This window comes from Panthera tigris, chromosome X, assembly GCF_018350195.1.
Source record: "Panthera tigris isolate Pti1 chromosome X, P.tigris_Pti1_mat1.1, whole genome shotgun sequence".
NCBI lineage: Eukaryota > Metazoa > Chordata > Mammalia > Carnivora > Felidae > Panthera > Panthera tigris.
In genome coordinates, this window is record NC_056677.1 from 102,602,125 (window position 1) to 102,746,303 (window position 144,179).

Genomic DNA, 144,179 nt, shown 5'->3' on the forward strand with positions numbered 1-144,179 from the left:
TCCTCCTGATTGAGTTTTGGAAGAATGTGGGTGTTTAGGAATTTGTCCATTTCTTCCAGGTTGTCCAATTTGTTGGCATATAATTTTTCATAGTATTCCCTGATAATTGTTTGTATCTCTGAGGGATTGGTTGTAATCATTCCATTTTCATTCATGATTTTATCTATTTGGGTCATCTCCCTTTTCTTTTTGAGAAGCCTGGCTAGAGGTTTGTCAATTTTGTTTATTTTTTCAAAAAACCAACTCTTGGTTTCGTTGATCTGCTCTACAGTTTTTTTAGATTCTATATTGTTTATTTCTGCTCTGATCTTTATTATTTCTCTTCTTCTGCTGGGTTTAGGCTGCCTTTGCTGTTCTGCTTCTATTTCCTTTAGGTGTGCTGTTAGATTTTGTATTTGGGATTTTTCTTGTTTCTTGAGATAGGCCTGGATTGCAATGTATTTTCCTCTCAGGACTGCCTTCGCTGCGTCCCAAAGCGTTTGGATTGTTGTATTTTCATTTTCGTTTGTTTCCATATATTTTTTAATTTCTTCTCTAATTGCCTGGTTGACCCACTCCTTCGTTAGTAGGGTGTTCTTTAACCTCCATGCTTTTGGAGGTTTTCCAGACTTTTTCCTGTGGTTGATTTCAAGCTTCATAGCATTGTGGTCTGAAAGTATGCATGGTATAATTTCAATTCTTGTAAACTTATGAAGGGCTGTTTTGTGACCCAGTATATGATCTATCTTGGAGAATGTTCCATGTGCACTCGAGAAGAAAGTATATTCTGTTGCTTTGGGATGCAGAGTTCTAAATATATCTGTCAAGTCCATCTGATCCAATGTATCATTCAGGGCCCTTGTTTCTTTATTGACCGTGTGTCTAGATGATCTATCCATTTCTGTAAGTGGGGTGTTAAAGTCCCCTGCAATTACCACATTCTTATCAATAAGGTTGCTTATGTTTATGAGTAATTGTTTTATATATTTGGGGGCTCCGGTATTCGGCGCATAGACATTTATAATTGTTAGCTCTTCCTGATGGATAGACCCTGTAATTATTATATAATGCCCTTCTTCATCTCTTGTTACAGCCTTTAATTTAAAGTCTAGTTTGTCTGATATAAGTATGGCTACTCCAGCTTTCTTTTGGCTTCCAGTAGCATGATAAATAGTTCTCCATCCCCTCACTCTCAATCTAAAGGTGTCCTCAGGTCTAAAATGAGTCTCTTGTAGACAGCAAATAGATGGGTCTTGTTTTTTCATCCATTCTGATACCCTATGTCTTTTGGTTGGCGCATTTAATCCATTTACATTCAGTGTTATTATAGAAAGATATGGGTTTAGAGTCATTGTGATGTCTGTATGTTTTATGCTTGTAGTGATGTCTCTGGTACTTTGTCTCACAGGATCCCCCTTAGGATCTCTTGTCGGGCTGGTTTAGTGGTGACAAATTCCTTCAGTTTTTGTTTGTTTGGGAAGACCTTTATCTCTCCCTTCTATTCTAAATGACAGACTTGCTGGATAAAGGATTCTAGGCTGCATATTTTTTCTGTTTAGCACACTGAAGATATCGTGCCAATCCTTTCTGGCCTGCCAAGTTTCAAAAGAGAGATCAGTCACGAGTCTTATAGGTCTCCCTTTATATGTGAGGGCACGTTTATCCCTTGCTCAAGCTTTCAGAATTTTCTCTTTATCCTTGTATTTTGCCAGTTTCACTATGATATGTCGTGCAGAAGATCGATTCAAGTTACGTCTGAAGGGAGTTCTCTGTGCCTCTTGGATTTCAATGCCTTTTTCCTTCCCCAGTTCAGGGAAGTTCTCAGCTATAATTTCTTCAAGTACCCCTTCAGCACCTTTCCCTCTCTCTTCCTCCTCTGGGATACCAATTATGCGTATATTATTTCTTTTTAGTGTATCACTTAGTTCTCTAATTTTCCCCTCATACTCCTGGATTTTTTTATCTCTCTTTCTCTCAGCTTCCTCTTTTTCCATAACTTTATCTTCTAGTTCACCTATTCTCTCCTCTGCCTCTTCAATCTGAGCTGTCATCGTTTCCATTTTGTTTTGCATTTCGTTTAAAGCGCTTTTCAGCTCCTCGTGACTGTTCCTTAGTCCCTTGATCTCTGTAGCAAGAGATTCTCTGCTGTCCTCTATACTGTTTTCAAGCCCAGTGATTAATTTTATGACTATTATTCTAAATTCACTTTCTGTTATATTATTTAAATCCTTTTTGATCAGTTCATTAGCTGTTGTTATTTCCTGGAGATTCTTCTGAGGAGAATTCTTCCGTTTGGTCATTTTGGATAGTCCCTGGAGTGGTGAGGACCTGCAGGGCACTTCCCCTGTGCTGTGGTGTATAACTGGAGTTGGTGGGCGGGGCCGCAGTCCGACCTGATGTCTGCCCCCAGCCCACCGCTGGGGCCACAGTCAGACTGGTGTGTGCCTTCTCTTCCCCTCTCCTAGGGGCGGGATTCACTGTGGGGTGGCGTGGCCCGTCTGGGCTACTGGCACACTGCCAGGCTTGTGGTGCTGGGGATCTGGCGTATTAGCTGGGGTGGGTAGGCAAGGTGCACGGGGGCAGGAGGGGCAGGCTTAGCTCGCTTCTCCTTAGGTGATCCACTTCAGGAGGGGCCCTGTGGCAGCCGGAGGGAGTCAGATCCGCTGCCGGAGGTTTGGCTCCACAGAAGCACAGAGTTGGGTGTTTGCACGGATCGAGCAAGTTCCCTGGCAGGAACTGGTTCCCTTTGGGATTTTGGCTGGGGGATGGGCGGGGGAGATGGCGCTGGCGAGCGCCTTTGTTCCCCACCAAACTGAGCTCTGTCGTCTGGGGGCTCAGCAGCTCTCCCTCCCTTTGTCCTCCAGCCTTCCTGCTTTCCAAGCAGAGCTGTTAACTTATGACCTCCCAGATGCTAAGTCGCGCTTGCTGTCGGGACACAGTCCGTCCGGCCCCTCCGCTTTTGCCAGCCAGACTCGGGGGCTCTGCTTGGCCGGCGAGCCGCCCCTCTGCCCCGGCTCCCTCCCGCCAGTCCGTGGAGCGCGCACCGCCTCGCTGCCCTTCCTACCCTCTTCTGTGGGCCTCTCATCTGCGCTTGGCTCCGGAGACTCCGTTCTGCTAATCCTCTGGCGGTTTTCTGGGTTATTTAGGCAGGTGTAGGTGGAATCTAAGTGATCAGCAGGACGCACGGTGAGCCCAGCGTCCTCCTACGCCGCCATCTTCCCCAAAATGACAATTTCTTAAAAAGCCAAACATAACCCAGCAATTTCACTGCTAGATATTTACATGAGAGAAGTGAAAGAACATGCCTACATAAGGACTTCTGCAAGAATATTCATATAAACTTTGCTTATAATACCTCTAACTAAACTAGAAACTTTCAAAATGTCTGTCAAGGGAATGTATAGGCAAACTACGGGATAGTCGTATCATAGAAATGCTACTCAGCAACAAAAATAATCAGTTCGCCATCCATTCATGATTAAAACCACAACCAATTGGTTGTAGAAACAACCTACTTCAACATAACAATGGCCATATATGATAAGCCCACAGCTAACATCATACTCAATAGTGAAAGGTTGAAAGCTTTTTCTCTAAGATCAGGAACAAGACAGGGGGTGCCCACTCTCACCACTCCTATTCAACATACTACTGGAAATTCTAGCCAGAGCAGTCAGGCAAGAAAAAGAAAGAAAAGCCATCAGAAGTGGAAAAGAGGAAATAGAAATAAAATTGTTTCCATTTGTAGATGACATGATTTTATATATAGAAAATCCTAAGATTCTACCAAAATATGGATAGATCTAATCAATAGTTCAGTAAAGTTTCAGGATACAAAGTTAACATGCAAAAATCAGTAGCATTTTTCTACACTAACAATGAATTATCTGAAAAAGAAATTAAAAATCCTATTTCTAATATTATCAAAAAGAATAAAATACTTAGGAATTTTTTTTTTTTTTTTTTTTTTTTTTTTTTTTTAAATTTTTTTTTCAACGTTTTTTATTTATTTTTGGGACAGAGAGAGACAGAGCATGAACGGGGGAGGGGCAGAGAGAGAGGGAGACACAGAATCGGAAACAGGCTCCAGGCTCCGAGCCATCAGCCCAGAGCCTGACGCGGGGCTCGAACTCACGGACCGCGAGATCGTGACCCGGCTGAAGTCGGACGCTTAACCGACTGCGCCACCCAGGCGCCCCACTTAGGAATTTTTTAATGCTTGTTTATTTTTGAGAGAGAGAGACAGATAGACAGTCGGACAGAGCACGAGCCTGGGAGGGGCAGAAAGAGAGGGAAACAATCTGAAGCAGACTCCAGGCTCTGAGCTGTCAGCACAGAGCCTGACATGGGGCTCAAACTCCTGGACCATGAGATCGTGACCTGAACTGAAATCAGACACTTAACTGACTGAGCCACCCAGGTGCACCAAGAATAGTATACTTAGGGATAAATTTAATCAGGAAGATGAAACTCTCTATACTGAAAACTGTAAGACACTGATAAAAGAAATTGAAGACACAAATAAATGGATAGATATCTATGTTCATGCATTTGAAGAATTAATCTTGTTAAAATGTCTATACTGCCCAAAGCCATCTATAGATTCAGTGCAATCACTACCAAGATTCCAATCGCATTTTTTACAAAAATAGAAAAAAAAAGTCCTAAAACTTGTTTGGAACCACAGAAGACCCCAAGTAGCTAAAGAAATCCTGAGAAAACAGAAAAAAGCTGGAGGAATCAAACTTCTTGGCTTCAAACTGTATTATAAAGCTATAGTAATCAAAACACTATGTTACTGGATAAAAAGACATGTAAACCAATGAAACAGAATTGAGAACCCAAAAATAAACCCGTGCATATACAGTCAACTAATATTTGTCAAGGGATTCAAGAAGTTCCAATGGAGAAAAGATAGTTTCTAATAAATAGTACTGGGAAAAGCAGATATTCACATGCAAAAGAATGAAACTATACCCCTATCATATACCACTCACAAACATTAACTTGAAATGAATTATAGAATTAAATGTAGGGCCTGGAATAATACAACTCCTAGAGGGAAAAATAGGGTAAAAGCTCTTTGATATGGGTCTTGGGAATGGTTCTTTTGGATATGAAACTTATAGCACAAGCAACAAAATAAATATAAACAAGTGGGAATATATCAAACTAAAAAATTTCTGCACAGGAAAAGAAATGATCAACAAACTGAAAAGGCAACCTACAGAAATGGAGAAAATATTTGCAAACCACACATTTGATAACAGGTTAATATCCAAAATATATAAGGAACTCATACAATTCAATAACAGAAAGCACAAATAATCTAATTAAAAAATAGCCAAACTGTATGATCAGTTAATCTTCAACAAAGCAGGAAAGAATATCCAATAGGAAAAAGTCTCTTCAACAGATGGTGTTAGGAAAACTGGACAGCAACATGCGAAAGAATGAAGCTAGACCACTTTCTTACACCATACACAAAAATAAATTCAAAATGGCGTTAAGATCTAAATGTGGGACAGGAAACCATTAAAATCCTAGAGGAGAACACAGGAAGTAACCTCTTTGACATTGACCATAGCAACTTTTTTACTAGATATGTCTTCTGAGGCAAGGGAAACACAAGCAAAAATAAACTATTGGGACTTCATAAAAATAAAAAGTTTCTGTACAGTGAAGAAAAAAAACAACAAAACTAAAAGGTAGCCTAGGGAATGGGAGAAAATATTTGTAAATTACATATCTGATACAGGGTTAGTATCCAAAAGATATAAAAAACTTAATACCCCAAAAATGAATAATCCAATTAAAAATGGACAGAATACATGAATAGATATTTTTCCAAAGAAGACATCCAGGTGGCTAACAGGCACATGAAAAGATGCTCAACATCACTCATCATCAGGGAAATACAGATCAAAACTACAATGAGATATCACCTCACACCTGTCAGAATGGCTAAAATCATCAACATAAGAAACAACAGGTGTTGGTGAGGATGTGGAGAAAGGGGAACCCTCTATAGTGTTGGTGGGAATTCAAACTGTTGTAGCCGCTTTGGAAAAAAACAGTATGGCGTTTCCTCAAAAAGTTAAAAATGAGGCACCTGGGTGGCTCAGTCAGTTAAGTGTCTGACTCATGGTTTTGGCTCAGGGCATGATCTCATGGGTTCATGAGTTTGAGCCCCACATTGGGATCTGTGCTGACAGCGTAGAGCCTGCTTCGAATTTCTTTCTCTCTCTCTCTCAAATAAATAAATAAACATTAAAAAAAGTTCATAAAGTGTTAAAAAATGGAACTGCCCTATGATCAAGCAATTGCACTTCTAGGTATTTACCTAAAGAATACAAAAATACTAATTCAAAGGGATACATTCACCCCAGTATTTACAGCATCAGTAGCTACAATAGCCAAATTATGGAAACAGCCCAAGTGTCCATCGACGGATGGATGTATAGAGCAGTATATGTATACACACACACACACACACACACACACGCACAATGGAATATTACTCAGGCATAAAACAGTGAACTCTTGCCATTTGCAATGACGTGGATGGAGCTAGGGAATATAATCCTAAGCAAAATGTTAGAGAAAGGCAAATACTATATGATTTCACTCATATGTGGAATTTAGGAAACAAAACAAGTGAACATAGGATAAAAAAGAGAGGCAAACCAAGAAGCAGACTCTAACAAACTGATGGTTACCAGAATGGAGGTGGGTGAGGGGATGGGTTAAATAGATGATGGGGATTAAGGAGTGCACTTGTTGTATTGAGCACCAGGTGTTGTATGTAATTGTTGAATCACTGAATTGTACACCTGACACAAATATTACACTGTATGTTACCTAACTGGAATTTAAATAAAAACTTAAAACTTAAAAATAAAACTTCAAGATACATCAAAAAAAAAAAAAAAAAAAGACCTGAATAGACTTTTTTTTCCAAAGAAGATACTCAGATGGGCAACAGGTACATGAAAAGGTGCTCAACATCACTCACCATCAGGGAAATATAAATCAAAACCACAGTGAGATATCACCTGACACCTGTTAGAGTAGGCATTATTAATAAAATGAGAGACCATTATTTGCAGTCATGTGGAGAAAAGGGAACCTTAGTACACTGTTGGTGGGAATGTAAATTGGTATAGCCACTATGGAAAACAGTGTTGAGTTTCTTTAAAAAATTAAAAATAGTACTGGGGTGCCTGGGTGGCTCGGTTGGGCGTCCGACTTCGTCTCATGTCATGATCTCACAGTCCGTGTGTTTGAGCCCTGCGTTGGGCTCTGTGCTGACAGATCGGAGCCTGGAGCCTGCCTCGGATTCTGTCTCCCTCTCTCTCTGCTCCTCCCCTGCTCATGCTCTGTCTCTGTCTCAAAAATAAATAAAAACATTTAAAAAAATTAAAAATAGTACTAACATTATGGTCCAGCCATTCTACTTCTGGGTATATACTTGAAGGAAACAAAATCACTCTCTCAAAGAGATATTTTCACCTTTATATTCATTGAAGCATTATTTATAATAGCTAAGACATGGAAATCATCTAAATGTCCATGATAGATGAATGGATAAAGAAAATGTAAGAAAAAATATATAGGTATCGTGGAATATTAAGCCATAAAAAGAAGGAAATCCTAGCATTTGCAGCAATATGGGTGGATTTTGAAGGCATTATGCTGAGTGAAATAAGTCAGAAAGACAAATGCTCTATGATCTCACTTATATGTGGAATCTAAATAAACCAAAATCATAGAATTCAGAGAAGAGATTGATGTTGCCAGAACAGGGGTGTGGGGTGAGGGAAATGGTTGAAGGTGGTCAAAGATATAACCTTCCAGTTATAAGATAAATAAGTTCTGGGGAGATAATGTACAGCATAGTGACTATAATTAGCAGTATTGTACTGTATGTTTGAAAGTTGCTCAGAGAGTAGATCGTAAAACTTCTCATCACAGGAAAATTTTTTTGTAACTATGTGAGGTGGTGCATGTTAACTAAACTGATTGTGATAATCATGCAGTAGACACAGATTGAATCATTATCTTATAAGCCTCATACGATGTTATATGTCAGTTATATCTCAGTAAGCTAGGGAGGTGAAGATACACAAAAACAAAAAAACTAACTTCTGATACAAGTGACAACGTGGATGAATCTGTATGATTCCAAGTATATGAAATTCTAAAAGAGGAAGTATAGTTGTCTCTTGGGTGTGGTGTCAGGAATTGACTGGGGAGGGTTACTTGGGAACTTACTGAGGTGGTAATGTTTTATACTTTTATAGGGGTTTAGGTTATGCAAATGTATTCATTTTTCAAAACTCAGCAAATATGTATTTAACATTTGTGCATCTCATTGGTTGCTAATTTTACCTTGAGAAACTAAAATATAAACAAATAAAAAATTCTAGTTAATGATATGCATTATAAAATAGGGGAACATATACTGATGTCTTTATTTTTAAATGTGAGTAAATGAAGTGGATTTATGGTTTCATAGATGTTGAACATATGAATAGATGCATAGTTGAACAAATAAAAATGTTAATGGTAGAATCTGGGTGATTGATAATACAGGTGTTCACTGTACAGTTCCCTCAAGTTTTCTGTATTTTTGAAAATTTACATAATGTTCAAAAAAACTGAATAGGAAAATAGATACTGAAAACTTCATGGGAAAGATCCTACCCTTGTTTAATTAAAATTATGGCACATCTGCACCTGGAATCCTGTGTTATGATTACTGCATATCGGATTGGATATTTGGAACTGGAGATAGTCTGTAAGAGTGCTATTAAAATGAGGAGGTTGATGTGGACTTCCAGAGAAATAAATAGAAAATCAGGACTTCCAAGTTGTAATAGCAAAAGTTGAAATGATACATAGTTGACATCTATAAAATAATGAATACATGGATACGGTTAATATAGACTCGTATACCAAATCTTGATGGGTGAACATATTTTAACAAGTAAATTGAGGAAAATATGGTTAACCAGCAGATAGTTGGTGAATAGTATATATTATGCCAAGAAGTAACATTGTAAGAAATATGAATGTATTCAGACACAGTTAAGATAAATCTGTGAATACCAGAGCTAGATGTGGCTACTTCAGAAAGTCAAAATTTGACATCAGGCATGAAAAACTGAAGTGTAAGCAAGGTTGGTTTATTTGTTTTTGTTTATATTTTTCACTAATATCCTTTTGATTCCTAGAGCAGTAATGGACACATAATAGATGCTAAACTTGTTGAATGAATGAAAATATTTTTAAGTAATAGAATATTGAGATGGATAAACCAGGGCTATGGCCTAGTATAGTAATTGCTATCCCATTATATTTTTCCTTTGAGTCATTATCTGGTACATCCCTGTCGATAGACAGAGGGAATCATAACATTGTGGTATTATTTGAAGAGTGCCAGACGAGACACATTTAAAAAACAAAGTCTTAGCTGCAGAAGTTATAACGAGTTTCTATCATAATGAATGCTTTTGTTTAATGTTGTAAAGATTGGTCTTAAAAAATACTCCTTAAATAAATGGTTTTGCATCCATTTAATCATGATGTAGACCCTATAAGCTAGACCCTCTTATGATTCTCATTTTATAGATAAGGTACCTAGTAGTACCTGAAATAATTTATCAGATACTTCTAGGGAAAGCAAAGTCCTCCCCTAAATAGAACTGGGAAAATGAATTTTGGTTAAGGGTAGAGAGATGGAAGAAAGATGGCCAATATATTTGGTAATGTAGTTAGAGTTAAAGCCCAGGTGAGATAACTCAATGAAAATAACTAAATAGTAGGCTTATATAAAAGGGCGATTCAACTAAATATAGGAAAACTATTTTTATTACTATATTTAATTCCACTGTTGTCTTGATAGCACTTACATCTGAATATAAGACAAGTCAGATAATTTCTTAAGTCTTTTTATCATTTTTTTCCTAAAAAATCAATTCACTATAGCCAAAATAATCACCATATTTATCAAGTGAGGCAGATGAAGCACTTTATAATAATTAAAATCATACTATATGTATGCAGAATGTTTCTGGGTAAATCTTATGATATCTGAAAAAAAGCCCAAATTGTCTTAGAACAATATGGAAAATAATGCTGTGTGGTCATAAAAACTATATATGGTAACTTTTGTTCATAGGAATAAAAAAAATACAAATACGCTTTAAAAAACAAGAGCAACAACAAAAAGCATCCAAGGAGATTTTTATGTCATATTAGTGCTTCCCAATTAAAAAAAAAATCCTCATGATATAAACCTCTCAGAAAAGTAAGGGAGGGAATGCCCCGAACTTGATAAAGACAATCTACCAAAACCTATAGCTAACAGTTTACTTATTGGTGAATGACTAATGCTTCCCTAATCTGAGATCAGAATGAATGCAAAGATGTATGTTCTTACTATTCCTATTTCACATAGTGCTGAATAATCTAGGCAGTATATAAAGGAATAAAAGGCATACAGATCAAAAAGGAAGAAGTAAAACTGTCCCTATTTTCAGATGACATGATTGACTATGCAGAAAATCCCAATGAATCTACAATAACACTTTTTGAATAAGTGACTTCAGCAATGTCAGCAGATACCAGATAAACATACAGAAATAAATTGTATTTTTATATACTAACAATAAAAATGTGGATATCAAAATTAAAAACCGTGCCATTTACAATCATCCAAAAAATGAAACATTTCAGCATAAATTGATCAAAACATGTACAAGACTTGCATATGGAAAACTACCCAAAAATGATTAAAGTAAGATCTAAATAAGAGAAGGATATACTGTGTTCATAAATTGGAAGACCCAACATAGTAAAAATGTCAATTCTCTTCAAATGTTTCATGCAATTCTTATCAAAGTACTAGGAAGATTATTTTTGTAGATATAGACAAGATTATTATAAAATTTATATTAAAAAACAAAGAAACTAAAATAGCTGAAATGACTTTGAAAAAGAAGAATATAGTGGAAGGAATCAGTTTACTTGATTTCAAAGGTTACATAGCCACAGTAATCAAGACTGTGGTTATTGTGGAGGGATAGATACGTAGGTCAATAGAACAGAATAGAGAACTCAGAAATGCGGTCATACAAATAACATCAACAGTTTTGGAAAAGGTGAAAAACAGATTAAATGGTTAAAGGATAGCTTTTTCAACTAGTAGTGCTGGAGCAACTGGATAGTCTTAGGCAAAAAAATGAAACTTGACCTAAACTTCACATTTTATACAAAAATTTTCTCAAGGTGGATCACAGAATTAAATGTCAAATATAAAACTATAAACATTTTTGGAAAAAAAGAAAATCTTTGGGTCTAGGGCTAAGAAAGAGTTCTTAAACTTGATACCAAATTCATTATATAGGAAAAAAAATTGATAAATTGGTCTTCATCCAAATTAGAAGGTTAAAATCCATGGAAGGCCCATTTAAAATGAATAAAGAAGTTACCAAACTGAAAGAGAACATTTGCAAACCACATATTCAGCAAAGATTATTCTCTAGAATCCATAAAGAACTCTCAAAACTCAACAGCTAAACACCCCAAAGAATCCATTTAGAAAAATGAACAAAAGACATAAAGAGACATTGCACCTAAGAACATATACATATGGCAAATAAACATATGAAAAGATGTTCAATCTCATTAGCTATTAAGGAAATGCAAATTAAAACCACAATGTGATATTATTAGAAACCTGTAAGAATAACCATAAATTAAAAATCACAATCCCAAATGCTGGTAAGAATGTAGAGAAACTGGCCACTCATACATTCTGGTGAGAATGCAAAATAGTCTAGCCATCCTGGAAAACAAGTCAGCACTTTTTACAAAGCTAAACGTGTGCTTTCCATACAACACAATAATTGCACTGCTGGGCATTTATCACATTTAAATGAAAAATTATGTTCACACAAAATCTGTACACAAATATTTATAGCAGATTTATTCACAATAGCCCTAAACTGAAAATGGTCCAGATGCTCTTCAATAGGTGAATGGATGTATAAACTGGTACATTCATGCCATGGGGTACTACTCAGCAATATAAAGAAAGTAATGCTAATTTATGAAACAATGTTGATGAATTTCTCAAGAATTATGCCGTGTGAAAAAAACCAATACAAAAGAGTTATATACTGAATTATCCCATTTACATATCAACCTTGATATGATAAAACTACAAATGGAGAACAGATTAATGGTTGTTGACATGGGAGGAACTGGAAGGAAGAGAAGTGGTTGTGGCTACAAAAGGCCACGTGAAGGATCCTTCTAGTGATGGAAATGTTCTGTATTTTGACTGTACTTATATCAATACCTTGGTTGTTATATTGTTCTATAATTCTATAAGATTTTGCCATGGAAGGAATTAGTTAAATGATATGTGATGTCTCTCTCTATTTTTTCTTACAATTGTATATGAATCTAGAATAATCTCAAAATATTTAATAAAAAAAACCCCTGTAATCTTGCTAGTACCAAGTTTTACCTCCTGCTGCAAGCAATTAGAATAATAAATAAGATAAAAATAGTTTCAGATATTCTACAATACAGAGCTGTTATGGAATGAATTGTGCCACCCCATTTATATGTTGAAGTCCTTACCAAAGAATGTAACTATATTTGGAGATAAGATCTTTAAAGAAGTGATTAAGTTTAATTGAGGTGGTTAGGATGAGTTTTAATGCAATTTAACTGGTGTCCTTATAAGAAGAGGAAATTTGGACATACAAAAGGGACAACAAGGATGTGCATACAGGGAGAAAAGTTCATGAGGGGACATAGTGAGAAGGCAGACATCTGAAAGCCACAGAAAAAAGGCCTTAGGAGAAACCCAAATCACTGGTATCTTTATCTTGGACTCCTTGCCCCCAGAACTCTGAAAAAATAAATTTCTGTTGTTTAAGCTACCCAATCTGTTGTATTTTGTCATTACAGCCCTAGCAAGCTAATGCAAGAGCTCATGACTGATCTTTTAAAGATGGAAAACAAATGATCTAAGCCCTGTGATTGCTTTGACTTTCTTCCTCAGGGCACTTTCCAGACAGTGGCACTGGGAGGCATACCCAAGAACATATTCATCTTGAATGATTTAAAAAGATAGATATCAGAATTTGGGTAATCCAAGGTGGTGGAATTTTCAGGGAAGAATACTGTAGAGTACAAAGCTACATAGAAAAAAAAGAGCTCCAGAAATCTACTGGACAAAGGTGGAGGGGTCTCAAGTTTCTGTGCCTAGGGCCTCCAGGGTATACTTTTTGTTACATAACAGTGGTGACAGTAGACATCCCTGTCCTGTTCCTGATTGTTGAGGTAAAGCTCTCAGTTTTTCCCCATTGAGGATGATATTAGCTATGGGTTTTTCTTATATGACCTTTATTATGTTGAGGTATGTTCCCCCTTAACCTACTTTCTTGAGGATTTTTTTTTATCATGAATGGATGTTAAGTACTTTTTCTGCATCTATTGAAATGGTCCTATGGTTTTATCCTTTCTTTTATTAATGTGGTATATGATGTTGATTGATTTTGAATATTGAACCACCTTTGCAACCCAGGAATAAATCCCACTTGATCATGATGAAACAGTGAAGCCATCTGACCCTGGACTTCTGTTTGTTGGGAGATTTTTTAAATTAATGATTCAATTTCTTTGCTGGTTATTGGTCTGTTCAAGTTTTCTATTTCTTTCTGTTTCTGTTTTGGTAGTTTATATGTTTGTAATAATTTGTCCATTTCCTCCAGGTTGTCCAGTTTGTTGGTATATGGTTTTTCATAATATTCTCTAACAATTGTAGTGGTGTTATTTTTCCCTCTCTTATTTGTGATTTTATTTATTTGAGTCCTTTCTCTTTTCTTTTTGTTAAGTCTGGTTAGAGGTTTATCAATTTTATTGAATTTCTCAAAGAACCAGCTCCTGATTTCATTGATCTGTTCTTTTGTTTTTTTAGTTTCTGTATCATTTATTTCTGCTCTGATCTTTATTATTTCCTTACTTTTGTAGGTTTTATGCTTTGTTGTTTTTTTGTAGGTCCTTTAGATGTAAGGTTAGGTTGTTTATTTGAAAAATTTTTTTTTGCTTTTTAGGTAGGTATGTATTGCTATACAGTTTGCTAGTAGGACCACTTTTGCTGCTTCCCAAAGATTTTGGGCTGTTGTGTTTTAATTTTCATTTTTTTTTTAATTTTTGAGAAAGAGAAAGAGAGAGAGAGAGAGAGAGAGCGAGCCCAAGCAGGGGAGGGATAGAGAGAGAGGGAGACACAGAAACTGAAGCACATTCCAGGATCTAAGCTGTCAGCACAAAGCCCTATGCAGGGCCCAAACTCATAAACTGTGAGATGGTGACCTGAGCTGAAGTCAGATGCCCAACCAACTGAGCCACCCAGGTGCTCCTCATTTTCATTTGTTTCTCTGTATTTTGAAATTTCTTCTTTGATCTCCTGGTTGACCCACTCATTGTTTAGTAGCATGCTGTTTAACCTCCATGTATTTGTGGTCTTTCCAAATCTTTTCTTATGATTGACTTCAAGTTTCACAGTATTGTGGTCAGAAAAGGTTCATGGTGTGATTTCAGTCTTTTTGTATGTGTTGAGGCCTGTTTTGTGACCTCATATGTGATCTGATCTGGATAATGTTCCATGTACACTTGAAAAGAATGTATATTCTGCTGTCTTAGGATGAAATGCTATGGATATATCTGTTAAGTCCATCTGGCCCAATGTGCCATTAAAAATCATTATTTCCTTGTTGATTTTCTGTTTAGATGATCTGTCCATTGATATTAGTGGGGTATTAAAGTTCCCTGCTATTATCGTATTTATGTCAACTAGTTCCTTTATGTTTGTTATTAATTGATTTTTATATTTTGGTGCTCCCATCTGCGTGCATATATATTAACAGTGATTATATAGTGCCTATCTTTGTCTCTTTTTACAGTCTTTGATTTAAAGTCAATTTTGTGTGATATAAGTATTGCTACTCTGGCTTTCTTTTGACACACATCTGCATGATATATGTTTCTCCATCTCCCTTACTTTTTTTTTTCATTTTAAAATTTTATTTATTTATTTGTTTATTTATTTTTCTCAAGTTAGTTAACATACAGTGTAGTCTTGGCTTCAGGACTAGAATCCAGGGATTCGTCACTTACTTATAACACCCAGTGCTCATCCCAACAAGTGTGCTCTTTAATGCCCATTACCCAATTTCCCCACCCTCTGCCCCCTTCAACCCTCAGTTTGTTCTCTTCATTTAAGAGTCTCTTATGGTGCCTCCCTCTCTGTTTTTATCTTATTTTTCCTTCCCTTTCCCTATGATCATCTGTTGAGTCTGTCAAATTCCACATGTGAGTGGAATCATGTGATATCTGTCTTTCTCTGACTTACCTGTTTCACTTAGCATAATACCCTCCAGTTCCATCCACGTTGTTGTAAATGGCAAGATTTCATTCTTTTTCATTGCTGAGTAGTATTTCATTAAAAATATATGTGTGTGTATGTATGTATATACATACATACACACACATACATACCACTTCTTCCTTATCCATCAGTTGCTGGACATTTGGGCTCTTTCCATACTTTGACTATTGTTGATAGTACTGCTATAAACATTGGGGTGCATGTGCCCCTTCGAATCAGCATTGTTTTATCCTTTGGATAAATTCCTACTAATGCAATTGATGGGACATAGGGTAGTTCTATTTTTAATTTTTTGAGGAATCTCTAAATTGTTTTTCAGAATGGCTACACCAGTTCTCATTCCTACCATTAGTGCAAGAGGGTTCTGCTTTCTCCACATCCTTACTAACATGTGTGGTTTCCTGAGTTGTTCATTTTAGCCATTCTGACAGGTGTGAGGTAGTATCTCATTGTGGATTTGATTTGTATTTCACTGATGATGAGCAGTGTTGAGTGTCTTCTCATGTGTCTGTTAGCCATCTGGATGTCCTCTTTGGAAAATTGTCTGTTCATATCTTGTGCCCATTTCTTCACTGGATTATTTGTTTTTTGGGTGTTGAGTTTGGTAAGTTCTTTATAGATTTTTGATAGTAACCCTTTATCCAATATGTCATTTGCAAATATCTTCTCCCATTCCATTGGTTGTCTTTTAGTTTTGTTGATTGTTTCCTTTGCTGTGCAGAAGGTTTTTATCTTGATGGGGTCCCAAAAGTTAATATTTGCTTTTATTTCTCTTGCTTTTGGAAACTTGTCAGGTAAAAAGTAGCTGCGGCTGAGGTCAAAGAGGTTGTTGCCTGTCCTCTAGGATTTTTATGGCTTTCCTGTCTTATGTTTAGGTCTTTCATCCATTTTGAGTTTATTTTTGAGTATGGTGTAGAAAGTGGTCCAGGTTAATTCTTCTGCATGTTGCTGTCTTGTTTTCCCAACACCGTTTGCTAAAAAGACTGTCTCTTTTCCACTGGATATTCTTTCCTGCTTTGTCAAAGATTAGTTGGCCATACATTTGTGGGTCCATTTCTGGGTTCTTTATTCTGTTCCATTGATCTGTGTGTCTGTTCTTGTGTCAGTACCATACTGTCTTGAAGATTACAGCTTTGTAATACAGCTTGAAGTGCAGAATTGTGATGCCTCCAGCTTTGGTTTTCTTCTTCAACATTACCCTGGCTATTTGAGATCTTTTCTGGTTCCATACAAGTTTTACGATTGTTTGTTCTAGCTCTGTGAAGAATGCTGGATTGCATATGTAGATTGCTTTGGAAAGTATCAACACTTTAACAATATTTGTTCTTTCAATCCATGAACATGGGATGTTTTTCCATTTTTTTGTGTGTGTCTCCTTAATTTCTTTCATAAGCTTTCTATAGTTTTCAGTGTATAGATCCTTCACCTCTTTGGTTAGGCTTATTCCTAGGTATTTCATGGTTTTTGGTGCAATTGTAAATGGGATAGATTCTTTGATTTCTCTTTCTGCTGCTTCATTATTGGTGTATAGAAATGCAACTGATATGTATACATTGATTTTATATCCTGCAACATTGCTGAATTCATGTATCAGTTCTAACAGTTTTTTGTTGCAGTCTTTTGGGTTTTACACATAGAGTATCATGTTGTTTTGAAGAGTAAAAGTTTGACTTCTTTGCCAATTTGGATGCTTTTGATTTCATTTTGTTGTCTGATGGCTGAGGCTAGGACTTCCAACACTATGTTAAACAATAGTGGTGAGAGTGGACATCCCTGTTGTGTTCCTGATCTCAGAGGCAAAGCTCTCAGTTTTTCCCCATTGAGGATGATATTAGCCGTGAGTGTTTCATATATGGCTTTTATGATGTTATCTGGACTTTCTTGAGGGTTTTTATTAAGAAAGGATGCTGTATTTTGTCAAATGCTTTTTCTGCATCTATTGAAAGGATCATATGGTTCTTATCCTTTCTTCTGTTAATGTGATGTGTCATGTTGATTTATTTGTGTATATTGAATCAGCCCTGCAGCCCAGGAATGAATCCCACTTGATCATGTTGAATATTCTTTTAATGTAAAGTTGGATCTAGTTTGCTAGTATCTTGTTGAGAATTTTTGCATCCAGGTTTATCAGGGATATTGGCCTGTAATTCTCCTTTTTAGTGGGGTATTTGGTTTTGGAATCAAGGTAATGTTGCCTTCATAGAATAGGTATGGAAGCTTTCCTTCCATTTCTATTTTTTTGAACAGTTTGAGAAGAATAGGTATTAGCCCTGCTTTAAATGTTTGGTAGAAATCCCCTGGGGTAGGTATTAGCTCTGCTTTAAATGTCTGGTAGAAATCCCCTGTGGAGCCATCTAGCCCAGGACTTTTGTTTGTTGGGAGATTCTTGATAACTGATTCAATTTCTTTGCTGATTATGGGTCTGTTCAAATTTTTTATTTCCTCCCATTTGAGTTTTGGTAGTCTACAGGAATTTGTCCATTTCTTCCTGGTTGTCCAGTTTGTTGGCATATAATTTTTCATAGTACTCACTAATAATTGTTTGTATTTCTGTGGTGTTGGTTGTGATCTGTCCTCTTTAATTTGTGATTTTATCTTTTGGTTCCTCTGTCTTTTCTTTTTGAGAAGTCTAGCTAGGGGTTTAAAAATTTTGTTTAATCTTAAAAAAAACTTTTAGCTTCATTTATCTGTTCTACTGTTTTTTTTTTTTTGTTTCAGTATAATTTATTTATACTCTTATCTTTGTTATTTCCCTTTTCCTGCTGGCTTTGGTCTTTGGTACTCCTTTTCTGGCTCTTTTAGATGTAAGGTTAGGTTATTCATTTGGGACCTTTCTTGCTTCTTCAGATAGGCCTGAATTGCACTTTATTTTCCTCTTAGGACTGCCTTTGCTGCATCCCAAATAGTTTGGACTATGATGTTTTCATTTTCATTTGTTTCCATATATTTTTAAATTTCTTCTTTAATTTCCTGGTTGACCTATTCATTCTTTAGTAGGTTGTTCTTTAACCTCCATGTATTTGGGGGATTTACAAATTTGTTCTTGTAGTTGATTTCAAGTTTCATAGTGTTGTGATAAGAAAATATGCATGGTATGATCTCAATCTTTTTATACTTGTTGAGGGCTGTTTTGTGACCCAGGATGTGATCTGTTTTGGAGAATGTTCCATGTACACTCACGAAGAATGGGTATTCTGCTGCTTTAGGATGAAAAGTTCTGAATATGTGTTAAGTCCATCTGGTCCAATGTGTCTTCCAGAGCTGTTGTTTCCTTGTTGATTTCCTGCCTAGATGATCGGTCCATTGTTGTAAGTGGAGTATTAAAATCACCTACAATTGCAGAATTATTATCAATGCATTTGTTTATGTCTGTGATTAATTTTTTATATATTTGGATTCCTCCATGTTCAAGGCATAAACATTTACAATTGTTAGCTCTTCTTAATGGATAGACCCCTTAATTATGACATGATGCCCTTCTATCTCTTATTAGTCTTTGTTTTAAAATCTAGTTTGTCTGTGGGCACCTGTGTGGCTCAGTCGGTTAAGCGTCTGACTTTGGCTCAGGTCATGATCTCATGGTTTGTGAGTTTGAGCCCAGCATCAGGCTCTGTGCTGACAGTTCAGAGCCTGAAGCTTGCTTCTGATTCTGTGTCTCCCTCTCTCTCTGCCCCTCCCCCGCTTATGCTCTGTCTCTCTCTTTCTCTCTCAAAATGAACATTAAAAAATCTTTAAAAATAAGTAAAATAAAATTTAAAAAATCTAGTTTGTCTGATATAAGTATGGCTACTCTGGCTTTCTTTTGATGTCCATTAGCATGATAGATGGTTGTCCATCCCCTCACTTTCAATCTGCAGGTGTCCTTAGGTCTAAAATGAATCTCTTCTAGGCAGCATATAGATGGATCTTTTTTTTAAATCCGTTATGATACTTTATGTCTTTTGATTGGGGTATTTAGACCATGTACATTCAGAGTGATTATTGAAAGATATGGATTTCTTGCCATTGTTTTATCTGTAGGTTTTGTGTTTGTGGTGATGTCTCCGGTCCTTTGCTGCTTTCTACTCATAGAGTCCCCCTTAGGATCTCCTGCAGGGCTGGTTTAGTGGTCATAAACTGCCTTAGTTTTTGTTTGTCTGGGAAAGCCTTTATCTCTCCTTCTATCCTAAATGAAAGCCTTGCTGTATAAAGGTTTCTTGGATGCGTATTTTTCCTATTCATCCCATTGAATATTTTCTGCCATTCCCTTCTGACCTGCCAAGTTTTAGTGGACAGATCTGCTACTACCCTTATATGTCTACCCTTGTAAGTTAAGGCCCATTTGTTGCTAGCTGTTTTCAGAATTCTCTCTTATCTTTGTATTTTTCCAGTTTTACTATGATATGCCATGGAGTTAACCTGTTCTTGTTGATTCTGAAGGGAGTTCTCTGTGCCTCCTAGACTTGGATGTCTGTTTCCTTCCCCAGATTATGGAAGTTCTCAGCTGTAATTTGTTCAAATAAACCTTCTACCTTTCTCTCTTGCTCTTCTTCTTTTGGAGCTCCTATGATACGGATATTATTTCATTTCATGGAATCACTTAGCTCTCTAATTATTCCCTCATAATCTAGTAATTTCATTTTCCTCTTTTTTTCAGCTTCATTATTTTCCATAATTTTATCTTCTATTTCACCTATTCCCTCCTCTGTTTCTTCTGTTCTCACTGTCACTGTATCTAGTTTCTTTTGCATCTCATTTATAGCATTTCTTAATTCATCATGACTAGTTCTTGGGTCTTGGATCTCTGCAGCAATAGATTCTCTGCTGTCTTCTATGCTTTTTTCAGGCCCAGTTATTTATCTTATGACTGCTATTCTAAATTATTTTCAGATAAATTGTTTATATCTGTTTTGAGCAATTCTCTGGCTGTCATTTCTTCCTGAATTTTCTTTTGGGGAGAATACTTCTTTCATTATTTTGGCTAAGTTTCTGTCTTTTGTGTGTTTTAATAGCTTGTTATGAGTCCTGCCCCTGAAAGTACTACTATGTTAAAAAGGGGTCATACACTGACCAGAGCCTGGCACCTCAGGATGTGTTTTGGGTATGTGTTGCATGCACTCTGTTGTGCTTTGGCTGCTCTATCCCATTGGTCAGTCCTCTGCAAAGCTCCTCCTTGCTTGTAGTGGTAGAGTGTGTGGACCTTCAACCAGGTGTGCTTTGATTTGTTTGTTGAAGCAATGCTGAAAAAAAAAGGAAAGGTGGGGATTGGGGAAAGCCTGATTCCATACAAAGAGAAAAATGAAAAGGGAGAAAAGAAGACCAAGCAGAGAATTAAAACACACACACACACACACACACACACACACACACACACACACACACACAACTATAAGGCTAAATCCAGAGAGAGAAAGAAAAATAAAAAACAGAAAAGGTGTAAAAAGAATAGAGTAAAAATGCCTGATTAAACAAACAAACAAAACAAAAAAAGATTTATATAGGAACCTGATTCCAAAATTAAAAAAGAGGGTTGAAAGAAAAAGAAACAGAAGAGACTAACAGACAGATAGACAAACAGACAAATAGACAAACAGACAAAAACAAAAACAAAAAAACAGTTGTCTGTTGGTTCCTTGGACCTGTGGCTGTGCTGGTCTGGAGGAGAGGCTGTCTGGTTCTGTTAGTGTCAGTCCTGCCCCAGTAGATAAGCAGTTACCAGGCACGGAAGGGCAGGGTTTGGTGTAAGTGTGTTCTTCCTCCACTGGGGGGCTGGTGTGCTGCTCCCTGAAGTCCTACTCTGTTGATGGTGGGGAGAAAAATGGTGACATCCCAATTTCTCCTCCCTGGACCAGGTATCTCATCAAACAATGGTGGTCAGACAGCCCTCACAGAATAGTGCAGGTGGTTGGCTTGCCCTGTTTCACTGTTCTAGGCACTCGGCTGGGATTCAAAACCTGATGTCTTAAAGGACCCTGCACCCTGTGTAGACCCTGTTCTGGTGTAGCACCACTCACCCCTGCGGATAAAGGGGCTTTGGCTGGCACCTGCAGGGTCTTTTGTCCTTGGGGAAGCAATTAACCCTCTTCCCACAGTACTCGAGGAAGGGGACTGTTCTCGCAGCGCAACCCTTAGATCACTACAACACCCCAGGGCCGGCTCCTTCACTCCCAGGTGCACACACACACACACACACACACACGGCCCGGGCTTCCATCTGGAGAAGGTCACATGGTTTTGGAACCTCTGAGTTTCAGCTACTAAGGTTGTTTGCAAAATAGAAAGTGACACTGTCCAAATTTATCATTCCCCAGTCCGTGGTCTGGAGAGGTTTTCCTCTTGTGCTAACTAGCTACCAAAGCCCTCTCTCTTTCTCTCCCTTTAGTCTCTGCACAGAAAGGGTCCCATCCTCTCCATGTCTACAATGTTTTATCTCCCCCAATTCTCATTACATGCCCCTCGATCCTGCCAAGCTGTCTCCCTCCACCTGTGGAGATTCTTCTGCCATTCTGCAGATTGATTGCCTGGGTGTTCCAAGTGATATGACTTCAGTACTGCTCTGTTTGAGCGATGAGGAAGATCCCGGTCCTCCTACTTCTCTGCCATCTTAACTCTCTCTTCCCCTCCCCCTTACTTTCATTCTGCAGGTGTCTTTAGGTCTAAAATGAGTCTCTTGTGGGCAGCATATGGATATATGGGTGTTGTTTTTTTATCCCTTCTGATACACTGTGTGTTTTGATTTGAGTGTTTAGTCCATTTATATTCAAAGTAATTATTGTTAGATATGTATTTTTTGCCATTTAATCACTTGTTTTCTTTTTTGTTGTTTCTGGAGATTTTCTCTAATCTTTTCTCATGCTTATCACTTCTAGTCTCTCCTTTACACAAAGAGTCCCCTTTAATATTTCTTCTAAGGCTAACTTCAGATTCTTGAACTTTTTTAGTTTTGTTTGAGGAACTCTATCTCTCCTTGTCTTCTGAGTGATAGCCTTGCTGGATGGAGTACTCTTGGCTACAGATTTTTCCCTTTCAACACTTTGAATATATGATGGCAGTTCCTTCTGGCTTGTCAGATTTCTTTTGAGAAATCTCCAGCTCACTTAATGGTTTTCCCTTGTAAGTTAAGGACTCCTTTTTTCTTGTTGTTTTTAAGATTTTTTCTTTATCCTGATATTTTGAAAATTTAATTACAATATTTTTCGGTTTTGACCAGCTATTGTTGATTTTTGATAGGAGTTCTCTGCTTCCTGGATGTGGATTTCTGTTTCCTTGCCCAGATTTGGGAAATTTTCAGTATTATTTCTTCAAATAAATTTTCCACCCCTTTTCTCTTTCATCTTCTTCTGGAACTCCTATAACAGGCATGTTATTATGTTTGATGGAGTCACTGAGTTCCCTAAGTGGGTTGGTGGTGCCAGCACAATTTGTGTTGGGCCACTTTCCTATGTCAGACCTCCTGAAATGCTGTGGTGACTGGGAGCTGTGTGCTGGGGCAGCCAGGGATGTGAGGCTAGGTACAGCATGTGGTGATGGCTGGGTCCACTTGGGCCCGGTGTTCATAGGTGCCTGGGAGTACCTGGCTGGTTGTGGCATGGTGGCAGGGCTATGCACTGTGGCTGTGTGCTGTGTGGTGGCAGGGTTATTCCTGTAGCGGCTGTGCATTAGGCAGGTGTCCAAGACTTGTGCCTAGCTTTAACAAAATTTGCCCACAGCCCAGGACCTGGACTAGCAGCCTTGGAGTGGGTGAGGTATCAGGAGGACTTGTGGGCATGATCGACTACTAGCAGGTTAGGCAGCAGGTGTCTGTGAAGCCCCACCTCCTACAGATGGCCCTGTGTTTATGCTGGGGGGTGGGCAAGGGAAGAACATGGCACCTGCTGGCTCCCTTGTGTTCAGAAAAGTCCGTCACCATGGTTCGAAATCAGTATGAATAGGTTTGTCTACCATTTGCCTCTGGCATTATGTAAACTGCCGTTTTTATGTTGCCTCTCTATGTGGGCTGCTGTGTCTTTAAGGGTGGCAACCCAGATATCACTTGCCATCCCAGCTTGTGTAGTGCTGAGTCAGCTGACTTTTAAAGCTCCGGTCTCTAAGTCCCATTTGCTTTACAAACTCATGGTATTTAGCCCCTCTGTTTTTCAAAGCCAAAAGTTATGGGGATTAGACTTTCTTGTGTGAACTCCCTGGTGCAGGGGCTCATTTCTCTGCCTTCTCTGTGTGTGCAGCTTTCTCTCTCATGTGGGCCTCTGCCTTTCTGACTTTCCTAACCTTTCAGATGCAGCTTCTTCTATATATTTAGTTTTGGAGTTTGTTCTGCCATTCTTCAGATTGCTCTCTGGTTTATTGACTTGGATGTGGATAATACCTAGTTGTAAACATGGAACGAGTTGTGCTCAGGGTCCTCCTATTCCACCATCTTTCCAAGTCCTTCCTTTGTACCATCTGTAATAGCTATACTTTTGATCCAAGTAAAAAGGCTGAATTTTTTTCTTGCTGGTCAAAAATGCTGTGCAATGATGAAACATTACTCTGTTTCTTGATGATTTACAGCTATATCAGAATAGTCCTCATCACTGGCTTTTTGCAAGAAGGTTTCTATTTTCAAGAAGGTTTCTACTAGCTTCTGTGTAAATGTTAATATTTTAGGCAGTTGCACCAAAGCAGACATTTTGAGTACATTAAAAAAGAAAACAAATAGTTTATGATTTTATGAAAATCTAAGCTAAATATAAAGCCTGTTAATGATTATCTGGAATTAATACATAGTAGAAAGCATGAGGCAACATCCTTAATCTTTAGAAAGCACATGTTAATTAAGGAACATCTTTTTTAAAAAGAAAATATTGAATTCAACACAACAAAACAGAAGCATTCTTCAAAACTGAAATAAAAATAATAATGATTTATTTTCTAAGCAGACTTGTAAAAATTAAATTCTTATTACATGAAGTTGGGTGAAAGGCACCATGACTTGAAAAGAATACATTTTTAAAGAAGTGCAATAACATTCTGGTTTTTATCTAATTTTACAACAGTTTTATGGGGAGCAACTGTAAACCATTTAATTGAAAATAAAGGAACTCAAGTAATTTATTTTTGCTTATTTTTATTGTGACTTACAGCTTTAGGAATATTATAACAGAACAAAACCCATCTGTCAGGTGAATGTAGACATTGGTGGTATACAGTTACAGGAATGCTTATGAAAGAAACCAGTAAACATTGTTACAAATGTAAAATTTATATCAGTACTTGGGATATTCAAAATGCTATAAAATTTGTATAATAAAGCTTATAGGAAAAAAACCCACTTTTTTCCACCAAATGACACTCACTATCAAGAAAGTGAAAAGACAATCACCACAATGAGATAAAATATTTACTAATCATATATATGATAGAGGTTTAATATCCAGAATATGTAAAGAACACTTATAATTCAACAACAAAAAGACAAAGAACCCAATTAAATATGGACAAGGAATTTTATTAGATATTTCTCCAGAGAAGATCTAGAAATGGCCAACAAGCACATGCAAAAAAGTTCATCATTATTAGTCATTAGGGAAATTTAAATTAAATCACTTTATACCCAATAGGATGGCTGTAGTGAAAACAACAACAACAACAACAACAGTAGCGATCAGAAATAGAATGTCTTGGCAAAGATGTGAAGTAATTATAACATTTGTACAATATTGTTGGTACCGTAAAGTGGTTCAGCCATTGTGGAAAACAGTTTGATGGTTCTTCAAGAAATTAAATGTAGAATTACCGTATGAATCAGCAGTCTCACTTTTAGGTATATACTTGAAAATTGAAAACACATGTTCACATAAAAATTGTATATGAATGTTATTACCACTATTATTCATAATTGCCAGAAAATTAAAGCCGTTCAAATATCTATCAACTGATGGATAGCTAAACAAAAATGTGATCTGTCCATTAAATGGAATATTAATCAGTTATGAAAAGGAATGAAGTACAGTACATGTTGCAACATGTATGAACCTTAAAAACATTATGGTAAGTGAAAGAAACCACACAATGGGTCACATTTTTAAAAAAATTTTTAGTGTTTATTTATTTTTGAAAGAGAGAGAGAGAGAAAGAGACAGAGTGTGAGTAGGGGAGGGGCAGAGAGTGAGGAAGACCCAGAATCTGAAGCAGGCTCCAGGCTCTGAACTGTCAGCACAGAGCCTAACGTGGGGCTTGAACTCACAAACCACGAGATCATGACCTGAGCCAAAGTCAGATGCTCAACTGACTGATTCACCCAGGCACCCCAAAGGTCACATATTTTTTGATTTAGTATATATGAAACATCCAGAATAGGTAGAAACAGAAAGTAGATTGGTGATTGATGAAGGCTGTGAGTAGGGAGAAATGGGGAGTGTACTTAATGGGTGGGTACAGGGTTTCTTTTTTGGGTGATGAAAGTGCTTTGGAAATAGAGGTGATGGTTGTACAATATTGAGAATGTACTAAATGGCACTGAATGCCACCTTAAAAATGATCAATTTTTATTATGTGAATTTTCTCTCAGTAAAAACATTGGGAAGAGTTTATTCCTATAAACTTAAATCAGGTAGAAGCATACTTTGGATTCATACTTTAGAGGAAATTTGGTAAATTACACTGATTAGATAAAAGTAAAATAATGTTCTTCTGGGTAGAGCTGTTTGATTAAGTAAGTTTGGAAAACTTGAGTCCTAGATTTGTCACTATTGAGCTGTGTAATCGAAGAAAAGTCATTTATCTTCTTTCTGCCTTTATAGTTTTACCTGTTAGGGTGAAAGAATTGTAGAGAACAAATCATCTTCCCTTATGTGAGTGATTTTATGTATGTAGGGAAAGGGGCATTGTGGTTGCCACTTGAAAGGATGAGTAACGTGAAGAGCTTCAGAAGATAGTCCAGAAAATCAATTCAAGATGTAGGAAACAGAGACTAAAGCATAGTGAAGGAAGAAGAGAAGCAAAAGAATACATCTGAACCTGCGTTTCTTTGTGTGGGCATTTGGTGTGATTGGTATTAGCTGCAAATGGGATTAGAGAGTGCCAAAGCTGAAGGAAGACTGAAGTTTGGAGAAGGATGGTGGAGGGTTGATGCAAAGAACTGCACTAACCATTCAGATCATCTAGGAAAATATTTTGGGGCCTTGTTGAGAGTTCCCTCAGAGATTACTTCCCCTGAACCTTCATTCTCAGCACAAATTCTTTTGAGAGTCAAATGTTAGAATACCTTTTCTCCTTTGTCATTTCAATTGCCATTTTAATAAATTATCTCAATATTCTTCATTTTGACCTGACTTAGCCAGGAAGGTAAGGATGAAATCACCCCCAAAGGAATTTATTTATGTATGAGCTCAGTTGTAAAGTGGATCACTTATTTTTACCCAACTGCTTTCCTCTCTTTCGTGGAATAGTGTTTGAAATAGTGTCTGAAATTTTCTATAAATGTTGTATATATGCCCAGAGGCTATTTATAGCATTGGGTGCATTTATGAATCAAAGAATAAATAAACACCTCCTTTATGCTATTTTGAATATCTGCAATCTCATTTCCTATTCTAATCTTGTGGAGTGTTGTACTGTGCTTTCAAATAGCTTCTGGGTCCAGACCCAGAGGTGACTACATTTCAGTGGAGGATGACATGATTAAAGTGTATATTTAGGAGATGTGATCTTGTAATCATTTTCTTAATACAGATTTCCAATGAAGTTAATAGGAGATGTGTACATGGACTAATTGCAGATTTTGGCTCATTATATACTTTTTGAAGTGATTTAGGATACTTTGAGATGAAAAGTGGTATATAACTATAATACTCCAAAAAATTTTTATTATGGTATCCTTCAAACAAATTGCAGTAGAGAACATTTTGCAAAGATGGGCAATAAAACTTTCATTAAACAATAAGAGTAGAAGAGAAAGATGAAGCAAAATAAGGAAAGGAAGTAGAAAGGACAGCCTTGAGCGACATTATAAAAGAGGTGGAGATATATATATATATAACTGTAAATGCTTATTAGCAGTATTAATGATACATTAGTTCTGTTGGGTTAGGAATTTATTTTGAAAGAATGTCTAATGCCAAATATTCATATTCTATTTAGGTATATTGTGTGAAAGAAAAAAATATACAATTTAACCTAAACAGAGCCCTGAGTTACCCAAATTAGTTGAAAAAATGTTTTCTTCTGCCTGTAAAAACGTAGAGGAAAAAAAAAAACAATCTTGTTTTGCCAAGAAACTTTCCAAATCTACTTCAAATTGAATTGTACTTTCAAAGAAAAGTAGATATGCAGGAATACTTCCAAAGGATGAGTTAGTTTAGGCAGACTAGAAAACATGATAAACTCCAGGCCAGATTCCTTTTTGATTCCACATAAAACAAATTTGTAATGAAGCAAAGAAACTCTGGGATTAGAGTAGAATGAACTAAGATACAAAGCAAATACATAACAAATAATAAATTTTTCAGAAGTAAAAACAAAACAAAGCAAAACTTTAAAACAAAACCAGTATCATTTACCCAAAGGATACAAAAATACTGATTCGTAGGGATACATGCACCCCAGTGTTTATAACTGCATTATCAATAATAACCAAATTATGGAAAGGACCAAAATGCCCATCAACTGAAGAATGTATAAAAAAAGATGTGGTGTGTGTGTTTATATATACCACACACCGTGGAGTTTTACTCAACCATAAAATAATGAAATCTTTTTATCTGCAACAGCATGGATGGAGCTAGAGAGTATTTATGTTAAGCGAAATAAGTCTGTCAGAAAAACAGATACCATATGATTTTACTCATATGTGGAATTTAAGACACAAAACAAATAAACGTGGGGGGAGGAAAAGAGAGGAAACCAAGGGCAGACTCTTGGCTGAAGAGAGCAGACTGATAGTTGCTGGAGGGGAGGTGGGCAGGGGGATGAGTTGAGTGGGTGATGGGTCTTAAGTTAGGGCCCTTGTGATGAGCACTGGGTATTGTATGTAGGTGATGAATCACTTGTTTCTACATGGGGAACTAATATTGTACTATGTTAACTAACTGAAATTTAAATAAAACTTGGAAAGAAAAAAAATAAAACCAGCATGAAAGGAAAAATATCCTTCAAAAAAATTACAATACTCAAATTTTTTTCACTTCTTTTTATTCTTTATTATTTTTTTATTTGAGAGAGAGAGCATGCATGAGTGGAGGAGAGGGGCAGAGGGAGAGAGAAAGAGGAGGAGAGAGAGAGAGAGAGAGAGAGAGAGAGAGAGAGAGAGAGTCTTAAGCAAGCTCCACGCCCCTTTGCACTTCTCTTAAATGTGAACTGTATCCATCTAATTTTCCACTGCCTAAGGAAACAATACAAACTATGAAGGTCACTGATAAATGAAAAAAAAACATACTCAAGTAATGTATTTACTATCATAAACTCACCCCATATACACTTGAATTGTTTGAATTATTTCATAAGGAAAAAATCAAAGTTTACATTTATTATTAATCCAATAGTGTTTCAAAAAAATAATTTTAGGGGCACCTGGGTGACTCTGTCGATTGAGCAACCAACTCTTGATTTCAGTTCAGGTCATGATCTCACAGTCATGAGATGGAGCACTGTATAGGGCTCCACATGATTTTGGAGACTGCTTGGGATTTTCTCTCTCTCTCCCTCTGCCCTTCTCACTGCTTGCTCTCTCTCTCTCTCTCTTTCTAAGAAATAATAATTTAGAAAGAAATTATTATGACATGATGTTAAATTTTCTTACTGGAGATGATTCCATTAAGGTAAAGCAAGGGAATGTTGTGTAATTTATAACTCTGTTGCAATTTATATTCTTCATTAAGACACTTCTTTATTTAAATAGAAATGTATTTAGACTGGATTTGTTACTGACTTTTTTTTTATATAAATGTTTATCATTTTTGAGAGAGAGAGCATGAGCAAGGGAGGGGCAAAGAGAGGGGTCAGAGGATCTGAAGTAGGCTCCGTGCTGACAGCAGAGAGCCCGATGCAAGGCTTAAACCCACGAAACAGGAGATCATGACCTGACCTACACCTAACCGACTGAGCTGCCCAGGCGCCCCTGTTACTGACTTTTTAACAGGTTCAAAGAGTTTGATTTTCCAAGGCTTTAGACCATTTGCACTTCTACTCAAGTCCTCATTTTCTACATCTGTAAAGTGGAGGTTGCATTAATATTTCTGAGGCGCCTTTTAGATCCTGAGATTTTCTAAAAGAGCCCCTTTTATATGTATTTGTGAAGATTTAGACTTATGGAAGATTATCGTAATGTAAAATCTTGTTGGTGCCTGTACTATATTATTGTCTGTATGTTGTGTTCTGATAACATTATACTATTGCATTCATCAAATCAAACACAGGGAGAAGAAAAACAAAGTTAACACTAAAATGTGGCAGGCAGTGCATGAGTTTTAACGGTACTATCAAATGAGTTGAGCAGTGAAGATTTCAGACTACTAGGAGTCCACCAAAAGTACACACAAGGAGAAGGAAAATATTTACTCTTCCTTCTGTTTTAAGGCATTTTATCTTGGTGGCATGATACTCAATATACATCATGTGACAATGTTGAAGAAATAAGAGACAAACAGCATTAGCTAATTAACTTATGGCAAAACAAAAAACATACAGACTACTTGAGCACTTTGTTGATCTCTGTACTATTTTTTTTAATTTAATTTTTAAAAATTTATATCCAAATTAGTTAGCATACAGCGCATCAATGATTTTAGGAATTGATTCCTTAATGCCCCTTACCCTTTTAGCCCATCCCCCCTCCCACACCCCCTCCAGTAACCCTCTGTTTGTTCTCCATATTTGTGAGTCTCTTCTATTTTGTCCCCCTCCCTGTTTTTATATTATTTTTGTTTCCCTTCCCTTATGTTCATCTGTTTAGTCTCTTAAAATCCTCATATGAGTGAATTCATATAATATTTGTTTATCTCTAATTTCACTTAGCATAATACCCTCCAGTTCCATCCACGTAGTTGCAAATGGCAAGATTTCATTCTTTTTGATTGCTGAGTAATACTCCATTGTATATATATACCACGTCTTCTTTATCCATTCATCCATTGATGGACATTTGGGCTCTTTCTATACTTTGGCTAATTGTTGATACTGCTGCTATAAACACTGGGTTGCATGTGTCCCTTCGAAACAGCACACCTATATCCCTTGGATAAATATCTAGTAGTGCAATTGCTGGGTTGTAGGGTAGTTCTATTTTTAGTTTTTTGAAGAACCTGCACACTGTTTTCCAGAGTGGCTGCATCAGCTTGCATTCCCACCAACAATGCAAAAGAGATCCTCTTTCTCCGCATCCTCACCAACATCTATTGTTGCCTGAGTTGTTAATGTTAGCCATTCTGACAGGTGTTAGGTGGTATCTCATTGTGGTTTTGATTTGTTATTTCCCTGATGATGAGTAATGTTGAGCATTTTATCATGTGGGGGTTGGTCATCTGGATGTCTTCTTTGGAGAAGTGTCTATTCATGTCTTTTCCCATTTCATCACTGGATTGTTTTTTGGGTGTTGAGTTTGATAAGTTCTTTATGGATTTGGGATACTAACTCTTTATCTGATATGTCATTTGCAAATATCTTCTCCCATTCCATTGGTTGGCTTTTAGTTTTGCTGATTATTTCCTTTGCTGTGCAGAAGCTTTTTATTTTAATGAGGTCCCAGTAGTTCATTTTTGCTTTTGTTTCCCTTGCCTCTGGAGACGTGTTGAGTAAGAAGTTGCTGTGGGCAAGATCAAGGAGGTTTTTGCCTGCTTTCTCCTGGAGGATTTTGAAGGCTTCCTGTCTTACCTTGAGGTCTTTCATCCATTTTGAGTTTATTTTTGTGTCTGGTGTAAGAAAGTGGTCCAGGTTTATTCTTCTGCATGTCGCTGTCCAGTTTTCCAAGCACCACTTGCTGAAGAGACTGTCTTTATTCCATTGGATATTCTTTCCTGCTTTGTCAAAGATTAGTTGGCCATACATTTGTGGGTCCATTTCTGGGTTCTCTATTCTGTTCCATTGATCTGAGGTCTGTTCTTGTGCCAGTACCATACTGTCTTGATGATTACAGCTTTGTAGTATAGCTTGAAGTCTGGGATTGTGATGCCTCCTGCTTTGGTTTTCGTTTTTAAGCTTGCTTTGGATATTTGGGGTGTTTTCTGGTTCCATACAAATTTTAGGATTATTTGTTCTAGCTATGTGAACAATGCTGGTGTTATTTTGATATGGATTGCAATGAATATGTAGATTGCTTTGGGTGGTTATCGACATTTTAACAATATTTGTTCTTCCTCTCCAGGAGCATGGAATCTTTTTCCATTTTTTTGTGTCTTCTTCAATTTCTTTCATAAGCTTTCTGTAGTTTTCAGTGTATAGATTTTTCGCCTCTTTGGTTAGTTTTATTCCTAGGTATTTTATGGTTTTTGGTGCAACTGTAATTGGGATCGGTTCCTTGATTTCTCTTTCTGTGGCTTTATTGTTGGTGTATAGGAATGCAGCCAATTTCTATGCATTGATTTTATATCCTGAAACTTTGCTGAATTCATGATTCAGTGCTAGCAGTTATTTGGTGGAATCTTTAGGGTTTTCCATATAGAGTATCATGTCATCTGCAAAGAGTGAAAGTTTGACCTCCTCCTGGCCGATTTGGACGCCTTTTATTTCTTTGTGTTGTCTGATTGCAGAGGCTAAGACTTCCAATACTATGTTGAATAACAGTGGTGAGAGTGGACATCCCTGTCTTGTTCCTGACCTTAGGGGGAAAGCTCTCAGTTATTCCCCATTGAGGATGATATTAGCATTGGGTCATTCATATACGGCTTTTATGATCTCGAAGTATGGTCCTTCTATCCCTAGTTTCTTGAGGATTTTTATCAAGAAAGGATGCTGTATTTTGTCAAATGCTTTCTCTGCATCTATTGAGAGGATCATGGTTCTTGTCCTTTCTTTTATTGATGTGATGAATCACGTTAATTGTTTTGTGGATATTGAACCAGCCCTGCCTCCCAGGTATAAATCCCACTTGGTCGTGGTGAATTATTTTTTTAATGTATTGTTGGAACCAGTTGGATAATATCTTGTTGAGGAGTTTTGCATCCATGTTCATCAGGGAAATTGGTCTATAGTTCTCCTTTTTAGTGGGGTCTCTGTCTGGTTTTGGAATCAAGGTAATGCTGGCTTCATAGAAAGAGTTTGGAAGTTTTCCTTTCACTTCTATTTTTTGGAACAGCTTCAAGAGAATAAGTGTTAACTCTTCCTTAAATGTTTGGTAGAATTCCCCTGGAAAGCCATCTGGCCCTGTACTCTTGTTTTTTGGGAGATTTTTGATTACTAATTCGATTTTCTTACTGGTTATGGGTCTGTTCAAATTTTCTATTTCTTCCTGTTTCAGTTTTGATAGTGTGTATGTTTCTAGGAATTTGTCCATTTCTTCCATATTGCCCATTTTATTGGCATGTAATTGCACATAATCTTCTCTTATTATTGTTTTAATTTCTGCTGTGTTGGTTGTGATCTCTCCTCTTTCATTCTTGATTTTATTTATTTGGGTCCTTTCCTTTTTCTTCTTGATCAAATTGGCTAGTGGTTTATCAATTTTGTTAATTCTTTCAAGGACCAGCTTCTGGTTTCATTGATCTGTTCTAGTGTTTTGTTTTGTTTTTTGTTTTTTTTGGTTTCAATAGCATTAATTTCTGCTCTAATCTTTATTATTTCTGTCTTCTGCTGCTTTTGGGTTTTATTTGCTGTTCTTTTTCCAGCTCCTTAAGGCGTAAGGTTAGGTTGTGTATCTTTCTTCCTTCCTTAGGAAGGCCTGGATTGCTGTATACTTTCCTCTTATGAGTACATTTGCTGTATCCCAGAGGTTTTGGGTTGTGGTGTTATCATTTTCATTGACTTCTGTATACTCTTTAATTTCCTCTTTAACTTCTTGGTTAGCCCATTCATTCTTTAGCAGGATGTTCTTTAGTCTCCAACTATTTGTTACCTTTCCAAATTTTTTCTTGTGGTTGACTTCAAGTTTCATAGCGTTGTGGTCTGAAAATATGAACAGGATGATCTCGATCTTTTTGTATTTACTTAGGGCTGATTTGTGTCCCAGTTTGTGGTCTATTCTGGAGAACATTCCATGTGCACTGGAGAAGAATGTATATTCTGCTGCTTTAGGATGAAATGTTCTGAATGTATCTGTTAAGTCCATCTCGTCCAGTGTGTCCTTCAAAGCTATTGTTTCCTTGTTGATTTTTTGATTAGATGATCTGTCCATTGCTGTGAGTGGGGGGGTTGAAGACTCCTACTATTATGGTATTACTATCGATGAGTTTCTTTATGTTTGTGATTAATTGATTTATATATTTGGGTGCTCCCACCTTTGGCGCATAAATGTTTACAATTGTTAGGTCTTCTTGGTGCATAGACCCTTAATTATGATATACTGCCCTTCTTCATCTCTTGATACAGTCTTTATTTTAAAGTCTAGATTGTCTGATATACGTATGTCTACTCTGGCTTTCTTTTGTTGACCATTAGCATGACAGATGGTTCTCCATCCCCTTACTTTCAATCTGAAGGTGTCTTTAGGTCTAAAGTGGGTCTCTTGTAAAGAGCATATAGATAGATCTTGTTTTCTTATCCATTCTGTTACCCTATGTCTTTTGATTGGAGCATTGAGCCCATTGAGGTTTAAAATTTTTTTTTTAAGGTTTTATTTATTTTTGAGACAGAGAGAGACAGAGCATGAACGGGGGAGGGGCAGAGAGAGAGGAAGACACAGAATCGGAAGCAGGCTCCAGGCTCTGAGCCATCAGCCCAGAGCCCGATGCGGGGCTCGAACTCACGGACCGTGAGATCGTGACCTGAGCTGAAGTCGGACGCTTAACCGACTGAGCCACCCAGGCGCCCCGAGCCCATTGACGTTTAGAGTGAGTACTGAAAGATATTAATTTATTGCCATTATGTTGCTTTTAGAGTTTGAGTTTCAGGTGGTATTCTCTGGTCCTTTCTACTCTTTGTTGCTTTTGGTATGTATGTATGTTATGTATGTATGTATGTCTTTATATTTTCATCTTTTCTCCCCTCAGAGAGTCCCCCTTAAAATTTCTTGCAGGGCTGGTTTAGTGGTCACAAACTCCTTTAATTTTTGTTTGGGAAAATTTTTATCTCCGCTTCTATTTTGAATGTCAGCCTTGCTGGATAAAGAATTCCTGGCTGCATATTTTTCCGATTCAGCGCATTCAATAAATCCTGCCACTCCTTTCTGGCCTGCCAAGTTTCTGTGGATAGGTCTGCAGCAAACCTGATCTGTCTTCCCTTGTAGGTTAAGGACTTTTTTTTCCCTTGCTGGTTTCATGATTCTCTCCTTGCCTGAGTATTTTGTGAATTTGACTATGATATGCCTTGTTGGTGGTCGGTTTTTGTTGAATCTAATGGGAGTCCTCTGTGCTTCCTGGATTTTGATGTCTGTGTCTTTCCTCAGATTAGGAAAGTTTTCCGCTATGATCTGCTCATGTAACCATTCTACCCCTATTTCTCTCTCTTTTCTTCTGGGACCCCTATGATTCTGATGTTCCTTTTTAACAAGTCACTGATTTCTCTGATTCTTAAATCATGCTCTTTTGCCTTAATCTCCCTCTTTTTTTCAGCTTCGTTATTCTCTATAAGTTTGTCCCCTATATCGCTGATTCTCTGTTCTGCCTCATCCATGCATGCTGCCGTGGCATCCATTCATGATTGCAGCTCAGTTCTAGCATTTTTTATTTCATCCTGACTAGTTTTTACTTATTTCATCTCTGCAGAAAAGGATTCTAATCTATTTTTGACTCCAGCTAGTATTCTTATTATCCTGATTCTAAATTCTGGTTCAGACACCTTGCTTGTGTCTATGTTGGTTAAGTCTGTGGCTGTCGTTTCTTCCTGCTCTTTATTTTGGGGTGAATTCTTTCCTTTTGTCATTTTGAAGGGAGAAAAGGAATTAATGAAGTAGAAAATATTAAATTAAAAAAAATAAAACTAAAATATTAAAATTAAAAAATTAAAAACACACACGCACACACAAAATCAAATAAATGATGCTAGATCCTAGGTGTGTTTTGGTATGGGTGTTGAAATTGGCTTGATAGATTAGGAAAAAAGGGGAAAGAAGAAAAAAAAGGAAATCATTTGAAAATTTGGAAAAAAGAATACACTGAAGTAGACTAAAATGAAATGATGCAAGTAAACTAGAATTTGAAAAAATTTACATAAAAGTAAAACATATAGTAGAGAAAAATTTAAGAAAAATATTTTTAAAAAGAATTAAAAATAGAAATGAATTTTTTCTCTTTCCGTATTCAAGAAAAAGAAATGAAATGAAAAAGAAAAAAGAAAAAAAAAGGAAACCATTTGTAAATTTGAAAAAATGAATACACTTGAGTAGACTAAAATAAAATGATGAAAGTAAAATAGAACTTGAAAAAAATTAGACAAAAGTAAAAAAAATAGTAAAAAATTAAAGAAAAACATTTTTAATACAAATTGAAAATAAAAATGAATTTTTTCTTCTTGTATCCAAAAAAAAGAAAAATGAAAAAGAGGTAAAAAGAAAAAGAACGAAAGAAAATTCAATAGATGGACCTGCTAACAGGCTGAAATATGACTGAAATTACTTCGTTTTCCCCTAGAAGTCAGACTAGGAAGCGCTTTATAGTCCATAAACTAAGCAGGCAGGGAGACTTCTGTTCTTGAAGAGTGAGGTTGGCCTAGTTGGGTGGGGCTTAGTGTACGGCTCCATTCTCTAGTAGATGGCGCTGCTAGCGCCAGTCTCTAGTATCGGAACTCTGTTCTCCCCGATCATCAATCACACACCTGTCCTTTGTCTTCAGCTTTCATCTACTTCCCGCTTTTACACTGTCCGTGACCAAGCCTCAGGTAGTACCTCTCTCCCGAGTTTTGTCTCAGATGCGGCTGTTTTCCCTTCCACTTACTTCTGAGGGGCTGCGGCTTTGACCCGTTCCGCCCCTCCGGGGAGGGTCTCACTGAACAATAGCTGAATGCCGGCCGCACCCAGGAAAGTTCGTGGGACTGTGTTGCTGCCAATGCCCAGAGACTGATGCCTGGTGCCAGCCTGCCCCAGGAAAAGTTCGCAAGATAGTGTAGCAGCAGTGTTTCAGGGATTATGGAAAATCACAACACACATGTGGCACCAGTCTACATTAACGACCTTGTTCCAGCATCAGCAGATGGGCCCAGGTTGCCTCACAGCCTCTACCAAATGTCCTTCCAGCAGTGGGACTGCTTCTCCCCGTGTGACCCTAGAACCTCCCGGACCGCAGTCTGTTCCTGGGGATTTGCCCTTCCCACCAGAGCACCACCAGATATCGAGCTGTGGAGTTGCAGACTCTGTGCTCCCCCTGTTTACAGTCTGAATGGAATTTAAACCCTCTCCTTTCTCCTTTCTCTTTTCTCCTTTCTCCTTTCTCTTTTCTCCTTTCTCCTTTCTCCTTTCTCCCTTTTTAGCCCAGTCCCTGTGGCTGTTTCCAATTTTCCACTTTCGCTCCAGCTGCTTTTGGGGAGGATCGCTTTTCCTGTAATCTCTCCACCGTCTCTGTCCTTTCTCCACAGGTAAAAGCACCTCTCTGCCCTCTGCAGCTTCTCTCTCCCCACGTTCACTTCTCGGCACTACGTACCTGCTGAATTCTGTGGTTCAGGTTGTGCAGATTGTTGTGTTAATCCTCATATCAGTTTTCTAGGTGTGCAGAATGGTTTAGTGTTGGTCTGGCTGTATTTCATGGACACAAGACACACAAAAGACATCCATGCTGTTCTGCCATCTTGGCTCCCCAGCATCTGTACTATTTGATTAGGGGTTTAGAGTTGTACTTAGAGCAAAAGACAGAAGCTGTTTTGTGAAATAGATGTGGCACAAGAAAGCAAAAGTACAATGAAGTGCAACGGAAGTAGCATAGCTTAAATCACAGCTGTGGCTGACATTACTGCTGCCTTCTCAACGTTCCCAGTGCCTAAAATAATGACTTCCTACAGATAACACACACACCTGGATGGGCACACTTGTGTGCCTATGCATGTGTGGATACACATGCAAACCATATATACCTCTGCTTTGCCCAAGCTTTTAACCAGCTACTTGTGCATTAGAATAGTTGCTTTGAAACATAAGCATCTATCTACTTCTGTTGGAACAGGTCTGTTTATAATTACAGAATCATGGCCTTTGCTGGATGAAGTATTCATGTGCACTCTATTGCCAAACTGCATTTATGGCATAGTAAACTGCAAACATTATCATATTAAAAACAATTTAGTGACATGCTTCATGCCAACTTAACAAAAAATGTCATTTTAAATATTGTTTAAGAGCACTAGTTTAATAACTTTATACACTGGACCACCACAATGTATTTATTATCTATAGTGTATTTGGAGAAACTAAAATGGAAATGAAAAGAAGTAGTTGAACTCGGTCATATAGTTCCCAAGTAATGACGAGGCATTTGATAAAGGGTCTCCATTTCTGAGCAATCCTGGAACATGGGGATGATTTGACTCCTTTGGATTGGTTCCCAAGCCCTAGACTGCTTATTTCCTGGCGCGTGCATACACTGTAGCCTCCTGTTTTCGCATAAGGTACACAATGACAATAATGGACAATTTGGCCTATTTGAGAGTGGGGGAATATATTTATCAAAGGACTAATGCCAGGATGTGCCATTCTCCCTGTAAACTGTCTTAGTTTATTTCTGTTTCATGCTCAAAGGGGTCAAATCAAAATGTGTATGTGTGTTGAAAATTTAAAATATACTATGACTTGGAGTTAGGTGTGGAATTTTGGACTATTTGATGCAATTTTTAGCGATACTTTACCATTGTATTTTTTTTTTTTAAATGTTTGTTTGTTTTTGAGAGAGAGAGAGAGCAAGTGAGGGAGGGACAGAGAAAGACGGAGAAGATCCCATGCAGGCTCCATGCTGTCAGTGCAGAGCCCAATGCAGAGCTTGATCTCAGAAACTGGGAGATCATTAACTCAGTCGAAATCAAGAGTTGGTCACTCAACTGACTGAGCTACCCAGACACCCCACCACTCTTTTCTTAATGCATTTTTATCTCTCCCTCTGTTTGTTTCTTTCTTCCTTTCCTTTTCCTTTTATTTTCTTCCTTGGGAGGCATTCAAGGCTATAGAGTACGGAAATGTATATTGAGCATTAAAAATTTATAAAGGAACTATAAGTTTAAGGCTGCAGCTTGAGTTTTGAATGTGGACAGTATGATATTTTCCTATCATTTTTTTCATCAGAGTATCTCAAAAGGGATTATTTATGGTACAAATAAAATATTATAGTTTGAAAGGTTAATTAGATTGTCTCATTTATGAAAACTGTGACTAAGGAGCGTTTGCTGACTTAGTTACTTCATGCTGCTCTAGACTCAAAATAAAATGACTAGCACACTCATTTTTTGGAAAAAAAATTAAAATTTATCTTAACAAAACCCAAATAAAAATGTTATAATATAGAATGTAGTACCAGATGGTCTTTAATATATGGCAGATTGATATAGGAATGTTTTGAGCCAACTGCAAGTATGAGAATTATTGTGTTTCAGTATTGACTCAACAGCTTAGGAGCCACTTACAGAAACTGTAGTGTTTAATCAATATAGTGAAATATTCCACTATACAATTCAAATATTATGTCTTTCAACAGGAATCATATGTAACTCTGCCTTAAATCAGTAAAAGCTAAATGGATTGACCTCTACCACTTTGGCACTAATGTAGAAAGGGTGATGGAAAAAGAGATGTCATGACTTTGTGAATGCAATAGCATACCATTTCTTATAATAAAAAAAGTAAATGCATTAATTCAATACATATCTATAATTCTTACCTGCATAATTAAACATTTACTATATTCTAAATGGATAACATTCATTTGAATGTGTTATACTTTTCTTTTAAAATAACGGTACAATTATTAGAAATATGGTCAGATGGTGAAAAGTATTAGCTCTCCAAGGTTTCCAGCCCTGCCACTAACTAGCTAAGCTACCGTCATCACTTTCCTTCTCTGGGTTTCAACTTCTTTATCCCCAAAAAGAATGATTTGGATCTTAACATTTATAAGGTCCCTTTCACTTACATTTATAATTTTATTCAAATCCTCTTAATATTGACAATAACTAAGTATCTGAAAATTTAGCATTTACTGCTTTACATACATAGAGTTTGTAATTACTGTAATTGATACTTACAATAGTGGAAACTGATTTTCTACTTTTCCAAGTATGTTATAGTATTGTTTTGAGGAAAATAGTTATTACGAGTTAGTATTCACACCTCAATTAGAGAAGGCATATAGAAATTTCAAAATATTTTACCAGACCTTTAATGTATTAAGAAAAAAATGAGTAGGATAACTTAATTTGGGATACATGTTCATGTTATCAGAAGATGTATTAGCTTTCTATACTGAAAAACAAATTGTCACAAAATTGATAGCTTAAAAAACTAAACATTTCTTATCATTTTTGTGGGTCAGGAATCCAGGCACAGCTTATCTGAGTCCTTGGCAAAACTGTAATCAGGGTGTCAGTCAGCCAGGGCTGGATTTTCATCTGGGTTGACTGAAAAAGAGCTTCCAAGCTCTCTCAGGTTGTTGGCAGAATTTATTTCCTTATGGCCATAGGGCTCACAGCAGCTTGCCTCTTCAAAGTCAAAAAGAACAAGACCCTAGAGCAGTTCTGCTAGCAAGGTAGCATTTTATATAACCTAACGCAATTATGGGAATGACATCGAATTACCTTTGACATATTTTGTTGGTTAGAAGAATGTCACCAGTCGCATCTACATTCAAAGGGAGGGGATTGTACAAAGACATGAATACCAGGAAGCAAATATGGAGGCTACCTAAAGGTTTGTTCACCACAGAAGAAATATGAAGGTGCAAATTGTGCTCCATTATAATTTCTTCCTTTCCCTCTCTCTCCTTGCCTTTTCTTTTCCTCCCTCCTCCTCCTTTTCTTTCTCCTTCTCTCGCCATTTTTGTTTTGGTAAAACTGCTCATTGTGATTGAATTGTGCAGAAGCTCTATGTACCACGTGCCTCAATTATAGGTACATATGTGGAGGACAAACGATGGCTTTCCTGCCTTACAGGATACTGGCTACTAATGCATTATGTGATAACCTGTCAAATGCTTTTACACCTGACTGTGTAATTATGTGAAAAATCCCCTGATGAAAATCAGTCCCTGAACTTGTAACCAAGTCAAAGGTTCAAGTGAAGATTGATTTATCTTGACGGCTAGTGAAGGATAATTCTCACTCATTTCATGCCTGATTCTAGTATCAGGGATTTAACGACCAATATTTTAAAATACTTTATAATTCTAAAAGACAGATGTTTGCTAGGAATTTAGTGACTACAGGAGGAGAACATAAGTACAGGGTGAAGCATGATCACTAACACAAGGTGAAAGAAACTTTTTCTCAGACATGTCATTCATTCACACATGTTCATAGATTAATGATCCAAATGCTCTTCTGTTTTCTTGTATCCTTTTGGCCTCATTTGGCCTCTGGCCGATTAATCTCATCAGTACTTCTATTTCTGGGTAGGCTGGGAGAGGTAAGTAAATTCAATCTCAAGCTACTTTCTCCACTCTCAAGAAAATGATCTCTAGTTACATCCTCTTATAGTTACATTCTCTTATAGTGAAATCTTGGAGTCTTCTTTCTGATGAGTTCTTCTTAGTGTTTTGTCTCTTTTACAGACTGGTGGTTCTGTGCCAAAGTGATTTAGAGTGGAGTTATTTAAATTACTTTTTGATCCTGTGTTGAAGATTCTGATCATCATTTTTTCTCTGTATTGCTTTTATAATTCAACACTATTGAAAAACTTTAAACTACATTAAAGTAGGGCATTAGCTCCACTTACATGTTGTGACTTCTGCGTGGAAGAATTATTACTTTACTGAGAAGACAGTGATATAAAATGAATAAAGCCTATAGTTGTTTATGGCAAGGTGAAACTATAAAGAGCATTAACAGAAATTGCTGTGTGAGATGTAAGTGTTAATCAAACCAAATGCAGACTTTTGGTGGGGGGGTTGTACATGTAAGACATTATGAATGAAAGGAAATCCAAGGGACATGAAATAATCATTTTATGAAAATAATAAATAATATTGCATTTTCTTCTAATACATAGAGGCAATTGTGCTAAGGAGGATAGTGCTGCCTTGTTCACAAAGATATTTCAAATGAAAGGAAATGAGGCAGGTTTGTTTCTTCCAACTGCTTTCTATAGACCTTTGAACTTCCAAAAGGTATATATTATTTTAATATTAATCCAGTTCCCTAAAGGATATATTTTCCACTGAGATTATGCAGGATTATGTGGTGATATTTTGTTACTCAGTGAACACTTGTTGATCACCAACTATGTACAGGCTCGGATAATAATTATTTATTATTTGGGGTATTTCCATTAATTAAATAAAGAGTTTAATAATTCCTCAAAAGTGGGGTTTTAAATAGCTTGCACAATTTTTATTTTTTATTTATTTTTTAATTATTTTTAAGGAATATTTTAATGTTTATTTACTTTTGAGAGAGAAAGAGAGCATCAGCAGGGGAGAGGCAGAGAGAGAGGGAGAAACAGAATCTGAAGCAAGCCCCAGGCTCCTAGCTGTCAGCAAAGAGGCAGACGTGGGGCTTGAACTCCCGAACCATGAGATCATGACCTGAGCCGAAGTTGGACACAACCAACTGAGGCATCCAGGTGCCTCTTTTACACAATTATTAAATTCCATTTAAAACACCAGTCTTTGGTCTAAGCCTTTTTCTCCTTTCTCTGTTAAGTCAGCCTACTGGAATATTCCTATATTTTTATTATTATTTTTTTTAATGTTTATTTTTGAGAGAGAGAGAGAGAGGGAGACAGATTGCGAGCAGGGGAGGGGCAGAGAGAGAGGGAGACACAAATCGGAAGCAGGCTCCAGGCTCTGAGCTGTCAGCACAGGGCCCAATGCAGGGCTCAAACCCACAAACTGTGAGATCATGACCTGAGCTGAAGTCGGACACTTAACCGACTGAGCCACCCAGGAGCCCCTGGAATGTTCCTATAATTTAAAAAACGCATGCCAGGGGAAAAATTATGTTTTTGTGAATAGAAATATATAATCTGTTTTTCATGCACTTACCTATTTTGTTCAGAAATATTCACAAGGACAATATTGGTAGATTGCAGTACTACAATAAGGCCAAGTATCTATTTCCTTTTTCAGGCAGGTGTATTTTCCCCCAGTATTCATATCTTGGCCAGATAACAGTGATTATTCAGGTATTGAAGGTACTAAAAGATTTTTTCAGGTAACTAAGCAACTGAATAGAAAGGCAAGAATATTTATATTTGTTACCTACAGGTCAAGGGCACAAATAGGTGAGTGGGAAAACCTCAGCAAAATAGCATTTTAAACAATTGTTGCGAGGAATTGGCTTTTAGTTCTAGCTTCTGTAGTGTACAGTTTAAGGAAATTGGCTAAAATCTTTGAGTAATATAAAGTCTGAACTGTGAATAATTTCTGAAAGAGAATGAAAATTCCTTAATTTTTGTATCAGAAATTAGTTAAGTGTTTTGTGGTCCAGCAGAGACACAGAATAATGACACATGTGTAAGTACCCAGTGTCCAGAGTCTGGTATTTGTTTTTTAATGTATAGCATATATGCTTAAATTAGTACTTTGAGTAGTACTTCAATTAATACTATATATGTTCATTATCTAGTTCTGATTTTGTTCTTTTTATATTTTAGAGGTTTTTAAAAAGCTTTGAGTTTGAAGTATCAATTTACATTTTAAGAGGACATTCAGATTGGATGCCATTTTAGTTCAAGTCCTGGTGACTGTAAGAGTAACTCCTAACTGGAGCTTGTTCCTATTTGGATGAACCACTTTTAAAAAGCTCTTTTTCAATGAATTATTCAGGTAACACCTACTTGAAAAATTTAAGTATCCCAGTGTTCTCATCTGGAAAATGGGATGATTAATATTGGCTTACCTCTTTAGGTGCCTATGAACAATAACTAATCAAAATTGTTATAGGCACTTGATAAAATACTAAGTGCCATACAAATGTCTGTTCAACAGGAAGAACAGCAACAGCAGCACTTCGCATCCTACTGGATGCCCCCACTTTAAGCAAAGTAAGTTTTCTTCTCCAAGCTTCTGTGTAATTTATTGCCAAGTGCAAAAACTATCTCAATTTCCTGTGCTCACTGATGCTGACATTTAACTCATTACCATGTAGAGTGTTTTGAAAGCGCTTTGATGGCTGAAGGAACTAAATATGAAGTCCAGTTCTTTTTTATTATCCAATACCCTCCACTCTTTCACACTCTTAGTAAGCAGATTTAGTATTTCTGTGAACTCTTCAGAATTGCTGATGATAAAGAAAAATAAATCTCTTGGACTCTAAATTCCTCTGGCACTTCCACCTCAGTCCCACTTTCATTTTGATCTTAGATAAAACCAGAGCTTTTAATTTTAAAAGAAATTATATAACAGCTGAAATTTATTTTGCATTTCTAAGGAGTCTTTGTCATGGCTGAGAGAGGAATGTACATTGTTTAGGCTTTAGAAAGGAGATCTCTGAAATAGGTAAAACAGTAGAGCAGAGAGGCTGAGTGATTTAAGAGAAGATTCAGAGTAATTCACTGTCTGACCTGGAGATCCCCCAGGATTTACAAGCCTTTAAACCAAATATGTACCTACAAGCTCTCTTAAGTTACCTTTCTTGGAAATCTGTATGCGCTCTATAAATTCAACTTCTGTGGAGGAGTTAAGGATCAGAGTCACCTCCTTACAAAAAATAGACTGGGTAAATATTTAGGACTGTAAAATACTAAGTTTTGGAGGAGAGGTCTACATTTTGTCTTTGTCCTTCCTGTCAATACAATTGTATAGTTACCAAACTTGTCTTCAATTGTCCCTGCCTTCTTTTCTGTATTCTTCTACATATTGGATGATGATGATGATGATTTTTATTTTTATTCTTCTTTCTCTTCCCTTATCTTCTCTGTGTGGATTTTATAGTGGTAATAACTTTTGCAACCCATAGCAGTAGATCCCATAATGGGTTAGTATTATTACGTGTGTTAGTAGCTAGAATATTTTCTTCCTTTGCAAAAGTTGGGGAGAATTCACCTTTCTTTCCTTTCTATTCTAACTTGAGTCTCTCATTGTCTTGCATAAAATCTGGTCTTTTTCTCCTGATTATGTATAACAAAGGGGCTCAGTGATCACCTTGATAATGGGTTTCAGTGACTGGCCCTTTATAATATAATGTTTCCTTCTGGAAAAGATGCACATATAAGGGGAGAATAGGGAGTTATTATCAAGCTACTGGATTATTACTGTCACTACTAGTACTAGTTCTAGTAAAAATGAGACCAACAGAACTATCAGTGTTAATAATAAATACCATCTATTGAACCCATACCATGTTCCATGTTACAGCAATTTCACATACTGCATTTCATTTTTATTTTTAAATATTGTATTAATTTATTTACTTTTAGAGATAGAGTGTATGAACAAGGGGCAGGGGCAGAGGGAGAGAGAGAGAGAAAGAGAGAGAGAGAGAGAGAGAGAGAGAGAGAATCCCAAGCAGGCTCCACACTCAGCATGGAGGCAACACAGGCTTCCATCTCATGAGTCTGGGATCATGGCCTGAGCTGAAATCAGGAGTCAGACTGTTCAACAGACTGAACCACTCAGGTGCCCCTGCATTTCAAAAACCTTACAAATGCAGGTTGCTTTAGGTGATTTGCAGTGTTATTCAAAGTAAATGTGCTTTTATTTTTTATTTTTGTCCTTATTCTTTTTAAAGTTTATTTTGAGAGAGAGAGAGAGAGACACAGAGAGAGAGACAGAGAGACAGAGAATGAGCACAAGCAGGGGAGGGGCAGAGAAAGAGAGGGAGATAGAGAATCCCAAGTAGGCTCCATGCTGTCAGCACAGAACCCAATGTAGGGATTGGACCCACAAACTGTGACTTCATGACCTAAGCCTAAATCAAGAGTCAGAAGCTTAACTGACTGAGCCACAGAGGCACCCCAAGGTAAATAAAAAAATCAAACTTGAGAACTCATATTGATATACTACTACCTTAAACTAACATTCTTAGTACTCATTTTGGCATAGTTTTGATGAAGTTAAATAAACATGCTGGCGTTTTACTGTAGCCTTGCTATCTTCCTTGAGTTCATCAAAGACCAAACTGCCTCATAATGAAATCTTTGGTATTTCAATGTGTATTTGAATGGAAGTAGGAAAGGTTTTTATGTATCAAATCTTGTTATGGTGACAATTTTGTGTATTAATGAATGAGGATGAAATGTAAAATTTTCGATATTATTTTTATCAAATAAAAACAAGATGGAAAGGCTTCTTCTTCTTTGCATGTATAAGGATCAGGGAGTAAAAGTGTACAACATGCAGGCACCAGGGATATTTAAAAGTGAGGAAGGTGAAGGCTGGTGTAGAATCTTGTATCATTAACCAACTGTCACCTTGTCAGTTAAATTTACCTTTTTCTAAGCCTGCTCGGGGCTCACTTTGAATAAATACAATAGCTGAAGGGAAAGCAAAAGTTCCAGCTTTCTGATTTGTCAGCTTGAAAAATGATGAGGGCAATCAAAATGGATGGGGGAGTGCATTTTAAGTAGCATATGTTTGGGAGACTGAGTATCTGCATTTTTCAGGTTTGTTAGGTAGATAGGTAATGTTACACCTCTGTGATATTTAAAAGCATTTTTTGTTTGGTTTCTAAACACTTATCAATGGTTATGATTCTAGCAGTATTAAGATACACCAAATGCTTTCAAATTGATTACTAGTCTAGAAGGAATTAGAAATAATCTAAAATGGGAAGAAAGGGTAGGAGGAAGTGTCCTTTTGATATGAACAATGCTTGTTTCATAAGGAAGAGTTTCTTTAGAGTCACTAGTAAAACCATATTAACAGAGTGAATTTTGAAAACTGAAAATATATTTTAAAAAACCCTCTCATGCTTGAATAACTTATATAGATGACCCCACATCCCTTGAAACATGAAGGTTTATTACTTTGTTAGGTGTTCTCCATTATTCACCAACTAATTCAAGTTCTTTCTCCCTCTTTCCCAGGAATTCATACACCTGATATATTTAGGATTGAATTCCTTATTTGTGTAACTTATGTATTATTGCACAACAAGTTAACCTCAAACTTTGTGGTTTAAAACAACAAATATTTATTATCCCATTGTTTCTTTGAGTCAGGAATTTGGGAGAAGCTTAGCTGAGTGAGTCTAGTTCAGGGTCATCCATGAGGTTACAGCCAAGATGTTAGCCAGGACTGGAGTCATCTGAAGGAATAAGAGGTTGGAGGATTCACTTCTAAGCTGACTCATATGACTATTGGCCGGAGTCTTCAAGTTACTCACTAGAAGAAGACCTCAGTTCCACAAAATCTCTGGATAAGTGAATGTCTTCATAACATAGCATCTGGTGTTCTTGAGAATGAGTGATCTGAGAGAGAGAGAAAGAGGAAAAAGGAGGGTAAGAGGGACAGAGAGAGAGAGAGATGGAAAGAGGGAGAGTGTAGAAGAAAGAGACTGAGATAGAACCTAAAGTGCTTTTTATGAATAATCTTCAACTCATGCAGTGTTTTATTTTATTTTTATTTTATATGTTATTTTATTTTTATATGTTATTTTATTTGTATCACTAACTCTAAGTCACACTCAAGGGGAGGGAAATTAGACACTGCCTCTTGAAATGAGGAAGATCAAAGATCTTGTGGGCATATCTTAAAACCACCACATTATTAGTCACTTGTCCCTCTTGGTCATTCTTCTTAGTCATTGAGAAAGCCACTTGAACAGGTGATTTTATTTCTCTGTGGCTTCAATAGCAGCTATGGTAGTAGGTACCTGTAGATTGTTCCAATGATCTCTTTAATTCTTAATATCATTGTATACTTGATTAACAGTGCTTCCAAATAGAATTTTTAATGTTCTTTCTTGGATGTTCACAGCCACATTCAAATCAGTCACTTGTATCTATTTTCCAGGAAATGTTTTATCCGTTCTGTGTTTGGTTCCTAACATGGGTGTTGAATATGACATTTCCTCATTCTACCAGTGGTTTTCTGTTTCACTAACATCTTTTCTGGTAACATTATGGATTAGACCTTGGTATTGAGCAGGAGGCTATTATATATGGCACAAAGGATAAGTGGAGCACTGAACTTACAGTAATTCGTTCTGTAAATAAATGTTTAATAAAGTTAATAGTAAGTATTATTTTATGAAGACATAAAAGCATACTGTGAGTAGTTGTTTGACTTACATAACCCAGAAAAGCTACAAAATCATATAGATTTTGGGTACCTGGGTAGCTCAGCTGGTGAAGCATCTGAGTTCAGCTCAGGTCATGATCTCACAGTTCGTGGGTTCAAGCCCCATGTCAGGCTCTGTGCTGAAAGCTCAGAGACTGGAGCCTGCTTCGGATTCTGTGTTTCCCTCTCTGTCTGCCCCTCCCCTGCTCACATTCTGTCTCTATCTCAAAAAATAAATAAACATTAAAAAATTAAAAAATATCATATAGATTTTGTCTAGAAGGGAACATGGGAATGTGTAGCCCAACCTTTTACATTTACAGATGCAGAAATGGAGTAACTTATTTTCTGGGTTAAAGAGCTTTGCAGATTATAGCAAAACATTTTGTGTAGATAGGAAGGCACCAAATTATTTTTAACTAGCTGATGATAATGGCGAATTCCAGACTGTCATCAAGACTTAGGATAAAACCACTAATATTGGCTATCTTGTCTTTTTTTTTAGATGGTTATTACTATTTTCAATGTTATTGGGGGATATAATTCTTATTTAACTTATTGCATAAATCATCAATTATATTCTGCTTGAAAGATGACAATTCTATGGTTGTTTTGCATTTAAGAGTTAGTGTGCTATAGTATTTTCATATCTACTGTCTTTATTTGCACAGAGATCTGAGCAATAGGGCAAAGTATACTATGTATTTTTTTTTTATTAGAAAACAGAGGTCCAGTTAAGGGACCTTAGCTTTTTCTTTTTCCACTAATCCATGCTTTCGTCTTTGTCTATAAGTTATATATAGTATATTTACTGATTTATGTTCTTATTCCTTAAAAGATTTAAGATGGCTTATAAAATTCATAAAACATAAAAGCGTTGAAACAAAAAGTAAGGAAGATCAATCAGGGCAAAATAAATATAAACTTAGAAAAATAAAACAAAGCCAGGGGTGATATAAATACAGACAATTAGTGCCACAATGTCAGTTAAGTTGCTAGAAGTGGGCCAAACATTTACTTCTGAGCTTCCTAACATTTAATGCAAAGATAGACACATGATTCACAGTAAACAGAAGATGAAAATAAACCAGTTTCATAAAGAAATACAATCACTAAGACATGAGAATATTTCCCAATGCATTGTTTATAGGGAAGATGCTATATAATATGAACAGTGTCCTCAATAATATCTTTACAGTAAATACAGTGAAGCATTTCATAAGATTCTTCCTTTTAAGCTCCTTTAAGATAAAACAATGACATCAATAAATACATTTTATATGAGTCCTAAGTAATATGATTGAAGAATATTATTCCCTGATGGTCCACCTTAATCTGAGGACATATTTTTGGTGAATAGAGAAATAAATGGTTTGCTTAACTTTTAGGCAATTCTCTAAAATCCCTATTTTGCTTAATCATTTTTAAAATAAATATTGGGGCTAATAAATATTGGCTAAGCATCTGACTTCGGCTCAGGTCATGATCTTGGGATTTGTGAGTTTGGGCCCCACGTCAGGCTCTGTGCTGACAGGTCAGAGCCTGGAGCCTGCTTTGGATTCTGTGTCTTCCCCTCTCTCAGCCCCTCCCCTGCTCATGCTCTGTTTCTCTCTGTCTCTCAATAATAAATAAACATTAAATTTTTTAAAAAAAATAAAATAAATACTGATTTGGAATAGGTCTGAGGTATATAACATAAGTGTGGTAATAACTAAGTATAGACGCATAAACTTTAGAAATCCATAGGGCATGGAAATGAGTTCTTATCAAGTAAAGAAGCTGAATGAGAGTTTGAAAAGACCCTTTCACCTCAGAAGAGGTGGTTTGAGAGTTGGCAAGGTCAATATGTACTGCTTTGGGTTCAGCTGTGGCATACAGATTCACAGATAATCAAAGTCCCAAAATTTGATACCATATGCAACAGTTCTCATCTGGAAGAAGGAAAGCTCAGTAAATTACCCATAATACATCTAAAATCAAGAGACATAACTTTCCAATTAACTTTCTAGTATAAACTGGCTGCAAAATATATAGCAGGAGATCAAAATAAGTTAACCAATTAGATGGTTTTATTAGTTACAAGTTGGTTAAATGTTAGAGGATTATTTACTAAAAATTAAGACTAGTTTTGGAATACTGGAAGCCATTTTGGTAATCATTAGCTAGGAGTGGCCCTTGTCTATTAAGCCCATATTTCATAAGTTTCCAGTCTTCTTTTTCCCTTCTGACATATCACCTTACCTCTTTGCCTCTATGGCCCATTCCATCAATGACACTCTGTTAATATTCTTACTTTTTTAAATCCAGTCTTCCTTATATTGTACCATCCTGTTAAATATAACTTTGGCTGAATGCTCCTATTTATCTTTTTGGAATCTATAGAGGGAGACTGCATGCTGTTAAGAAAAAAAAGTTTGCAAACTATTGTCAATTTTAGAATATGGTCTTGGGAGGAAATGGAATAAGGATGGAGTACATAAGGTATTTAGAGCCTTGGGAATGTTCTGTTTCTTGACCTGTAAACATGTAGGTTGATAATCTTAATATTTTCATTATGTTTAATTCAGTTTTCTGTATAGGTGATGTATATTAATCAGGTTCTCCAGAGAAACAGAACCAATGGAATGTGTAAATATATAGAAAGAGATTAATTGATTGATTGATTTTAAGTGGCTCATACAATTGGAGAGGCTTAGTGAATCCAAAATCTGATGGGGGAGGTTGGCAGGCTGGAGACCCAGAAAAGAGCTGATGTTGCAGATGAAGTCTGAAGAGTCTGCTGGAGAATTCACTCTTGATCAGGGGAAAGGCAGCCTTTTGTTCTGTTTAGACCTTCAGTGGATTGGATGAGGCCCATCCACGTTATGGAGGGCAATTTGCTTTAGTAAAAGTCCACTGATTTAAATATAAATCTTATCCAAAAATATTCTCTCAGAAATATCCAGCCAAGCTGACACAAAATTAACTACCACAGATGGGATGTTACATGATAAAATATTTACATCAATCACTTATTTTTCAGAGGGGCCCTCAGTGGTACCTGACAATATTTCTACACTCCTCCAGTCAACTTTCTTCCATTCTGTACAGCAGCTATTTCAAAAGTTTTTCAGTCTCTTTTACAGTTGATTATCTCCTGCCTATTTCACAGAGAAAATGAACACCATTAAATTACCTCTCCCCATCTGCTGCCTCACTGCTACCAAATCAGAAATTATATCTGCATGCACACCCTTTTGGAGAGAAGTGGATCCTTCCTTCCTTTCAAAGCTAACCATCTCACCTGTGATCTGAGTTCCATCCTTTCTTATCTTGGTAGGATTCTTGCTCTATGGATTATTTCCTCTCTTTTGTGTTGCCAGCTTGTCTGTTTCTGGTGACTCATTCCACGTTTCTACCCTCATTAATGGACCTCACAGACAAATAAGATTTATCATCAGGAGGTATTATCCTTGAAGGCTTTTGTTGTTGTATTCCCAGTGAGGTTTGCTTAGACCCCAAACAACTTTCTGTTCTTTTATTTGTTACTTCATTTGCATGTTACTTAATTTGGATTTTGCTTCATTGAACAGTCAAGGGTGTTTAGCCTTGTTCATTTTGATACCCTACAGGCCTTGACAAAGGAGGTATTAGGAGCAAGTTCCACCTTTTAGAGGCAGTAGAGCCTAGAGGTGTCCAAAGTTAGGCTATTGGATTCAAAATACAGGTCATTTTATTTTTATTTGTGAGAGTTTGGGCAAGTTGCTACCCTATTAAGCCCCATTTTTTTTCTCTGAAAATGGGGACACTAAGTGTGCCTTTATCATAGGATTGTTGTAAGAGTTAAATGAGAGAAAAGAAAAATATTTACAGTCTCTGACACAGTAAGCAATGAATACATGCTAATTATTATTTTCTGATAAAGCCAGTCTAAAACAAATGACACTCTTTTGCTAAGAGGTAAGTAGGAGAAAAGTATCCATTGGAATATTTCTTCTTGCTTCTTTGGAGAATTGGTGTGGGAGAGGTTGGGCTCCAATTCAAATAAACAAATTATCTGCAGCATTTAAGTGACACTTTCATTATACTATAGAATGCTACTCTTGTGCCACTGATTTGTTTTGTGACTTTAGACAACTTTTATTTCTCTTGACCTCAGTCTTTTCATTTTCAAAATGATGGAGATGGGTTAGATACTTTTTCTGCTTCATTCTAAAGCTAATATGCTATGTTTCTATGATTCTTTTAAAATATATTTTAGTGATAAGTGATTATAGCATTTAAAATCATATTTTCCCTCTTAACAATTCATTATTTTACGACTCTTCCTACATACTATTTTATCATGTTATATATTTTCCTCCTACTGGGAAATCTTTCTCCTCCTTTGGTGTAACCATCATTTTCAATCTATCATTTCACCTAATGTTCTCAACTGTAATATCCAGACTTACTCCTTCCCAGCATTTACAGTTTGTCATGGTAACATGCATCTTAACCTCCCTTTCAGGCTGTGGGAGTTCAGCCATTTTTTTATTGATGTTTTCTTAGATTTTGTCTGATAATCCATAGGAATATCACACTTACTTTTAAGTGTCACAGAAAATAGATTTCAAGCCTAATAGAATCCCTTTCTATAACTCCTTACTATATTCTGTTCATCTGTAAAATGTAATAGTTGACTTTTGCTGAAATTGTCATTAAAATAAACTGGTAGATGTGTCTTTACTGTTTATCTTATGATGAATACTTACACAGTTTTCAGCTCTGTATTCTTTTAAGTGTTCTAAATCAAAATAACCTGAAAATGACAACTGCAACAAAGAAATACATTAGTTTTAGCATAATCTTTTAGATTAGTATTTATAAAAATGGACAAACTTCAGATTCTACTATCAAAGTATATTAATATTAGATAGGATTGACTCATTTTCTATAATAGCTGAATATGCATGTGTATAATTTATCATGATCAGGGTCACTTTCTATCAGAGACACCCATCTCTCAATTATTTTGTATTTTATTTTCTTAGGTCTGTGAATTCATTGTTTCAATTATCATTTGGTTAAGCTGCATCTTTCACATATTAATAAATCTATTAGGCCAGATATGCAATCAGTATGGTAATCAACTAATGTTACTTTGGAGTCACTGCTTTCACGTAAACCATTTTATTTCTAAGAGGCCCATATTAAAATGCAGATGCATCTTGGACAAATTATACTTTGGTGATGATGACCATGGATTGGTTATTTTTGTTACCTGTCAGTGATCAAATGGAACATCTGCTGAGGGAAGCAGGGACATATAAGTGCTGGCTATGGAACTTCACCCAAGTGAAGGAGGGAAGAATAGAAACAGTATAGGAAAGGATGTTGGGAATTGAGGAGCATTATGGATGCATCAAGGTCCCAGAGATAAGAGGTGGGATTACTATATGAACTATACTCAAAGATTTTGCTAAAACTTTTTTCCAATATGAATTCTCAAGTCTAAAACAAAAGCTCAGGACATTCTTTAATACTTCTTGCTAGTGGTCATTTGAAAATCATGTTTCATCTGCTCAGATTACCAGATGTAAAATGGAGTCCTAAAATTTTTAAGCTACCCTTGAGATTGTTGCATTTCTTTTAGAACAGAAGTCAAAGAGCATATTAAATCTCAGCCAAAGACAATAAGAACTGAGACCATCATGTTTTAGATATTTTTATTCACAGATCATGTACTTTTCATTGACAAGGGTGAGAGGGATATTTGGCAATAAATGTTTACCTTATAAAAAACTGCACTAATATTCAAACTTTCCGTAATCATGATATTTCTCACTAAGTGGTAAAAAAAACCTCTGATGAGAGAAATCAGGAAATAAAACTAATGTCTGATATTCATATACTGCCCTCTCTGAGAGGCAAAAGCGCTTTGAGCAAAGGGTTTCATTTATAATCAAAATTATCAGTGCTAATTATGTGCCTTATGGATGGTTCTATTTTTATTTTTTTACCTTCAACATAAGATGCTATAATAGTTGTCATTAACTCTTTGCTGATTCACTATTTTTTTCTCTTTGAAAATTTAAAATAGCTATGGAAAATCAAATAATCTTATCTCATACCCTAACAAACAATAATATTGTTTAGGTCCATCACTAAAATAATTTTGATGCATAAGGGTCATTACATTAAAGTAGGAAAATGGACTTAGGTCACACAATTTTTAAAGCAGTGTGTGCATTCAAATATTGATTACTTTAGTGCAAACTTAGTAACCTAATATTGTGGGAAGATGATGAAGGTTGAACACCAAGAGTACCATGAATTCGTCTTACTAGAACTTAGCTCAGTTTCTCAGCCTTAGCACTACTGATGTTTTGGGTCAGATTCCTTGTTGTGGGGGACTGTCTTATGTATTGCAGGATATTTAGCAATGTTCATGGTATTTACCCACTAATGCTAGTAGTATACTGGTAGTATATCCCCAAACAAAAATATCTCCAGATAGTGTTGAATGTGCAAAATTTCTCCCAGTTGAGAAGCACTGGCTTAGCTGACTAAGCTGACCGGTGACTTAGCTGAACCATCTGAACCACCAACCTAATCCTTCCTTCACTAAGGACTATGATGTCCTCTGTGTATTATTTCTTCTGAGTATTTAAATTTACATATTTTTATAGCAATGTTTTTAAGTGGTCTTAGGCTGAATCACATATGGCTTTTTTTCGCTATATAAATTACATTGGTTTTAGGTATGTGGAAGATTTATTTTCTAATCTCTTCAAAATACATAATACAGTGCTTTGTGTCAAATAGGACCGTCAAAAATGTTGATTGACATTAATAATTGGTAGTCTTGGGAGATGTAGTGTTGTTTTTCTCTGCTTAGTTCAGAGTATTTTACTATTCTGTTTATTTAATAAATAAGATACTTCCTGAAAATACAGCCCAGGCTGCAGTTCTAGAAATAACTTTTAGTTTATGAGGTCTTAAAATAAAAATACACCTTAAATTGATTTCAAAGTTTTTGCTCTGAGCAAACCTGTGTCCTACTTGCATAAAAAATCATGAATAAATTAAGTATTATGATACAGCCACTAATCAATTTTCAGTCATTTTCATCTTATAAAACTAAACTAAACTAAACTAAAATAAAAAATCTTGCTCTGATTTCTCTATTGATATATCCTGACCTTACCATAGATTCTTTAGCCATTTTAAAAGCTTTCAGCGCAAAGGGCTTGGCTCACAGTCTGGAGAGGAGAAAGCTGACAAGTTAATCAAGCAGACTGATGATGTGGTGGCTACAATAAAAAAGGTCAAAATCATGCATTATTTCTTGAAATGTATCTACTGATTTGATGATAATGTCAAGTTCAAATCTTAAAAGCCATTTAATAGAGTACAAAAAGAATTTTTCTTGGGGCAAAGAAATTTTGACCTCATAAAGTGAAGTCTGTGACCTATTTCAACTGTTGATCAGAAGTCATTTTATTCACTTGTTAATTCATTCACTCTTTCATCCATCCATCCATCCATCCACCCACCCATCCATCTATCAACTTTATCCTTTCATCCATTCAACATTTATTAGATACTTACTACCTTTCTTGGTACTGGAGAAACTGTGTAAAAAAAATCATGTTTACTGCCCATGAATAGCATATTGTCTAGATCAATATTTCCCAATACATGTTCAGAGGAATAATAGTCCTATTAGATACTAGTTATTCACTCCATATTAATATTTTTACTCATTTTCTGAAATAATTAAAAGAAATCTCTGTTTTCTAGTATAGAAACTAGTTTTTTTTTTTTTTGCATGAGGAAATCTTAACATAAAGTATTTTAATATTGACCTTGAAAAATGAAAGGGTCCCAGTAAATATCTGGTATAAAAGTATAAAGTTATGATGCAAATCTAATGACACTGCAATTTAGTTGGTTGTTTTCCAACTTGTTTGTAGTACAGAAACCACTTAATGTAGGAAGGAAACATGACCTTACTGAAACAATCTGAGAAATTCACTTCTCAGAATAGACACCTGTGTGGATGACTGTAGCAAAGTGGATTTCAAAAGAACTGTAGCTTCTTTCTGAAAACGAAGGCAAAGTTAGCCATTTGTAATTCATTAAAGTCAGATTTCAAAGGTTCACTTACACTTTGGAAAGTGGTAAAATGGGCCAAATTTTAATCAACGACAGTCATCATAAACATACCACTTTATAAAAAATTATAGTGGGACGAGGAAATTATTAGAAAATATATTATTTCTTTGTGTGAAGAATATTATTTTGGTAAGTGCTTATCAACTAGCATAGAGTTGGAGATAAAGTCTTAATTTTGTGTCTTTACATTAGGTCAGTAGTTCACTTTCATTTGTACATATTTGTTGATGTATACAAAAGAGGTTAGCAGATTAGCTCAAAGTAATTTTAAGGATAAATTCATGTTTCACACAGGTATATACACAACACATAAAATCGTTAATACTGTGGATGGTTAAACTTCAAAAGTTCAGAAATTCCCTTCTCATCAGCAGTTAGATGAGTCTGATATTGATTAGGAGTTTATCTATATGGTTTCTTATCTGGAACTGTTGTAAACTCAAATTTTATTTATATAAGGTGAATGAAAATGGGAAATGTCTAGTTTTATGGGATTCTACTGGTGTTGGGGGGGTGGAAACTGGTGTTTTCAGGCACATTAATTGACAATATTAAGTGTTATGTAGAATTCAGCACTTCAAAAATAAAACCATTTTTGTTATGCTAGTGCTTATGGTGAATAAAATATATTTCTGTCTCTTTAATGACACCAGAAACTGTACCTGGTTGAAAACGGTCTATGTTTTAATTGTGTTCCTAGATTTCTAATTTGTAAGACTGCTCCATACTAGTAGTTCATGGCTGTGAACACTAAGCAATTACTTTTCATATAAGACCTCAGAATGATATAGTAAACAATGGAACTATGGAGAATCATTCATATTGGAACATTTTAATTTTTTTTCTCATACTGACAAATGACCTTATTAAGTAGAATGGAGGTAAAGCAGATGTTATATTCTTGTCACTCTTCCCAAAATATCAGTCTAGGTATTAATATTCATAAGTAAGTATTTTTAGATATAATTTGTTTTTCTTTAAGATTTCAAATTTATCTTACTTTAGATTATACTTGTAGCAATGTTTTTGCACCGGAGTCAATAAGGGTAAGGGAAGATAAGACAACACTGGGACTGTCCTTGACTATCTAGGACCTATGTTTATTATAATTACAGTAAGCAACAGTATAGCGTAAGTTGCAATGTTGATTAAAGGTTTACTATATGCCAAGGATGGTGCATTATCTTTCTTAATGCTCAAAAGAAATTTGTGAGGTAGATATTATTTTTATCTCCTTTTTACTTGGAGATGTTAAGTACCTTGCCCCAGCTCTTGAAGATAGTAAGTTTTTTTTTGGATTTGGATCAAAGTTGTTCTGACTTCAAAACTCAAGCTCTTGACTACTAGGTAATAGTGCCTCTTTGAGAATCTTTAGCTAATATGGATTGAAAAAGTGGCTTAGAATCATAAAATTATTTAGACTATAGTTATAAAAGAGCACTTAATTATCTGGTGGGTCATTACTGATACTACTCATGAACATTCTCAGATGAAGCAGTATGATTTTGTGGGAAGAAACCAAACAAGTAACCTGTAGTGGGCATACAAATGTTCACCAAGATCTCTGATTATCCTTTTGGGCACATGCCTCACTGAAGTTAGGTATAGTCATATGACTTGCTTTATACAATGAAATAAGAGAAGTGACTTGTGTCATTTCTGGGTAATAGTATTTAAAGGCTGGTGCGACAGTTTCCATATTGTCTTTTCTTGCTATAGTATTTGGGAAAGCATGTGTTTATCAGCATGGGGGTGAGGAAGAAAGACCAAAGAATCATGGAACATTGAATGACCAAATAGAGGTCAGATTCCATGAAGACTGTCCCAGACTCAAACTGGACTTTGTGCAAGTAAGAAATAAATTTTTAATGTTAGGCCCCCAAGATATTGGTACATAACCTAAACTCATCTAATCTGATTGAAACATGTTCACACCACATGTGTTCTATATTTGGCCCTGATTTTAAGATCAGTGAAAATAAGCCATTAACTTCTATGAGTCTTAGATTTTTGTTTAAAATTATGATTTCTAGTCTATGCCTTCCTCTTGAGATTTTGGGGCAGATCACATGGTCACATGAAAGAACATATATGAAAGCCTTTTATAAACTGCAAGGAAATATATTATTTATTATAACTAAAGTAGGAATGATGGTTTCTTCTTCATGTTTACTATTTAGTGAATAGTGTTCAGTGATAAGGCTGATTTTTTCAAAAGTTAGGGTTAGAAGACAAAATGTATGTTTTGGATTGCTGACAACACATTAAAATTTGAATGCACACATTGATGAATTTCAGGAGAAAAAATTAGTTGCTTAATACAACATAGGCAATAATAGGATATGCACAACTATGATAGGAATTGTATAAGGAGTTACAGTGTATTCTATAAAGAAACAAAACCCAAGGATGACAACAATGAGAGCTATTTATTTTAAAGGCAATATTTTTTAAATAGTTAGAGCTAAACACTTAAGACTATTAATAACCTTTACATTGTGTTTAGCATTTCTGAGATTTCTTACAAGTTCTCATTGTCAAGGATGTGAGATCCACACTTTAAGTAAATATTGGGAGCAGGGAGACCAATTGCCAGAAATTGAAATGAAGTACAAACAGACAAGAGTTAAATTTCAGCTTGTTTTTCTGTCCTGTCTTCTGATAGTCTGAGGGGTATTAGACAGCTCCAAATGGAGAAAAAAAGTGGCCTTTAATAGTTTAGTACCCATAAACCCCAAAAGTGTTAAAGTGTTACCATGAACATGATATGCTGTGTAAGCAGAGATGAATCACAATCTCTATAATTTGAGTCTCTATAGCTGAGCATCATATATTTAATCTCTTAAAATCACTTCTGTTAAGGCATAAGGCTACTTTAACATGTACTTGCAAAATCCCAAATAATATATATGGATACGTCTACCTTCGAGAGGTGGAGGTTATTCCCTTTACTACTAGTGTTAACTGGGCATAGTGACTTATTTCGCAAGAGTAAAGAACAGGGAGACTGAGAAACAATAACTTTATCATAGAACAACCTGGTAAACACTACCTTAAAAAAAGTGGTCAAGATTAATATCACCAGTGATGTCATGTAACTCTTGATACGAGGTAATGAGAAGGGCACTTTTCCTCTGTAGTATTTTTCCCACAAGCTCATAATCCTAGTATAATCATGAGAAAAAAATCAGAATGGCCAAATAGGGATAAATTCTACAAAAGATATAATCAGTTTTCAAAATTGTCAGTCACACAAACTATGCAAAGACTGAGAAATTGTCGAAGGCCAGAGTAGACTAAGGAAACAGGGAAACTACAGACAATGTGGTATCCTAGATAAGATCCTGGAACAGAAAAAGGATTCTGGAACAGAAAAAGAACATAGAGAAAAAAACTGGTAAGATGTTAATAAAGTCTGTAGTTTAGTTAATAGTGATGTAGCAATGTTTAAAATTTTTTTCTTCCAAGTGTTTATTTATGTTAGTTAACATATAGTGTAACATTAGTTTCAGATGTAGAATTTACTGATTCAACACTTAAAACACCCAGTGCTCATTTCAATAAGTGTACTCCTTAATCCCCATCACCTATTTAACCCATCCCTCCCACACACCTCCCCTCTGATAATCATCTGTTTGTTCTCTATAGTTAAGTGTTTATTTCTTGGTTTACCTCTCTTTTCTTTTCTTCTTATGTTCATTTGTTTCTTGAATTCCACATATGAGTGAAATCACATTATTTGTCTTCCTCTGACTGGCTTATTTTGCTTGTAGCACTATCCACGTCATTGCAAATTGCAAGATTTCATTCTTTTTATGGCTGAGTAATATTCCATTGTATATATACCACATCTTTATCCATTCATCAATTGATAGACACTTGGGCTCTTTCCATAATTTGGCTATTGTTGAAAGCACTGCTATAAACATCAGGGTGCACATATCCCTTTGAATCAGTATTTTTGGATCCTTTGTGTAAATACATATTACTGCAATTGCTGGATCATAGGGTAGTTCTATTTGTAACTTTTTGAGGAATCTCCATATTGTTTTTCAGAGTGGCTGCACCAGTTTGCATTCTCACGAGAAGTGTAAAAGTGTTCTCCTCTTTCCACATTCTTTCCAACCCTTGTTGTGTCCTGTGTTATTAATTTTAGCCATTCTGACTGTTGTGAGGTGATGTCTTGTAGTTTTGATTTGTATTTCTCTGATAATGAGTGACATTGAACATCCTCTTTTCATGTCTCTGATACCATCTGTATGCCTTTTTTGGAAAAATGTCTTTTCAGGTCTTCTACCCATGTTTAACTGGATTATTTGGTCTTTCGGTGTTGAGCTTTTTTTTTTTTTTAAGTTTCTTTATTTTCAGAGAGAGAGAGAGAGAAAGAGAGAGTGAGCGCGTGTGAGCACGTGCAAGCAGGGAAGGGGCAGAGAGAGAGGGAGAACCTGAGAATCCCAAGCAGCTCTGCACTGAGTGTGGAGTCCAATGCAGGGCTTGAACTCACTGTGAGATTATGACCTGAGCCGAAAGCAAGAATTGAACACTTAACCACCTGAGCCACCCAGGCGCCCCTGGGTGTTGTGTTTTATAAGTTCTATATATATTTTAGATACTGATCCTTTCTCATATATGTCAGTTGCAAATATCTTCTCCCATTCTGAAGGTTGCCTTTTAGTTTTGTTCATTGTTTCCTTCACTGTGCAGAGGATTTATATTTTGATGAAATCCCAATAGTTTATTTCTGATTCTGTTTCCCTTGGCTCCAAAGACACATCTGGTAAGAAGTTACTATGAACACTGTCAAAGAGGATACTTCCTGTTTTATACTCTAGAATTTTAATGGGTTCCTGTTTCACATTTAGGTCTTTACTCATTTTTAATTTATTTTTGTGTATGGTGTAAGAAAGTGGTCTAGCTTCATTCTTCTGTGTGTTACTGTCCAGTTTTCCCAAAACCATCTGTTGAAGAGAATGTCTTTTTTCTTTTTTTTAATGTTTATTTATTTTTGAGAGAGACAGAGAGAGCGCGAGCAGGGGTGGGGCAGAGAGAGAGGGAGACACAGAATCCGAAGCAGGCTCTGAGCTGTCAGCAGAGCCAGACGCGGGGCTGGAACTCAGGAACTGTGAGATCATGACATGAGCCGAAGTCAGACGCTGAACTGAGCCACCCAGGCACCCCGAGAATGTCTTTTTTCTATTCAATATTCTCTCCTTCTCTGTTGAAGATTAATTGACCATATAGTTTTCATTTTTTTTCTGAGTTTTCTATTCTGTCCCATTGATCTATGTGTCTATTTTTGTGCCAGTACCATACTGTCTTCATCACTACAACTTTGTAATATAACTTGACATCTGGAATTGTGATACTTTCTATTTCTTTTTGCTGTCTGATTGCTGAGGCTAGGACTTCCAGTATTTTGTTAAATAACCATGCTGAAAGTGGACATCCCTGTCTTGTTTCTGACTGTACAGGAAAAGCTCTCAGTTCTTCCCCATTGAGGATGATAGTAGCTGAGGGTTTTAAATATATGGCCTTTATTATGTTGGGGTATGTTCCTTCTAACCATATGTTATTGAGGGTTTTTATCATTGAATAGATACTATATTTTGTCAAATGCTTTTTAGGCATCTATTGAAATGATCCTATGGTTCTCATCCTTTCTTTTATTAATTTGGTGTATCACAGGGCACCTGGGTGGCTCAGTCAGTTAAGTGTCCGACCCTTGATTTCAGCTCAGGTCATGATATTTTGGTTTCATGGGTTCAAGTCTCATGTTGGGCTTTATGCCGACAATGCAGAGCCTGTTTGGGATTCTCTCTCTCTCTTTCTCTCTGCCCCTCTCCTGCTCATGCTGTCTCTGTCTCTCTCAAAAATAAATAGACTTAAATTTTTTAAAAAAAATTTGGCGTATCACATTGTTAATTTGCTAATTTTTAACCACCCTTACAGCCCAGGAATAAATCCCACTTGATCATGGTGAATGGTTCTTTTAATGTATTGTTGGAATCAATTTGCTAGTATTTTATTGAGAATTTTTGCATCCATGTTCATCAGGGATATTGGCCTGTAGTTCTCTTTTTTAGTGGAGTCTTGGTCTGTTTATGGTATCAGGGTAACGCTGGCCTCAGAATGGATTTGGAAGTTTTCCTCCTTTTCTAATTTTTGAAATAGTTTGAGAAGACTAGATATTAACTCTTTAAATGTTTGGTGGAATTCCCCTGTGAAGCCATCTGGTGCTGGACTTTTGTTTGTTAGGAGGGTTTTTTTTTAAGTTTATTTATTTATTTTGAGGGAGAGAGAGAGAGAGAGAGAGAGGGAAAGAGAAAGAGAGGGAGTGAGCATACAAGCTGGGGAGGGGCAGAGAGAGAGGAAAAGAGAGAATCCCAAAGCAAGCTCCACACTGTCAGTACAGAGCGAGATGTGGGGCTCAAATTCAGGAACCTTGAGATCATGACCTGGGCCAAAATTAAGAGTCATGCTCAGCCGACTGAGCCACCCAGGTACCTAGCCCATGTCTTTTGATTGGACCTTTTAGTCCATTTACATTCAGAGTAATCGTTGATAGATGTGTATTTAGTGCCATTTTATTACTTGTTTTGTCATTGTTACTGTAGATTTTCTCTGTTCCTTTCTTGTCCTTGTCACTTTTGGTCTATCCTTTCCACTCAGAGAGTCCCCTTTAATATTTCTTGCAGGGCTGGTTTTGTGGTCATGAACTCCTTTAGTTTTTGTTTGTCTGGGAAACTCTTTATATTTCCTTCTATTCTGAATCGTAGCCTTGCTGCTCTCAGGGAAGCACTCTGGGAAGAGCGAACAATCTCCACCCTGTGCATCACAGGCATCTTTCAGATGGCTGTTTTCATGTTGTCTGCCTCTGGGTAGTTTGTCTGTCTTCTCTCCAGGAGCACTGCTGTGCCTTCTGGCCTCTATCTCAGCTAAGCCTGCTGACTTTTAAAACTCTACCCTCTAGGGACTTGGTGTGGACAGGGGCCTGTGCTGGTATTCTGAGGGAGGATCTCCTGGCCCTGGGATTTAGGGAGGAGTGACTGAGAAGGGCAGTCTGGACAGACTGCATGGGGGTGTGGGACTTGGAGCAAGCAGGCTAAACAGCCAATGTTAGGGCCAAGCTGCCCTCCTTAGGTGGCTCTGCATTTATGTTGGTGGAGGGTGGGAAATGGCCCCCCCCCAGTGCTCCCCACTTTGGCCACTGGAGAGGGATCTCTGTGAATGCTACCTCTCGGACTGTGTTCCAAGAAGAGTGAATAATCTCCCATGTGCCTCAGGCATTCCTCAGGTAGCACCCTCTGTGCCCAGGGCTGTTTGCCTGCCTTCTTAGCCAGAGCAGGGCAGTGCCCTCAGGGCTCTAACCCAGCCTAGCCCACCTACCTTTAAAACTCCAGTCTCTCTTTCTTTCTTTCTTTCTTTCTTTCTTTCTTTCTTTCTTTCTTTCTTTCTCTTTCTTTCTTTCTTTCTTTCTTTCTTTCTTTCTTTCTTTCTTTCCTTATTTTTTAATATATGAAATTTATTGTCAAATTGGTTTCCATACAACACTCACTGCTCATCCCAAAAGATGCCCTCTTCAATGCCCATCACCTACCCTCCCCTCCCTTTCAACCCCCCCCCCCCCCCATCAACCCTCAGTTTGTTCTCAGTTTTTAAGAGTCTCTTATGCTTTGGCTCTCTCCCACTCTAGCCTCTTTTTTTTTTTTTTCTTTCCCCTCCCCCATGGGTTTCTGTTAAGTTTCTCAGGATCCACATAAGAGTGAAAACATATAGTATCTGTCTTTCTCTGTATGGTTATTTCACTTAGCATCACACTCTCCAGTTCCATCCATATTGCTTCAAAGGGCCATATTTCATTCTTTCTTATTGCCACGTAGTACTCCATTGTGTATATGAACTCCAGTCTTTAAAAACTCACAAAAATCGGGGGCACCTGGGTGGCTCAGTCAGTTAAGTGGCCAACTTCGGCTCAGGTCGTGATCTCACGGTCTGTGAGTTCGAGCCCCGCGTCGGGCTCTGTGCTGACCGCTCGGAGCCTGGAGCCTGTTTCCGATTCTATGCCTCCCTCTCTCTGACCCTCCCCCGTTCATGCTCTGTCTCTCTCTGTCTCAAAAATAAAATAAAAAGGTTAAAAAAAATTTTTTTAAAAAACTCACAAAAATCGGCTCCTCTCATTTTCCTGGCTAATGGCTTTCTTTGGGGAAGTGTTCTCCTTGTGCATTCCCCTGTGTGGCCTCTCGTGCACCTTTCTCTGTGACCAGGGCTCCCTCCCCCTCTACCTTGTCCTGCATTGCTTTGGTTTGGTTTCTCACCCACAGCTCATCTCTGCACTTCCTATCTTCCTCAATGTGACTTCTTCCTTCCCTCTAGTTGTGGAGTTTGTTCTGTCAGTCCTGAGGTCAATTTCTTGGGTATTCAGAATGATTTGATAGTTATCTAGTTGTGTTCAAGGGACAAGGTGAGCCTAGGGTCCTCCTACTTTGCCGCCATCTTAGCGCCCTCTCTAAATTTTAATTTGGACAAATGCATCATAATAATGAAGATGATAACAGTATGGGAAAATGAAACCAAGTAAAATATATATGGTAACTCTGTTGTATTAAGGTTCTACAGAGAAACAGAACTAAAAGGCTACTATATGTGTGTGTATATATATATATATATATATATGTATATATATACACATACATATATATGTATATATATATGTGTGCATATATCTATATGTATATATGTAGTTTAGTAGTATATAATATAGTATATAGTAGTAGTATAGTTTAGTTCTAGTCCAGGTCCGAAGGTATAAAAAGAAAAAACCCTTACAATGTCCCAGCCCAAGGCAGTGAGAAAGGAGGAAATACCCTCTTATTAAGGGAGGGTCAGCCTTTTTGTTCTATTCAGGCCTTTAAATGATTGAATGGATTTCACCAACCTAAGGGAGCACAATATGCTTTATTCAGTCTACAGATTAAAATGTTAATCTCATCCAGAAACACTCTCATAGACATAGCTAGAATAATGTTTGAACAAATGTCTGGACATCCATGGCCCAGTCATGTTGATACATAAAATTGACCATCACATCCCTATACTAAACTTTTTAGCTTTTCTATAAATCTAAAATTCATCTAAAAAATCTATCTAGAATGTTTGTTTTAGTTATGGTTATGCGGGTATCAACTTGGACAACTGCTATAAATCCCTTCTAGGTGGCACTTGGATACAAATGAATAACAAGTGTCCTCAAATCTTTGTAGGGTCCTTGAGGAGTTGACTTGAAGTGAGGGCAGGACTTGATGGTATTCATCTCTATATGTGGCATACAGCAGATCCTTGACAAATATTTTTGGAATGAGTTGACATTATCACCTCATAATAAAAAGTTCCAAATTTAATTTTCATGGAAATGCCGTAGGGGACTTTCTCTCAACTTCCTTGCAGTTGAAACGGTTCTTCAGAGGAGGCTCTTAGAAGGGTTAAAAAAAATACCCTTAAATATCAAGTGGAACAACGAAGAAGCAAGTGGCTGCAAATCACTCCTGGGGATCTCCCAACATACAAAGGCTGTTCAAACTGTGCCCCCATGTTTTATGATGTCAGCAAGGGCCTTCTCAGTGAATGATTACAACCTTGCATTTATTCACTATCCATCTTTTATCTTATAATGCAATTGCTGTTCCAAGTTGTAAATTTGAACATTCTCATCAAAGGATTAACCTAGAGTCCTGTGGATGTATGATTTTCCATGTTACTGTGGGATCTTATCACAAAGCACATTCTTTAACATTCTCACATTGGAGTTCAGAGGCATATATGCGCGAAGCCTTTTGGGAGAGGGTTCATAGATGTTTATTTTGAAATTCAAACGTGCAGGAATGTTCAGCTTCTCTCTGGCTTTATTCTAAAACTGTAGTTAAATGTATATGTATTTTACCTTTTAAAAAATCTTATTTATTTTGAGAGAAAGAGAGGGTGTGAGCAGGGGGAGCAGAGTGAGAGAGAGAGAGAGAGAGAGAGAGAGAGAGAGAGAATCTCACACAGGCTCTGCATTGCCAGCACAGAGCCTGATGTGGGGCTCAAACTCATGAACTTTGAGATCATGATCTGAGCCGAAATCAAGAGTCAGACGCTTAACTGAGCCACCCAGGTACCCCAAAACTGCAAGTAAATATTAAATGAATGTCAGCAAGAAATACAGAATGTATAGTCTCAAATCCTGAGTTTAAGGCACATAGAACATGAATTGTTATAATAATATTTTCCCGATTTTATCTTAATTTGAAGTAGCTTCAAGTATCCAAAATTATAGCCTTTAATATAAAATTTTTATTTTGAACACAGTGTTTAAAAATTTTATTCATAAAGTAGATCTGTATTTAAGTTATTGAAATTGAAATAAGAAAAGAATAGAGAAAAAGGAAGGAGACTGAGAAAAAGAAGTTCAATGATATAGGATAAAGTATCAAGTTGGGGAGGAGAGAGGGCAGGACACAAGTGAGTAGTGTTATTTTCACTGAGTTTTGCCAAAGGAAATAAAACTCACACTCTTCTGGAAACAGTCCTCAGGATAAAGGCAGACAACTGCAGACAATTCACTGATCCACCAGCCCAAAGAAGGGAGGGTTTTGCAGTTTACCCATTTAATCACACTGCTGAGGAACCTCTTGTCTAGATTATTATCATAACTGGGGTTGTTGAGTCTTCCACCCATGTTTGAAGTGGTAAATAGGAATTCTTACAGGGACCTGGACACATTCTGGCCGTGAGAAGAAACTTCCCTCTTTCTCACCCCAGTTCCATTTTAGAGAATTCAGATGACCTCATTACCATCTGTGATGGTTAATTTTGTGTCACTTAGGCTAGGCCCAGTTATTTAATCAAATACTAATCTAGGTTTTGCTGTGAAGGTTTTTTTCCCATGTGGCTAACAGCTACAATCAGTTGACTTTAGGTAAAGGAGATTACTCTTGATAATATAGATCTCATCCAATCAGTTTAAGGCCTTACGAGCAAAAACTGAGGTTTCCTGGAGAAAAAGAAATTCTTCCTCAAGACTGCAGAATTAACTCTTGCTTGAATTTCTGATCAGTTGGCCTGCCTGAGAGCTTTCATACTTGCCAGTTCCTACAATTGTATAAGCCAATTCCATAGAAATAAATCATATATTTCCCTATTCATTTTTTTTTCTGCGGAATCCTGACTGATACACTATCCTTACCCCTAAGTTTTTAAATGAAGCTAAAACTAAGTAGAATATAATTATAATAATGGGAGCAATCAGTAAAATTACATATAATAATCTTCTCTTTGTACTCTTTAGCCTTGTCATCAGTTTGGTGAATAGCTGGTCAATGAAATTAGGAAAGCTGGTTTCAAAAGTGCATGAAGTAGAAAAGTCTTAATTTAATATTTCCTGATTCTAATTAGAATGATTGATGGAGGTGTTGCATAATCACATAGAACTGGTCAGAATTTAGAAGTGCCTTTCCTTTGAAAGTCAAGTGGTCTACAAGTGGGAAAAATATAAATTCTCTCAAAATCCTTAAATATTTTGAAGATACATATATTTCTCATATCACTGTACTATATATAGCAGAATTGACAATAACATTTTTTGTAATGATGAGTATATGGCTACTGGGCACTGAAAATGTGGCTAGTATGAGATTTTATCATTTAATAATTTTACATTGCTAGTGTCCCTTGTAATTCATCAATATGATGGTGAGGTACACATACAAAGTTAGCTTTTTTATCTGAGTTGAGATAACTTGTATTTAGAGTATTTTTTATGTCTAAGGTAACACCCATCTAAAATAAACAAGTATATCTTGTCATAACTTACCTAGTTTTTACAAATAATTATATATGCATAACAATTTTCAGTGCTAGATATCATTACCACTAGACAGACTTTTGGGGGACTTTGAAGTACAAAATAATAAACCATTATTTAGACTAGGGATAAGGTGGCTTAAGTATGTTGGGATCATTCAAACTCTGAAAGGTATTATTCTTTTACTAAGGAGAAGAAAACACAACCTTCAGCTGAAGCAACTTCTTACAAGGTGTACTTTGGGCCTTTGAGTATAGCCATAAACTCTCTTCTTTCATATTTTCTCATTTGGAAGTGAGTCTCCCAGATTAGCCATATTATCACAGTGGAGATGTTGAGCATTTAGGAAGAAATAGTTCCCCCAAACTTATCCGTGTAAGTCTAACTACAAATTAAATTATAGAGGAACATTTACACAGAGAATCATCTGAACCAATGACAAAGCCACAGCTTGAGGTATGCCTAGGTATTTACATTCAAGAATAAATTGCTTCTTTGGAGCAAGCTTTTTTTTTTCCCCAAATAGGGACAAACCCAAATGAATTAATGAGAACAATGGACACTTGCAGAAATTCTGAGATGTATGGTGGTTACAAATATGATTCTTTCTCAGCTTGTCTGAGCCCAAGGTACAGATTTTGAATAATCAAGTGGAATTTCTGGAAACTTCCTGAAGCATTCCCAAACAGGATTTTAAGAATTCAAGGCCATTTGTAGCTTTCTTTTGTATGAGTGTAAATCTTCCTAGAACGATCCAGTCTGTTTTCTAACTCATGTAACTTTTCTCAGTTTAGATTCATTCAACATTGGTTAAATGCATATTGTATGTTCAGGAGGGAAAAAAAGTATAAGTATGTATTTTTAGAAGTTTCTTGTATCTCTGTCCTAACTAACTTTTACAGAATAATTAATAGCTCTTTGAAGGCAATGGCTGGATCCATTATTTAATAGGTAACCTAAGCTCTCCATACACTGCGATGTTTATTTATTGACAAAAGAAGGCTACAAAGAAATGAATTTGGTGATAATCAGGGTTTCTTGGCTAAATGTGGAAGACTTCATTGATATCAACTCACCATATGGAATCGGGATTAAGCTTGTCCTTATTTAGATTTAACTCCCTTTGACTACATATAAGGTTGTCACTGAATAAAAACTTCAAAATTATCCTTTTGTGATTAATCTCTCTTTGGGAAAAAAAATCACATCATAAAGTATTTTACCCACCTTCCTACCTACTATTCCTTTTTTCCATTTTGGGGGATAGAACAGATAGAGTTAATGGTACTGTTGGGAATAAGGGAATCAGATATTTAATGCTTTTCACTTTATTTCAAATGACCCTTCAAATGTCTGCTTTGGGAATGAAACTCATCATTCTGTGAGGGTAATACAGGAAATATTTTATCTCAGTTGCAAACAAAGTCCCCCCTGGCACAGGACTTTTAAAATCTTTGGCATTAAACCTCCTGAAACCCATCTGTGTTGAAAATTAATTTTTTGCTTTGGGGCATATTATGTTTACATATTTTTTTTTATTTCACAATATTTAATCTAGTGAGAAAATAGCTTCTTAGGCTAAGCATAGAATCCAACTCAAAGGACACAAGGTGAGGAAATCTCTGCAATGTAAAACCACAACTGAGTATATTATTTGTAATAGTCATGATTTTAAAACACCAAGTACATGGTGATTTCCTCATATTTTTCATTGTTTTATTATCTGTATGAAACGTACTTAATAAAATGAGTTGAATTTCGATGAAAAATTGATGAAACTAAACTATGCATACAATTATGTATTCAAAATTCCTCCTTTCAATAGGCAACTCTGTAATCCACAAATTGGTCAGAAAAGCAATGTCCATGATTTTGCCTTTTTTCTGAATTGAATAAGGCTGCACTGAAGAATGCTTATCTGCTCTCTTTTTCTTTAGCGGTGTTGTTTTAAACTTGTGGTTTTCGGCAGAAGGTGCTTTTGTCCCATAGGGGATATTTCTTTTGGTAATTTCTGGAGGAAATTTTAGTTGTCATGATTGGGGAAGGTAGGGTGCTGCTGGCATTTACTGAACAGAGGCAAGGGATGCTGCTAAACATCCTAAAAGGCACAGGACATCCCCACAGAACAGAGAATTATCTAGTGCAAATTGTCAGAAGTGCCAAGGGTGAGAAAAAAAAGGTTCAAAGCAGAAAATTTCATCCAAAAGGAAACTGAATTTCTGACAAACAATTATACCACACATTTCTGTATTCAAATGCTAGGTCCTCTCATAAGCTGACTCATAGAATTCTTTTTCTTCAAAGTTTTATTTAAATTCCAGGTAGTTAATATACAATGTAATATTAGTTTCAGGTGTACACTGTAGAGATTCAATACTTCCATAAATTGCTGATCACAACAAGTGCACTCCTTAATCCCCATCAAGTATTTAAACCCATCCTCCCACCCATCTCCCCTCTGGTAACCATCAGTTTGTTCTCTAGAGTGAAGTCTGTTTCTTGGCTTGCCTCTCTCTCTCTCTTCCTCCCCACCCCCTTGCTTGTTTGCTTTGTTTCTTGGATTCTGCATCTAAGTGAAATAATGTGGTATCTATGTTTCTCTAACTGAATTATTTTGCTTACATAATACTCTCTAGTTCCATCCATGTCATTGCAAATGGCAGGATTTCGTTCTTTTTACAGATGACTAATATTCCATTGTGTGTGTGTGTGTGTGTGTGTGTGTGTGTGTGTGTGTGTGTGTGTACACCACTTTATTCATTCACCAGTCAAGGGACACTTGGGCTGTTTCCGTAATTTGGCTATCGTAGACAATACTGCTATAAACATCAGGGTGCATGTATCCTTTTGAATAAGTATTTTTGAATTCTTTGGGTAAATATCTAGTAGTGCAATTGCTGAATCTAGGGTAGTTCTATTTTTAACTTTTTGAGGAACCTCCATTCTGTTTTCCAGAGTGGCTGTGTTAGTTTGCATTCCCACCAACAGTGCATGGGGGATCCCCCTTCTCCACATCCTCACCAGCACCTGTTGTTTTTTGTGTTGATTTTAGCCATGCTGACAGGTATGAGGTGATATCTCACTGTAGTTTTGGTTTGTATTTTTCTGGTGGTCAGTGATGTTGATCATATTTTCATGTGTCTATTGGTCATCTGAAGTTCTTCTTTGAAAAAATATCTATCATGTCTTATGTTCGTTTTTTAACTAGATTGTTTTTTGGGTGTTAAGTTATATAAGTTCTTTTGGATACTTTTGGATACTAACATTTTGGATACTAACCCTTTATCAATTATGTCACTTGCAAATATCTTCTCCCATTCCATAGCTTGCCTTTTAGTTTTGTTGATTGTTTCCTTTGCTGTGCAGAAGCCTTTTATTTTGATTAAGTCCCAATAGTTTATTTTTGCTTCTGTTTCCCTTGCTTCAGTAGGCATATTTAGTAACAAGTTGCTATGGCTGTTCTCAAAGAGCTTATTGCCTGTATCCTCCTCTAGGATTTTTTAATGGTTTTGTGTCTCACATATATAGGTCTTTTATCAATTTTGAACCTATTTTTGTGTATGGTGTAAGAAAGTGGTCTAGTCTCAATTTTTTGCATGTTGCTGTCCTGTTTTCCCAGCACCATTTGTTGAAGAGATTGTCTTATCCACATTGGATATTCTTTTCTGCTTTGTTGAAAATAATTGACCATATAGTTGTTGGTCCATTTTGGGGGGAAGGGTTCTATTCTGTTCTATTGATCTATGTGTCTGTTTTTGTGCCAGTACCATACTGGCTTGATCACTGCAGCTTTGTAATATAACTTGAAGTCCAGAATTGTGATGGATGCCTCCTATTTTGCTGTTCCTTTTCAAGGTAGTTTGGTTATTCAGGGCCTTTGTGGCTCCATACAAATTTTAGGATTGGTTTTTCAAGTTCTGTGAAAAATGCTGTTGTTGTTTTGATAGGGATTGCATTAAATGTGAAGATTGCTTTGTGTAGTATAGACATTTTAATAATATTTGTTCTTCCAATCCATGAGTACGGAATGTCTTTCCATTTCTTTATGTCATGTTCAATTTCTTTCTTCATGGTTTTATAGTTTTGAGAGTACAGGTCTTTCACCACTTTGGGTGTGTTTATTCCTGGGCGTCTTATTGATCTTGGTGCAGTTGTAAATGGGATTACTCCTTGATTCTCTTTCTGCTGCTTCTATATTGGTATATAGAAATGCAACAGATTTCTGTACATTGATTTGGTATCCTGCAACTTTACTAAATTCACCTATCAGTTCTAGCAGCTTTTTCTTTTTTCTTTTTGGTAGATGCTTCGGGATTTTCTATATAACATACCATGTCATCTGCAAATAGTGAAAGTTTTACTTCTTTCTTGCCAATTTGGATGTCTTTTATTTCCTTCTGTTGTCTGAAAGCTGTGGCAAGAATTCCAGTACTATGTTAAGTAACACTGGTGAGAGTGGACATCCTGTTTTATTCCTGATCATAGAGGAGAAGCTCTCAGTTTTTCCCCATTGAGGATGATCTTAATTGTGGGTTTTTCATATATGACCTTTATTGTATTGAATGAAGTATGTTCCCTCTAAAACTACTTTGTTGAGGGTTTTTATCATGAATGGATGTTGTACTTTGTCAAGTGCTTTTTCTGCATCTATTGAAATGATTATATGGTTCTTTTTCTTTCTTTCATTATTGTGATATATGATGTTGGTTGACTTGAAGATATTGTACTGCCCTTGCAACCCAGGAATAAATCCCACTTGATCATGGTGAATCATTCGTTTAATGTATTGTTGGATTTGTTTTGCTGGTATTTCACTGAGCATTTTTGCATCCATGTTCCTCGGGGATATTGTTCTGTAGTCCTCTTTTTTAGTGGAGTCTTTATCTGGCTTTTGTGTCAGGGTAATGCTGGCCTCGTGGAATAAATTTGAAAGTTTTCCTTCCATTTCTATTTTTTGTAATAGTTTGAGAATAGGTATTAACTCTTCTTTCAGTTTTTGGTAGAATTTGCCTACGAAGTTGATTGGCCCTGGATTTTTGTTTATTGGTAAGGTTTTTGATTACTGACTCAATTTCTTTGCGGGTTATTGGTTTGTTCAAGTGTTCTATTTCTTCCTGTTTCAGTTTTGGTAGTTTATGTTTCTAAGAATTTATCCATTTCTTCCAGGATTTCCAATTTGGTGGTATATATTTTTCATAATATGCTCTTATAATTATTTGTATTTATGTCATGTTGGTTGTTATTTTTCTTCTTGTTTGTGATTTTATTTATTTGGGACCTTCTTGTTTTATTTCTGGTAAGTCTGGCTAGAGGCTTATCAATTTTATTAATTTTTTTTCAAAGACTCAGCTCCTGGTGTTGTTGGTCTCTTCTATTGTTTCTTTTGTTTGTTTGTTTTAGTTTCTGTATCATTTATTTCTGCTCTAATCTTTATTACTTCCTTATATGTGCTTTAGGCTTCTTTGTTGTTCCTTTTCTAGATCCTTTAGGTGTAAGGCTAGATTGAGATTTTTCTTGCTTCTTGATGTAGGCCTCTATTGCTATATAATTCCTTCTTATAACTGCTTTTGCTGTGTCTGAAAAGTTTTGGATCATTGTGTTACCATTTTCATTTGTTTTCTTATATTTTTAAATTTCTTCTTTGATTTCTTGCTTGACTCGTTGATTGTTTACAATCATGTGTTTTAACCTCCATTTATCTGTGGTCTTTTGAAATCTTTTCTTGTGGTTGACTTCAAGTTAAATAGTGTTGTGGTCAGAAAAGGTACATGGTGTGATTTCAGTCTTTTTGTATTTGTTGAGGCCTGTTTTGTGACCAATATGTGATTTATTTTGTTGAATGTTCCATGTGCACTTGAAAAGAATGCGTATTCTGCTGCTTTAGGATGGAATGTTCTGAATATCTTTTAAGTCCATCTGGTCCACTGTGTCCTTTAAAGTCATTGTTTTCTTGTCAGTTTTCTGTTTAGATGATCTGTTCAATGATGTAAGTGGGGTATTAAAGTCTCTTATCATTATTGTCTTATTATCAATTATTTCCTTTATGTTTGTTATTAATTGTTTTATATATTTGGGGGTCTCATGTTGGATGCCTAAGTATTTACAGTTATTATATCTTCTTTTAGATTGTGTCTCCTTTATGATTATGTAAATGTGCTCTTTTGTCTCTTTTTGTAGTCTTTGTTTTAAAGTCTATTTTGTCCAATATGGTATTAGTACTCTGGCTTTCTTTTACACTCATTTGCATGAGAAATGTTTCTCCATCCCCTCACTTTCAATATGCAAGTGTCTTTAGGGCTGCAATGAGTCTCTTGTACACAGCATATAGATGGGTCTTGTTTTTTTTTTTTTTAAATCCATTCTGACCCTATATCTTTTGATTATAGCATTTAGTCCCTTTACATTCAAAGTAATTATTGATAAGATATGTATTTATTGCCATTTTATTACTTGTTTTGTCTTTGTTTCTGGACATTTTCTCTGATGCTTTTTTTGTCTTTGTTTCTTTTGGTCTTTCCATTGTGTTTAGAAACTCCTTTAATATTTCTTGCAGAACTGGTTTCATGGTCATGAACTCCTTTAGTTTTGTTCATGTAGGAGAAACTCTTTATCTCTCTTTCTATTCTGAGTGATAGCCTTGCTGGATAAAGTATTCTTGGCTGCAGAATTTTCCCATTTAGCACTTTGAATATATAATGGCACTCCCTTCTGGTTTGTCACATTTCTGTTGAGAAATTTTCAGCTTGCCTTATGGTTTTCCCTTGTAAGTTAAGGACTTCATTTGTCTTGTTGCTTTTAAGATTTTTTCTTTATCACTATATATTGCAAATTTAATTGCAGTATTTTTTGGTGTTGACCTGCTTTTGTTGATTTTGATGGGAGTTCTCTGCCTCCTGGATGTAGGTGTCTGTTTCCTTCCCCAGATTAGGGAGGTTTTCAGCTATTATTTCTTCAAATAAATTTTCCACCCCCTTTCTCTTCCATGTTCTTCTGGGACTCCTATAATAGGCATATTATTATGTTTCTCATAATAATGAGAAATGGAGTCATTGAGTTGCCTAAGTCTATTTTCCTGGTGCACAATTCTTCTGTCTGTCTTTTGTTCAGCCTCATTAGGTCACTAATTTGTTCCTCTCTTTCTTCCATCCTGCAGTTCATTCCACCAAGCCTTGTTTATTGCATTCTTCATCTCTGATTCATTCTTTTTTAACTTCTTATCTCTGTGGTAATGGTCTCCCTGATGTCTTCTATTCTTTTCTCAGGCCCAGTGAGTACCCTTATGATTGTTGCCTTAAATTCTACACCAGGCATATTACTTATATCTGTTTTGCCTAGATCTCTGGCCTTGGCCTTATTTTGTTCTTTCATTTGTGATAAATTCTCTACCTCTGAGAAGAACAAATAATCTCACCCCTGTGTGCCCCAGTTATTTTTCAGATGGTTGTTTCCAACCTATCTGCCCCAGGGTTGTTTTTCTGCTTTCTCTCTTGGAACAGTGAAGTCCCTTTAGGCTCTATCCCAGCCAAGCCTACTCACCTTTAAAACTCTAGGCTTTAAGTCCCACTGGTTGGAGGAATGCATGAAATTCAGTCCCTCTCATTTTCCAAGCCCATGGCTTTGGAGAAATGTTCTCCTTATGCATTCCCCTGGGTACTTCTCTCTTTCTTTCTCTCGCCCTTCTCCATGACCATGGCTCCTTGTCCTCTATGGCACCTGTGATCTGTTTCTCCCCTTAACCATGTCTCTGCACTTCCTACATTCTTCAATATGGCCTCTTCTCTCCCTTTAGTTGTGGAGTTTTTTCACCATCTTCAGGCTGATTTCTGAGGTATTTAGGATAATTTGTTAGCTTCTTAGTTGTGTTCATGGATCTAGGTGAGCCTGGAGTCCTACTCTGCTGCCATCTTACTCTCCTCCCCTGTAGACTTTTTTAATCCAAAATGATAGAGGTGCTAATTATCACTACAATGCAATCATATTCCAATATGTAACTGTATGAAATCAACATGTTGTGCATCTTAAATTTACACAATGTTATATGTGAAATATATTTTTAAAACCATCAAAGTAAATGGAAACTTTAAAAAATAGTACAAAGAATCAGAGACAATGATTTTCTTTTCCAGAAAACTAAACAAAACAAAACCAAATCTGGAGTCCCACTGAAACACATAGAACACAAACTCAGAAGAATATAGGGTTAGTTAAAACTGTGATATATGATGTACATATACAACTATTTCCTAAGGATAATTTACTTATATCATCATGATTATGAAAGAAAGGCTAAAATAGATTACTTGTATTTAGTTTTTACATCAAAAGGCACTCCATAGTTCAGATTGGCTCTCTTTCAAATTCTTGCTAAGACACTAAATAGTTGTGTGACTGTGTAGAGAAGAACTTACCTTTGATAAGGCTTCAAATTCTTCATCTGGAAAATGGAATATTGATAAATATAATTAGAGTAAGTGTAAGGATTAAATGAAATAATAAGTGTAGAAGCAACAAAAGAATAGTTGCAGCAATTATAATATTGTTAACTTTACTGTAATCTGTGTTTTAATGACTGGTACCCATATATATAGAATGTAATATATTAGTATATTAATATTGATATATTAACTAGAACATATGACTAGTGAAAGCACATCATCTGTCAAATTGTGCCAATAACACCTATACTGTAATGTATGGTTGAGAACTTTTATTACCTGATGTATAGCATAAGCATATAAATAGCTTTGTTAAGATTTAGGTAATTTTATAGATTAGATATCCATGACAGAATTATTAATGGAAGTAAGGAGTCTACAAAATACATTCCAACATTTTGAGATTAGTGTAATAGAGGACAGTTATGAGTCTGCTTCCCAATACCTCCATTTCTACAAATATTTTGGCTACAGAAAAGCAATTAATGAAAAAAGACTTTCTTGCTGATAAATCTGGTAACTAAATATTCTTACAAGGAGTTCCAATATGTACCCAAATTCATACAAATGCTCTGTTATAGAGGGTTTCATGACAGCAAAGTTACACGTATTATGCATTTAAAAAATTTAACAACTTCAGAAATCCACCATTTTTTTTTTTTTTTTTTTTTTTTTTTACAAAACTGTATTTTAGAGAGAGAGAGAGAGAGCACGCGAGCAAGTGTGAATGGGGGAGGGGGGAGAGACAGGAGGATAGAAGAACTGAAGCAGGCTCTGTGCTGACAGCAGCAGGCTGTCAAGATGTGGGGCTGGAACTCATGAACCATGAAATCATGACCTGAGCCGAAGTCAGACGTTCAACTAACTGAGCCACCTAGGCACCCCAGAAATCCACCATTTTTCATTATCAATGTGTTTCTATACTTGATACTAAAGGCTGACTTAATTGTCCAAAGAATTGTTTTTCAAGTGAAAACTATCCCAGTTCTCTCCACATTTTTACAGTACTGAGTACCTCATTTGTTGCTTGATGAAACTATGTCATAGTCTCTCTTGAACAGACTTATGTTAAATTGTCAAGGGGAGTGTTTACCTTCCTATTACTTTTATCACATTATAAACTCATATCTGATTTTCTACCCTTGTCATATTTGTCTTTTAGTGTTACTACTTACAGTTTTCTTCAGAGAACAAATGACTATGTTTGAGCTTTTTTCTCCAAATATGTTCTATTTGTCTTAGTACACATACTAAATTTATATTATTTGAATGATGTCAACACTAACCTCACAGGAACCTAAGGCTTTTCAGAAATTTGGATTCACCAATGAATGATACAAGAAGACTAAATAATGAAATATAGCATATGATTTCTCCATGATATTCAAATATGCCAAAATTCTTAAAAGATGCATACAGATCTCATAAATAAACAAAATAAATGCTGGAAAGAAACCATACCTGACCTATAATGGAGTCTAGCTTCTTAGGATTTTGGTAAATTTAGTTAATAAGTGTAATAAATATAATATAGGGGACATTTGTATATTACAGCTTCAGAAAACACATTCTATTTTAATTTCAGAAACATCATTATAAATTAAATCACCTCCTCCTTTGGAGATTGCTATGGACTGAATGTTTGTGTCCTCTCAAAATTCATTTGTTGAAACCCTAATCCCCATTGTGATAGTATTAGAGGGTGAGACCTTTGGGAAGTGATTAGGACATGAGGATTATAGCCCTCATAAATGGGATTATTCCCCTTATAAAAGAGATCCTAGAGAGCTTTCTTTCTACCATGTGGAAACAAGGAGAATTCAGCAGTCTGCACCTCAGAACAGGGCTCTCAACAGAACCCAGCCATGCTGGAAAATGATATCAGACTGTCAGCATCTAGAACTGTGAGAAATATCTTTCTGTTGTTTACAAGGCACTCAGTCTATGGTATTTTGTCATAGCAGCCCAAACTGAATAATACAGAGGTATTTTCAAATTACTGAGACATAAATGAGGTAATATTTTAGAAGACACAGTATATGAAAATTGATTAAAAGAAAATTCAAATTGTTGTATGTAATAGTGATAATAGTAACAATAGCAATGATATTGTATATTAAATCAGTAATATGGCTCATATTCAATAACAGCCTCCATTTTGGTATGGGAAGCAATTGCCCTGAATTTGACCATTGCAGTAAAAAAAAAAAATGAAGTATTACAACTACAGTGAGCTGAAGTACATAATCAGATTATCTTTCAAGTAGTGATTACTGTAGAACGCTTTCAAGAACATTGAATGGGGATGTACTTGTTAAACTAAAAATGTGGAATTGACAAAATTAAAGCTCTTTGATCTCTAAAGTTTCCAAAAGCTCACAAGCTTCTTGAGGAAGATGTACATGGAGAAGGGGGAAAAAAAGCTTGAGCAATGTGCAATGTGATAGCCTTTATTCAAAAATTCCTTTAAAAATATGTTAAAATGCTTCTTGTGTTAGTAAAATTTGATTTTTAAAAGTGTACTTTTGTACTCACTTCGGCAGCACATATACTACAATTGGAATGATTAGCATGATTAGAGATTAGCATGGCCCCTGTGCAAGGATGACATGAAAATTCATGAAACGTTCCACATTAAAAAATGAAATATAATAAAAATATACTTTTAATATTTTATGAAATTTGGGAAGTGGATGCTATTGGTCCTGGATTAAGTACATATTTAATAAAGGCATTATACTGTTTAAATAGGAAGAGACCTTTGTGTTTACTCTTGATTTCTTGTTCTCTATTTAGTCTAGGAACCAAGAAGCACAATTTTCTCCTTTAAGGCTATAATTTCTGGTGGGGATATTTCACACTCATAGTTCCCTGTATGTTAACAAGAGTCATACATTATTGAAGTTACAGATGTGTATGACAAGAGCATGGCTTTTGTGGTCGGTTTCTTCTGTTAAGTGCTTCTGATATTGTATCTACCATGAATATAATGGAAAAAAATATACAGCTATGTCTGGGTTGAAGGAGGTCTTGAAGTATGTACCATGGGTTTTGATTTACCTTGAATTTCTCATATTCAAAGATATAAAAGCACCTCTTAGTGATAAAGATAGTACTTGGAACAACATGTGTTGTTGCATTATCCAGATTGTTAAAACACACTTGGTGAAACTATAAATACAGTAGAAGTTTTTAACTGTAAATGGAGAATAGCAAAAATGTGTATCTCAGAAAGGAATTTACATCTCTTCCATTTCTTTAAAAGAAATATTGATGACTAAAGTAAATATAAGGTAGCTGCTATTTGATCACATTTTTCTCAGGCCTTTTCTCAGAAAAACAAATGATCTCAATATGTTAAAATTATAGAATTTATTTACAGAATGGTTTTCATATTTAATTTCCAATTTGAATTTATCTCATGATCTCTAAATCTTTGCAAATGCACACTTACTCTTTCATATATGGTTTAGAAAGGCATCTGAAAGGCTAACTTTTCTCATCTGTTGTGTATTTTTGTTAAATAGTAGTTTAATATAATATTTAATTATATTTATTTTATATAAATTATATTTAACTTAATATTTAAATTATAATAAAATCATATTTGTTAAATAGTAATTTACATGATTAACCAAGTTAGCTATAATGTATCGGAGTAATAGACAAATATAATTAATGTATAAGTAAACAAGACTCTAGCGTTAGGAATATCCTAACACTAATTGGATAGAATTTTTAAAAAGTTTTTAATTCCATCGTGAAAATGGTATTCTAATTTTGAAGCTTCATACCATGTTCCAGGAGTCTTGCATCATATTCTGGCTTCATCTACCTCTCAAGATTCATCATGTACTTGCTTTATCTTCTCTTGCCACACGGGTGTCTCTTCAATCTTCTATTTGCTTCCTCTTACCAGAGGGCCTGGGACATTTTTCTCTCCATTTTTTACTTGCTTAATTCCTATTCTCTCTTCAGATCATAGCTTAGTGATCCTCATATCAATGAAGTCTTCCCTGAGCTTCCTGTCTTATTTTCATAGCACTTATTCACAATTTAAAAATTTCCATTTTTTAGATTATTATTTCCTTTATGTCTGTGTCCTCCCTACTATTCTGTGTATACCATGACATAAGGATTGTGATAGGTTATGTTCATCACTTAATGCCTAGTTCCCAGCATAAAGCCTTGCATATAGTTGGTACTTATTGTTGCATGGGTGGACTAAACTTAAACCAGTAATATCCATACTAAGTTTACTTACCTGCAAGTTCTCATAGACATTTCTGTATTCTCCAGAAGATTACATGAATCTCTGAGAGCTAGAATTGTGTATAATATGCAGGATTTTCTCACAGTGCTTAACACAGTACATTGTGCATAGAAGCTATTTGATAAAAGTTCAATACATGCCCAGATGGTATAAGTAAAAATTATATGGTTTAAAATTTATATATTTAACTCACTTCATACTATTTACAGATGAAAAACAAGAAAAATAGTAATCTTTATACTAATTCTCACCCCTTACATTTATTTCCAGTGTCCCCTAGGTCAACAGAGAAAACATAACTGTCAGTGGAGTGCTAAGTAAAAGTAGGTTAGAGAAATTCTCATTTCATACTCTCTGGAGTAAGAGTAGTGTATCACCATGTATATATATGTATACTCATAGCTTATTCTTGAAGTAGGCACAATCAGTAGCTGCCTAGGGGGATGTGTGCAAGGGGCTTTAAAAATTGCCTAAACACATCATGATGCTCCTTGTCTGGTATGGCCCCAGTATCTAAAATTCTCATGGGAATTTCTCATTTCATTAGATAGCCAGAGACTTCTGTTAGCAGTATGTCAATTTTCTTATGTGAAGTTACTGGACCAAGAAGTAATGGTCATTTACCCTTGACTTGGGTTAGTGTAACAATAAGCCAACATAGGGTTAAGTTTTGATGAAGATGAAGAGAACAGCTAAAGTGTGACTAATGACAAACTTCTCAAGATGTGGTATGGATTAGAGAATGAAAGATTGAGGAGGACGGAGGCAATAATTAGGAAGCATTTGACTGGAGAAACACTGAAAGGCAGAAGTATAAGCACAAAATTTAGAACCATGAGCTAAGGAATTAGAATTCTAGTTCTGTGATGTGCAAGATCTATAATTTTGGGAGAGTTAATCCCTGAAAATCAATGTATTCATATTAAATGCTATACAAAAACATTGGCAATTATTTCTATGTGGCAAGTGCAATAGGTATTAGTTGAACCTGAAAAAATTTCATCTGTTTTACCATTTATCAAGTGTATTAGTTTTTCCTGTAATATCAGTTTAAGATAATATTGGTTATCAACATTTCATGGCTAATTTCAATCTCAGCTAGGCTATTTGGATAGCAATTTAAATATGCATAAACCAATCGATGAGGATCTTTGAATGGTTAGTATGTATTTCATTCAAGATACTATGAAAAGAATGAGGCAAGATTCCTCCCTATGAAGAACTTAATATGGTATCCAGGAGGTGGACTTGGTGGACATGGAGAAATAGTTCACCTTTATCCATTCAACAAACATTGAGTTTTATCATCATACCAAGCACAGTTTAGGCACTAGGATACCAATATGAGAAATTGAGATACTCTTGAAGTGTAAATTTCATGGACAAGGTGGACAGTAGCTTAAAAAATAAATCTGTAATAGCCAAGTGGAGATAAGTAGTGTGAAGAAAAATAGAATAGGGAAAAAGGAATAGAGAGTGACAGGAGAGTGATTTTATATAGAGTGTTCAAAAATGATCTCTGTTAAGGAGGCATTTGAGCTTAAATCTGAAGAAGTGAGCAAACAAGCCAGATAAATGTCTTCAGGGAAAGATGTCAGGCAGGCAGAGGAAAAACCAGTGCAAATGTCCTGAAGCAGGTGTATGCTTGGTATGTTTAAGGAACAACCAGGAGGTCATTGTGGCTGGAATGAAGTTAAAAACAGGAGACGTGGTAGGAAATTGAAGTCAGAATGGTAGCAGAGGGGTAAGATCATATAGATTGGTATAGATTATTTTATATACCCAAGGCCATCATGATTCATTGGGTGTTGGATGCATGATCTGACATATATTTTGTAAGCATCACTTTGGCTGCTGTGTGGACAATAAACTGATGACTTGAACAAGAGTGGAAGTAGAGAGACTAGTTAAAAAACTATTATATTTGTCCAGACAAGAAATGGTGGGTTGGAGCAGGATAGTTATGAAGGTGGTGAAAAGAGTTAGTTTATAAGTATACTAAAATATAGGGAAAAGTTGATCTATTGTCAGACTTCTGTGGGATGTGAGAGAGAATCAAAGATGACTTCATGGTTTGCAGGGGGGCATCAAATATTTGGATTTATATGTGCTGTTTGTGATGCTTATCAGGCATTCAAGAGATATATTTGGATGGCAAATAAGTACATGAAAAGTTCTCCACATCATTAATTGTCAGGGAAATGTAAACTATAATCATGAGAACTTACTACATAACCATTTTAATAGCAAAAATTAAAAACACTGATAAAGGATTTAGAATAATTGGAAGACTCATATAATGTTTGTAGGAATGTAAAATGGTACAACTACTTTGAAAAGTAGTTTACCAGTTTCCTATAAACTTAGACATATACTTTTTTTGTGACCCAACATTACTATTGTTAGGTATTTGCTCAGGTATTTTATTTTTTTACTTACAATTTTTTTTTATGTTTATTTATTTATTTGTTTTGAGAGAGAGAGAGAAAGGGGGAGAGAGAGAGAGCGCAAGGGAGGGGCAAAGAGAAGGAGAGAGAGAATCCCAAGCAGGCTCCACACTGTCAGTGCAGAGCCTGATGTGGAGCTCTAACTCATGAACCATGAGATCATGACCTGAGCTGAAATTGAGTCAACCAACTGAGCCACCCAGGCTCCTCTGGTCAGGTATTTTATTCAAGAGAAATGAAAACATATGTCCACAAAAAGACCTATGTATGGATATTCATAATAGCATTATTTATAAGAGCTAAAATATGAGAACCACCCAAATGTCTATCAACAAGTAAATGGATAAACAAATTGTGGTGTATACAGAGAATATAATATTATTCAGTATTAAAGAGAAATAAATTACTATTGCATGAAACAATGTGGATGAATCTTAAAATTATTATACTGAGATGTTAAAGAGTACATTATTGTATGATTCCATTTGTATGAAACTCTAAAACAGGCAATATTAATCTATAATGATAGAAAGCAGGTCAGTGTTTCACCATCCTACTTTATCTGGTTCTGAGAGGTTTCCTGCAACACAGGAATTTCAGTGCTAAACACAGAAACAGTCCCTGAAAAAAAACACAACAGGTGGTCAATGTGTAGAGTTGGGGACAGGGATTTACTGGGAAGGAGCTCAAGGGAAGTTTTTGGGGATGAATGAAATGGTCTATATTTGGATTGTAGTAGCAGTTACAAGGGTATATTCATTTGTTAAAGCTCATCAAAATATATACTTGTGGGCATTTTTTTTAGAGGGAGGCTTAAATTATCTTTTGATTATTTTTTAATTTATTTAAATTAAAGTATTGATTTTAGGGGTAGAACCCAGTGATACATTTTTGTTGGATGTAAAGTCTGTACCAGTGATATTTGTTAAAAAATAAAACAAACATTTAGTGGTAAGTTATGTAAAATATAACTTTTTATTTAAAAAAATTTTTAATGTTTATTTATTATTGAGAAACAGAGAGAGACAGAGCATGAGCATGGGAGGGGAAGAGAGAGGAGAAGACACAGAATCTGAAGTAGGCTCCAGGCTCTGAGCTGTTAGCACAGAGCCTGACGCAGGGCTCAAACTCACAAACCGCGAGATCATGACCTGAGCCGAAGTCGGATGCTTAATTGACTGAACCACCCAGGTACTCCAAAATATAACTTTTTAAGCACATGCGCTGATATCTTCATTGTTTTTTGTCTCAAAAGAAGTAGTCAAATACTAGTGTAAGAGAATGTTCCTGAAGTGACTCTGATACTGGATACTTATAAAATCAGAAGACTTCTGTCAATTTAAACCCCTGAATGATTGTTGGGGCTTCCATATAGACTTATATTAGCTGAAGACCATTGATGCATTTTATCACATTGATGATAAAACCATATCTTATCCTTATTTCTTAATTTATCTGGGTAAATTCAAAATTCTTTATAGATAACCAAATAAAGATTATAACCAAACATTAAATGTTTCTAGGGTATGATCATGTTGTATTTCTAGATATATTTCAAGCTCTGGAAAGGTAAATTCAGACCACAGGGGAAACCAAAATTATCAGGACATTTTTCTCTGCATTTAAAAGTCATGTAAGCATTACCAGATATAACCCTGGATAACTCATGATGAATAATATAGGCAAATGTAAATGACAAATTGTCCACTAAAGTTAGATTTTTAATTTTTTTGCTAAATAACCATAGTAATTCTAATGATGGGGAGGAATGTGAAAAAAGTCAACCATACTGAACATCCTCCTTTTGTTTACCTTATTTATGTTGTTAACTCATATATTTCTAATTTTGTTTTGCATAAAATATGTTAATACTAGTGTCATGAAAATAGAAATGACCATTGTGATCTAGTGTGAAAAAAAATCTCCCTGGTAGCCCTTTATTTGTGCATCAGCTGAGGTACAATTATGAGTTAAGTTAAACTTAATTTTATGCCTTTTTTGTCCCATCATTTTGAGCCATATTTACTTATTCTGCATAACCTGTCATTGCTTACTTTATAGTTAAGGTTATAACCCTAAGATTTAAGGCCTTCTATTTTTGCCCTGTAAACATATCTCTAACTCTTCAACCTGTATGTCTTCTATGTGAAATGAGAATAATATAATCTAGCTTTTAGGGTTGCCATGGAGATTGAACAAATATGCTAATTCAAATCACCTGGTGTGTAATTACCTGTGAATTTCTTTATCTTTCCCCCCTTACTGGATGTGATATATGTCTCTGTCACATAAAATTATATCTCTAAATCTAAATATCTGCATCTTTGTATATGATTTATTGCTTTTTTGAGTGGGACAGTGTAATGTGGTAGCTATGAATACAGTCTCTGGGACCATACTCAGGTCCCTATCACCTACTGGCACTGTGATTTTTGGCAAGTCTCTTTACTTTTCCTCTTCTACAGTCTCCTCATTTGGAAAATGAATATAATAGTAACACCTACTCCATGAGACATTATATTAAATATTATTATATGCAAAGCACTTAGAACAGTACCTGGCACATGGTAAGTATTTTGGAGACATTGGCTATTGTCACTAGAATATAAGCTTCATGAGGGTCTCTTTTGTTCACTGCTGTAGCCTTCTCCTCCCTAGGAATTCCTCTTCTAGGGATATACTCTGTTTTGTTTCTGAATTTTGCCCTGTGTTCCAAAATTATTCCAACTTTCTACTCAATATCTTTCATTGGATATCTGATAGATATTTCACACTGATCATAGCCAGAACATCACTCTTGACTGCCCCTCAACCCATTCCTGCCTTGATATTCTTTGTTTAGTAAATTGCACCACAATTAACTTAGTTCTTCAGGCTGAAAGCTAGTCATTATTCTTGATTTCTTTCTTCCATATATCATATTTGTCAGGAAGTCATGTCAATTCTAATTTTAAAATATATCCCAAATCCAATTAACTCTCACCTTCACTCCTCTCATCCCCATCTAACTCACCATAATCTCTATGTCTTAGATTATAGCAATGTGACTAATTTTTCTGTTTCCTTTCTTGTCTTCTATAATCAGTGTAATCTTTGTTTTAAAGTAAAATCAGAGCATATCACACCTTTGCTCAAATTCTCCAATGACTTCTTTCCAGTCACATTTGCAATAAAAGCCACTCTTATTTTCAGTCTTTAAAGATCAAACTAATATGGCTCCTGGATACCACTCAAGCCTCATATGTGGCTACTCTTCCCCATATTCACTCCTCATTGGCCATGGTGCTCTTCTTACCCTGACTCAAAGAGCAAAGTTAATTTATATATAATGGCTTTTGTATTTGCTATTTTCTGTGCCTGGAATGCAGTTCCCAAAGACAAGCATAATGGTTCACTTCATTCCTTCACTTAGGTCTCTTCAAAAAATGTAGAAAAGCCTCAGAGAGACTTTCTTCTCATTCCTGTCTACAGTATTCACCTTCCACACAAGTTATGGTATATGTTAGTAGAAGTGAAAACATAGGGTTTCAAAGGTATTGGTAATTTTCTATTAGTCAAATTTGGTGGATATGCAAGTATTCATTTTATTTTAAATATATACAAACATATATATGTATACATATACACACACGTATTTATAACTTTGTATTAAATATTTCATAATAAAAATTTTAATCATCCTTATAACTACTTCCCTTTACCATGTTATATTTTGGTTAAAAGCAGTTATCACTACTTAAATTTTTTTTTAAACGTTTATTTATTTTTGAGACAGAGAGAGACAGAGCATGAATGGGGGAGGGTCAGAGAGAGGGAGACACAGAATCTGAAACAGGCTCCAGGCTCCGAGCTGTCAGCACAGAGCCTGACGCGGGACTTGAACTCATGGACCGCGAGATCATGACCCGAGCTGAAGTCGGCCGCTTAACCGACTGAGCCACCCAGGCGCTCCAGTTATCACTACTTCAAATGACATATTTGCATAGTTACTTTACTGTGCTCTTGTGTCCCATGCCAGATGTGAGTATTATGAAGGCAGGGATATTGTTTGTTATTATGACTGCTATATTCTAGTGCCTATTATATTGCCTGGAAAATAAGCAGGAGCTCATCAAATATGTGTTGACCAAATCAAAACTGGCTATTTACCCAAAAAATACAAAAACCTAACTCAAAGGGATACATGCATCCCTATGTTTATTGCAGTATTATTTACAATAGCCAAATTGTGGAAACAGCCCACGTGCCCATCAATGGATGAATGGATAAAGAAGATACGGTGTGTGTGTGTGTGTGTGTGTGTGTGTGTAAAATTAAGTCATAAAAAATGAAATCCTGCCATTTGCAACAACATAGATGGAGCTGTAGAGTATAATGCTAAGGGAAATAAGTTAGAGTAAGACAAATGCCATATGATTTCATTTATATGTGGAATTTAATAAACAAAATAAAGAGGCAAAGAAAAAGAGAGAGAGAGAGAAACAGAAACAGACTCTTAATTATAGAGGACAGACAGGCTTACCAGAGGGGAGGTGGGTGTTGACATGGGTGATATAGGTGATAGGATTAAAGAGTACACTTATCATCATGAGTGCTGAGTAATGTATATAATTTTTGAATCACTGTATTGTATATCTGATACTATTATAACACACTGTATGTTAACTATACTGGAATTAAAATAAAAAAGAAAAAATATAACTCTTAAAAATAATTTGATGAGAAATTCTTAGACTATAATATCCTAAATCATTTAAAATCTGTAATGGATACTTTTGATTATCTCTCTAGGATTTATTACTTTTCTTCTTCAATCCTAGCAGCACCCACAATTTTCCAACCATGTAGATTGGTTGGATCAACCACATTTATGGTTTAGGGATAGGCTTTAATTAGTATAAGCCACATATCCTATTCACAAGCTACTGTGATTGCTTCAAGTGGAGGACATGATATGAGTCATGTCCATCAGTGCAAGTAAGTCTAAATTCTGAGATGTATGGTTGAGCTGTATCACAAGCAAGCTCTTTTGCTAATTAAGAAAGAGGTAGCATGTGCCTGAAGCTTCTGGTATAAAGTAAATTTGCACATATTTAAAGTATACTATTTAGGAAGTCTTCACATATGTATATGCCCGTAAACATCACAATAATAAAGAGATATACTCATATAAAATATTCATCACCTACAAAATTCCCTCATGCCCCTTGGTAATTCCTTCATCACATTCTCAAACATCCAGTGATCTACTTTCTGTCACTATAGATTACTTTGAATTTTCTAGAATTTATATAAATCATACAGCATGTACTATTTTTATGTTTTTTTCCACTTACCATAGTAGTTTTGAAATTCATCCATGTAGTTGTATGCACCAATAACATTTCTTTCATTTCTGATAGTATTCTTTTGTATGTATAGAAGACAATTTCTTTATCTTTTTTCCTATTGATTGATATTTTCTTTCTTTCCTTACTTGAGGCTATTAACAAATAAAGCTGCTAGTAACATTCATGTACAAATTATGTATGGACATATGCTCTAATTTCTCTTGGGTAAATACCTAGGAGTGAAACGGATGGATCATATGGTAAGCATATGTTTAACTTTTTAAAAAACTGCCAAACTGTTTTCCAAAGTTGCTGTGATATTTTACATCCCCATCAGCAGTATATGAGAGTTCCAGTGCTACACCTCCTCTTCAACACTTGCTATGGTCAGCCTTTTAAATTTGAGCCATTCTAATATGTGTGTAGTTCTTTTATTGTAGTTTATTTTGCATTTGCCTGCTAACTAATAATATTTAGCATTTTTTTTCATGTGCTCACGCATACAAATATCTTCTTTGGCAAAGTGTATGCTCAAATCTGATGTCCATTTTATTAATTAAGATGTTTGTTTTTTAGTATTGAATTTTGAGAGTTCTTTGTATATTCTGGATACACGTCTTTTTTTGTGATGTTTGAAAGTAGAATTTTTATTTTATAATTGAAAAAGAAGCTTAACAATTTTCAGTTGCTTTTACAGTGCTTTTAGTTTTGTGTTTTCTTTCTTTTTTTTTATTAAATATAATTTATTGTCAATTTGGCTTCCATACAACATCCATGCTCATCCCAACAGGTGCCCTCCTCAATGCCCATCACCCACTTTCCCCTCTCCTCCACCCCCCATCAACACTCAGTTTGTTCTCAGTATTTAAGAGTCTCTTATGGTTTGCCTCGCTCCCTCTCTAACGTTTTCCCCCCATTCCTCTCCTCCATGGTTTTCTGTTAAGTTTCTCATGATCCACATATGAGTGAAAACATATGGTATCTGTCTTTCTGTGCCTGACTTATTTCACTTAGCATAATACCCTCCAGTTCCATCCACTTTGCTACAAATGGCCAGATTTCATTATTTTCCATTGCCAAGTAGTATTCCATTGTATATATAAACCACATCTTCTTTATCCATTTGTCAGTTAGATACACATCTTTTATAAGATGTACTTATATCTTTTGTAAGATATGTACTTATATCCCTGTCTATGACTTGTCATTACATTCTCTTAACATCATCTCTAAAAGAATGTAAGCTTTAAATTTTCATGAAGTTCAGTTTATCTTTTTTTCTTTCATGGATTATGTTTTGGAGCTTATATTAAGAACCATCTTTATAACCCAAGGGACACAAAGATTTTATTTAATGTTTTATTCTAGAAATTGTATTTTATGATTTCATGTTAGGGCTATGATCTGTTTTCAAGTAATTATTGTATATGGTATAAGGTATAAATCAAAATTAATTTTTTGAATGTGCATATGCAATTGTTTCAATGTAATTTGTTGAAAAGGCTGTTCTTTCTCTACTGAATTTTCTTGCACCATTGTAAAATATTATTAGTTCATATATGTGTGGATACATTTCTGTATGATACTCTGTCACATTTATTTGTCTGTCTTGATGCCAATACTATAACACTTTAATTACAGTAGACTTTATAATAATTTTCAAATTAGGAAGTGTGAGCCTTCCAACTTTCTTCTTTTTCAAAGTTGTTTTGGCTATTCTAGGTTGTTTGCATTTCTATATAAATATTTAGAGTCAGATTGTTAATTTCGGCAAGTAATGCCTACTGGAATTTTGATAGGGAGTGTGTTGAACTTTTAGATCCATTTAGGGAGATTAACATTATAACAAGATTAAAACGCTGCCCTATGACCAATGTATGTAATTCAATTTATTTAGATCTTCTTTAATTTCTGTCATTGATGTTCTATAGTTTTTAACCTTACGTATCCTGCACACTTTTTCTTTGAGATATTGCTAAGTATTTATTATTTATTGGTGATATTGTAAGAGGTACTTAAAAAATTCAATTTCCTTATGTTTGTGGCTAGTATGTAGAAATGCAATTGATTTCTGTGTATTGATATTGTATCCTGCCCCATTGATAAACTCATTTGTTAGTGCTGTAGCCTTTTGTATAGTACATAAAACTTTCTACATGCATGGTCATGTTGACTGCAAATAAAGACAGGTTTACTTATTTTTCTTTTTTTTTAAATTATTTTTTAAAAATTTACATCCAAATTAGTTAGCATATAGTGAAACAATGATTTCAGGAGTAGATTCCTTAATGCCCCTTACCCTTTTAGCCCGTCTTCCCTTCCACAACCCCTCCAGCAACCCTCAGTTTGTTCTCCATATTTATGAGTCTCTTTTGTTTTGTCCCCCTCCCTGTTTTTATATTATTTTTGTTTCCCTTCCTTTATGTTAATCTGTTTTGTCTTTTAAAGTCCTCATATGAGTGAAGTCATATGATTTTTGTCTTTCTCTGACTAATTTCACTTGGCATAATACCATCCAGATCCATCCATGTAGTTGCAAATGACAAGATTTCATTCTTTTTGATTGCCAAGTAATACTCCATTGTATATATATACCACATCTTCTTTATCCATTCATCCATTGATGGACATTTGGGCTCTTTCCATACTTTGGCTATTGTTGATAGTGCTGCTATAAACATTCAGTTGCATGTGTCCCTTTGAAACAGCACCCCTGTATCCCTTGGATAAATGCCTAGTAGTGCAATTGTTGGGTCGTAGGGTAGTTCTATTTTTAGTTTTTTGAGGAACCTCCATACTGTTTTCCAGAGTGGCTATACCAGCTTGCACTGCCACCAACAATGCAAAAGAGAGCCTCTTTCTCCACATCCTTGCCAACATCTGTTGTTGCCTGAGTTGTTAATGTTAGCCATTCTGACAGGTGTCAGGTGGTATCTCATTGTGGTTTTGATTTGTATTTCCCTGATGATGAGTGATGTAGAGCATTTTTTCATGTGTCGGTTGGCCATCTCGATGTCTTCCTTGGAGAAATGTCTCTTCATGTCTTTTGCCCATTTCTTCACTGGACTATTTGTTTTTTGGGTGTTGAGTTTGATAAGTTCTTTATGGATTTTGGATACTAACCCTTTATCTGATATGTCATTTGCAAATATCTTCTCCCATTCTGTCGGTTGCCTTTTAGTTTAGCTGATTGTTTCCTTCGCTGTGCAGAAGGTTTTTATTTTGATGAGGTCCCAGGAGTTCATTTTTGCTTTTCTTTCCCTTGCCTCCAGAGACGTGTTGAATAAGAAGTTGCTGCGGCAAGATCAAAGAAGTTTTTGCCTGCTTTCTCCTGGAGGATTTTCATGGCTTCCAGTCTTACATTTAGGTCATTCATCCATTTTGAGTTTATTTTTGTGTATGGTGTAAGAAAGTGGTCCAGGTTCATTCTTCTGCATGTCGCTGTCCAGTTTTCCCAGCACCACTTGCTGAAGACACTTTATTCCTTTGGATATTCTTTCCTGCTTTGTCAAAGATTAGTTGGCCATACGTTTGTGGGTCATTTCTGGGTTCTCTATTCTGTTCCATTGGTCTGAGTGTCTGTTCTTGTGCCAGTACCATACTGTCTTGACGATTACAGCTTTGTAGTATAGCTTGAAGTCTGGGATTGTGATGCCTCCTGCTTTGGTTTTCTTTTTCAGGATTGTTGTAGCTATTCGGGGTCTTTTCTGGTTCCATACAAATTTTATGATTATTTGTTCTAGCTCTGTGAATAATGCTGGTGTTATTTTGATAGAGATTGCATTGAATATGTAGATTACTTTGGGTAGTATTGACATTTAAACAATATTTGTTCTTCCTCTCCAGGAGCATGGAATCTTTTTCCATTTTTTTGAAAGAAGGGTTTACTTCTTTGCTTAACTTCCTAATTGCCCTGACTAGAACCTCCAGTGAAATTTTGAGTAGTAAGAGTGGACATCCATGTATTTATTGATTTTGACATTACAGTGAAAACATTTCATCATTTACAATTAAGTATAACATTAACTTTAAACTTTGCATACATATCCTTCATCAGGATAAAGAAGTTCCCTTGTAGCCCTAGTTTTCTGAGAATTTATAATAGAAATGGATGTTGAATTTTGCAAACATTTTTTACTGCATCTATTAAAGTGACCATATGGACTTTCTTGTATAATTTCATACAATGGTGTATTACATTAAATGATTTTTGAATGTTATATCAACCTAAGATAAACCCAATTTGGTCATAATGTATCATCCTTTTTATATATTGTTGAATTTAGTTTACTAAAATTCTGTTTAAAATTTTTGCATCTATGTTCCTGAGGGATACTGGTAGAAAGTTTTCTTATGTGTCTATCTGGTTTGTATATCAAGGTAATGTTGGCTACATAGAAGGATTTTGAAAGTATTTCCTACTTTTCAAATTTCTGGATAGGTTTTTTAAAAATTATTACTATTTCTTCCTTAAACATTTGATAGAACTCATTAATGAAATCATCCGGGCCTAGTGTTTTCTGTGTGGGAAGGTTTTTAGCTATACATTCTATTTTTAAAAATAGATGATACTATTTACATTAGCTATTTTTTCTTGAGTCATCTTTGGTTGTTTCCGTCTTTTGAGGAATTTGTCTACTTAATAAAAATTTTGAAATTTTCTGGCATAAAGTTCATAAAATTCCTTTACTATCTTTTTAATACTTCTGATATATTTATTGATGTTACTTTTCTTTTCCTTCCTTTTTTTTTGATGTTACCTTTCTAATTCCTGGTAATGAAAGTTTCTGTCTTTATTCCATCGCCCACCCCAATTAATTTGGCTGTAAGTTTTTTAATTTTGTTGAACTTAAAAAACAAAATTTTAGCTTTCCCTGTTTTTTTTTCTGTTTTCTCCTTCATTATTTTCTGCTGTTCTTTATTATTTCCTTTCTTCTTTTTACTCTAAGTTGCTCTTATCTTTCTTGTTTCTTATAGTAGAAGCTGAATTAATTGATTTGAGACTTTTCTTCTTTTCTAATATATGCACTTAGTCCTATAAATTTTTGCCTAAGTACTGTTTTAGTGTCATCCCAAAAGTTTTGATGTGTTTTTATGTTCATTCATTTTATTCATTAATTATTATGAGAGTCAGAACTCTAATCTTACACATTCTTAAACAGGGTTTTATCCTGAGGAAAAATGCAAGAATCAGGTGTTTCTTTTACTGCTTGTTCTTCTTTCCAGAGTTAGGTCAGGCTCTATTCTGCTTCTCTTTTAGGTTAATTTCTCCTACTGGAAGCCCTTTACTTTATTTAAAATATAGTTTTGAGATTTCTTTGTAAATATCGCTAATTGAATATGTCTTCATCTTTTCTCCCCTCCTGAGATCTAACAAAAATGATAGTGAAGAAAAATTTTAAGTTATAAAGCCATAGCACAAAAAGAGAGATGATGAAAGCAGATAAAATATATAGTTTTGTAAGATGGAAAGTGGATTGACAAATGGTAAGTGACTTAGGTTTTTATTTACTCGGAGTGCCTGCAAAGTGGGAGTATTGGGGGGGCGACACCACATGAAACAAGCCAATTTCTACTCTGAAACCTTAGAAAATCCAAGAATTGGAGGCATCAGGTAACTTTGAAGCCAGGAGGATAATAAAGCTAAGAAGTAGTTAAAATATATATAAGGAATTCTTAGACTCCAGATCTCCTTCCTGAACCAGCACTTAGGGATGAGTGTCATACTACAACTTCTTATAGAAAATGAGAATGTTACTATCCAGTAAAATTGAACATATGAAGCTTTGTCATGGAAAGTACAAGGCATAGCAGAGGACAGGAATGAGGTACTTTACTAAAAAGAGAGATCATATGGAACCCTATATAATACATTCTAAGACCCCTCACTCCCCTCTTAGTCCCCAAATACTGAAGTCCAGTGAACATAACTCACCACTAAAAAAGTAGGTGGTTAGACTATTCCTTTGAGAAATCTGACTAGCCCTCAAAAAGCTTCCAAATACAGGAAAACCTTGGTTTGCAAGCGTAATTTGTTACAGAAACATGTTTGTAATCCAAAGCACTTGTATATCAAAGTGAAGTTCCCCATAAGAAATAATGGAAACTCTTTTCTCCTCCAAATAAGGGAAACTCAGATGATTCACTCCACAACCCAAAAATATTCATATAGATATGATTATGATACTGTAATATAATACAAAATAATAAAGAAAATACAAAATATAAAGGAAAATAAACAAATTAACCTGCACTTACCTTTGAAAACCTTTGTGGCTGATATGAGGGAGACCAGAGAGAGGAGGGTTATTGTGTAGGATGACTTTCACTCTCACTAATGGAATCACTGCTATCTAATGGCTCAATGGAATATTTTTCTGCATCGGGACCATTGTATATGCTCACAAGGATGTTGAGTACAGTGTTAATAAACTCTTGCCATATACTGTATTTAATGTAACTGGCAATAAGGCAGCAGGGGAAAAGTCTATGTCTGCAGGCAGCCTGACCTAGAATGAAGCAAAGAAAATTCCTAAGCTTACTCTTGAATGAAAAAGCAAAGGACTGTTCATAGGTGCTTTGAAATGACTAAAAATACACTAGTGCCAGTTGTGGGCACCTTCCAGCGTTCTGAAAAAAACTGATTTCTGACAAACACCGCAGCCTGAGACTGAGGATCTGAGCATGGGAGATGATCACCCACATTCCCGAGAGAGACAGAGAGAGAGAGAGAGAGAGAGAGGGAAAAACCATTGGCTCAGTTGTGATCATGTGAGGTTCGGCGTCACGTGCTACTTGTATTGCAAGACATTGCTCATTTATCAAATTAAAATTTATTAGAAATGTTTGCTCGTCTTGTGGAACACTTGCGGAATAAGTTACTCACAATCCAAGGTTTTACTTATTAACATTTTAGAATAAGCATATGAAATTATTAGGTTCCTACTCAATCACTCAGCAAGTCACGAAGTCTACCCTCACATGAGTTTTTAAATAGCTTTTTCATGCCTGTTTTATTCTTTTTTTTTAAATTAATGCTTCTTATTTATATTTGAGAGAGAGAGAGAGAGAGAGAGAGAGACAGAGCACAAGCAGGGGAGGGCCAGAGAGACAGAGACAGAATCTGAAGCATGCTCCAGGCTCCAAGCAGTCAGCACAGAGCCTGACGCGGGGCTCAAACTCACAAGCAGTGAGATCATGACCTGATCTGAAGTCGGATGCTTAATTGAGCCACCCAGGTGCCCCAATGCCTATTTTCTTAAATATGACTGAAGAAATGCGAGATTTATGAAGAAAGCTTCCATCTTAACGGTTCAAAGAATAAAATAAACAGCAGAAGAAAAAGAAATTAAGGAGGGGGCAGAGATAATTTCAGGAAACAGTAAAAAAAGAAAAAGGAAATTTTTCTATCTTGTGAATGGGTTATCTCATATAGAAAGAAGTAAAGGGATTTCTTAGGGTGATGGTGAATAGAACTCCCAAGATCACAGCTATTCAGTAGCCATTAAGAGAATCAATTTTGATTAGAGTAAGAGAATGGAGGTATTCAAGAGTAATGTCTCCAAGGAAAAAAATGTAACCTAATGACCACATTGAGTGGAGCTGTAGAGTTTTGTCAGATACTTAGGGACAAGTCAGTGATAGCTACAAAGAAAACTAAATAAAGTTGAAGCAGTTATTAGTTCTAGAAAAAATATGTAGCTGTACAAGAAAGGAAATGATATTGTGCCACATTGATTCAGCCTAAAAATATTTATATAGTCATAATAACTTAAGGACTGAATGCTGATTTAACAAATAAATGATGATATATCCATAATGGAAAGCTGAAGTATTAGAAGTGTGTATGTTACTGAATTAGCACTAAATATTCTGAAGTCATAAGTCAGTATTTGATATTTAAAAATAAAAAAAAAAAACTCAAGAAATAACAAAGATAAAACCATTGTAAATGTTGAGTGTAGTTGCCTCTAGGGGGTAGGAAGTGCTTTGGGCTTCCATTTTACATTATGAGACTTGTACTTTTGGCTCTTAAAACTATGTATGTGTATTTCTTAAATAAAAAATTTAAAAAATAACTAGTAACCAGAAAAAAGGTTTTCCTGGGTATGTACTGAGAACAAATATCACTGTGCCCTCCAGCATTGCATGCAGGGCAGGGGTGGGAATTCTAGAAAATTAACTCTTTCAAATGTACTTCATTAATTAATTACCCTGATAACAGCTCCAGATTCTTTACTGCTCTTTGTATTTTGTTGATTCTGAGCTTTGAGTATATCTGAGGCTTTCCTGGAAAGAACTGTTCCCAATTCTGCAATAGACTATACTTAACTTTAGGCTACATCTTTACTGGTCTTAGAGTTTACTATTGGAGAGTGGAGGAAAGAGCAGAGAATAACAAATAGGAAATTGAAATAATCAGAGATAAAGTGAAATTATTTATTCATCATGCATCTGGCACAGTGCCAGGTAATGAGATTGAAAAGCTGGATAAGACATATTCTCTATCTTCAATGAGCCTTCATTTTGAGAGGAAGATAGATTTATACATAATTTAAAGCCATGTATATGTTTCTCAGTAAATAAGATTCCAGAAAGTCTACAGAATTTGTAGTTTGCTGATTTCATTGATAGTTTCTTTCCTTCCATGGTGCTATGGATAATTCTTGTATTTTCAATAAATTCAGTCGGATTTTTAGGGAGAACCAGCAGTAGATGTTATGCCCAGAATTCGTGATCCCCAAATACCGCCAGGGAGCCGAGTCCGATGTAAAAGCAAAAGAGCCTTTATTCGAGCTAGCTCGAGCTCAATCCCCTACCTGCACCGATGCAGCAGTGAGATACCGGGGAGAGAGAGCGAGTTTCAAAAGGACAAAGGTTTTTTGGGGGCCTAGGGGCAGTTGGTGAGGTAATGGCTATGGCCTCAGCTGATTGGCTGGGGAAGGGTCCTGGGGAAGGGTCCGAGTCCTGTTAGGCAGGTGAGGGGGGGGTTACTCAAGGGGAGGAAGTGTGGTCAAGGTGAAGGACACAGAACAAGATGGAGTCGGCCGGCGTAGGCCCGCCCTTTCATTCCCCCCTTGTCATGTAGCTTAGGGACCCAATCATGGGACCGGCTGCATTTATGGTGACAAGGGGAACAGAGTTTGGAGGTTTACGCAAAGTTCTGGGAACCAAGCGTCCCTGGGGTGGCTCTGGGACGTCTGATTAAGTATTGTCCTCGAGCTGGTGTCTATGATCTGCCAGGTGATGTTTTGGGGGGCGTGGGGACTCCCGGCAGCATGAGCAATGACAAGCAGAGTTAACAGAGTTACCAATATTAGGTGGGTCAAATGCGCTGTAGCTTGAGCTTGAGCGGGTTGTGTTGGTCCCGACTGATGGCCCATCGTGTGACAAAGTCCTTCCGGATCGAGGAGGGGTCTGCTGGCTGAGCGTGGGTGTGATGGACCCAGGTCGCGATGCCGTCTACCTTGGGAGCGGTGGGGGTTGTCAACACCACGATGTAGGGTCCCTTCCAGCGCGGCTTGAGAGTCTCTCGGTGGTGCCTCTTGACGTAGACCCAGTCTCCCGGCCTGTACTGATGAGGTGTCGGGATTGGGCCAGCCTCGTAGATGGCACGGAGGCGCGGCCAAATGTCCTCGTGTGCCCTCTGGAGCCCGCTCAAGGAAAGAAAAAGTTCTTGATCTTTAAACTCAGCAATAAGTTCAGCTCGAAGGCTGGGAATAACAGGGGGTGGCCTGCCAAACATGATCTCGTAGGGAGTAAAACCCAGAGTGTAAGGAGTGTTTCTAACCCGGTAAAGGGCGTACGGTAGGAGAGTCACCCAGTCCCCGCCAGTCTCCATGGTTAATTTGGTAAGGGTCTCTTTTAGGGTTTTATTCATTCTTTCTACCTGTCCTGAGCTCTGGGGCCTATAAGCACAATGTAATTTCCAGTTTGCCCCCACCGCCTTGGCTACTGCCTGTGTTACCTGCGAGATAAAAGCTGGTCCATTGTCTGATCCTACCATGGCAGGAAAACCATACCTGGGTAAGATGTCTTCTAGTAGCTTCTTAGCCACCGTCTGAGCCGTTCCATGCTTGGCTGGGTATGCCTCCACCCAGCCAGAGAAGGTGTCTGTAAATACCAGGTCCTCGTGTAGTGCCTCGTCGAAGATGGTGGGTGAATTTTTGAATCCCTGAGGTAGCCGTGTCCAGGTGAGTTGCCCACTGTAGCCCTCCTCTGGATCATGCCACTCAAAGGCGAACAAGGGTTGGCTCTGGGGTGCCAACAGCAGACTGAAGAAGGCGTCCTTTAAATCTAGTACAGTATACCAGACCCTGGAGGGCGCCAAGGAGCTCAAGAGAGTATATGGGTTGGGAACAGTTGGGTGTATGTCTGCCACCCTCTTATTTACTTCCCGGAGGTCTTGTACCGGTCGGTAGTCATTTGTGTGAGGCTTTTTGACCGGCAGTAAGGGGGTGTTCCAGGCAGACTGGCAAGGAACTAGTACCCCTAGGCTTCGTAGTCTCTGGATGTGTGGCTGGATCCCCTTCTGGGCCTCCTGAGACATGGGGTATTGTTTGATCCTTACCGGACTCTCTCCTGGCTTGAGCTCTACCAGGACTGGGGTCCTATGAGCAGCTAGTCCCATCCCCCCTGTCTCTGCCCAAACCGAGGGGAATTCTTGTAGCCATCTGTCTATATTATCCTCTCTCGGGAGCGCCTCCTGGTGGAGGAGGTATTCATCCTCCAGTTTCATGGTCAGGACCTGGATGGGTGGCCCTTGCCATCGGTGACCTGAGGCCCCCCTTGTCTGAAAGTTATCTGAGCTCCAATCTTGGTCAGTAAGTCCCATCCTAACAGCGGGTAGGGGCATTCTGGTATTACCATAAAGGAGTGGGATACCTGGCCCGTTCCCAAATCTACTGTTCTTCGGGTAGTCCATGAATACTGGCTCATACCAGTTGCCCCTTGTACCCAGGACTTCTTGCTGGCTAGTTTTCCTTGTGGGGTGCAGAGGACCGAATGTTGTGCTCCGGTGTCGACAAGGAAGTCAACAGGGGTCCCCTCCACTTTAAGAGTTACCCTGGGTTCTGGGAGAGGGTCCGAACCCCGACTCCCCTAATCACTTAGTTCATCTAGCTCTAGGACTTTTACTCGATCAGTCTTGCTTCCCTTCCCGCCGGCCCTTTTTGGACAATCTCGGGCCCAATGCCCTATCTCCTTGCAGTATGCACACTGATCCTTCTGCAGCCTCTGCTTCCCCCCCTTGGTGGTTCCTTTACCTTTTCTTGCGTCGTCTGCCAGCTGCCGGAGACGGCGGTCTCGTTCCTCAGGGAAGTCAGCAGTGGTAGCTAGTAGTATTCTGGCCGGGTCTCGAGTCTGCTTACTGCTGGCAGCTGCCATGGCGCGACCCTGCTTGTCCTCAGGAGGCTCCCGGTTATTATATACCTTTTCGGCTACCACCAGTAAGTCCTGCAGACTTTTTTCTCCTAGTCTATCTATTTTCTGTAATTTTCTCCTAATGTCTTTGGCCGATTGGTTTACAAAGGCCATGATAACAGCTGCCTTGCTTTCCGGAGCCTCTGGATCCGTGGGGGTATAGGTACGGAATGCCTCCATGATCCGTTCTAAAAAGGCAACCGGAGATTCATCTTTTCCCTGTTGTATATTTCCTACCTTGGCCAAATTGGTTGGCTTTCTAGCAGCCATTCGGAGACCCCCCATTAGAGTCTGGCGGTAGACCTGGAGCCTCTCCTTACCTTCTGCCGTGTTGAAATCCCACTGGGGCCGACTTAAGGGGAAGGAGGCATCTATCTGAGCCTGGTTGGTGGTGGGATTCCCGTCTGTGCCCGGAACTAGTTTTCGGGCCCCATTGAGGATTCTTTCTCTTTCTTCAGTGGTGAACAGGACCTGCAAAAGCTGCTGGCAATCGTCCCACGTGGGCTGATGGGTAAAAAGAACAGAGTCTAATAAATCAATAAGCCCTGCCGGTTTCTTGGAAAACTTAGGATTCTGAGCTTTCCAATTGTAGAGGTCACTAGTGGCGAAAGGCCAATAGTGATGGGGCTGATTCCCCTCCGTGTCTGGGGGTCTGGTGGCTTGCAGGGGCAGAATAATGGAGTCGGCGGCGGAGGCGGATTGCTCCCTCTGAGCCCTTTGTCTGGTAAAGGGCGGGCTTCCCCCTGGAGAGTTTCCGCCTCCCGCTCTCGGAACAGTGTCTGCCTCCCCCGGAGGGGGAGGATGGTGTTCTTCCGGCATCCTAGAGGGGTTATATGGGGGAGGAAAAATTAATTCTTCTTCAGTACCCCCCTGTAGGACAGGGTAGAGGGGTGCTGAAGGCTGGGTAAGACTTTTCCTCTTCTCTGTCTCCTGCAAAGCAAGAATGGGTTTTGGCTCCGGAGGGAGCGGGGCTAGGAAGGGCTTAAGCCAAGAGGGTGGGTCTTCTACAAGGTCCTGCCAAGTGATAATGTAAGGGAGCTGATCAAGATGGCCCATCTTAGGCCGAGAGATGATACTCCTGACTCAGTGGATGGTAGGGAGGTCGAAGGTCCCCTCTGGTGGCCATCCGACATTGAAAGTTGGCCACTCGCTAGAACAAAAAAACTGCAACCGACCCTTTCGGACTTCCACACTGAGGTTGTTAGCTCTTCCCCTCACATCCTTAAAGTGATCAATCATAATACTTAGAGGAGTAGTCTGAGTCTGTCCCATAACGTCCGTCCAGTAAGTCCACAGAACAAAACAGAGAAACACAAAAACAGACAAACAGAGGGCCCCTAGAAAGTCTTCCAACTCCATGGAAGCAAAACTGAGAGCTAGCTTAGACATTTGAGGGGATTCCATTTCCCTCCAAAACCGATGAGGGGATTCCACGTCCCTCCAAAGACGACGGCCTCACGCCGACCAGCGGGAGCGACCCGCCTCGTCTCAGACCTTTGAGGGGATTCCACGTCCCTCCAGAAGGGAGAATCGGAACGTCTTCCAAAACTCCCGGCCCGTGGCCCTCCAGTGCGTCCACTTAGACCGCGTCAGGCACTACCAGAATTCCAGAAATGAGCTCACACAAAAAAGACAGACCAAACAGACAGACACTAACCATGGCCAGTCAGGCTCTCCGGGTCGGGGGTCCCTCGGGGGTCTTGGGGATCCCGGACGAGCCCCCAAATGTTATGCCCAGAATTTGTGATCCCCAAATACCGCCAGGGAGCCGAGTCCGATGTAAAAGCAAAAGAGCCTTTATTCGAGCTAGCTCGAGCTCAGTCCCCTACCTGCACCGACGCAGCGGTGAGATACCGGGGAGAGAGAGCGAGTTTCAAAAGGACAAAGGTTTTATTGGGGCCTAGGGGCAGTTGGTGAGGTAATGGCTATGGCCTCAGCTGATTGGCTGGGGAAGGGTCCTGGGGAAAGGTCCGAGTCCTGTTAGGCAGGTGAGGGGGGGGGTTACTCAAGGGGAGGAGGTGTGGTCAAGGTGAAGGACACAGAACAAGATGGAGTCAGCTGGCGTAAGCCCGCCCTTTCAGTAGACATATGCTCAAGACTCTATTTGGATCAAAATATCTATATATTTTCTCTGATCTTTGAAAATTTCATCATCTATTTCTGATGTGTTAAATTTAAGATTAAACATACTTTATGATATTTTAATAAAATAGATATTGGCAATTAGTTCGTTTCAATTTTGATAATTTTTAAAACATTATATAGTGGGTAAAATAGGTGAAGGGGATTAAAAGTACACTTATCTTGATGAGGACTGAGTAATATATGGAACTGTTGAATCACTATATTGGACACCTGAAAGTAATTAACACTGTGTGTTGACTACACTGGAATTAAAATTAAATCATGTCATAATTTCTCTTTAAGTCATTTTATTACTTTGTCTCCTTCATTTCCTTATTGTTTTTCTTCTTAACACTGTAAATCTTAGGCCTTCTGTGATGATCCTAAGGAAAAGTTACCTGAAAAAGCTTTTATTATTTTTCTTTTTTTTTCTGCAATTTTACTATAAAACTCACTCTATTACACACTGTTTTTTAAGTATGATTACAGTTGGGGAATTCATTTTGCCATCTTACTAAATTATGTTGACCTAGATTCACTATTCATATTTGAATTTCACAGTAGGCTTTTCTTCAAATTTCTTGTTAAGCTTTTCTTTTTATTTTCACAACAGAATTTTAAGACCTAAGGTTAGAAATCTAAACAGTGTGTTTTCTTAAGATGTGAATTCTAAGGAGACTTCCTGTGGCACATCTCTTTAAGAGTGTTTACTAACGGAAAGTGGTTGAAACATAGAGGAGGAGAAATAACAAATAGGAAATTGAGGCAATTAGAGATAAAATGAAGTTATTCATCATGCATCTAGCACAGTGCTAGGTAATGAGATTGAAAAGTTAAACAAGACATATTCTCTGCCCTCAATGAGTCCTCATTTTGAGAAGAAGATGGATTTATATGTCATTTAGAATATTTTGGAAATGTGCAAAAAGGAGGATGATAAAGAATGGCAAGATTTTAATGATGCCCTCAGAAAGTTGCATGGAGTATTTTAGACTCAAAGGCAAAAGAGAAACCTATGCTTAACCAGTAAATGGATTTCCAGGGGTTTCTTAGTAAAATTTGAGAACCATCTTAGGTCTTAACCACTATGCAACTGTATGGTGGCAGCCTCTTGATAGTAGTAGAATATGTAATCCCAAAGTTGGTTATGTAATTGCAAAGTTCAAGAACACCTTGGGTACCCCATTATGATGTTAACTTAAGACCAGGGTAATAAAAGATGCTATGGTGTTGTAAAGGTGCCACTTTATAAAAAAACCAAAATTACTAGGTCATCTGAATGGCTGATTGCATGTTTTAGTCTTGGATGTGGATAAACCATTTTAATTAAAATTTAACTCCTAAACTCATTAGAAAGTCTATTATTTTGCTTTTTTTTTTACTGAGTTATTAAAACCATATAAACTATCAAACTGCAGAAGACATGCTAGGTAAAAATTGAGTTATAGTCTTTTTTTAACTTTATTTATTATTTTTTTTTGAGAGAGAGATAGTGAGAGTGCACGTGTGAACACGGGAGGAGCAGAGAGAGGGAGAGAGATTCCCAAGCAGGCTCAGTGCTATCAGTGTGTTGCCCAATGTGGAGCTTGATCTCACAACTGCAAAATCATGACCTGAGCCAAAATCAAGAGTCAGAAGCTTAACCTACTGAGCCACCCAGGCACCCCGAGTTATAGTCTTAACTAAAGCTATAGGTTCTAGACAAGGAAGTTTTGTTGCCATCTCCCTCCACTCCATCTGCTTATTCCATTTAGAGTGGAACGAATTTGAAGCAAAATCGTAATTTAAGTTTGAAGCATTCATTTGCTGTTCTCATCCTTCGTCTTCCCCCAGCCTCTTTTTACTCCATTCCATTAAGATATCATCTCATCTGCTCTACTTTAGCCTAAAGGGGCATCTACATCTCATCTATATCTGACCAAAAACCAAATGTAGCTTCTAGCTAAAAGCTTATATTATATAACTCTTATATAAATCTGCTCTTAGCAGTAGATTTCAAAGCAGGACATAAGTTGAGGTCAACATTGAAGTTTAATATTCCATGTAGTTTCAAAAGCCTATATCATAGAATAAAAATAACCAAGTATTGCTGTATAAGTCATTTTGCGGGGGGGGGGGGGTTGGCAGAGGGAATAGCTTTTAGACAATAAGTCAGCAAACTTCTAAAAATGTAAGTAATTTCGGTGGATTCATAGTTTTCACTTTTATTGAGAATAATATATAAAATATAATTCGTCAAATAATTCTACACCATGACTCCTCTGTCACCAAAAGATACATCTTTATAATACACCTGGAATTTGAAATTCAAGATATTATGTTTATGTCCCTAATGAGCAGCATGGTAAAATTTCCTATTTTAAAATAAGCCTAATAAAATGTAATGTTGAACTGACACTTCAACAATTTGCTTATATTTCAGGCATGATAATATCAATTTCAGGATTATAATAATCAATTGACACTATTTTGGAAATAGGAGGACATTCAGATAATTCAAGTAAGGCCATTTCTTATCTCAGCAATGACAGTGACTTCCTTTACACTGGTTGGACAGTTTGTGATCTGGTACTACATTGGTTTTTGTGGTCAATTTAAAATGCATGGGTATATAAACTTCAGAAAAATACAAGAAGCATTGACACCAAAGGTTGGATGAATGAGCGGGGATCTTTACTTTTCACTTTAAATAATCAGAAAGTTTTGGGAAATGATTCAGTTGTAATCCCTCTCAGCAGCAGTCTGAGACCAATCCTGCCGACCCTAGGCCCCCCACCCCCCAGTGACCTGCTCAAAATCTTCCTAGAGATCAAGAGGAAGCCACACCTATCCATGCACTTGGCAAAAGGCCCATCATCTGCAGACCCTTGTCTCAGTGCCAGCTCTATGGATCAAGGTCCTAAAAGGTGTCCTGTCCACCCATAGATTAAATAGAATCCACATCTGACAACCCCTAGTAATAGGTCTGCCAACCACAGACCCCACTGCAGTCCCAGAAGTAGCCATCTGATTCAGCTCAAACCCCACTAGACTGTGATTCCAAAGACAATACCATTAGCCTAGGGACCTGACAGATCTTTACTTGCCAAAACAATCTGTGAAGACTAGAAGAAGTGTTTGCTACTTAAAATGCATAAACACCAATGCAAGGCAATATGGATCAGAAGGAATCAGATAAACATGACACCACCATAAGAAACTAATACAGCTCCGATAACTAACCCCAAAGAAAGGGATATCTCTGAATAACTGGACAAAGAATTCAAAATAGTTTTCTTAAACTCAATGAAATGAGAGAAAACGGATAGACAAGTAAACAAAATCAAGAATATAATGCATGAACAAAACGAGATGTGTAATAATGTAATAGAAACCATATAAAACCAAAACAAAAATCTTAGAGCTGAAGAATACAATGACAGAACTGAAAGGTCCGGTAGAGAGCTTTAAAAGCAGACTCAATCATGCAGAAGAAAAAAAATCAGAGAACTCAGATAGGTCATTTGAAATTAGCCATTTAGAGGAACAAAGAGCAAAAAGGAAAAGAGTGAAGAAAGCATACAGACCTATGGTACCCTGTAAAGAAAAGGTAGATATGTATTATGAAGTCCCCAAAGGAGAAGAGAGAGAGAAAGGGATAGAAAGTTTATTTGAATAAATAATGGCTGAAAACTTCTCAAATATGAGGAGGGATATGGAACTGCAAATACATGAAGCTCAAAGTAATCCAAGCAAAATCAAACCAAAGATTACTCTGAGGCACATAATCAAATTATCAAAAGTCGAAGACAGAATATTGAAAGCAAAAGATACTCATATACAAGGGAACCGCCACAAGGCTATCATCAGATTTCTCAGCAGCCTTGCAGCCCAGGAATAAGTGGGATGATGTATTCAAAATGCTCAAAGAAAAAAACTACCAACCAAGATACTCTATTTGGCAAAGCTATCCTTCAGAAATGGAGAGATAAAGACATTCCTAAACAAAAGCTGGAGTTCTTCACCACTAGGTCTTCTTTACAAGAAATGCTGAAAGGAGTTCTTCAAATTGAAATGAAAGGTCACTAAATAACAACATGGAGACACATGAAAGTATAAAACTCACTGGTAAAAGGAACCATAAAGTCAGAGTATTCTAGTACTGTAGTACTAGATGGTGCATAATTCACTTTTACCTATCGCAGATCATGTTGTACACCTTAAAAAATCACATTGTACACCTAAATATATAGAAGACTATTCGAGAAAACTAGTTTTCCTTTCACAAGCCAAAAAAAAAGAAAAAGAAAGAAAGGAAAAGTATTGGAAATATTATGTGTGCTTTTTACATGCATCCCAAATCATTAATAGATATCATAGTATTAATAGTTATATATACCTATTTAAAATAGCCACTCCAGGGGCCTGTGGGTGGCTCAGTTGGTTAAGCGTCCGACTCTTGTTTTGGCTCAGGTCATGATCTCACAGTTCATGAGTTCAAGGCCAACATCTGGCTCTGTGCTGACAGCACAAAACCTGTTTGGGATTCTCTGCCCCTCCACTACTCACGCTCTCTCTCTCTCTCGCTCTCTCTTTCTTTCAAAATAAATAAATAAACTTAAAAAAATAGCTACTCCAGATTTCATTTTTCTAATGTGCCTTATGGTAGCAGAGTTGTGTTAGTTTGTATAAAGTAGGAATTCAGAATGGAAAAAGTTTTAGATATACAACATTAGGCCATTAAGTGTATATATTTTTTCTGGAGACGTGTGTGTGTGTGTGTGTGTGTGTGTGTGTGTGTGTGTGAGAGAGAGAGAGAGAGACAGAGAGACAGAGAGAGAGATTATATTTTAGTTTTCTTCATAATATCTTATGGTAAGATTATATTGGTAAAATATTAAATGCTTTTAAAATTGCTCTCTGATTCTTTTTGTTCTAACTTCACATGGCCCCTTTTTAGCCAAGTGTGGATTAATGTCAGCATAAATACATTAAGGTGAAATATTTATTGATGTAAAAACATGATGTATGAAAACAGAAACATCTGTTTTAGATATTTATATCCATATATATATAGAAACATCTGTGTTAGATATTTATATTCATATAAATGATAGAACAAGGATTACATGTACACATCCATGAATCTATAGGTTACCATAAGAACATTTTGTCCCTACAAATGGGTGAATTGAGAAGAAAGTATTCATTTATTTGAGTAGGCATTTGAGACATTGCTCTAGGAAAAAAAAATGCTTGTGTACATTTCTGGCACATACTGACCCAAAAAAAGCACTGAAAGGAGGAAGAAAGCCAAGGGAAAAAAGGTTTGAATATTTAAAGGTATTCTTGATTTAAAAAAATGAGATTTCCTCGGACCAGATGTGATAACAGAGATTCTAAGACAGAAAATGACTCAAGAAAGATTTTAAAAAACATTTTGAAAAGCAGAGACATCTAAAGAAAACTGTGGCTGCACTGGGAAGTCTCTTATGAGTTCATATTTTTCTTCAGAAATGTGAAAATGCAGAAGAAAATACATACAATCAAGGACAAATACAAAATACTTTCTGGGAATATGGTTAGAAAGGTTAAGCACAAAATATGCTGAGACCCATAAAAAATGTTGAATACAGACAAAAGGGCTTTGATAACTATGTTAAATGTAAGAATAAAACCAGAACAAGAGAAGCCCTTTGCTAGAGACATAATATTAACAGATGACAGAAAGAAAGAAAATGATTCAACTCTATTTTGTGCCCAACCTTTATTAGAAAAAGGAATACCTTCCTATTGGAACCCATTGTATAAAATGTGGTCAGGAGTGATATAAGGGCCAATAAATGGGACAGAATAGTGAGAAAGCAGTAATTTTCTTTCAGTGCTTTAAACTTGCAGGCCACATGTAATATATATAAGGGGAATGGAACCAATTCCAAATATAGTCATGGAATCTCTGTTGCTAATCTTTGAGAAATCACAAGAATAGGAGTTATCAGAAGAGTGAAAATGTACAAGTGTTTCTCTGATTCAAAAATGCTATTTTGATTCACTATTTTTTCCAGAAATTTGAGAATTATAAATCCTTTCAATTACAGACCAGAGGCATCTTGGCATTAATCACCTTCCAATAGTTATATTAATAAACAGATAAGTTTGTGGGCATTTAGCAAAAAATTAGTAAATTCAAAGGGTACCCTTGATTCAATAAAAATAAATATTGTTAAGCTAATTTAATTACCTTTATTAAAAGAGTTACTAGACTGGTAGAGTGATGATTAAGGGGAACCTAAAAGGATGACATATGTAGATTTCAGCAAGACATTAACAGAATTTCTTATTTTATCTATCATACAGATGTCTTCTTTTTGCAAGGCCATTACACATTTGAAATCATATTTTAATCAAATTCTCCCTTATCTCTCACTCATTAGATTTTGAACTCACATTTGGGGACTTTTTTATTAGTTCACTTGACAGTAAATATAAAAAAGAACCAAATGGAAATTTCACAAGTGAAAAATAAAAAAAAAACTAAAATAAACAATGAATTGATAGACTCAACAGTGGAATGGAGGGAGCAGAGGAAAGAATCAAGTTCGCACATTTGTGTACAACTTTTTGTTTTCATACCTGTTTTTAAATGATGGACCTGTTTTTAATGGACAAATGGAGTTTCTGAGTCATATGGTAATTCTATATTTGATTTAATGAGGAACTTCCAAACTGTTTTCCAATGTGGCTGAACCATTTTACATCCCCAACAACAATATTTGAGAGTTCCAATTTATTTTGCATCCTTGCCAATACCTGTTATTTTCCTTTATAAAAAATCATGATTATCCCAGTAAGTATGAAGTAGTACCTCATTGTGGTTTGGATTTGCATTTTGCTAATGACTAATAATGTTGAGCACCTTTTCATGTGCTTCTTGGCTATCTGTATATCTTTGGAGATGTATCTATTCAAAGTTTTTGCCTATTTTAAAATTCCGTTGTTTGTCTTTTTGTTGTTTTGTTTTAAGAGTTCTTTATATATTCAGAATACTAGAACCTTATAAGACACATGATTTGAAAATATCTTTTTCTCATTTTGTGGGTTGTGTTTTCACTCTCTTGATAATATCCTTTGATGCACAAACAATAATATATGTTATATTTGTGTATGTATTTACTTTTACTGAAAACCATTATATTTTCACATGGCTTTAAATCAAATTTCATATAGCTTGGATCTAGTGGCTTTTCCTTTCAATTTGAAGGGCTCCCCTTATCACCTTTTGTAGGGCAAGTCTAATGTTAATGAACCCCCTCAGGTTTTGTTTATGTGAGAATGTCTTAATTTTCCCCTCATTTTTGAAGGACAGTTTTGTCACACGTAGAATTTTCACTGGACAGGTTTTTCCTTCCAGCACTTTAAATATATTATCCTACTACATTGGGGTGCCTGAGTGTCTTAGTCGTTGAGCACCCAACTCTTGGTTTTGGCTCAGGTGATGACCTCACAATTTGTGGGTTTAAGCCCCATGTCAGGTTCTGTGCTGCCGGCACAGAGCCTGCTTGGGATTCTCTCTATCTCCCTCTCCCTCTCTTTCTGCCCCTCCCCTACTTGCTGTCTTTCTGAAAATAAATAAATAAACTTAAAAAAATATATCATCCTACTCTCTTATGGCCTGCAATGTTTCTGCTGAGAAATCCAGTGATAATCTTACTGAGGATTTCTTGTATGTGTTGAGTCACTTTTCTCTTAGTGCTTTTAGAATGTCTTATAGTTCAACAATTTGATTATAATGTGTCTCTATGTGAGTCTCTTTGAGTTTATATGACTTGGAATTCATTGAGTTTCTTGTATTTGTTTATCCATGTCTACTGAAATTTGGGAATTTTTTTTTTTGCCATTATTTCTTCAAATAAACTGTCTACCCACTTTCCCCTCTTCTCTCTTCTCTTTTTGAGACTCCCATACTGGATATATTCGTTTGCTTGTTGGTGACCCATAAAGTCCCTTGGGCTGTTAGGGAGGTGGTTGTGACTACAAAAAGGTGAGGGAAATGATCTGTCTTGACTTTGTCAAAGTCAGCATAGTGCCTTTAATATAGTACTATAGTTTTGCAAGGTATTATTATTGGGGGCAACTGGGTATATGGTATGGATATCTCTGTATTATTTTTTATTAAGTTTATTTTAATTCCATTATAGTTAACATACAGTATATTAGTACAATATAGTGATTCAATAATTCTGTACATTACTTAGTGTTCATTATGATAAATGTACTCTTTAATCTCCATCAACTATTTCACCTATCCCCCCCTCCCCAGCTCTCCTCTGGTAACCATCAGTTTGTTCTCTATAGTTAAGAGTCTGTTTTTTGTCTTGTCTCTTTTTTCCCTTTGTTCATTCATTTTGTTTCTTAAATTACACACACGAATGAAATCATATGGTATTTGTCTTCCTCTGACTGACTTATTTTTCTTAGCATTATCTTCTCTAGATCAGTTCTTGTTTTTGTAAATGGCAAGATTTCACTTTTTATGGTTGAATGATATTCCAGTGTGTGTGTGTGTGTGTGTGTGGGGTATCTATATCTATATCTATATCTATATCTATATATATATATATATCTCCATTCATTCATCCATGGACACAGGCTGCTTCCATAATTTGGCTATTGTAAATAATGCTGTAATAAATATAAGGGTGCATGTATCCCTTTGAATTAGTATTTTGTATTTTTGGGTAAATACCCAGTAGTACAATTATTGGATCATAGTGTAGTTCTACATTTAAGTTTTTGAGGAGCCTCCATACTGTTTTCCAGAGTGCCTGAACCAGTTGGCATTTTTTCTCCACATCCTTGCCAACACTTATTGTTTCTTGTGGTTTTGATTTTAGCCATTCTGACAGGTGTGAGGTGATATCTCATTGTAGTTTTAATTTGCATTTTTCTGATGATGAGTGATGTTGAACATCTTTTTTTGTGTTTTTTGGCCATCTGGATGTGTTTGGAGAAAAATGTCTGTTTATGTCTTCTGCTCATTTTTAAATTGGACTGTTTTTTTGGGGTGTTGAGTTGTATCAATTCTTTATATATTTTGAATACTAATCCTTTATCAGATATGTCATTTGCAAATTTCCTCTCCTATTCTGTAGGTTGCATTTTAGTTTTGTTGTACAGAAGCTGTTTATTTTCATGTAGTCCCAATAGCTTATTTTTGCTTTTATTTCCCTTGCCAGAGGAGACATCTAGAAAGAAGCTGCTATGGCCAATGTCAGAGAAATTACTGCTTGTGCTCTCTATATTATTTATTGCAACTGCATGTGAATCTAAAATTATCTCAAAGTAAAAGCTTTAAGTAAAAAACCAACTACCTAATAAAAAGAATGGGGTGGTTCTACTTCCATGACAGTGTGAAGAGTTTTGTGGTATGTCTTTCCAGTGAAATAAAGTTAAAAAAAAAACATAGACAATACTCATCATTTAAAGTTCTCTGGAAATTGTCCTAAGGTTATTCAGCAAATGAGGAAACATTTATTCAAGAAAATCTACTAAAACTAGGTACGAATAGCAAGAATCTGGGGCATTTGAGCTGTGATCCTCTCCTTCCCTACCTCAAAATAAAAATGATGAATGTTACATTCATGATGTGTGTGACCAAGAAGACAGTGTTCCCTGCCCCCTCAACCCCCAAATCTTGGCTTACTTTCTCTCACTGGAAGGAACAGGTTTATGTCATTTCTCATCCTCTCCAATTCTAAGTTGAAGAGGCCCAATTCTTGTGAGGCTGATAGGGCCTCTCACTCCAAGAGGATAGGGGACCTCTTCCTCCACCAAGATCCTACCCATAATACAGAGTCTCACTCAAGTCCTGCAGGTTGAGAATGCTGAGCCTAACAACTCACATCCCAGCTAAATGGTAGAACGAAAGTCCTAAAATAGGAGAGGCAATGTGAAAAGTCCAGAGGCTACAACTCTATGTCTCCTATTGCAGTCATAAAAAAATACCAAACACTTAGTGGTTTAAAACAACAGAAATTTATTCTCTCACAGTACTGGAGGCCAGAATTCAGCAAGGCCACACTCCTTCTGAATGCTCTAGGGAAGAATCTTTTCCTGTCTCTTCCAGCTTCTGGTGCCTCCAGGTGTTCCTAGGTTTGGGGGTACATAACTCTAGTCCCTTCTGTAGTCTTCACATGGCCTTCTCGTTTGTGCCTCATTTGTGCCTTCTCGTTTGTGTTGTGTCTCTTATAAGGACAATTGTCATTTGATTTGGGCCCACTCTGATAATGCAAGATGATCTCATCTTTGGGTTCTTAATTACATCTGCAAGGACTTTTTTGAGATCGGTTTACACTCACAGTTTCCATCTAGACAATTTTTTTGGAGGGGGTTTGCAACTGAACCCATTACAGTGTACCTTGTGGTCTCCAAAATGCATCTTTGGCTTATGTACAAAATACATTCAACCAATTCTAACATTCCGAAAGTCTTAATCCATTAAAGCATTAACTCCAACTCTAAACTCTCATGTAAAAATCATCAGCTCAAAAAGTTCCAAATCTCATTATCTAAATCATCTAATTTATCTAAATCAAGTATGGGGGAGACTCTGCCTGTGTATTCAAGGCTCTGTCCTTGGAGTCATTCTTCCTTTTTCTTGAAGGGTAGGACATTTGCAGGTGAGTAGCTTTACCAGTCCATTTCCTGTCTGTAGACACTCAGAAGTCTGAGATACTTGCTTCACTTTGCCTTGCCTTTTCCCTCTCAGTCCAAGTTGGCAGTATTTCTGCTGATATAAGATTCTCAGAATTCCAGCTTGTCTTCCACTTATGTCAAGGGGGTCTGTGACATTAGACAAGAAAGTTCTCTTCAGGTCCCTCCTGGATAACACTATCTCTATTCCTGCATTCTGCTGAAATGATTGGTTGGATCTCTGAGTTATGTACCCAGTCTCATAAGAAAAAAATTTTCCAGCCACATCCTAGGCTCTCTCCTTAGAAAAATCTTTCCCATCAGTGAGTTTCATAATTTTAGCATCTTTTACAACCTGGATAGGCCAGAAATTCCCAAATCATCTAGTGCTGGCTTCTTTTTGTTTAACAATCCTTCCTCAGTTTATTTCCTCTTTACTTTTGCTATAAGCAGCAAGGAGAAACCAGGATATATCTTCCAAATTTTCCTTGGAAATATCTTCAGCTAAACATTCAAGTTCATTGTTTCCAAATTATTCTTCCTACCCAACAGTAGAATACAATTCAGTCAAGTTTTCTGCTACTACATAGCAAGGATTACCATTTCTCCATGTTCCTCATCTCCTTTTGGGCTCTCATTATAAAAACTTCTAAGACTTATATTTTTACAAGCATTCTGTTAATAATAATATATGTGTTTTCCAAAATGGTAGAAGCTTTTTCTATAGTGCTCTTTATTTCCTTATGAATTCTAATCAACATTATTTTCTTTTTTGTTCACATGTCTGATTCTTTTTTATATATAAATATGAAATTTATTGTCAAATTGGTTTCCATACAACACCCAGTGCTCATCCCAACAGGTGCCCTCCTCAATACCGAATAATCCACATTATTTTCAATGTCCATATTTCTACCAGCAGTGTCTTCAAGGCAGTCTAGGCTTTTACTATTGTGTGCCTCACAATTCTTCCAGCCCCTGCCCAATATCCAATTGCCAAGCCACTTCTGAAGTTTTGGTTGTTAACTACAGCACCTCATTTCATGTTAACAAAATCTGTATTAGTTTCCTAGGACTGCCATAATGAATTACCATAAATGTGGTAGATTAAAATAGAAATTTATTCTCTCAAATTTCCAAAGGCCAAAATTCCAATATCAAGGTATCAGCAAGGCTGCAACCCCTTTTAAGACTACAGGAGAAACATCTTTTGCCTCTTCCAGCTTCTGGTGACTGTAGCTTTCCCTTGGTTTGGGGATACATTAATCTCCGTCTCAGACTTCCTTGGCCTTATCTTGTGTATCTTCTCTGTTTCTCTTCTTAGAAGTTCACTTGTCATTGGATTTAGGGCCCAACTAGACCACCCAAGTTTATCTCATCTTGAAATCTTTAACCTAATTACCTTTACAAAGATCCTTTGTCAACATAAACTTACATCCAGAGGTTCCAGGTGCACATGTTTTGGGGATGGCCACCATTCTGTCTACTATACCTTCCAAGTGCCCAATTAGTGATACAGAGAATTTGCCCAGGGTGAGAGGCAATTTTATGAAAAGAGCTCTCCTCAAAGAAACTGACTCTATTTGAAATAGAGTGTTGATAGTTCAAGCCTAAGAACACCTTCAAAAATAGCATCTCCTCTTAATTAAGAACAATAAGCAAAACACTAGATAGCTAATTCACCAAAGAGAACCAGGAAGGAGATAGGTAAGAAGAGCCATCCTGAGGTCAGAACAAATTTGACTCAAAATCTATCCCTGTCTGAGTTTAATTGGATCAGACTGTGCAACAATATATATCCCAGGACATTGTCAAAAATAATAGAGCAATTAACCAAGAATTAGTGTGGTCTAAGGGCTGAGTAATATACAAAATGAGATAGGCAACTTAACAGAGAGATTAGGGGAAGGCTAAAGAGAACCTCATTAAAACCATTGTAGTCCCAGGGTAATTGTGCAAATATGTAGGTCTGCACCTAATAAGGAACAATACCAATGGCTTCACATTGTAGGATAAATACACTCTTACTAAAATAGCCTAGCCAAGTTGACAAAGTAAATAAACAAATAATATTACAAATAAGCCTTGGAAAGTAATAAGGGGAATCGGCATCAACAGTTGTTATATTTCCTAAATCAGTTTTCAATAAAAACTTGTAATACATGCCAAAAAACAGGAATATATAACAGTAAAAAGCAGGTAATGAACTAGTTTTGAGAGAGTCAGATGTCTGATTTAACACAGGAACACCTTAAATTAGCCATGATAAATATGTCATAAGGACTAAAGGAAACCATACTTAAAGAAGTAAGAGAAGATATGAAGACACGGACTCATCAAGGAGAGAATATCATTAAAGATATAGAAAGAATTTTTTTAAAAAAGGAAATTCTAGGGGTGCCTCGGTGGTTCAGTCAGTTAAGTGTCTGGTTCTTGGTTTTGGCTCAGGTCATGATCTCACAGTTTCATGAGTTCAAGCCCTGCATTGGGCTCTATGCTGGCAGCCTGGAATGTGCTTAGGATTCTCTCTCTTTGTCTCTGCCTGTCCCCCACTTGCACTGCTGCTCTCTCAAAATAAATAAGTAAACTTAAAAAATAAAAAAGAAAATTCTAGGGTTGGAAAGTATAATAACCAAAATGAAAAATTTACGAGAGTCTTGAGAGTATATATCAACTGGCAGAAGAAAGACTCAGCAAACCTGAAAATAAATAAATAGGTAAGATTGTGCAATATTAAGAGCAGAGAGAAAATAGAATGAAGAAAAATTAACAGAACTTCAGTAAAATGTAGGATACCATTTAAGTGTAGCAACATGTGTTATGGGTATGCCAGAAATAAGGGTGAAAGGGAAAGAGGCAGAAAAAATATTCAGAGAAAAATGGCTGAAAATGTCATAAAATTTCTGAAAAACATTAGTTTACATATCAAGAAACTCAATGCACTCCAAGTAGAATAAATTTTACAAAGCCAGCATTCAGATACATCATTGAAAAGTACTGAGTGCCAAAGATGAATAGAAAATCTTGAAAACATCATGTGAAAAATGATGTACAAGGGAGTCCCAATAGATTAATATCTGCCTTCTCATAAAGATTAATATCTGACTTCTCATAAGAAATAACACCAGAAGGCAGTGAGATTAAGTACTCAAAGTGATGAAAGAAGAAATCCTGTTAACCGAGAATCTTTTATCCAATAAGACTAAATTTCAAAAATGAAGGCAAAATAAAGACATTCCCATATAAACAAAAGCTGAGAAACACCCAATAAGGTCTTCACTTGAAAGCAAGTAAACTCAAATGGAAATCAAACCCACATGAACAATAAAAAGGACTGGTAGATGTAATTATACATGACAGTATACATGCACATTTATTTTTCCTTTATCTTTTATTAAAAGCAGTTGTATAAACCGTATATATATAATTGAATGGTTGGTTCTATAACATATTGAAATGTAATATATTCAATAATAACACCAAAGATGTGGGTGAAAGCAAAGTTGTATTGCAGTAAGCAAATGACAACAGATGATAACCCATAAAAACAGATAAGAGAATTAGAAATGTTAAATAAGAAAGGAAATATAGCAACCAATATAAAGATATACTAGTTCTCCTTTCTTTTCTCAGCTTCTTAAATGGACATAAATTTACATACTAATTATAATAATGTATTGTTGAGTTTGTAACATATTTAGATAAATATATAGTTTATATATACATATTGTTATTTATTACATATTCATACATATTAATTGCACAAAAAGGGGAAAGAGAGTATCGACCTATGTAGAAGTACCATATGTATATCTCACTGCAATTAAGTTGGTATAATTCTAAAGTAAATTCTGATAAATTAAAATGTATATAATAAATCTTATAGAAACCACTAAGAAGATAGCTATAGTGAAAAAAATCATTAAAGTATTTAAAATGTTACACTAGAAACTACTTAATACAAAATGAGGCAGTAAAGGAAGAACAGAGGAACAAAAATGACACCTGACATAGAAAACCAAATGTAAAATGGCATACATAAATCCAACTATGTTATGAATAAATTGAAATGTGAATACAGTAAAAATGTCATCAAAAGGCAGAGATTGTCATCAAAAGAGCCTGGATAAAAATAACAAGATTCAACTATACGCTGTCTATACGAAATGTATTTTAGATTTAAAGACTCAAATAGGTTGAAAGAAAGAGAGTAAGAAAAGATATATCATGTTAACAGCGATCACAAGAAAGCTATAGTGGCTATACTAATATCAGAAAAAATACTTTAAAACACAAAATGCTACTAGAAATAAAGGGGACATTTTATAATGATAAAAAAGTTAATGCATAAAGAAGTTTTAACTTCATATAAGCAAATATGCACTTAACGGCAGAGATCTGAAATATAGAACAAAGGTTGACCAAATTAAGGTAGGAAATAGACAATTTAATAATGATATTTAGAGAATTTGACACTCCATGTTAAATACTGAATATAGAACAATTAGAAAGAAGATAAACATGGAAATAGAGGGCTTGAGCAATACTATACACAAACAAGACCTAGCAGACATCTATAGAGCTCTCTATGCAACAACAACAACAACAACAACAACAACAACAACAACAACAGAGTATATGTTCTTTTCAAGTGCACATTGAACATTCTCCATGATAAAAAAAATTGCTAGGTCATCATGCAAGTGTCAATAAATTTGAAGGAATTATAGTGAAATTAGAAGTTAATAATAGAAAGATGTTTAGAAAATTCACAAGTATGTGTAAATTAAACAACACATTATTAAATAACAAATGGCTCAAAGGTAAAAATCACAAAGAAATTTGAAAATACTTTGAGATAAATGGAAATGCAAATATATGAAAACTCATGGGATATAGCTAAAGTAGTGCTTATAGAAATATTTATAGCTGAAAACATGTACATTAAAAAAGAAGAAAGATCTCAAATCAGTAAGTTGGTCTTCTACCTTTCACACAGGAAGAAGAAAAGCAAACTAAAGCCAAAGCAAGGAAAAGGAAAGAAATAATTAGGATTAAAGCATAAAATTAATGGACAGAGAATAGAAACACAATAGGGAAAATCAATAAAACTAAGTTTGTTCTTTGAAAAGATCAAGAAAACTGACAGAACATTAGCTACATTTATGAAGAAAAAGAGAAGACTCAAATTGCTAAAGTCATAAATGAAAGAGGGACTATTACTGCTAAACTTCCTTACATAAAAGGAATTATAAGGTAATTCTAAGAACAAGTGTATGCCAACAAAATAGACAACTTGGATAAAATGGACAAATTCCTAGAACTTCAAAAAACCAGAATTGACTGAAGAATAAATGGAAATTTTTAATAGGCACATAACAGATATTGAATTATATCCCAAAACCTCCTACAAAAATGGTGTAGGCCCTAATGGCTTTTCTTTAGAACAATACCAAACATTGAAAAAAATACTAGTTTGTCACAAATGCTCCCAAAAATGGAAGAAAAGGTAGCACCTCAATTCATTCATTCAGTTCATTCATTTCCATGATACCAAAACCAGACAAAAATATCACACAAGGAAAGTATACTATAGATGGACGTCCCCTAAGAATATAGACACAAAACCCTCAATTACATACCAGAAAATTAACCTAATAATATATAAATATGATTATACACCACAACCCAGTGGGATTTATACCAGAAAAGCTAGGTTGATTCAATTTCCAAAAAATCAATTTTTGTAATACATCATGTTAGTTAAATAGGAGTCAAAAACTACATGATCATCTCAGTAGATGCAGAAAATGCTTTTGGCCAAATTCAACACTATATCCTCATGAAAACACTGAATAATCAAGGAATCAGAGGAAGCTTCCTCAGTTTTTTAAAGGGCATCTATGAAAAACCCACAGCCCACTTATACATATGGTGAAAGATTGAATTTCCTCCTAAGATCAAGAACACTACATGAATGTCCACTTTCACCACTTCTATTCAGCATTGTACTGGAGGTCTTAGTCATGGCATAAAGGGAAGAAGAAATAAAATTCATCCATATTAGAAAGGAATAAATATATGTATTTGACAATGACATGACTTTGTACATAGATAATCCTTAGGAATCCCTTAAAAACCTATTAAAATTAATACATGATTTCAACATAGAAAAATCAACTGTGTTCTATATAGTAAGGAATAAGCCACAATTAAAACCAGGAAAGTAATTTCATTTGTGCAGGTGTAAAGAATAAAGTACTCAGTTAATAAAAGTGCAAGACTTGTATACTTGAAAGCTGCAAAACATCATTGAAAAATTAAATAAGATCTAAATAAATGGAAAGATATCCTGTGTTCATGAATTGCAAATTTAATATTGTTGGGATGGCAATACTCTAAGTGTATCTGCAAATTCAGTGCAATCCTTTTCAAAATCATAGTTGCCTCTTTTGCAGAAACTGACAAGTTGATTCTAATAGTCACATGGAAACTCAGGGAATCCACAACAGTCAAATGGTCTTGACAACAAACAGCAAAGTTGATGGACTCACACTTCCTGATTTCAAAACTTGTTACAAAGCTACAGTAATAAAGACAGCATGGTACTGGAATAAGAACAAACAGACATCAGTGGAACAGAATGGAAAGTACAGAAATAAACCCATATACCTATGACCAATGATTTTTAACAGAGTATCAAGACAGTACAATGGGGAAAGAATAGCCTTTCAACAAATGGTGTTCGGACAACTAGATATCTACATGCATAAAAATGAAATTGAACCTCTAACTCATACCATGTAAAAAATTAAAAAAATATTTTCAAAGACCTAAGTTTTAAGAGCTAACAGTATAAAACTCTTAGTAGAAAACAGGTATAAAACATCATGAACTTGATTAAGCATGTTTTTTTTAAGATATGATACCAAAAGCACAAGTAACAAAAGAAAAATAGATTAATTGCACAGCACCAAAATAAAAAAAAACCCTGTATTTCATAGGGCATAGTCAAGAAATTGAATAGACAGCCCACAGAATGGATGAAAATATTTGCTAATCATATATCTGATAATGGATTCATATCCATATTATGTAACAAAGACTTACTACTGAATAAAAAGACCAAAAAATGAATTTAAAAAATGAGCAAATGATCTGAGTAAACATTTCTTCAAAGAAAATAAACAAATAGACAATACAATCATGAAACCAGGCTCAGCATCCTTAGACATGAAGGAAATGCAAATAAAAACCACAATGAGATACCACTTCAAATCCACCAAAAAGATTATATTAAAAAAGACAGAAAATAACTAGTGTCACTGAGCATATGGAGAAATTGGAGCCCTTATACAGTGATGCTGCTCATATAAAATAATGCAGCCACTTTTGAAAATAATCTGGCAGTTCCTCTAATGGTTAAACATAGAGTTAATATCTGACCTGCAAATTCCACTGCTGGGTGTATACTACAGAAAAATGAAAACATATATCCATGAAACAACTTGTACAGAAATGTCCTTAGATGCAGTATTCATAATAGTCAAAATTTGGAAACAACCCAGATTTCCATGAGTTGAATGCATAAATAAAATACAGCATATCCATATAATGCAATATCATTCAGCCACAAAAGGGAATGAAGTACTAATCCATGCTGGAATATAGATGAATATTTAAAATATTATGCTAAGTGAAAGAAGCCAGATGCAAAAGGCCATATATTGTATGATTCCATTTTTTAAAATGTCTCGGATAGGTAAATGTAGAGGGGCAGAAAGTAGACTAGTTGTTGCTTAAGGTTGCTGGGATTGTTGGAATGGGGAATCGCTGTTAAAAAGTATGTGTGGGAGGGGCATCTGGGTGGCTCAATTGATTAGGCATCTGACTTCGGCTCAGGCCATGATCTCACAGTTTGTGAGTTCAAGCCCTGCGTCGGGCTCTGTGCTGACAGCTCAGAGCCTGGAACCTGCTTTAGATTCTGTGTCTCCCTCTCTCTCTCTGCCCCTCCCCTGCTCATACTCTCTCTCTCTCAAAAATAAATAAACATTAAAAAAAATTTTTAAAAGGTATGTATGGGAATTTTTTTGTGGCAAAATGACAATGTTTTAAATTTATTTTGGTGATGGATGCACAATTCTGTGAATATATTAAAAAACTCTTACCTGTATGCTTTAAAAAAGTTAGTTTTATGAGATGTGACCTATATCTCAATGAAACTATTAAGGACAATGAATGGGTAAAGGATATGAAGATAATAACAAAAAAGCAAATATAAGTAGCAAATGTATGAAAAAATCAAAATTATTTACATATAAATGTAAAAACTCAAAAATTTTTTGAAGTTTTAATTAATAGATTCAGATCAACCTGGTAGGATACCAGTAGGTGCTTGCCAATAGGATTCTAAACTTTGTCCTGAATTTTAATATTTTGGTTGGTGACTTGAATGAAGGCATACAAATAGTAAGACTACTAAAATTTAACGGATGACCCAAAGCTGGCAGGAATGGATATTACCAAACTGTGTTTGATTAAAAAACAAGGCAGTAGAGGAGTTAAGATGGTGGAGAAGTAGGGGGACCCTGGGCTTTCCTTACCCCTCCTACACAGCTGTATTGAGGTCACATCACTTGGAACACCCTGGAAATCGATCTGCAGAATGGCCAAAGGGTCTCCATGGTTGGAGGGAGACAGCATGACAGGTACAATGTATGTGGAAGTGTATTGGGGGAGAGAAAAACTGTGGTGCTGTGGAGGTGAGGAAAACCTTTCCATGGAGAGACAAAATGGAGAGAAAGAGGAGTTGAGAGTGATGTATCAGATACAAGAGGAAAACCTCTCTGGACCATGGAATAGGGAGCAAGAAGTACTGAATGTTGCAGTTTTTTTTTTTTTTTTCAGACAACGTTTGGAACTCAAACGCTGAGGTTTTGGAAGTGTGTGAGACTTTCCTGGAATGGAGCTGTGGCACACACCCGTGGGGAGAAGAAGGGAACTGCCCATAGCATACATAGCATGGTATAGGGAACTCCAGGGTGCACTGGGAGAGAACATTCCCCTTCCTAGAGTACTTTTGGAAGAGGGTATATTGCCTCTCCAAGGTGCCTGTAGGCACCAGCAATAGGCCTTTCACCAGCAGGAAACAGAGGCGCATTCAGAAGTGCTGCTTTTAGCGGTGCTCCACCATAGATGCCGCACACTGCACAGGCGTGGGACTATTTTTCTGGGAGAAAGGACATCAGACACAGCCTGGAGAGGCTCTACTCCAGAGGAGAAGAGTAAGTCCACGTTGTAAGTCCATGTTTTGAATCCCAGCAGCATGCAAAAGAAAAAACTCAGGAACACTGTGGCACAGGGTGTGCTGACAGCCCTCACTATTCTGTGAGGGCTGCCTGAACAGCAAGGTGTGAAATCCCGTGTCTGGAGACAAGAGATTGGGGTGGCACCATTTTCCCCCCAACACCAACACAGTGGGAACTCAGAGAGCAGTACAGTGGCCCCAAGTGGAGGTGGACCCACTTACACCAAAACTTGCCCCGCTATGCCTGGCAGCTGCTTTTTTAGTGGGGCAAGACTGAATCTGAGCCAACACAGTGGGCCTCTCTTCTGTAAGACTGGCACAGGTAGCACTCCACATGCACCGAGTGTTCTGAAAATCGAGTGCTTCAAAATTACACCTGCAGTTCTGGTGGAAATAGGACCAGGCTTACTTGTTTCTCATTTTTTCCTCCTTTTTTTTTTCTTTTGGAATCGGGCTCATAGTTTCTTGTTTGTTTGCTTTATTCATTTACTCTTTTTTTGAGGGAGGGATCAGGCTTCTTTTCTTTTCCTTTTTTTCTTATTCTTTTTCTTTGGAATCAGCCTTATGGTTTTTTGATTATCTGGGTTTTTTTGTTTGTTTGTGCTTGTTCTCTTTCCTTTCATCTTGTTTTGGGATCAGGTGTTTTTCTTCCTTTTTTCCAAGCTTATTTTAACAAACCAATCAAAGTGCACCTAGTTAAAGGTCCAAATACTCCACCACTGCAAGCAAGAAAGAGCTGTGCAGAGGATTGAACATTGGGAAGGAGCAGCCAAAACATAACAGCACAGTGCACAAAGCATACACCAGAAACACCTCCTGAAGTGCCAAGCTCTGGACAATGTATAACCCCTTTTTAATATAATATTACTTTCAGGTGCAGGAAAGATAACAAGCTTTTAAAACATGCAAAAGATAGAAATTTAGCCAAAATGACAAGATGGAGGAATTCTCCCCAAAAGAAAGGTTGAGAAAAAATCACAGCCAGGGACTTGCACAAAACAGATATAAGCAATATATCTGTACAAGGATTTAGAACAACAGTTATAGACTACTAGCTGGGCTTCAAAAAAAAGCATAGTAGACACCAGATAAACCCTTGCTGCAGAGGTCAAAGACCTAAAAACTAGTTAGGCTAAAATAAAATCTACTATAACTGAGATGCAAAATAAACTGGGTACAGTGATAGAAAGGATTGAAGAAACATGCGAGAATAGGTGAAATAGAAGATAAAATTATGGAAAATACTGAAGCTGAAAAAATAGGGAAAGGAAATTATTAGATCATGAGGGAAGAATTAGAGAACTTAGTGATTCCATAAAATGAAACAATATCCATGTCATAAGAATCCCAGAATAAGAGTGGGGGAAAGGGACAAAAGGTTTATTGAACAATTTATAGCTGAAAAATTCCCGAATCTGGGGAAGGAAACAGGCATTCAGGTCCAAAAGGTACAGAGAACTCCACTCAAAATCAACAAAAACAAGTCACCACCAAGACATATAATAGTGAAACTTGCAAAATACAAAGCTAGAGAGAATTCTGAAAGCAACTAGAGACAAAAGATCCTTAACCTACAAGGGTATACACATAAGGTTAGTGGTAAATCTGTCCACTGAAACATGGCAGGCCAGAAGGGAGTGGCAGGAAATATTCAACATACTGAATGGGAAAAATATGCAGCCAAGAATTCTTTTTTTAAATGTTTATTTATTTTTGAGAGACAGAATGCAAGTGGGGGAGGGGAAGAGAGAGAGAGGGAGACAGAATCCAAAGGAGGCTCCAGTCTCTGAGCTGTCAGCACAGAGCATGATGTGGGGCTCAAACCTATGAACTGTGAGATCATGACCTGAGCTGAAGTTGGATGCTTAACTGACTGAGCCACCCAAGTGCCCTTGCAGCCAAGAATTCTTTATCCAGCAAGGCTGTCATTCACAATAGAAGGAAAGATAAGGACTTTCCCAGACAAAACAACAACAAAAACAACAACAAAACCCTAAAGGTGTTCATGACCACTAAACCAGTCCTGCAAGATATGTTAAGGAGAACTCTCTGAGTGGAGGAAAAAAAAAAGACCAAAGCAGCAAACACTACAGAAGACCAGAGAACATCACCAGAAACACCAATGCTACAGGTAACACAATGGCACTAAATTTGTATCTTTCAGTAATCTCTCTGAATGTAAGTGAACTAAATGCTCCAATCAAAAGACATATGGTATCAGAATGGATTAAAAAACACCAAAATCCATCTATATCCTGTCTACAAGAGACTAATTTTAGATCTAAAGACACCTGCAGATTGAAAATGAGGGGATGGAGAACCATCTGTCATGCTAATGGATGTCAAAAGAAAGCTGGAGTAGCCATACTTATATTAAAACAAAGACTGTAACAAGAAATGAAGAAGGGCATATCATAATTAAGGGGTCTATGCATCAAGAAGAGCTAACAATTATAAATTTTTATGACTCGAATTTGGAACACCCAAATATATAAATCACTTAATAACAAACATAAAGAAACTTATTGATAATAATCAAATAATAGTAGAGGACTTTAATATCCCACTTCCAGTAACGGACAGATTATCTAAGTAGAAAATCAATAATGAAACAATGGCTTTGAGTGACATACTGGACCAGGTGGACCTTATCAGATATATTCAGAACATTTCATCCTAAAGCAGCAGAATACATGTTCTTCTCAAGTGCACATGGAGCATTCTCCAGAATAGATCACATACTGAATCACAAATTTTCAGATCACAGTGCTATGAAACTTGAATTCAACCACAAGTAAAATCTTGGATAGCCCTCAAATACATGGAGGTTAAGGAACATCCTACTAAAGAATGAATGGGTTAACCAGGAAATTAAAGAAGAAATAAAAAAATACATGGAAGCAAATGAAAATGAGTACAGGACAGTCCAAACCCTTTGGGGTACAGAAAACTGAGTCCTAAAAGGAAAGTATATTGCAGTTCAGGCCTACCTCAAGAAGCACAAAAGGTCCAAAATACACAATCTAAACTTACACCTAAAGGAGCCAGAAAAGGAACAGGAAATAAAGCCTAATGCCAGCTGAAAAATGGAAATAATAAAGATAAGAGGAGAAATACATGATATAGAAACAAACAAAAAAACCTGACTAGATCAAGGAAATCAAGAGCTGGTTCTTTGAAAGAATAAACAAAATTGATAAATCCCTAGTCACACTTATCAAAAGAAAACAAAGGACCCAAATAGATAAAATCAAGAATGAAAGAGGAGAGATCACAACCAACACCACAGAAATACAAACAGTTATAACAGAATACTATGAAAAATTATATGCCAACAAACTGGGCAATCTAGAAGAAATGGACAAATTCCTAGAAATATACAAACTACCAAAACTGAAAGAGGAAGAAATAGAAAATTTGAATAGACCCATGACCAGCAAAGAAATGAAATGAGTTACCAAAAATCTTCCAACAAACAAGAGTCCTCGGCCAGATGACTTCCCAGGGGAATTATGAGTCATTTAAAGAAAAGTTAATACCTATTCTTCTCAAACTGTTCCAAAAATACAAATGGAAGGAAGGCTTCCAAACTCATTCTGTGAGGCCAGCATTATCTTGATTCAAAAACCAGACAAATACCCCACTGAAAAGAATTTCGAGCCAATAACCCTGTGGAACCTGGATGCAAAAATTCTCAAAAGATACTAGCAAATCGAATTCAATGGTACATGAAAAGAATTATTCACCATGATCAAGTGGGATTTATTCCTGGACTGTAGGGCTGGTTCACATTCACAAACCAATCAACGTGATGTACCACGTTAATAACAAAAAAAGGATAAGAACCATATGATCCTTTCAATACATGCAGAAAAAACATTTGACAAAATATAGCATCAATTCTTTTTAAAAATTTTTAATGTTTATTTGTTTTTGAGAAAGAGACAGTGCGAGTGGGGGAGGGGCAGAGAGAGAGGGGAACACAAAACCTGAAGCAGACTCTAAGCTCTGAGCTGTCAGCACAGAGCCCAATGCGGGGCTCGAACTCACAAACCAAGAGATCACGACCTGAGCTGAAGTCAGATGTTTAACCAACTGAGCCACCCAGGCACCCCAATATAGCATCCATTCTTGATGAAACCTCTCAACAAAGTAGAGATAGATGGACTATACCTCAACATCATGAAGGCCATATGTGAAAGACCCACAGCTAATGTAATCCTCAATGGAGAAAAACTAAGAGCCTTTCCCCTACAGTCAGTAACAAGACAAGGATGTCCACTCTCACCTTTACTATTTAACATAATACTGAAAGTCTTAGCCTCTGCAGACAACAAAAAGAAATAAAAGGCATTCAAATCAGCAAGGAAGAAGTAAAATTTTCACTATTTGCAGACGACATAATATTCTATGAGAAAACCTGAAAGGCTCCACCAAAAAATTCCTAGAACTAATAAATGAATTCAGCCAAGTTGCCAGATATAAAATTAACCTGAATAAATCTGTTGCATTTCTATATACTAATAACAAAGCAGCAGAAAAAGAAATCAAGGAATATATCTCATTTGCAATTGTACCAAAAGCAATAAGATACCTAGGAACAAGCCTATCTAAAGATATAAAAGATCTGTACTCTGAAAGCTATAGAAGATTTATGAAAGATATTGAAGAGGACACAAAGAAATAGAAAAACATTTCACGCGCATGGATTGGAAGAATAAACATTATTAAAATGCCTATACTACCGAAGGTAATCTACACATTTAATGCAGTTCCTATCAAGATACCACCAGCATTCCTTTACAGAGCTAGATGAAACAGTACTACAATTTGTATGGAACCACAAAAGACCCTGAATAGCCAAATCAATTCTGAAAAAGAAAAACAAAACCAGAGGCATCACAAATCTGGATTCAAGCTATATTATAAAGTTGTAGTCATCAAGACAGTATGCTAACATACAGTTTGTACCAGCAAAAACAGACCCATAGATCAGTGGAATAGAATAGAAAACCCAGAGATGAACCCGCACGTATATGGTCAATTCGCCTTCATCAAAGCAGGAAAGAATATCCAATGGAAAAGAGTGTCTTCAACAAATGGTGTTGGGAAAACTGGACAGCGACATGCAGAAGAATGGAACTGGCTCACTTTCTTACACTATACACAAAAATAAATTTGAAATGCATGAAAGACCTAAATGTGAGACAGGAAACCATCAAAATCCTAGAGGAGAACACAGGCAGCAACCTCTTTGAACTCTACTAGAGCAGCTTCTTACTAGACATGTCACTGAAGGTAAGGGAAAGAAAATCAAACGTGAACTATTGGGATCTCATCAAGATTAAAAGTTCTGCTTTTAATCTGCATCAAGATTAAAAGCAATGGAAACAACAAAACAACCGATTGAATGGGAGAAGATACTTGAAAATGACATATCCGATTAAAATTTAGTATTGAATATCTATAAGAACTTATCAAACTCAACACCCCCCAAAAAACCCAAATAGTCCAGTGAAGGAATGGGTAGAAGGCATGGACACTTTTCCAAAGAAGACATCCAGTTGGCTAACAGACACATGATAAGATGCTCAACATCACTCATCATTAGGGAAATACAAATTAAAACCATTATGAGATGTCACCTCACACCTGTCAGAGTGGCTAAAATGAACAGCACAAGAAGTAACAGGTATTGGTGAGGATGTGGAGAATGCTGCTGGTGGGAATGCTGGTGGGAATGCAAACTTGTGCAGCCACTCTAGAAAACAGTATGGAGGTTCCTTAAAAAAAACTAAAAATAGAACTATTCTATGATCCAGTAACTGCACTATTAGGTATTTGCCCAGTGGATACTAAAATACAGATTCAAAGGGTTATGTTCACCCCATATTATTGCAGCATTGTCAACAATAGCCAGACTATGGAGAGAACCCAAATATCTATTGACTGATGAATGGATAAAGAAGATGTGGGGGTGCCTGGGTGGCCCAGTCAGTTAAATGTTGGACTCTTGGTTTCAGCTTGGGTAATGATCTCATGGTTCGTGGCTTCAAGCCCCGCATTGGGCTCTGTGCTGACAGTGTGGAAACTGCTCTGGATTATCTCTCTCTCCCTCTCTCTCTGGGTCTTGCTCACTTACATTCTGTCTCTCTCTAAAAATGAATGAATATACTTAGAAAAAGAAAGAAATGGTATATGTACACAATGGAATATTACTCAGCCCTCAAAAATGAAATCTTAGCATTTGCAATGATGTGGATGGAGCTAGAATATATGATGCTAAGTGAAATAGGTCAATCAGAGTAAGACAAATACCATGATTTCACTCATATGTGGAATTGGAGAAACAGAACAGATAAACATATGGGAAGGGTGGGGGAAGAGAAAAAAGGGAAGCAAACCTCAAGAGACTCTTAGGAAGTACAAACTGAAGGTTGATGGAGGGAGGTGGGTGGGAGAGGGGCTAGAATGATGATGGGTATTAAGAAGGGCACTTGTGAAGAGCACTGTTTATTGTATACAAGTGATGAATCACTGAGTTCTACTTCTGAATCCAATATTGCACTATATGTTAATTAAAATATAAAGAAACCAATAAAGAAAAAAGGCAATATGCTTCAGTGGTGGTTTATCATTAATATCATGCAAAAGAAATAAAATGTATATCCTGGCCTTTAACTCTACATATACATTGTGAGGAGGGGCTATAGGATAGGCTTGTACATAACCAAAAACTCTAGGTTTTTATTCACTGTAACCAAAAGATGCTGCTACAGTGACATATAAATGCAGTACACACACACACACACACACACACACACACACACACACACACACAGAGTCACAAAAGCCTGTACAAGCTCAAGGTACTTTATTAATGTCTAGTGTCCTAAACAAGTGAAGGAAAGAATAGTGTCAAAATACTTTATGCTGGTCAAACCACATCTTCTATATTATGTTCAGCCTTAGGCACCGTATTTTAAGATTGACAGTGACAAACTGGAACATATATAGGATTGGTGATAAGAATGGTAAAGCATACGGAAATGGTATCAGAAGGAATGGTTGTGGGGACTGAAGATATTTAGCCCAGGATTGAAAACAGAGGAAATATAGTAGTGATCTCCAAGTATTTGAAGGACTGAAAAGGAAAAGAGATTACATTCATTTTTGCATGGTTTCAGAGGGAAAAACTAGAATCAACAAGTAGAAGTTGCATGATGTATTTTGACTCGGTATAAGGAAAACTTTTCTGACCATTAAAGCTATTTAATAATGGCTGATCAATGACATCATAAGTTTCATTTCAGTGACATCAAAGTTTTCAGAGGCTATAAGCCTATCCTTCAGTGACATTTCAGGATGGGTTTCTTCATTGGACAGGATTTAAAATATGGAAAGCAGTGGTTCTCAAACTTCAGAATGAATCCCATAAAGAGAGAGCCTTAGGAATTAGGGCATGAGTACATATATTCTTTTTTTTTTTTTTAACGTTTATTTATTTTTGAGACAGAGAGAAACAGAGCATGAACGGGGGAGGGGCAGAGAGAGAGGGAGACACAGAATCTGAAGCAGGCTCCAGGCTCTGAGCCATCAGCCCAGAGCCTGACACGGGGCTCGAACTCACGGACCGTGAGATCGTGACCTGAGCCGAAGTCGGACGCTTAACCGACTGAGCCACCCAGGTGCCCCAAGTACATATATTCTTAAAACCGTAAGTGATTCTGATACAAATGGTTCACAGCCCCCCCTTTGACCTAATTTATTATCATGGTAATATGTAAAATTGTTTCTTCTGAAGTGAAAAGAAGACACTGGTTAACATGAGATTAATAATATTTTAGCCATTCTGAAATTTTCTGTTAACTAAAAAAGTTTTAAAACCACTCTTTAATATCAGTCTAACCCATAGAATATGATATAATTCTGGGAAGAAATTTCATTAGTTTTCATTAAAGATAAGTATATAAAACATTGTGTGCAACTTTTAAATGATATTCATTCCTGTTTTATTTTTTTTCTGGGAAGAGTGGAAACACTGATCAACAGCAACTGAGTATGTTGTTGAATGTCCTGAAAGTCCTCAATTTATTTTAAATCTTTAACATATCCTAGAGGCATTCTTTTTATAAGGGCCTTTGGCATAACCAGCATTTCTTGAATTATTATAGAACAAATAACTACTGGCAGGTAAATTATTCAGAAGAAATTAAGTGTTACCAGAGAATTTAAAAAGACCTTTTGGTTTTCCTTCCTCTAAATTTGCAAAAGAAAAGCAACCAAGGAATTGGAAATGAAACTTGAATACTAATATATTACTTATTCTCATGGTATTTGGAAAAACTCATTCTTTGTATTTCTCTGCATGTACTTTCTAACCACCATTAGAGCTCAAATCAAGGGAAAAATAATTTCTCTCAGTGTATGCAGAAAACTACTTGATTAACATCAAGGAAGAGAAATTGTCTAAAATGAAGTTAGTTTTGTCTTTCCATGCATGTAATTATTAGGAAACTTAGTATCACTATTTTTGTCTGTATTTACTTTTTTTTTTTTTTTTTTTTTTTTTTTTTTTTTTTTTTTTTACTATTTATAAGTGAGAGGCATTTAAATCAGGAGTCCCTTCTTCCATCTACTTCCAAAGGGACTCACCTGTCTACAACCCTTAAAGCCAGGTTTTTTTTTTTCTATGTCTAGGTTGTGTCCCAATCTCACAGAGTTTTGTGAAGTACTATTTGATTGCTAATATAATAAATGTGTCAATGATTCCTGAGGGCATTATATTCAAGGGAAAGACATGTGGACAGAATTTTTCACTCTGTGGTAAGTCAATGTAAGAGAGCATTTTGAGCAAGCAGATCCTATTTTCCTTAAATCACCCTATATACCAGTTTGCCCTTGCTGGTTACTTATTCCATCAATTACTTTGGTGAGTCAGGCTTTTTAGTGTGAGCACCCTCTCTTGGGTACATGTCTTTCCCTCTACTCAGCATCTTGGTATCTGGATTTGGTGAGAGCATTTCTGTGACTGTAAGAAAGTGTCATGGATTATTTCACACCCTAAATACTTGCTATGATTCTTGCTCACCTATTCACCAAGAAATGCCTTCCCCAAGAATATGGAAGAGAATATTGGGCTCAAAGCCCATGACTGCATGATCTTTTGTCAAATTGGTTTGGGGCCACTGAATTAATGTAGCAACTAAAGCCAGACACTTCCTCCAGAGCCATCAACAATTCAAAAAGGGATGAATCTGTCCCCAAAGCAGAGCAACTGAACAGTTGCAAGAGAAAATTCCTACCCAAGAGAATGATATAGAACGTGTCATTTTTTTGGATGATCTTTTATAGGGTGATCAAGAGGCTTTCATTTAGTGAATACATTTGCTCACTCAGTTTTGGAGAGTCGCCCTTCATTTATTCTTTCCCTTTGGAAGTACTTTCGAGTGCAAATTACTGCTATCAGAAGCCTTGAACTGAGAGGCTATTATTCTCCTTGCTCAGATTAAATTAATTTTGAACAGTTTAATGCAGCATGTCCGAGCTGCAAGTCCAAGTGGTGTCAAATCTATTTCTCTGCTTTTTTAAGCTGCACCTTCAAGGGCAGTATGATTCATGGTGAATGTGTTCTTCTAATGTCTTGCTAAGCGTTATTATTTTCTTTCATTTGCAAGTCATGAGGCTACAAATGTTAACCATTCTCCTCCTAACATTGTATAAAGAATGCATGATTTAAGCCAGGCTGATTTTCCAAAAGGGAGCTTATTACATTTACTTGCTTTACAAATGAAATAAAGAAAAAATACTCTGGATCAAAGCAAGAAGTTTAAAAAGCTAATGAAACATTAGAGAGAGAACTGATTTGAGAAGCATTGCGACATCATCACTGTTGTGTTAAAAAGAAATTATCTTGATCTAAGCTTATGTAATAAAATAAAGGGGTTTTAATGATTGGCTATTTAATTCTGTTTGTGTTTTTGCAGACTTGCAAGAAAAAAAAAAAACAAAAAAGGATATAAATCTACTTATCTTCTCTCTTCCAGTTCAGGCAATCTACTGTCTCTCCAGTATTTACTCTATCTAAAGTGTCATTGAAATGTGTAATGAAGTTTTTTTTTTTTCCTGTGTTATTGTGGAACAAACAGTCAAAAGAGTGCAATCGATTAATGACAGAGTAGAAGATGTGCTTTAAGCAGTTAGACGTTTCAAAAACCTATCAACCTTGTGTCTATGTAAAGTACTTAAATTGTAAAGTCCAGGACAGTCTTTTCTACAGCTCTAATCACTAGTCCTATGGATTAACTAAATTAATGTTTTTAAAGGTTCTGAATGAAGATTGATGAAAATACTATATTGCAATCTTCCTTTGGAGTAGGGAGGAGGAAAAGATCAAGGGTATTGTCCCTTCAAAAGCTGGATAAGCATATTGTTCTTGTAATATTACTTTTTTTTAACAGATGAAATAGACTTATGTGAATGTAGTGACTTAATAGAAATGAATAATTGTTATAGTCTAAAAGATAAACATAGTAATAATATAATTTTATTACATTATTGCTATGAGCATTTGAGTCCTTTATCTTTATTCTATACCAAAACACAAGAATCTGTAACTCATGAAAACTTACCTGAGATTCTGGCACCACATGTGAAGAAGGACACTCTAATTGTTGAATAACATGCAGAAAAGGACCAAAAGAGCCTGCAAGAAATGGGGTAAGGGACGGGGAGAAGGAGAAGGAGAAGGGCTACCATATGAATACAGACTAAGAGGATTAAAATTTTGTTCTTAAACAGTGTGAAATCTAAGTCTCTAAGATAAGGGGATAAACTGAATATATATGGATTTGTTTACTAAATGCTAGAATGTCACAGTTAATGGACCTCCTTGAAGTTGGAGGACAATACCAGTTAGTGTACTGGAAAGGAATAGGTTTGAATCCCAGTTTCATTATTTCTTAGCTGTATTATCTTGAGGAGTTATTTAAATAATCGGTGCCTCTGTTTTCTCATTTGCAAAATAGGAGTAATAATAATACCTACTTTATAAGTCTGTTGTGAGGATTAGATTTAATATGTGTAAGATACTTAGAACAGTGTCGAGTACTTGGTAATCGCTATGTAAATATTAGCTATTATTATTATTGCTATTTTAAAAGAAAGTGTGAGTGAATGAAAAATAGTAATCCACATATGGAATGTAATTACCCTACAAAATGGTAGAGAACAAAAATATGAATAGTTCCACAGGGTTTATATTAAAGAGAAACTTTTATAACTCAAGCCAAGAATATTTGGGAAGTGACTTCTGATGTTGATGTCAAGGATAACTAAGTTTCTTGCCAGTATCTATCTAGGTTCTTTAGAACTTTATGTAGCTTAATAGAAGTTCCTTGTTATATAGTGTAATTGAATTATATTAGGAGTCAGCAGGCCTAGATTTTTGTACTGATTTTGACATTTAAAAGTTAAACCTTTGGGAATCTTGTTCAGGTTTTCAGGTCCTCAAATTCAAAATGAGAGTAAGTGTAGCTTCCTCTCTCACAGTGTATTGTTGTGAAGATTAAATCAAATAAATAAATACATGAAAGAGCTGTGTAGATGGTGAAGTACTGTGTAGATGGTGAAGTGAATAATGAAGGCATTATTCGTATATTCTGCTGTCATGGCATCTCATAAAAGATAGGATGATGCTCTGGCTGATCTAATTTCTGTCTCTTATACACCCAATCTATGTGGGCACTTTTTAGTCCTTATCTTACTGTACTTCCTTGGATCACTTGACCCTTTTCACCATTCACTTTTGAAACTCTCATGTCACTTCTTGGACACTAGTTTTTTTTATTTGTTTGTGTTTTACTGCTTCTCGTCCTGTATTTCTTAATATCTCTTCTCATTCCATTTCCATCAGCCCTCTTGCTCCACTCACCCTCTAAATATTTTTACATTTTTGGGGTATTTTATACTTTGTCCCTAGGTGATGGCAAATGATTCCTACTTATATGTATGCATTAGTTCAGGGTTCTTCAGGGAAGCAGAACAAATAGAATGTGTGTGTGTGTGTGTGTGTGTGTGTGTGTGTGTGTGTGTGTGCATATGTGAGTGTATGTGTGTATACATACATATGTATAATATACATATATAAAATATATATTAGGGGCACCTGGGTGGTTCAGTCAGTCAAGCATCTGACTCTTGATTTCGACTCAGGTCATGATCTCACAGTTTGTGAGTTTGGGCCCCACATTGGACTCTGGGCTGACAGAATGGAGCCTGCTTGGAATTGTCTCTCCCTTTCTCTCTTCCCCTTTCCTGCTCACATGTGCGAGTGTGTGTGCATGCTCTCTGTCTCTCAAAAATAAATAAACTTAAAAAAAGAAGCAAATGTCTTAAAATATACATATATAATATACATGTTATACATATATATTATACATATGTATAACAAGAAATTATACATATATATAATAAGAAATTGACTCACATAATTCTGGAGGCTAGCAAATCTAAAATCTGTATGGTGGGCTGACAGCCTGGACCTTGGGAAAGTCAACACTACAGTTCTGATCTGAAGATGATTTTCTATAGAACCAGGATGAGCTGATGTTGCAAATGAGGTTGGAAGGTAATCTGCTGGAAAATTCTCTCTTGGTCAGAGGAGGCTGGTGTTCTTGTTCTATTCTGATCTTCAACTGATGGCATGAGGCCAACCCATATTATAGAGGGCAATCTGCTTTACTCAAAGTCCACTGATCTAAATATTAATCTTACCCAAAAGTACCCTCACAGACACATCCAGAATAATGCCTGACCAAGTATCTGGGCATCCCATGGGTCAGCCAAATTGACACATAAAAGAAACATTCACATTATACAAGGAGAGGACTTTGAATTATTACCTTCAGGGCAGACCCTTTCACTTGAGTCTCACATTTTAATTTCTATCTGGATATCTCCATTTGGATGTCTTCTAGGAGCACAAATTATGTTGAAAAGTGACTTCAGTGTCTCCTTCCTTTTGCCCAGCCAGTCTCCCCTCAAAACCTGAACTTTTTCTCATATTTTCATTCTCAGGTAATGATCAAGATATCTTAGAGTCATCCTTGACCTTCTCTCCCTGGCTAAATCACAATTAGTCATCAAGTGTAGATTTTACCTTTCAGATCATTCTCAGTCTGTTTCTGTATATCTTTATGGTCATTTTGAGCCCACAAAACCTGAATCATTGTTTCTAATATTTGCTTTTGCTAATTTTTATTATCATTCTTAAATTCAAATCTGATTATGCTATTCTTTACTTAAAATTCTTCAATTACTCTTCATATTTAATAGTATGAAATATAAGGGCACCTGGGTGGCTCAGTTGGTTAAGCGTCCGACTTCGGTTCAGGTCATGATCTCATTGAGTCTTTGTACTTACAGCTCACAGCCCTGAGCCTGCTTTGTATTCTCTGTCTCCCTCTCTCTCTGCCCCTCCCCTACTCATGCTCTGTCTCTTTCTGTCTCTCAAAAATGAATAGACGTTAAAAAATTTTAATAGTATGAAACATAAAAGTTTTGACGTTCTATATGAGGGTTTTGTGATCTAAAGTAAATTATAATGAATTACTGCTACTTATTAACGAATTACAACTTTATCCTTTATGTAGTCTGTCCTTCCTATAAATAAAATTAAGATGCCTAGTCAAAGAATTGCTCCAACTCTCTGACAGCATGCAGTACAAAGCAAGCCCTTGCTTCCTTAGACCCTCCACAATATCACCCAACCAAAACCTTATCATAAATTCTTCCTAACACCTTCTTACTGAAGACACTGAAATGAGTAATAAACCTAACTTGTTCACCTATAGGTATGTTCCTGGTGGTCCTTGGCTGAAATGCATTAGCAACATAGTAAACCTCTTACTGAGAACTTGTATAAAACAAAATTTAATTCTAGTTAAAATTTGCTGAGGAAGTATATAATTTCAGATGAATCCTTTTTTGAAGTAAGCAGTTACTTATTAACTGATCTGTCTTATAAACCGATATTTCTGTTTATTAAGTTTGCTTAAAGTGAGGCCATACCTGTGTTTGGATTTCAGTTCAATAAATGACTGGCAAAGACCATCTTGAAAACTTCCTCAGTTTCTTACATACTTGTTGCAATGGTATTACTTATATGGAGAAAATAGATTTGATGAAAGGGGTCATATGTATCTCTCTCCCCTAGGACAACAAATTAAATATAATACAAAATAAAAATCAAACATGATCTGCCAAAATGAAATGAATATATTGATTCTCAGTGCAACTAATGGTATTCTTCTAAAAGGAAATTTACTTCAAAAATGCATTCAAGGCGCCTAGCTGTCTCAGTTGGTAGAGCATGTGACTCTTGATCTTGGGGTTGTATGTTTGAGTCCCATGTTGGGTGTAGAGATTACTTAAAAATAAAATCTTTATTTTTCTCCAAGCTTTTATTTAAATTCCAGTTAGTTAACAGTGTAATATTACTTTCAGGTGTAGAATTTAGTGATTGATCACTTACATACAACACCCAGTGCTCATCACAGCAAGTGTCCTCCTTAATACCCATCACCTATTTGACCCACCCCCCTGCCCACATCCCCTCCAGGAATAAAATCTTTAAAAAATGCATTCAAAGAACTGGAGGCTTTATTTATAGGAGCCAGTGCTGCACTTTTATTTTAAAATCAATCTATAACTTTTCTGGTTTATTGTCATAAACTATGCTAGACTATAATATCTGTGATATATTTTCTGCTAGTGTAAATGATAAGCATTTAGCTGTTAAATTACTTCTAAGACTAGTGTGCCATATATAAATTAACTATTATTCTCGTAATATTATCTATATATTTGTCTTACTTATTATGGTTATATGTACTCTTATATTCATATACTGGATATATTTTAAGGAAAACATTTCCCCAAAACTCCAACCAATAGATAGGAAGTATTTTACCCAGAACTTATGATAGCCAAACTAGTTAATTTTGGCCAAGAAATGTCAAGTAATAATCCACCTAACATTTCCTTTTTTCCTGAGTCCAGTCGCCCCTTTGGGTAGATATCATCTTAGTCTACCATAAAATAGGACAACTCTCCACAATTGGAGATACACACACATTTAATTAATTTTAATTTTTAAAATTGTGATAAAAACACATAACATAAAATTTACCATCATAACCATTTGTTTAAAAGTTTATAGTTCAGTAGTCTTAAACATATTCACATCATTGTGCAATAGATCTCCAAAACTTCTCCATGTTGTAAAACTGAAATTTATGCCTATTAAACAGCTTCGCATTTTCCCCTTATCTCAGCCTCAGGTAACCACCATTTTATATTCTGTTTCTATTAATTTGAGTACTTTAGATACTTTATATAAATGCATATAAATGTATATATACAGCATTTGACCTTGTTACTGGCTTATTTAGGATAATGTCATCAGTGTTCATCTACATTGTAGACAAGAATTCCTCCTCCTCCTCCTCCCCATCCTCCTTCTCCTCCTTCTCCTCCTCCTTTTTCTCCTCTTTCTTCTTGTTAGTGTGTTCTACTTTAAGACATATTATTCTTTGTGGTTAATGTCACAGAAAAATGATTTTTGTATAGAATTTTTTCTCTGAAAATTTGTACATGGTAAAAAATTTTTTCATGGACATTTTTTAATTCAGTTAAGACACAGAGTGGAAGCTTTGGAAAGTTAAATTCCTTCTTGGAAGAATAATCTATCTTTTAATATTCATGTTGCTTTTTCTTTAGAGTCATCTTCAGATTTCAGAATGTCTGTCATCATTAACCCTGTGATCATTGACTATCAGAAAAAAAAAGATTTATTCTATATAGTGTTTTAGGGGGATTTTCTTCCTTTTTAAGATTGAATACTATTCTATAGAGTGTGGGGCACGAGGGTGGCTCAGTTGGTTGAGCGACCAACTCTTGATTTCAGCTCAGGTCATGATCTCATGGTTCCTGGGATTGAGTCCTTCATTGAGCTGCACGCTGACAGCACAGTCTCCTTGGGATTCTTGCTCTCTCTCTCTCTCTCTCTCTCTCTCTCCCTTTCTGCCCCCCCGTAGTTTTTGCTCTCTCTGTCTCAAAATAAAAATATAAATAAACTTAAAAAATTCTATAGTGTGTATATACCAGAATTTGTTCATCCATTCCTCAGTCAATGAACATTTGGGTTGCTTCTACATCTTGGCTATTGTGAATAACGCTGCTATGAATGTAGGTGTGCAAGTGTCTCTTTGAGACCCTACTTTCACTTCTTTTGTATATATATATACAGAAGTGGGATTGCTGTATCATATGGTAGTTCTATTTTTAATTTTTTGAGAAATGCATATGTTTGAACTGCCAAAAATGACTCAAATATGAAATGCAATTCTTAGAATATTCTTGAGGAAATGAGCTACTAAATATTCTTAGAGTTAGGAAGTATACACTCCCCAAAATTTTCCTAATAGAAAGGAACTCTAAGGGTGGTACATGGAAATGAAAATGGAAAATGGAGATATAGCCAAGTCTGTTACATATTTGGAAAGGCAAATATGTTACAACAATTTCTTTATAAGTTTGGATTTCTAAATATGAAACTGTATTTCTTCTGTATACATTATAGTAGCTACTTTTTTGGACTTTTTTTCCTTTTCTAATTTTTCCTTCCAGAAAAATAACAATGCCTTTTATATTCAGAGGTGTGGCTCATGCCAACAAATGTATTTATTGGGTGTATTTCTGCTAGTATGAATAATGCTGCTGCTGTTGATGATGAGTGTATGCTATTGCCTAAGCTCTTCCCTAGAAATGATGAAAATATATTTTGACCCCTTTTCTTCAGCCCCTCAAATCTAACCCCATTGTTTTAATTGTATTCATTTAAGTATCACAAATGGTTTCTTAAAAGCCATGGCAACTACCACTATTAATGAATTATATCTAATTTACTTTAATTTTCTCTTACTTTGGAAATTTAATATAAAGTTTCCTTTTTATAATTTTTTTCAAGAATGAAGAATTATAACACTCTCACCATTAACTGTTGTATGGTATAGTACTATGTCAATGTTAATTATTATTTTTTAAATTTTATTTGAGAGAGAGTGCACATGAGTGGGAGAGGGGCAGAGAGAGAGGGAGAGCAAGAATTCTATGCAGGCACCACACTGTCAGCGCAGAGCCTGACATGGGGCTCAGACTCACAAACCATGAGATCGTGACCTAAGCCAAGATCAAGAGTCGGATGCTGAGCCAACTGAGCCATTCAGGTGCCCCTGTTAATTATTTTCTAAATAAATCAGTAAATGAATAAAAGTTAATCATTAGAATACTGTTTCAAATAATAAAACTAGGGAGAATGATTGTTAATTGGAATCACCAGAAGAGATGGCTTCCCTAAATACCTGGAATATGAGATTTTTACTGGTCACATGGTATGACAGCAAGAGAGGGATTACAATGGATGTTTAAGGTTACAAAAAAGAAAAGATATTCCATAGAAGTGATATATGTGGTTGATAACATTAGGTTAAACAGTCTGTATCTGAAGATAAAATGAATGGCAGATGCAACAATGCAAGACCAAAATTCTCTAACAATCAGAAGCTGAAATAGAAAAAAAAAATCTTAAGGGAAGGGATCTCAGTTTTTCTGCATTGAGTATGATGTTGTCTGTGGGTTTGTCATAAAAGGCCTTTATTATGCTGAGGTATGTTCCCTCTAAACCTGATTTTCATGGATTTTTATCATAAATTGATGTTGTACTTTGTCAAATGCTTTTTTTTTGCTTCTATTGAAACAATAAGTATTTACCCTTTTTCTTATTGATGTGACATATCACGTTGATTGTTTTGAGAATAATGAAACATCCTTGAATTCCAGGAATAAATCCCACTTGATTGTGGTATATGATTTTTTTAGTGTATTGTTGAATTCAGTTTGCTAATATTTTGAGGAGTTTTGTATCTATATTCATGAGAGATACTGACCTGTAGTTCTCTTTTTTAGTTTTGTCTTTATTTGGTGGTATCCAAGTGATATCTGGTTTCAATTTGGAAGTTTTCCTTTCTTCTTTATTTTTTGTAATAGTTTGAGAAGAATAAAGAAGAGTAAGTTTGAGAAGAATAAAGAACAATAACTCTTCTCTAAAATTTTTTTAACATGTATTAATTTTTGAGAGACAGAGACAGTATGAGCAGGGGAAGGACAGAGAGAGGGAGACACAGAATCTGAAGCAGGCTCTAGGCTCTGAGCTGTCAGCACAGAGCCCAACGTGGGGCTCAAACCCGCAAACAACGAGTTCATGACCCGAACCAAAGTTGCATGCTTAACCGACTGAGCCACCCAGGTGCCCCACAATAACTCTTCTTTAAATGTTTGGTAGAATTTGCCTGTGAAGCTGTCTGATCCTGGACTTTTATTTTTTTGGCAGTTTTTGCATTACTGGTTATATGTCTTTGCTGGTAATTGGTCTGTTCAGATTTTCTATTTCTTCCTGCTTTAGTTTTGTTAGATTATATGTTTCTAGGAATTTATCTATTTTTTCAAGGTTGTCCAATTTGTTAGTACATAGGTTTCCATAATATTCTGTTACAATTGTATTTTTGTGTTGTTGGTTGTTATTTTTCTTTTCTGATTTGTAATTTTGTTTATTTAGGTGTTCTCTCTCTCTCTCTCTCTCTCTCTCTCTCTCTTTCATAAGATTGTCCAGAGGTTTATCAATTTTGTTGATTTTTTAAAAGAAGCATATCCTGGTTTCATTGATCTGTTCTATTTTTTTTTAATTTTTTTATTTTGTATATCATTTCTGCTCTAATCTTTATTATTTTCTTCCTTCTGCTGGTTTTAGATTTTGTTTGTTGTTCTTTTTCTAGCTCATTAGGTGTAAAGTTAGGTTGTGAATTTGAAATTTTTCCTGCTTCTTGAGGTAAGCCTGTATTGCCATAAACTTCCCTTTTAGAACTGCTTTTGCTGCATTGCAAAGATTTTGGACCATTATGTTTTCATTTTCATTCATTTACATGTCATTTTTGATTTCCCCCTTGATTTCTTCATGGACCCATTCATTGTTAAGTAGCATGTTATTTAACCTCCATGTATTTGTTGTCTTTCCAGATTTTTTTTTTTGTGTTTGATTTCTAGTTTCATAGCATTATAGTCAGAAAAGATGTATGCATGGTGTGACTTGATTTTTTTCAGTTTGTTGAGACTTGTTTTGTGGCCTAATGTGATCTCTTCTGGAGAATGTTCCATGTGCACTTGAAAAGAACATGTATTCTGCTGTTTTAGAAAGGAATGTTCTTAAATATGTTTGCTAAATCCGTCTGATCCAGTGTGTCATTCAAAACCATTGTTTCCTTAATGATTCTCTGTTTGGATGATGTGTCCATTGATGTAAATGGGATGTTAAAGTCCCCTACTGTTGTTGTTTGTTAGTAATTGTTTTATGTATTTGGATGCTTTCTATTGGGTGCATAAATATTTACAATTGTCATATCGTCTTGTTGGATTGTCCTTTTATTATTATAGTGCCCTTCTTTGTTGTTACAGTCTTTGGTTTAAAGTCTAGTTTGTCTGAAATCAGTATTGCTACTACATATTTTTTTTTTACATCCATTTGCATCATAACTCTTTCTCCGTTTCCTCACTTTCAATCTACGGGTGTCTTTAGGTCTGAAATGGGTCTCTTGTAGCCAGCATATAGATGGGTCTTTTTTTAAATCTATTCTGTCACCGTATGTCTTTTGATTGGACCATTTACTCCATTAACTTTTAAAATAATTGTTGATATATATCTATTTATTGCCATTTTATTGTTTTGTGATTGTTTCTGAAGACTTTCTCTGATCTTTTCATATCTTCTCTTTCCTGCTTTGTAGTTTTCTTCAGTGATATATTTGAATTTCTTTTTCTTTATTCTTTGAAGATTTATTAGTAGTTTTTGATTTGTGGTTTCTGTTGAGTTTGTACATAACATCTTCTGCATATAGCAGTCTATATTAAGTTGATGGTCGCTTAAGTTTGAACCCATTCTTTACTCCTCTGTCTCCCAGGTTTTAGGTATATAGTCATATTTTATATCCTCCTATTTTATGAATCCCTTGACTGATTTTTACAGTAATAATTGTTTTTACTGCTTTTGTGTTTTTTTCCTTTTCATACTCTCACTTAAGGTCTTTCCTTCCCACTCAGAGTCCCCTTTAATATTTCTTATAGGACTGCTTTAGTGGTCATGAACTCCTTTAATTTTTGTTGGTCTGAGAAACTCTTTATCTCTCCATATATTCTGAATGATGGTCTTGCTGTCTGGAATATTCTTGGCTGCAGATTTTTCCTCTTCAGTACTTAAATATATCATGCCACTTCCTTCTTGCCTGCAAAGTTTCTGCTGAAAAACCCACTGATAGACTTACAGGATTTCTCTCATATGTAACTGTCTACTTCTCTAATGCTGCTTTAATTTTTTTTTCTTTATCACTACTTTTGTCATTTAATTACTGTATCTTTTGGTGTGGACCTGATTGAATTGAATTTTGGGGGAGATCTCTGTGCCTCATGGATCAAGATATATGTTTCCTTCCCCAGATTAGGGAAGTTTTCAGCTATTATTTCTTCAAATAAATTTTCTACCCCCCTTTTTCTCTCTCATTCTATAATGTGAATGTTTTTATGCTTTATGGAGTCATTGAGTTCCCTAAGACTATTCTAAATTTGCGTATTTTTCCCTGTCCCTTGCTCAGCTTGGTTACTTTCCATTACTCTGTCTTCCAGGTCATTAATATGTTCCTTTGCTTCATCTAGCCTGCTGTTTATTCCATCAAGTTTATTTTTAACTTCATTTATTGTGTTCTTGATCTCTGATTGGTTCTTTTTTTATCTCTCTGTTAAGGGTCTCACTGATATCCTCCACCATTTTTCCAGTCTAGTGATTATTTTTATGATCATTTAATTTGTAATTTAATTATAAATTATAATTATTATACATTTATAATACTCAATTCTCTATCAAGCATATTACTTATATCCATTTTGCTTAGGTCTTTTGCTGTGGTTTAGTCCTCTTCTTTAATTTGGGACATATTCCTCTGTCTCTTAATTTTGTCTAGCTCTCTGTGTCTGTTTCTGTGTGTTAGGAAAGTCAGCTACTTCTCTTGTTCTTAACGATAATAGTCTGATGAAGAATAGGTCCTATAGTGCCCTGCAGTACAATATCCCTCGTTCTGCAGGGCCTGGTGCTTCAGGGAGTGTCTCCTATGTGTGTTCCATGTGCTCTGCTTTTGGGTCTGCAGTCTGCAGAGGCTCTCTTTGCCTATTGTGGGCAGTATTTGGTCCCCAGCAGGGGTGGGGCATGTTTTTAACAATGTGTGCAATGGTGTCCTTGCAAAATGAGACCTGCCTCTGCCACTGCAGGAACTGAGGTCTTGCAAAACATGTGGGTTGGGAGATATTGGTGTTGGTAGGGTTTGCACAAGTCTTCCAGGGAGGCAGCTTGCAGTGTCAAGACTACAGCAAATGTGACTGGGAAAGATGGTTCCACTGAAGTGTGGTGGAGGGAGGCTTGGTGTAAGCAAGTTAGGTAATGAGTGTCAGTGTTGTGCTGGTTCTTGCAGGTGGCTATTGTTTATGCTGGGGAGTGAGGGAGGGAAACGGTGCCTGCCAGCTCCTTTGTTCCTGGAGTGGTCTCCCCACAATTCTTGTCTCTCTGGGCAGGGGGATGAGCAAATCACTCTCCCTCCTGTCTTCTCCTGACATTTTTTCAAACTGGTGGTTCTGCATTGTATCTGCAGGGGCTGCTTGTTATGCTGTCACTGTGAGAGTGAGTACTCCACTTCCTAAGGCCCTTGGGACTCTACCAAAGCAGAGACTGCCAATTTTCAAAGCTCCAGGCTTTAAGTCCCTCTGGTTAAAACACACAAAATTCAGACTCTCTTGTTTTCAAGGACAAACATTATGGGGATTCAACCTCCCTGTTTGTGGGCCCCTGGTATGAAAGTCTGTTCTTTGCCCTTCTCCACACCACTGGCTCCTTCCCCACCTAGGAGTGCCATGTCTCTTTTGTTCCCAGACCATGCCTTCACCCTTCATACCTTCTTTGATGTGGCCTCTTCTCTACTTTTAGTGGAGTTTGTTGCATCAGTCTTCAGATTGTTTTCTGGGTTATTTCTTCTGACGTGTTATTTATTTGTATCCATGGGATGAGGTGATCTTAGAGTCCCCTAAAGTCAGGAATGAGGCATGGATGTCGATCTCACCATTTTTATTCAACATAGTGCTGGAAGTTCTAGCCATAGCAATTAAACAACATAAAGAAATAAAAGATATCCAAATGCATTAGGCATTTG

At 36.3% G+C, this 144,179-nt stretch overlaps 1 non-coding gene across 1 annotated transcript; it reads left to right on the forward strand.

Moving 5' to 3' along the window:
- The first annotated feature begins 78,772 nt into the window (after positions 1-78,772).
- LOC122235590 lies at positions 78,773-78,884 on the forward strand. The gene has a single exon (XR_006213638.1). It is a non-coding gene; the product is annotated as a U6 spliceosomal RNA (small nuclear RNA).
- The last annotated feature ends 65,295 nt before the right edge of the window (positions 78,885-144,179 follow it).